Genomic DNA, 144,179 nt, shown 5'->3' with positions numbered 1-144,179 from the left:
AATGATTCCTTCTATATGCAATGGTTTCCTCAAAGAGAAAGGGCAAAACCATGTTATAAATAACAGACCCATTTGCAAGCATTTATAAATAGTATTCAACCTCGGTTGTGCTAGGCCTTATGCTAATGATGTACTATGTGCTCATAAATATGGATGAATTCGGTTCCAGAAAGCTATTTCTACGTGTTGATGTAACAGGTTTTCTTCCTAACGATAACCATCAATCTTTCCACGTGCAAACTGCCGGTTTCATAAGTATATGACTTAGTAAGTCAGTTGATGTTTCTTAAAATGAGCCGCACCATGAGAAAACAAACATAGTGCTTTTGCGACCAGAATGGATCCAGACTAGCCTGCGCATCCGCACAGTCTGGTCAGGATCCATGCTGTTCGTTTTCAAAGCCTATTGCAATTAGAGAAACCGTTAGCGAACAGCATGGATCCTGACCAGACTGCGCGGATGCGCAGGCTGGTCTGGATCCATGCTGGTCGCAAAGCCACTATGTTGGTTTTCTCATGGTGTGGATCAAATGTGTTCAGCAGTGGTTACCGTAGCAGCGACTGTATTACTGAAGTGAGCGCACAAACAAATGAAAACAAAGGAAAAACAGCCATATCTTAGAGGATGAATCAAACTTTCTTTTTAATGTTACAAAGAACGTTTTAATTTTTCATATACTTACAGAGACAAATGTAAGTAACACCATGAAATAAAGATTATTACATGATACTAGTCATACTAACATGACTCCCCCACATGATCGACTATAATTATCTGGTCTACATAGCTGAGTAATATAGAACACAATATCATACACATGGAGTCACTTGACCAGATAAAGATAAATGTATCTCTGTTGCAACATATTATTGCGTTATATTGCGTTAAAATATGTTTATATGTCAATTTTCAAACTTTAATACCGAAGCACCTATGTGCACCTTCGGTAATTATTTCGAGCACAAGTCGGCTTAGTCTTGCAAGTGCAAAATTCAGCATTCTGAGGCTCAAACCCATAGCAATTTATGTTGATGAAGTTGGCGGACTAGCGGCCTAGCGGCTAGCCGCTAGACCACCAACTTCGGCAACATTAGCAATTTAAAGTAAGTCTTCCTAAGTAAACCCTTGTTCGATCGACAAATTAATAATCACATATATTTCGCATTTATTTCGCATCTAATTTTGAACGTGTTGTGTTGCAAGTTTTAACTGAATATATTGTATATTTGGTCAAATATGCAATAACTTTGTAACTAGGAAAGACTCACAACGCCAATAAATAATATGACAACAGATTTTTATACTACTGTGGCATGTAGACTTGTTGATAAGCTTCCCAAATGGATACACAAGTATGGCTGTAATTTTGTCAATAATTTCTATGCAAACAAAGAAGGTTTTTTCTAATAGTTATTTCTTTTCTTTTGTATCCGAGTGTAATGATAAAGTTCTTAAATATTTAAACCACATTAAACGCTTTATAGGATCAAAACTATGGAATGGGCTGCCATCAGATATAACAAAAATAGAAAAGTTGCATCATTTTAAGGTTGCCATCAAAAGCCACTTAATGAACAGTTTGTGGTTGCTGTCTATTGCATTTTTATCAAACTATTTTTTAAGTTTCGCTGTTTGTTTCGGCTTGGGTATGTCTTATTTTTTTGTAATAATGCATCTAATTCCATGGCATGCTTACAGTTCGATTTACAAGCCGTTTCAAAAACTTGGGTATCACTTAACCAGTATCATTGTGATTAGGTATTTCTGTGATTTTTTTTTTTGTTAACTTTGTCTACTAGATTTTTGTCTCTACAAATTGAATTTAATTAGCTGTGATAATTATATTTCAATGTTCACCTGTGATATGCAAATTAACTGTGATGTTTTCAAAGTTTTATTTCAGTATCTTTTAAGTTTGCCTCTCTATGTCATGCCACCAATACTATAAGGACCTCAATAGAAATAAGCGCTGGCGCTTTATTGTGTTATCCTTGGTATTGGAAGCATGTCATGTGTTTTTTTCTTAACTGAAACTTATAATCATTCTATTTTAGTAATTCCGTTATTTTATTGTATATTTTGTAAACCGCTGTATGTTTCCTATGCGAAATAAATCTATCTATCTATCTATTTAGACATAGCAAATATCAATGACCCGGCTAGGATGGATATGGCGTTAATATCAATAGATAGTCCACCCGCTTAGTTCAGAAGGTAGAGCGTTGATCTACCGATCGCGGGGTCGTGAGTTCGATCCCCAGGCGGGGCGTATGTTCTCCGTGACGATTTGATAAAAGACATTTGTCTGAAATCGTTCGTCCTCCACCTCTGATTCATGTGGGGAAGTTGGCAGTTACTTGCGGAGAACAGGATTTTACTGGTACATACATCCAGGAACACATGTTAGGTTAGTTGCCCGCCGTTACAGGACTGAAATACTGTTGAAAAACGGCGTTAAACCCAAAACAAACAAACCGTTTAGAATTTTCTTTTTTTTCTAACTTGGTTAGAAACATAACTTGTTGTTCCTTCGAAAAACAGTGGCAGTCTGAAAATTGAAAATATATAATTATTGTAAATATACATATACATTTGTACCTTTCGAAGGAAACGGTTAGCAAAAGTGACATTTCTGTTGTGAACCTATGGACACTGGTTATAAAGTATAGGATAGTTTTTATATATTCATCTTGTTAACACATGGAATAAAGAAATCAAGTTTCCGTTTATGATAAATTGGTGATAGATGCATACATTACTTTGAGATGTGTACGTGCTATAGTCTACTTTGCAAAAGGCGTTAATTCATATGAGAGAAATCAAACAGTATTCTGAATAAATGTATCTTTCATGAAAACTTCAATCTCAATTTACTGAAAGTTTAATACGGATAGAAAAGAGTCAAATTACAAAACTACTCTCAACCCCAGTTATCGAGTCAATCGGGCTAGTGAACGAACATGAAATAAGATACCAATGACAATATCATGAAAAAGCCATTAGTCTTTTTCTTCTACTCATAATGAGGCAAAATAGTTGTATTTGTATTGAAAACCAAAATGGCATTAACTGAAGGAAAATTAATGTCATACTGTAAAATCATTTAATTTCGTGGGCATGAAATTTCGTGGTTTTGGTCAAAACGGCAATTTTGTAGGGATATGAATTCGTGGATATCAATTTTGAACATAAAATGAATGGGAAATTTACTTGTTCGCTGGGATTAAATTTCGTGGATTGACTCAACCACGAATATTAATGATTTCACAGTATATGGATCTAGATAAAACTTTCAGACAAGAAAGGTTTTCATCACCAAGCAAATTATTGTAAATCGGTGTTTCACACGAAACAGGAAACACTGAAAGGTTTATTTTATTGCATATTTCATATGTAAATTAAAAATCTGCTGGTAAAATGTATAGATATACTTTTTTTTTGCTGTGGCACCGAGACAAGTATAGGTCATATGGTAACTTACCAGCTCTGATGGTGGAGGAAGACCCCAGGTGCCTCTCCGTGCATTGTTTCGTCATGAGCGGGCACCTTGGTAGAACCACCAACCTTGCGTAAGCCAGCTGAATGGGTTCCTCACATGAAGAATTCAACGCCCTTAGTGAGACTCGAACCCGCATCGGTGAGGGGCAGTTGATTGTTAGTCCGCGACCTTAACCACTCGGTAACACGTAAAGATGTGCAATGTGATATACACTGTCACTTTTTCATAAAATCTGGTTACATACTTTTAATATTTCTTTTTTTTTTTATTTATGCTTCTATATTTTATCTCTCTTACATTTCTTCTTTATACATAAAATAAGACTAAATCATGTTGGAGCCTACATCACTGGAGAATATATAACTCATTCAAACACTAGGTGTCTTCAGTATAACCGGAGTTAATTGTTGGATTTTTCTTGTTGGGCCTTTGACTGATAATATAATTCAAGACTATTTAGATATACTGGTTCATTCAAGACCTTTTGCTACGATAATAATTTGAATAAGAGAAAATAAAATATTAAGATAAATGATATGTTTTAATCGAATTTATAATTAACTGACTAAACAAGTGAAAACAATAAAATTAATACGTATAATTGATAAACGAAAGGCAAAAAATATTCATGACCTCAGAAGAACAATGAACAAACCACATGTATCAACTATTTCTCTGAACCATATTTGTTCCTAACGAATAAAATGATAAGTGATTAATTAAATCATATTTACGAGGTTATGATTTTGCAAGATAAGAAACCCTTAAGTAGAGAAAACTGTAAATTATTTCCACAGTTTCTATTTTTTATATTACCATGAACTCCGACACCGTATTATATATATTAAGGTAGTTCTGCACGTTTGATAAATCGGAAGTGATAGCGTAACGTCATTTATCCTGAAAACGTAGAATAAAGCCTGAAATCGGCGTACGGAAATGAAAACCATTTTATGAATTAATAACAACCAGTAAGTAAATTTATAAAAATGCCACGGTTACTGTGTTTCTTATGTCAAAATATGATATTAAAAATATGACACATTAAATAATTCAAAATAATGTCTCAAAATAAGCGTGAAATATTACGTTCACTTCAATCATGGTCAAGTATCTCAAAAATAAGCACATGGACCTATATACATTTTATTTCACTAAATTATAGATCATATGTTTATTTACAACTGTGAGAAGTTTCATCAAAATCTACATTGTAGAAAAAACTTTATTCATGAAAATATTATGAAAGTTATTATTTTCGCATAGACTCCCATAATGAAAATTACGTGAGGTCCACATTTTTCAAATCAGTCTAGCAAAAATCAGGCATACGACCCTATCCTTTTTATTTGCTGAATTTTCTAGTTATTTTTTGAAATTTTGAAAAATCGGAGTTTAATCAAATTCTTCATTGTAGAAAAAATTTCAGTCCAAACGTGCAGAACTACCTTAAACACACACTAAGATTACATATGAATTGATTGCTATTTAGGGTTATTTAGATTTAAAGTTATCCCATGTCAGGAATATGACTTTGAAAGCAAAGAAGTATAAAATACACAGAATGGCAACTGGCTGTAATCTCGCGTGAGCTCGTGTCAGAGCGTGATTCGGCGTTATCTTACTAAAAACAAACATCGGCGAGCATGGAGTTACAATTTGTACCTTTAAAACTACATTCAAAATACATGTTAGCTTCTAAAACAAAATTTGTTTAATTTGAAATGGTCTTAAGACACGAAGTACACGTTTTTTTTGCCATCGAAAGAAGCGTGGTCATACGGTGATAATTATTTTACCGATGAATAATTGCTTTCGCATACAAAATGGCGCGTGGAGAAAGCGCCACTTCCGGTAAACGAGATCTCGTTTTTTTGTCACGGGAGATTGGCGAGATTTGCTCTATATGCCTTTCAAGTTGCCAATCTATTTATTTTTTATAGCTCTTTGTTGAAAGCGACAACTACATTTATGAGAGATGGGTCCATTTTTCGAAAACTTAAACACCGAATTGTAAAACAAAACTTAGAAATAAATTTGTGAACAGATAGTATAACCATTCGAATTACGTGCCTTTAGACAACAGGAAAATAAATACATTGATGTGAATAACAATTTCCGGTTTTGTGATTTATAACATGTAACAATCTAATATAAATGTTCTCCTTGTGAGAAATAATTTGAACAATTGATGCATATAGCTTAATCTTATGGTTACGTTCAGAATTAAGTTTTTGGAATACATTTATTTTGTATAAACACGAGCTCAGCATATAACCTACATAATCTTTTTGATTTAACGTTACATATCCCTTTATCAAGTTTATCCATTTAAAAATGAATTAAGGTCTTTAAAGATATGTTCAACAATGACTTGCGGTTTTACGAAAGCTGATAAAATTTATTACGTGGCCCAAACAAACCACTACAATAACTATTGCTTTTGAAATTGTGTGTTTGCAGTTTTAATATATTGTTCTCTTCTTAAAATGATACACAATGCAAGCATTTGACGAAATACCGTTTAAACTGTTCTTATTGTTAAACTGATTGCGACTGTTTCAAACTGACGCGCGTCTCTACCTTGTCAAAGTACGAACACATTTCTTAAATTACATCACTCCCTCTACGTCATACCTCTCCATGTTGAGAAATAAAGTGACACAGTTACGTGGAACCTTAAAGATTGAAAACAGTGTCTTAAAAATACACACGGGTCCTATTTGACTGAGGATGGATACAATAAACATTACTTGCATAACTGCAAAAGCTGACAAAGCAATGTAAGTGACATACCCTGAGAATTCATAATCAAATTCAGTGTCAGTTAGGTGTAAATCATCATTATCATTCTACATATCGTCTGTAACAAAGAAGTTCAGGAGTTTTGACCACTTCTTTAACCACACAATAAGGTATTTTCCTTTGTAACCCGCTGTATATAATTTGAATAGAAGCAAGTTTTAAAAAGTCAATTATTTTGTCAATTTTGTCAATATTTTGTTAAATAAAGGTCCTGGAAAATCAGGTTATTGTATTAAAACATTATATTGTTGTGTCTTCTGTTGTTGTTGTTTTTTTTTTTTTGTATGTGTTTTTCTTTCTTTGTGTTGTTTTTTTTGTTTTTATTTGTTTCTTTTTTTTTTTTTTTTTTTTTTTTTTTGCATGGCAACTCAATATCAAATCAATCTTATTTCATAACAGAAAGCCACTTCTATTCCTTAACCATTAGCACCACTACAGGATATATTAAGTAGAAACTACATTGTAACAAAAACATATCTCAAGTGTAATGTACATTTAAGCTGACACACCCTAAAGTACGTGATGAATGTTTCAGGTGAATACACACCTCTATCAGCATTGCTATTGACAAAGCATCAATCTTTTTCAATGTTTCAAGGAGCTCACTCAAATAATGAAAATACAATTTTGCCATATTGACTAAAGTGTTGAGTATTGTGCTGCAACACTTTATATTTGGTTGTTAAACTTTTCGATATTGCATGACTTTGTGTTATCGCATGTCTTCTGTTTCCGTGATTTACCACATGTGATGATGTTAGCAATTTTGCGCAGATTCTGTCCGCTTACCGTTACTCTTATCTCTCTCAAACTATAACAATTTCCCCCTACAGTCCAATGTTTACTGCTACGTGAACTCAGTAGCTCTCTTTTAAATATTGTTACACATATATACATCAATGCAATTTTACTACCATCGCTTAACAAACAAGTCGATAAAGATGTCTTTCAGGATCTTCCTAAGATCCAGCTGAGTAGTTTTTGTAGAGGTAAGAAGATTCATATAAACTGCGAAGTTGGTGATATGAAATATCTTACCTTCTTCATGGCAACATGGCCAAATGCAGTTACGAAAATGACACTGATGCTGATGCAAAAGGTCGAAATAAGAACACCAGCATTCCTTCTAGTACAATTTAGCTAGATGCATTTCTTGCCGGTGCTTCAAAACAAAATATACATTGTTATAAAAGTAAGGGATTCCTAGGAAAACATTTAAAAGCATAGAATGATATAGAAATTTCTAAGAAAATACATATAAAATTGAATGCAACCGTCATTTGATAATAACAAACAAAACGACAGGGCATCAATTAGAATAAGAGAAAAGTTACCCAGAGATGATATTATCCAAATAAAAGCCAGTTCTGCTCTTTAAACGACACAAATTTACTTCTTTTAATTTGAAGAACATATTTCTATTTTGTGAGGCCTCTTAATATTGTTGTTTCCATCTAATGTACCTTTAAAATTTGATACACTCTAAAGAGCGGTGGTCTTATCAAACAGAGAGCACTTTTGCATGACCCATGGACTTATACTTCTCAATTATACAATTATACAATATACCATGCTGTATAACAAAATTTGTTAAACTGAACAAACATGTATATTTGTCAATAAATCTAAATATTTTTCATGTTAATAGCTCAAGTTATGTCGCCTTAAAAAACAGTGACTTCAATATGATCACATAAGAAGCCACACTGATTCATTTTGACAGGTACCTTGCGGCTGGAAATACAGCCGCCGTAATTGTACGTTATTTCTCCTATTTGAAATTCTTTTCATACACAGTCACCAAATAACCAGCAACTTTCAATTTAAATGCTTTTTTAAAGTCTCCAGAATTTTTCAATGATATTTAAAAAATGACAAGGTAGCTCTCACGCCAATTTTTTTTACCAGCGGAAGTGGATTGAGCCCGGCTTGGGACTGAAAACACACGCGCACGCCGGGAATCTCGCTCCTTTTACCTGTCCTCGCGGATTTGATCGTTTTCATTGCTAAGCCGGATTCAATCCACTTCCGTTGATTGAAAAATTGACGTCAGGGCTACCTTGTCAATTTTAATATCATCGGCAAATTCGTAGTATTTTAAAGAAGCATTTAATTCGAAAGCTGTGGGTTATTTGGTGACTATAAAAGTAGAGAATTTCACACAGGAGAAATAACGGTCAAATCACGGCGGGTAGTCAACACAGCAGCTATATTTCCAGCCGCAGACCACCTGTGACAGAAACATAGCATGTATTGCCGAGCTTTTTCCCCAGCAAAATGTAATTACCGTAACAGTAAATCAAGCTGGATCGCATGCTAATTACCGACAAATCGATGAGGAATTCTAGTATTTTAAGTTAAGGTAGTGTATAAACATAAGCTTACAATTGATTTAGTGTAATGTTGACAGTAGGAGATTGATATTCCACACAAGAGCTTTCCATTAAGTCACATAAATTGTTTAATGCTGATATAAGCACATCCGGGTTAAAGGTATAAAACAAACTTTTCTTATATAAAGACAATACCTGTTTCAACCTAATTTTCTTTATTTCGTATTTATTTTATATTTTCGTCTTGATTTAGTGTTACAAAATATAATGACGTAGATGGATAAGCAAACGATTAGGCGTGTCGTATCACTGTAAAATATGATGACCGTTAAGGTGTTTTTGAAGGTCACAGGGAAATGAAAACTGAGTTTACTAGACTTTTTCGGTCTGATAAATATAGGATTTTCTTAATATAAATACCTGTTACGTTTCTCCTTTGAAAAGTAATTTTGACGCGAAATCATTCTCAAGTCTGCTTCCTGGCAACACCATTAATGGTGCCCTGCAATACTGAGGGGCCATGACTTTTACATAGTTCAAACCCACCTTCCTCGGGCTCTGTTGAGTATATTCCATACGTGTATGCATAGGATATATATTATATAGACTGGTCAATTAGGAAAAGCAGGCTGATTTTCAATATCATTGGTAAAATATGTTGTCGTTCATAATGGTAATCATGGTATTTCTTCATAAACGTAGGCAGATCCGCCACAACATCATTCACTCAAACTCAGCTTGCTTCTCCCACATGTTTATACAGTTCAAATGTCATATTCATATATTGAAATACAATGCGGGTAACACGGCTATGTAGATGTTAAAGGTCTGGTATCAAACAGGTTTTAGTTCACAAGGTCAGGGTCGATGCTTAATCAATGTGATGCAATTCAGTGCTAGCCTAAAACCTGATCAATTAACCTTTGGGTCAGAAAATTCAAGAGCTGAAGAATAAATGGCTATCAATTTTGCACATTTAAAATTCTTGGTCTGGACATCTGGTTTTACCTTTTTATTTAAACCCAGTCATTTGGCTTATTCTGAACAGTACAAATAGGAGTGTCTGTCATATCGTCTATAATTTTCTCATGAACTCCATATAAGAATCGTCCAACATATAAAAATTAACATACACTTAAGAAGAAGTATATGATATACTATTAAAGGCTTGATATTATTTGGTAAATTAGTTTCAGTTATGACTTTTATCTGGCCGTTAATCCGTTTGTAGACATTTTATTGTCTTGTTAGCAAGAGCTCAACATCTTTAGCGAGTACTTCAAAACCTTGAGTCACAAAAATAAAGTATGTTAGAAGGATGATATAATTAGACATCCCTTAATCAGCTTTAGAATAACCCACACGCTTGGAAAGGTCACATATAGTCTTAATACATGCAATCGAACTAGTTTCGAGCTATAAACGCTTTATATATAGAAAGTGTATGAACAAAATATCTATCAAAACTGACAAAAGTGCTATATTTTCGAAAAAAGTTTTTTTACATACAATTAGGACCAACAGAGAAAAATCTTAAAACCAACAATTGAATGTATGCTTTATGTTTGATAAAAAAAATTTCCAGCACGTGCGATGGAAGGGTATGTGAATAAAACATATTATATTGCACGTAGATGGCATTTCGTTTAATAACTAATGGTTATTTTCTCTTTTCCTGTTCTATATTTCGTGTTGTGAATAATACATTAAACATTTCAAGTATAACATTTATATACTTCTGTGACAGTCCACCTGAAAGTATACAAGTATAATCTTCACATTACGCGTGTTATGCATTATTATAAAATATTTACATAATCATTACGTAATTTGATATTCTGATATATAGCATATGTTTATTTAAAGCTCCCGTATCGTAAAGAATCGGATAATGTACATGTACATTATAATGTAATGAATGTATAAATAATAAGTGTATCTAATGAGATATTTATATAAGCAAAACATGAAAACAATACTATATCCTAAAATATATCTTCACAGAAATTGATCAGCGGAAGTTCAACTGTCAATTGCAATTAATACAATAAACAAAGAACAAACATGATTTCTTTCACGTAAACATAAAATTTGAGTGTTTAAAAGTGAACAAGGATTATAAAGTCGAATGATAAAATAAGTGCATTCTTATTCATTTATTTCCGTGTAGAGACCGAATAAGTTTTCCTCAGAAAGAGACGATTTTATGCCAGTTCGAATAAGGACATAAGTATGTAACCCGCATTGAAATATGTTATCCATCGGAAAACACTTGTTAGGAAAGACCACCTTTTTATTTCCCAAATGTTATTTTTATGGACAGGTTCAATTGAATGGTATAAAATAGCAGTCCAGAGCTGCAGAAACGAAACAGCGAAAAATAAAATACGATAAAATCTATGAGGTAGGAAAGCAACAGCAAGTGATCAGTCATCGAACTTCAAGTATCGATCGTCCTATCCTTTTATTGCTTTACCCGAGTCCTTGTTACTTCACACATGTCATTTCCAAAGCTGTCTCAGAGAGTTTCAATAAATAAGTCAAGTCATACAGGTCAGTAAACTCAATAAATGAATGAGCGTTCAAAATTCTAGGATTGTTAGCCAGTCTGCCACTGCAGCAGCTAACAAAGCAATATGACAAATCATAAAAAACATGCTTAGTTAGAGTCTTCATTGTGCATTTGTCATCAACAATTAAATCTGAATCATTACAACTGCAATTATCACATTCCTGCGTAAGATCTGTTCATCAGATAACTGAATTTGTGAATCAGATGTACTGAAATACATTGTTTCCGCATGGTCCTTCAATATAGTCACGATCTTACTTAATTTGTCATCAAGAGCCACTTGTTCGAAACAATTAGCAGCACTACTGGGAATAATTATTATATTTGATAGGGTTAGCATCATAAAACATTTCTTGATTTTTACACTTCAGATTCTCTCTGTGAAACGCAACTTTTTCAGTCAATGATATAATACGTTTCATATGAGAAACAATTTTTACAAGAGATGGACCCATGAACACATATATTAGTTTTTAACTACTACTAACCTACTGCTTACAAAATATACATGTTCAAGATATACTGGAGAGTTCAGTCAGCTATTTCCTAACATTTTAGCTGCGCAGAAATGAATTAATTAGATAGTCAAGCATTACTGCAGTCCTTTCTCCCCCACATCCGTCTTCCAACTTCCTTCTTAACTCGCAGCTCTATTTGTTCACAACCCACAGCGCCCACATTGCTTCATTTTTCTGCCCACCTTCTTTCGATACATTACAGCTGACTCCCGTCTCTGCTTGCAGCGCTGTTTCATCAAGAACCCTTGCCTTCCCCACCCACTCTTCCCCGATGTATATCGCCATTTGATTAAAAACCGCAGCCTCGTTCTTTCATCTCCTTCTTCCATCTCTCGTCAGTCTCTTGACCATTCACTACAACATGAATTGATAACAGTTTACCACAGAAAAATGAAATATGAGTTGGTTCATACGAATTGAGACTACATTTAAATCCATTTTCTTAACATCTAGTTGCATGTCATGTTTCTATCAATTCCATTTTCCACTGAACCTCTTTTTATGGGACTTCCATCGATAAACCAAGAACATATCACTTTTACAAGACAGAGAATATTGAAAGTGTGCTCAGATTCGGAGACATTATTACGGCACGTTACTTGGTGACAGGAAAACTATTACCGGCCTTTTCTTCATCAAATGTAATTACTGTAACAGTTAATCAAGCAAGATCTCGTGCTGATTACAAAACAAATCAATGAGGAAAATTGATCTTTTAAGTAAAACTTGTGGTAACTTGTTTGCCTTTAAGCTGACAGTCACGTTTGTCTGCTTTATTCATTTTTGCTTACACACTGCATTCTCGTTTACTATAAGTCAACAAACAGTCAAAATTATACAACTGCGTGAAATGTTAGCATGCATATTTATGTACTCGCTGAGCTCTTGATTTGAACATACTCTGCATCTAGGGTTGATGAGACCGTTACCTGTCTTGAATCATATCATTCTTTCGTCAACATTAACTGGGCGTGGCATGTCTCAAAGACTACCTGACGAGTTCAATTCCAACTCACATATTTTATTCAAGCAAATGAACTTGGTTATATCTTAATGATACGAGTTTCCTCAAGGTATCGTTAGATTTTAATTATTAAAGATAAGATGTCAAACTTATCTAATTATCATCTTATTTTGACTGAAAATCTATTCATTAGAATGGATCATTTATTGTGTTCCTAAAAGCGGAAAAGTATCATGCAGTTGTATATATGATAACTCGTATATTTTAATTAACACAAACAGATCAAATGACAAAACAATTGCTTAATGGCTCTCAGTTCAATAGCAATATGTTTTATATATTGAATAACGTCAAACTGAATAGGATATACATTTATTTTGTTTGGTTTCGAGTCACAGCGGCACAAGTAAGGTCATATTACAAGGGTGCTCCAACAAACATGGCAGGCATGGGTGGGCCTAAGGAGAGAACCACCGACGTTCCTCAAAAAGGATGGGCAATATAGGTTTATATGCAATGATCCAATCACAGAATAGCAGAATCAAAATAATTTTAAGTCAGGTATTTGTCTTACCCTATATGCGCATGTCAAAGAAAAGTTACTGCTCTGAAAACCTCTATACTTACAGCTTATTATTTCACAGCAAGCAAAACAAAGAATATTTCTATTTGAAATTCAAGTGAATTCGACGTGATAAAAAGTTTAACGTTGAAAAGGGTAAGAACAAACACATCTTTCTGAGTTTAGATGTAATCACCACTTACGTCAAATAATAAATCACTAAAAAGATATTGAAGGAAATAACTCCTTTACATAGACAACTGATTGCGTGGTCACTTCCAGACCTGCGAGAAAAGGCTTAATGACAGCGGTTGATAACTCCTATATCTAACATTTTATAATATCATATTGAAAAAAAAAAAAACAAAGATTTACTTATTGTAGCAGTCAGGAGTATTATAAAGCTGATATTACTGGGAAATGTTCTTCGCTCTAATGCTGTTTTTATTTTTGATACAAAACGTTTAAGCGATTGCTAGTGCCTGCTGTTTACATCATTTTATTTCATTTTCTGACTCGTCAAAGTGTTATTCGATTGCACTTGTAGAACTGTATGCAATAAAACAAGTTGCTTTCGAAATAAATGAAGCTGAAGTATCACACCTGATTGATGGTTCTGAACGCTTTTGTAGCGTTTAATTTGATCTGTTAAAGCGATACCACATGTTGTGTTCTTTGCGTGTTATAACATACTCTCGTTTCAAAGTGTTGCAATATTAACTGTGCAATATTTAATGGACAATTCACATCTACATAGTCTTAAAAGCAGTTCAAACTCATAAAAATAGTGTTTTTGTTTATACATTTGCAATGTCATGACGATATTTACTAGAACAAAAGGAACCAGCGACGCATTATAAAGTTATAAATACCTAAAATAACACAATTAATGTCTTTTCTTTCAAGCTGGAGATCCTTATCCCTACTACAACCACTTAGATCTAAGAGTTTTATTGCATGTGCATGCCTATTTCATAACTTATTTCTCGTATGCAACAGTTCTTCCCATACATCTAATGTTTCCCACATTAATAGTCCCAAAGCGACCTATAGGCATGAAGGGGGCAATTAGCCGGATATGCCTCCGTGCTCCACTCGAATGTAGTCCATATCAATATATAGTGCAATTTTCCCGCCTAGTAAAGGCCATTTTCATGCCAGATATAAGCTTTAATGATGCTTGATTGTAAAAAGGAATGTCCGCAGATGATTTTAAGCTACGTTATATGCTTCAAAAGTTGATTTGAAGCTGCCTTGTAAAATGAAAGTGAAAGTAGGTATTTCCTGATGTCTACCTACGCAATATTAGCGTTTTCATCACGTGTCTCAGTCACGTGACCATGGTTTCACTGCATTATGGTCAACGCCATATTTTTTTGGGTATATTTTGATTGCCTAAAGACAGACCTTCAAGACAAGGGTAGTCTCGCAGGAAGTGAAAGGCTAGAAATCTTGATAAAAATATGTTATAAGTTGTTAATTTTATATAGAAAATAGTAGCGGAGGCATTTAATACCTTCATACCTAGAATTTTAACTGTGTTCTGTCAGATAAAAGTATGCGTAAATGCTAGGCTCATAACAAAAGATTTCCTCTTGTATTTAAAAATTTACCGGCCTAGAATACTCTTTAGCCGTCATTTCGTATATCGTAAATCAGTTACCTACCCGCTTTCAAATCTCATTTATGGTTATGTGGCATTTCTATCAATCAGATAGGCAGCTGACTTTGCTACAATGTACGTTGCATACATACATGATCTAACATGAGTTCCGGAAAATTCAGTCTCGAGGAAGGCCAGAAAGTCTAACGTATCTTTACACAATGGTCAAGATACTTCTCAGCATCATCACTATTTTTCAAAGTTTTTGACAAATGCTCCACCGATAACTTAATAACGACAAGTAAATACCCAACAAAGTCATAACAAGCTAGGGTGTCTGTCCTAATTTATAATCATTTACCTGGTCAACACTTAATTTGTTACACTGAATAATCGGAGTACTGATTTGATAATCGGGATCCTTGTAGTCAAACTTTTCTCTCTGATGAATTCCTATTTTTTTCTGTTTAATGTGCGGACGTTTCCAGTAATGAGTAAGTAACTTTTATTGAAAAAGAAAGAAGCGAGAAGTCACTTACCATATACTAAAAAGTTATTAAAATATACAGGTTTTAACTTTTCAGACACACACACAAACAATAATGCTCTCACTGCATCCAATGTGTCATTTAAAGACGGGAAAACAAAACAGTAAAATACAATTATGCAACTTCCAAGTGATGTTCGTGGAGCGACTTTGCTCATTAATTTGTCTGGTAAGTTGCAGATGGTATTAGGTGCAACGTATTTTCAAGAGCTATTGGATTATACGAGGATTATTCAAATATGAATGCATCTAGAACGTTATCTCGCTCAATAATGCGAAAATCACGAGGAAATTAAGATTATTGGGTAGTGATACCACACCCATTAAAATCCGTTCACTTTAGCTGTGTCTATCGCTCGTTAAACATTGCCTACTCGTGTATACTAATACAAAATTGGTTGGAAGAAGGTCAGCGTACGCCGTTGAAATACGGTCCTTTATTAAAAATCGTTGTATTCTTGGCATAGGGTGTAAAGACATTTTTGATGAAATGTGTTCTGTTTATGGGCATAATGAAATGTCTTTTTCGACAGTTATTCGTTGGTTTAAGGTTTAGGAGTATATCACCAAAACACAGAAATATTTTATAAACGAACAACATCGTTACCAATATTTTACCTGACCATTACATGTTCTGCCGTACTGTCCCGTACTGAAAATATTCTGAAAAAGTTGTCCCCCTTTGAAAATGAATGCCATTTGTAAAGAAATAAAAATAAACAATCGCTGAAAACTGTGTTCCACCTAGTTATGTGAAATTTCAACACTCGCACGCTATTACAAATGCATCAAAACAAACATGTGTAACAGTTCCTTGAAAATGGTGAGTTTTTAAAAGCGCTTGACTGCCTGGAAGTGGGGTCTGTTTAAACAGTTCTTTTTTCGGAATTCAATGCTTATATCAGTATACTGACACTTGTTTTGTAGAGTAATATAAGTAATATACACGCTATCATTACAAAAACAACAAAACAAGTGTCAGTATACTAAAAAAAACATTGAATTCCGAAAAAAAGACTTCCTAAATGGGACCCACTTTCGGGCAGTCAAACGCCTTCAAAAACTCACCATTTTCAAAGAACTGTTACACATGTTAGTTTTGATTCATTTGCAATCGCATGCGAGCGTTGAAATTTCACATAATTAAGTGGAACACAGTTTTCAGCAATTGTTAAACCTTAAACCAACGTTAAGTAAAATATTGGTAACGATGTTATTCGTTTATAAAATATTTCTGTGTTTTGGTGATATACTCCTAAACCTTAAGAAATTCAAATGTGGGTTAGTTTCAACAGAAGATGCACCACATGGCCGTCGGCCGAAAACAGCAACGTCTGCCAAGATGATTGCTAGAGTGAAAGAAATAGTTGCTACTGATGCAAAATACACCGCTAGGCAAATAGCAAATATGATTGGCATATCATTAGAAGCAGCTCATGCAATTCTGAAACGTAATTTGAAAATGAGAAAGATCTGTGCTAGATGGATTCCCCATCTGTTGACAGATGAGCAGAAAAAGGCACGCGTGCAATGCGCAAAATTGTTGCTTAAACAGTTTCCAAATTACAATGCACGGTCTTTCTCAAATTTCGTCACTGGTGACGAGACATAGGTTCACTTTTTTGAGCCCAAACGAAAGATTCAGAACAAAATATGGGTAACAAAGTCTGGCAAAATACCATGCATTGCAAAGCGGACCATGAGTGTCAAGAAAGTAATGTATGCCATATTCTTCACAACGCAGGGTCCTGCCTTTCAGGTTGCTGTACCTAAAGGCAAATCCGTAAATGCGAAGTTTTACAAGACTAAAGTTCTTCTAAAACTGAAGAAATATTTTAAAAATCGAAGACCCGCAACTAATTTGGCCAATGTCAGACTGCTACGTCATCGCACAAGGCGTCTATTGTACAAGACTTTCTGAAGCAGGAAAAGGTTGTTGTGCTCCCTCACCCTCCTTATTCGCCTGACCTTGCCCCTTGTGACTTCTTTTTGTTCCCAATGCTCAAAAAATACCTTTCTGGTCGAAAATTTGTGCAGCGCAAACACCTCGGTTCTGCAATACTCCAGTGTCTTCGTAGTATACCTAGAAAAGACTATGAAAATGCCTTCAAGGATTGGATTAGAAGACTGAAACTTTGCATATCTGTTGGAGGTGAATACTTCGAGGGGACCAAATAACATTTTCATTGAAATCTATCAAGGATACATTTTTATATGCTTAGATGCATTCATATTTGAACAATCCTCGTATACGGTATAAAAACCGTGAAACAAAATCGTCAAATATGTATTCTCCCAATTTTCGAGCTCAATGATTATGAGGTTTGATAAACTGAGCTGTAACGAAATATGACCTTATTATTTTGTACTAAAATAATGTCATGTTTACTTAGATAGTAACAACATGGTATGCATATTTTCACAGTAAATTTAGAGTTAGGAATGCCACCACCTACAACAAAGTTATTTCATCAATGACAAAAAAAAAACGAGTTGCGTTGATCGAGCACATTCTTTAAATGATTCCTTCTCTATGCAATGCTTTCCTCAAAGAGAAATAGCATAACCATGTTATAAATAACAAACCCATTTTCAAGCATTTTATAAAAATGGGTGAACTTTATATGTACTATGCCTTATGCTAATGGTGTACTATGTGCTCATAAATATGTCCGAAGCTGTTACGTGTTAATGTAACAGGTTTTCTTTCTAACGATTACCATCAATCTGTCCACGTGTAAACTGTGAGTTTTATAAACATGTGGCTTAGTAAGTCATTTGATTTTTTTTAAATGTGTTCAGCAGCAGTGGTTACCGTAGCAGCGACAGTGTTACTGAAGTGAGCGCACAAACAAATGAAAACAAAGGAAAAACAGCCATATCTTAGAGGAAAAATCAAACTTTCTTTTTATGAATGTGTTGAATAAAATTACAGTGAACTTTTCAAATACTTAAAGAGTCAAATGCAAGTAACGCTATGAAATAAAGACAATCATCACGATACTAGTCATATTTACATGACTCCCCCACATGACTGAGTATAAATATCTGGTCTGTATAGCTGAGTAACTAAAAGACAATATCATACACTTGGAGTCACTTGACCAGGTAAAGATAAATGTATCTAAGTTGCAACAATAGCAGGCAGTCCCTAGCATATTGTAGAGATCGGTGTGTTGTGTTGTGTTTAAAAAATGTTTATATGTCAATTTTCAAACTTTAATAAGCTCTTGCTGCACCTTCCGACATTACTTACAGAACATATCGACTGAAGCTTGCTTGAGCGAAATTCAGCTTTACTGAAGCTCAAACCCACAGCGTTCCTATTAGTCAAGCCTTGTTCATTCAACAAATTTGACGCCATTTTGTCTGATATATTTCGCATCTAATTTTGCACGTATTGTGTTCCAAACTTAAGCAGTCAGGTTTTTACTGTACTTATCGGGTCAAATGTGCAATACCTTTGTAACTAGGAAAGATTCACAAGGCAGATACATAATACGATAATGTAGCCACAGCATTTCAATATCCCGTCAAGATATGGTTGTGGCGTTTATGTCAATGAATACCGTTTAGTATTTTCTTTCTTATTCTAATTTGATTGACAAAAATGGATGCTAAAATCCGAATCCTCTTGAAAATGAAATACTCGTTTATATTTTATGGCCCTTTTGGATCATGGAGAACGGTCAATTTTGCTATCATAATGGTAATATTCCGCTTTGGTCAGTTCTGCGGGGCTTAAGGGTATTGCACGTTTCATTACCTCTGTTTAATAGATGCAACCAAACTGATTCTGTTATTATTTTGTTTGGTTGCGCTCTATGCTTCCAAAGAATCTTCTCAAATATTTCATTACATAAGGTTCACCACTTATGACATGGCGGGGTTTAAACCGCTCTTTCATGTTGACGTAGTATAGTGAACAAAGTCACCAAAGAAATACAGTCCAGTTGACGATGGTTAATATTATTACAGGTTTGAATGTATCATAGTGTTCTTTATTTGAGCCGCACCGTGAGAAAACCAACATGATGCATTTGCGACCGGCATGGATCCAAACCAGCCTGCGCATCTGCTCAGTCTGACCAGGATCCATGCTGTTCGCTAACAGTTTCTCTGCAATAGGCTATGAAAGCGAACAGTATGGATCCTGACCAGACTGCGCGGATGCGCAGGCTGGTCTGGATCCACGCTGGTCGCAAATGCACTATGTTGGTTTTCTCATAGTGCTGCTCATTTATAGAATAAACAAATTAGGATAAAGAAAAGTCCAACAGGAAAATCCGTATTCACAGAACCCAGCCACCCATACATGTTGGCAGACATTGAATAGGAGTGGATTTAATGTTGAAATATGTCCGATCTATTTGCCTTGCCTGGTGAATGAGAACAGACTTTTGTGTTAAACATAATATTTTAATCAAAGCAGTTACGCTGACCAGACGTATCTGACTAGTTAAATGACCACTTGTAAAGAATTATAGAAAAACAAATGCGTCGCGCATATCAGAAAATGTGGGTTTGACTGTCCCCATCCACCTCCATGTAAGACATCTCACATGCAAGTATATCAGGATATATCGATAAGAACAGCAAACTAATAAGACAAAAACATATCTACTTCAAACTTACCGCAATGATTCATGTGTGATTTATTAGAGATGTTAATTTGTCTATACAAACATGTATATTATGTGATTTGCTTTATCTCAAACTATCTCAAACGAGTAACTTCCCATCGCCTGTATCATATTATACATCTCATTTAAGCGTGAACTTGATAGCATGTTTGCATACACGTTCAACGCCAGTTTACGATTGATAGCCGGAGTGATAGGACGCACTGTGCGCTTTCATAATTTTCCAATAACTATACAACCAAAAGGAGTTATATTGTGATCTCCGGGCGTGTGCAGTTAATATGTTTGGATTATACTGTTATGAAAGTTAAATTGTATGGAAAAATATAAAAATATTATATAATTGTAAAAGTTATAGCACAATATGACTTGTATTTTATCAATGCCAGCTTTGTACACGAACCCATTTAACGAGGGCGACGAAGACATACAAAATAAAAGATGTGAAAGTTTTGATTTGCATTGGATAAATGTTCATCATCCACATTCCGGATTATCCGATAATCAAAGATTTTCGGACTCGTGTCAAGTAGAAACTAGTAAGAGTTTGTCAATTCCATGTCGTATGGAAATTTCAAATGGTCTTACTACAAGTGTTAAATCCGAGCATAGTGAAAAAGGATACGAAAAAGACAATATAGAAACTGATTCGGAAAAGCATGTTCCTACAAACGGTTTGTTATTTTCCTTCTTCATCCTCTTGCGCAGTTATTAAAGTTAATGACCACATAGCTGCTTCTTTAAATTCTAATCATATCTATTACATAAGCCTTAAATATATATTGACTGTATTTATAGTACTTCTATAATGCACTTTAAACATTTTTTTGTGTGACAAGATATTATGACCGTGTTATGTATACGATAGGGTTAAGCGGTAGCAAAATCAATGTTATTGTTAAACAGCCAAACCAGTCTACCTAATAGTATATAGCTTCACAGTAATACGAGCAAAATAATGTTTAAACTTAAACTTCAAAGAGAGCTAAAGGGTTGGTTTACTTTACTGCAGTATAAACGGATTTTCAAGATAATTACCTGTTTAACTGCCTCACGTTTGAACACGGCTATTTCTTTTGTGATGACCTTTTTGCATCACGAACACCATGGCACATACTGTTATTGTCATTTGTGTGGACGCATGCCTCTTTCAATGGTTCAGTATTTAAAATGGGGTTTTAAATGGAGGAGAATAAGCTGAATATCTGACAGAACGAAAGACATGTGTAGCCAAAACTGAAATTGTAAAGAAAATGATTTTAAGGAGAATGCAAATAGAGACACTCTGACCGACAATAAAGGTTATGTGCTGTGACTGGAAATTTATTTTGATTTTGTTGTATTTGGTCCAATGACAGACGTGACTAAGAGACGTTAAATATCTTAATTAATGACATGGTTAATATGTGTTACCTATTGTAAATAACATCAACATCTCAAAACATTCTCCCGATGAGACTCTGGCAAAATAGTACAGAGAGAGAGAAAAAAGAGAGAGAGAGAGAGTGAGAGATAAACTTTGTTGACAGGTGTTTTCTGAAAAGAAGTTAATTATTCTCTTCAGCGTTAAACGGGAAGAAAATATGGTGACCTTTTAAGGCAGATGATGTCTATAGTACAGGTTTAATAAATTCAGCCGCAGGCTCAAAATAGTTATATGTGCTGTTAATTTTTGCCATACTTAACACGGTAAGGTATTAATTTGAGCGTAGGCATAATATGTGATTTCCTATACCAATAATTGTGTATATTATATTTCAATCGCGGATGATTTCTTAAAATGCAGGTGACACTTCCAATAAATATTATTCCATTTTCCAAAAACAAATCAACTATGTTTGATAAAGATTTTATAGTTCGCAGATAAATTATGTCCCTTCCAGTAAATGGATCCTGACCAGACTCGTGGCGCGGCTCAAATCACTGTAAAGTACTAGAGACGATTATCAAATTTCATCGTTAAAACAAGTACAGTTTTTGTTTAAATACATATACACACTTAGTTGGCCCATTCAAATTAGTTTATTATTCACATTTAAACTATAGAGAGACTAAGTAAATTAAAGAGACATGAAAGGAATCCGATGCGTTTGTCCATCTTAATATCGTATAAATTTATGAACCAATCCCAAGTCAGAACAGTCCCGAGGGGGGAACATAAAACGTGGAATGATCATTTTTCATTCTATGTTCTCTAGTACTAGACTGGTAAAGATGGTTTTATTTTGTGTTGCCTAGTAGTCTAACACTTCTCCATTTATAGAAACCTATTGATGTGGGTAATTGACATTGATATTGCTGCAGTAGATGCCCGCCAATACAGTACTCAAGCTAATTTAAGCATTTTGTTATTATAGGTTATCACAAGTATACTGTAGCATAAGCCTGAAAACAAAATATATCATGATTTATATTTTGTATTTTTCATATTTTTACAGGAAAACACAATGCAATAAGCCTGTCTTACACGTGCAAGGAAACAGAAGTTGGACTGGATGACATGAATGTAAACCCTCACGGAGTCAAACGAAAAGCGATAACTACGGAGTCCGGAGAAGTGTACATGCCATCAAAACGCGTCTCGCCATTTTTAAACACACCAAAGCAAAGGAGAGACGAAAGAAAGAAAATTCTTGAAATCTCAATAAAAAAGTTAAGGCAATTAGATGATCCCGAAGCCTTTCTTAGAAGGACAGTACTTATAAATAATGTAACGAAATGTCTACAAAAGGAATTACGACAAGAAAAATATGGAACTAAGCCATTCAGTAGATGTGGTGTATTTAATAACAATTGTATGTCAGACACTTATTTGTTTGACGATCCTTTCCTGAGTGGAGTTCATGAAAAAATCACAGACGATATGACAGACACACTAATTAACAACGTGTTTTATGATAAATTGAATGGCAAGGTGAACGAATCCGATATTGGTGAAAAGTCAGATATAGAAGTCAACGAAATGGAAGTCGCTGATGAACTACCGCGCATTCAATCAAGAACATGTAGCTCCCTAAAGATGTCTGAAGACAATTCCAACCAAAGTTTTGTAGCCGACAGTATCACTGTTACACAATCTAGTCAAAAGTGTAGCCGTTTGACTTGTTTAGACAGTACTTCAGGTACGAAAGAAATGTATCCTGGCAGATGTGATGATTCAAGTGTAGCAAATAGTTGTTGTATAAACAAAAGTGCAGAAAAGTACAAACCTATCTTTAATAATAAAACAGGGAATATAGGTGAACGTGATAGTAAAGCCATAGAAAACATAAGATCACCTTCAAGTGAACTGGGAAAACAACATAGTGATCAAAATACAGAATGCGATAAAGTACACGCAGCTGACATTGTTAGGCTTAGGCAATCAATACATATTCTAGTAAATTGTGCAGACACTGCTCAAAAGTATTTAAGTACGGATAGATACAATTCGCACTTAGCTTCAAAAGGTGCAATAAATGAGAATAACTGTAACTTAGATCATTTAGAACTCGATCAAAATTTGGACCAGAAGTCTTTATCGCATTCCTTCAGCTCATTCTTGTCTGCATTTGATATCAGTGATAGCATTTAATTTCCGGAGTAAACAGAATCATGATCAATGAATACTAAGACTGAATCAGTTGATACTAGAGATAGAGGCTGGGTGTTTCGGAGAAAGTGAGGCTGTCTCATGAAATCATTACAAAAACTTGATAAATTTTGAATCCATTAGAAAGATGATTTAGTTATCAACTAGTATCAAGACATTCTGTTTTGTTGTTTGTAATTTGCGGCTTGATCTATGTATGTTCTGTATGAACGAATCGAGGGTTCATGCGAGAGAGGTCTAAGTGCGTATAAATAAAGACTCACGAAGTGCTCAATGTCATCTGAACATTTTTTTTTGGTTGTAGATTAATCTGATTTGTACAAATGCTTTACTTACGTTACATTTTAATTTGGAATATTGAAATAGTACGAAGTGTTAATCCATCAACCACTGATTAACCAAGTCACGACCTGTCTATATTTTTTCCTGCAAACTGTGGTGCTGCAATCTGAAGTTATATACTCTTACATTCGCAATCAGAGCGCAATTTATGTGGAAAAAAAACATGTACCTATTATTTTAACTACACGTCTGGATTACCTTGATGAAACATGTTGCTCTACAATATAATTGTTACTTGTTCCTGTAATCTACATCAGAATAACATGTGTTGTATACGCCGCGGCAAATTGACTTACGTGAAATGACATTTATGAAACTTTTATGTTGTTTTTTATGAACAGCCTACAGTTTCCAAAGCATCTGTATTTTTTTTTTTATTTCATGTGTTTTTAATTTATCAAAAACCCTGGTATCATTTTTAATAGCACAAACAAAACTGGTATTTAATGTGAAGTACCTACTCAGAATAGTGATATATTAATTAGGCTTTGACATTATACCTTTATGGAACCAATGCCTATGGTGGCCACATAATACTTGCATTGTATTTCAACAAAGTCAATTTTTTTAACTTACGACGTAGTATAAAAACCCATTAACATTCTACAGCTAAATGCTTTCCAAATTATTTTCACATTAAAAAGGAATTTGGCTCATTGAATGATTATCTATATCTTTATTTCTTAAAATTCACTTCATAAAAAGAAATTACAAGACTTGGTTTACGTGTAAATTTTTCCAAACCATTTTATACAGTCATTATGATTATGACCTACTAAGATATGCGAACATTTCTATTTGTACTTTTTGGTCATCTTAATTCAATTGTTCTGGATCGCTCTGCTTTTCATAAAAGTGTTTTTTACTAATAGAGTTCCGCTTAAGTCGATGCTAAGGGGCATGAGAGGTGTTTTACATTTCACTACCTCTTATGAACAGACTCAATAAAACCGAGTTTGCTATTACTCTTCTTGGTTGCATTCTATGCATCCAAAGGTTCTTTTTACAGATTTTATTTCCTGTCTGATCCAATAAATCAGTAAAAGTTTTTTGTACGGCTTTAGGCTTTTTTTTTTTTTTGCCAGATCTAAATATACTAGTATGTACTCTTTATGGGCGGTATTCTGAAGTTTTATGCATTTCAGAACTGTCTGTTTGATATCCCAAACCGTCTTGAAAGTTCCTGGTCCAGTAAAAAGTATGATTTTTATTCGATAATTTAAATGTTTATAGAAAATTTTAATTTTATTCTTACTAAGATAATATAAAAATGCAATTCTTAAAAGAATAAGATCAAAATAGACATTTCTAACCTTTTGCGTTCCCATAATGACTGTCAAAAATTTACAATCAAATTTACCCTAAGTTAGATCAAACTATAAGTATTAGACTAAGTCCAGTTGCTTTTGAAACTTTTTATGTTCATATCTTTTCTTGTAGTGATATTTATTTTACTTATTTACCGAATGTGACCTTTTTGTCCGCCGTGTCCAATTCCTGTACTCATTATCTTCATACAGTTGCTCATGTATTGACGTGAAAAAAAAATCAAAAAGCAAGGAAGTCAAACACATTTATTTGTTTAGATGTATTTAGCAAAGTTTTATATCTTTAAATATATCAAAATTTTGTGAAATTAATTGTGATAGCTTTACAAAGCTCCTATTATTATGGAAAATTAAAATGACTGAAGAAAAATTACTGTTACGTTTTATGTTCTTTTCTAGTCCAAACCTGTCATAATTATTACTTGACACTAATTAGCTTTATATATCTATAAAATACAACGGGAAGATGACAGAGATAACATAGGCGGTGATTTCTTCACACCTAGTCGAGCAATAAGGAAGGACATCAGGTTGAGGCATACGTTGTATTTGATGATGGACTGTCATTCCTTTTGCATATATGTTTCTTGTGAGGAAGTTGCCATTTACGTTTCTATAAAAGAGTTATACATCTGAAGAATACTGGACCTTATGTTTATTGTCAAACAGGACATTAAGTTGAGGCATACGTTGTATGTGATGATGGACTGTCAATGCTTTTTCACATATGTTTCTTGTGAGGAAGTTGTCATTTACTTGTCGGTAAAAGAGTAATGTAATACTTCTGAAGAATATAGGACCATATGTTTACCGACCTCAATACTGTCAAACAGTAAGGACATCAGGTTGAGCCATGCGTTGTGTGCAATGATGGACTGTCATTCCTTTTGCATATATGTTTCTTGTGAGGAAGTTGTCATTTACGTGTAGATAAAAGCGGTATAGATCTACAGAATACAGTACCTTATGGTTACTGACCTCAATTTTGTTGATAGTAAGTACTGAAGGGGTTATTTAAGGTGTAAATATATACTATATATTAAGAGTTCATACAGACACGTAATACGTCTGTTAAAATATCAACGAAACTTGTTTGTTATATTGTATCCATCTCAAAGACTGGTATTCAAAGTGAGAGTTAACAAGTTACATCATGTGAGCGATACCGGGTCTTCATGAGACTGTTGTTAAACATCCTTTTTGTTACACATAAGAAACAAATTACAAAGTGTTACATCAAGGCCTAGTATAGTGTAATTCATGCGTGATTATTGTTTATATAAACCGCAATGTTCGAAAAGTATTTTATTAGCTTGGCCACCTTTTAAATCTACTTAAATAAATATTCAAGTATATTTCAAGTATATTTCAATAAATATGTTTAATTGTGTTTTTTAGAAATTGATCTTTTTCAAATACCTATATTTACTATTACGTTTTACCATTTAATGTGTTTGGCCGTGTTAAGCTCTTTGTTATCAAACTTCAAAAGACTAATCATCTATTCAGTAAACATATATGATATTAAGGTTGTATTTGAAACGCTGACATAATAGGGTTGTATATAGGTTTTCAAATGATTATTATTGAAAGTTAATGTACCATCCTACTTAAGGAATATAGTAAAATGCAATATTTTGGAATTTTTTCATGGTACCTTGCACGTGTTTTCAATTGACGAATGTAATAACGCAAAAATAAAACCTTTCTTCAAATACATTACAACCACAAAGTAACATAACAATATTAATTTCCCGTAATCATAAATTTTGAGAAATCATTTAGAATTGTAAGAAGTCAGCCAGGATGGTTTTGGTTTTTGCCAAAAACTTGAAAATATGAAATATTATATTTCTAATGCAATATATTTCCGTGTGAAGTACAACCACATGACACATATCGTTTACATATCTCGATATCATTACTTACATTTGGATACACAAACGAGTTCATGCCTTTGTCACTTTGTTACCATCTCATTCCGAGAAATTCTATAGAGTTTAATATACAGATCTGCCAGTTCATCGAATTCATATTAAGGACTTTTTTTACCTGAAATGATTCTAAGACATGCAGTTTATTATACAGTTATTGACTTATGTTGAGGTCAATATGTGTTTTTACGGGTCCGTAAAAACACATATTGACCGAAATATAAGTCTATAATTGTTATACCATATGCCTTTTCAATTGCATTCATCTGACTGGCCCATATTTCATATATATAGGAAAAAGTGATATCACAAGAGTCATTATCACTTTGGCAGGTCAATATCGCTTTTTGCGGACCCGCGCGTGCACTCATTTCAACCAATCAAATGAGCGCATTTGAGAAGGGTATATAATATTTGATGTTATAACAGTGAACAAAACAATGACCAGTCGTGATACATACTTAGTCAGAGCATGAAACATATCTTCACTACCAGCCAGTGTAAATTCGAAAAACATCTGTAGCACTTTCCGTCATAAGCTTTTGTTATCAGATAAGCGAATCTCTGTAGATAAGATACTTCTAACATTTAAATCATTATAAAGGGCATCAAACGTTTGGAACAATAAGAGCTGAAGCAATGTCTTTTGATTATATTAGGAACCTTTATCATGATAAAAAGTGTTCTTGATTTCTGTATGATAAATCCTACACCTGCCGGCAAATCAACCATTGTATTCTAAAGCGGTTCACCTCTAAACATTATTTAACAAGCATTTCTCTGATCCATAATGATAATAATACCTCGCACGGCATATATTAACACGTGTAAAATATATACTGGCGAATTTGATCAGCTTCTTCTTTCATGAAGTTCATTCTTCGGAGATGTCTATGAATATCTGCTGACCCTCTTCGTCCCTTCTCTTCTCCAATCGTACCCCTACTCGATCAAAATCCACAGCGCCCCATTACCTTCTTCCAGTTTCTTGAAAATTCCGTGTTACATACACTGAGAATAAAGGGGTAAAAATGAGTTTTGCATTGACTACGCTTCAGTTTAATCTGTGAAATCGGGATAATAACTTTTAGGATCAAAGGCGGTTTTCCAAATGTTTTCTTTCAATAACGCAAGACCAATGTACTTTAACGTGCAGACGAATATTCACAAAAGTGCAGTAGACATTATTACGGCCCGATGCTTGGTGACTGGAAATCTATTAGGGGTTTTCTTCGTCAAGTACAATCGTCTCTTTAGTTAATAAATAGTCAAAATATTGCGTGTTTGTTAGTGCATAGCTTACATAAGTGTATGCATTATTTTGTCTTATTTACTGAGTCATACTTCAGTTGTGAAACAACATTCAATAAATGCAAGTTGTTAATTACCCTAAATAGTATAAATACTGTAATGCGAAGGTACATTTCTTTTTTAAAATTAACAGATTCCAGGTTTTTGGTGTATGCTTGTAATGATTCTCGGGATGAAAAACATTGAAAAGTGGCTGCATCAGTGATTAGATACTTTTTAGCCAGTGCTTTAGCAACTTGTTATAGCTCTAAATAAACTACCAAGTTTCAACCTCGCGTCGTTTGAGATTTCCTTCTATTTCTATGTGACCGCAACACACAAATATTCTGGACGTGTAAAATAAAGTCCCATATTTATTTCTTATGATCTTGGTATTGTGTGAGTGTGTGAGCAACTGCGGACTACTGTTTTAAACAACAAAAACAAGCAGCAACGGATTCTAGAGTAATTATGAACTTTATAATCACAGTCGAAATATTCGGAATCACTCTGCTTACTCTGTTTTTCTACATGAACCCACTCTCGCGCATACCTAAAATTCTACTCGTAATGCAACACGCATAACTAAAATGCCATGCGCTTTGATTGGTTAACAACATGGAGAGACGGCGTTTTGATTGGTTAACAGCATGGAAAGTCGAAGTTAACCCTTACCCTAACCCTGAAATAGCATCCAATAAGCACTGGTTTCAGGGCTTTGATTTAAATATATAATCATAAAAGCGGTAAAGCAGGCCATAAAACCACAAAAGCACTCCGTTTTGTTTCAAGCTGAACTTTAACTAGTTAGACTAAATAGTTTTATTGTCTTGGTGTTAATGCATTTTCATAATTATTTTCTCATGTGTCGCAATGAAATTATCGTATTTCGTTTCATTTAGCTATTTTTTCTAACCTTTTAAGACTATAAGCGGCCTAGACATTTGAACAGTTACAAGGTCGTTCAAAAATACGTACTCTGATGTCACCTTCAAAACTAGCTAATAAAGACTTCATTTTAATAGTGTCTCTGCTACATATAAGTATGAACCAAATCTAATATAGTTACCGTGCAGTTTGTTTGTGCTATGATTAGAACTCGGTGTATCATAATTATGCAAAATAAGAATATTCATTTTCATTTGCAGCAAGATATCACTATTGGTTAATGTAAAACATACATAATATGAAGCATGTTTATATTGGATTTTTTTACCATTCATTTCACTTGAAATCATAAAACAATCTTTTACAGGTGCATAATACCTTTTCAAGTTATCAAAGAAAATGCATAGGGATGATTGAGCTAGCTTTTTAAGATAGGTCAACTAAAACTTTTGTTTTCTACAGTAATTAAGAAGTTTCTATTATTTTCCCATTGCAAATTCTTGTACTATTTAATGTTTTACTCATCTTTCTAGAAGCTTTTGTGACGTCATCTGTATGTAAGACCTTGTATGACTGCTTGAAACTAAAAATGTTTATTTTAAACTCGAATAACCGATTCACTGGAAATTTCACTTAAATATTACAACAATACATTCACAATGATGATGTAATTTTCCTTACAAAAATCATGTAATTTCAGTTATTGATGCATGCTTTACATTTAAGACGTCCAAAACCTCACCTGGGCCGCTAGAGCGTTGCTATGGGCATTAAAAACCTATAGTTCTATACTGTTGGATGTCAATCTATTCTAATAATTACAGTAGTAAGCTGACCTGTTACTGGTTCAAACGGTATTAGTTATACTAAATTTCGCATTAAGGGGACAAGTTGTAACGCCAGTCTACGTATTTACTGTATATCAATGAAAAGTGTATGCATAAGAGTGCAAATGTTTTTAAATGCTGAAAGTTTGTTGTCGATGTGTCCATGAAAAACCCTTTATTACTTATTATTTTTCATTGAAGCTAAGCAGCAGGACACAGAAATGATTGCGTCAATTCGTTGTTTACAAGTAGACTTGAAAACCATTTTGAATCACCGCGTAAGTATTTTATGGATTTATATAATGTCTTTAGTTTACATCAGTTTGAATCCACTTTGTCTTGTATTTCAAATTTTGACGACATGAAAAGATTACGAACCATACAAAAACAGAGAGAAAAGAACTGATTCAGATTCATTCACTTTTGCAGTTGTAGACCATTTCAGGTAAACGTCCCTTTATCAGGCTTTAATACGTAAATGCATGTTAAACGCTTTAAGTGATTTTATTTTCTAAAATCTTTGCAGTTTGCAACTCTGCATCTTTTATTTATATTTAGAAAGTATTTAGAACGTATATAATCATATACATTTTTAGATTTTTTTCTATATTTTTATTGATCACAGGGCTTAACACTTAAACATTGACACCGTTCTCTCAAGCAGGAATTTGTATATTTGGGAATAGGGTTGTTACCCCTAACTGTTAGCCTTGTGTAAGAGTTGATGACGGTAAGAAATTTTGTTCCCTTAAGTGACTTTTACAATTTATTAGTCTTTAGTGTGGTTTTGTCTGTTTAGGAATAAAAAGGATATTTCTGAAATTGAGAAGTTTATACACTTTCTAAATATAGTAAAAAGATGCAAATATTTGAGGATTTGATCGATTAAATTTCATGGTGAGTAAAATATACCATCCTGAGCGTCATGTGCAATTGACCACAAGTTTTTACTTTTCTTTAAACGAGTAGTGTGTAGTAAAAATTTCAGCTACCTACCTATACTTCAATAGACATAATCCTGGTCGGTCGACAGTTTTTGCCAAAACTGCCATATATTTTTGAATTTGAAACGTTATAGGCATCTTCAATTAAACCTCATATCAACAATTTGCCCAGATACAAATGTCTGGGAAGCTGAGACCCCTCGCACCCTCCCTCCCCATGCACTCGTGGAAACGATTTCATACCTATATGACAACCTCTCCTGGACTGTCTCCTTAATTTTATTCAGCATTATGGGTTCTGTCAAAATAATATCTGCAGTGAAGTCATTATAATGATGCTTCGTTCACATTAATGATATTTCGGTACATAGAAATTTAGACCCAAAATGCACCAACAAGAGGCAACCATTTCAGACCTATATTTCTAATATTTCCAGACCCCAAAGACTTATTATACAAGCTCCATAACTAACCTATTTCGTCGATGCGCGCCTAGTCGGTTAGATCTTCACCTTAATAACCCCCACCCCAGTAAAAATTCAGGATCGTAAGAGTTACAGTTGTGGTAATGCAACTTACTCAGTAGACAATTTGACAGACAGAAATAACACGTTGCCAGACGCCGAATGCATCCATATATGATTTAGCCAACAATGTTTAAGAAAACAAAGACTCCGAGACACTTTTACACAAACGAAATACTTTTTATTTTTTATTTTACGGGGAGACTGTACAGCTTAACGCCACCTATACGTCCAGACATGATACAAGTTGTTCCGTCTCAGAATGTTTTAATGAATATTTTATCAGTATCAAACAGAAACGGTATGTGTCGGTCGTGTGTATTATATCAGTGATTCTCTCTGTATGCAATGATTTCCTCAAAGATAAAACACACAAAATTACCATCAATAACAGACGCAGTTTTAAAACTGTATGATATATAGAGAATATTAGGTTACTGTTTTATAAATTTAAATTTATTAAGTGAGTCGTAGAAAATATAAAAGTCAATGCTCTAGCCGAGACTTATTTTTTCGTAGACGAACTTAATAAATTTAAATTTATAAGACAGTAACCTAGTGTTCTATTTATCCTACCTTCTGATTTAAAATCATTTTTAATTAAAATTCAAAAATTACCACAACTAGATCTGAGTCTGCCTTGCACAGAAATTTAAAAATTTAAATTACACAAATAGGTCTTCAAAATCCCAAATATTATAAAATAAAAGCGGAAAAAGAAAGTCTAAACTTGTTTTGTTTTGTACCCGACCTCTCTTTTCTGCTGAACATGAATGAATAATTTTAATTTGCTGCCAAGTAAAGTTTTATCCTAAGTTCAGTTGCAAGTCGGATACCCATTCTCACCAAGCAAACGTTAGACGTGACTTATACACACGCCGTAAGGCCGCTTGACAGAAAAAAAAATAGGCAAACCGTTCCCTCGATGATTTTATTCAATAGCATTCCGTTCCGGATGCAATATATTCCTTGATTTAAGTGCAGAAAGCTAAAATCCTGAACAAACGCTGTAGATAAGTCAGTCTTCCATTTCTCCGAGCGTTTCCGTTATAAAGAAGCTTTGTGGTAATTGCAAATACGGTATACATACGTTATGCAATAGTGACATGGTCTCACGTACCTAATAAAAGCGCGTTTATAAAAATAATTGCATAAATATGTCTTTTAGCAGTTATTCTCAAAAACAAGATGGCGTCGTTTTTGAAAATCAGAAAAGTAGTCCGGCAAGCTTTATCAAGTCACTGACCTGATAAGTCTGAGTCTGCTCAGACGCAAATGAATTATCAATACAACCCAATACAAATTTTATTTATTTTCAGTATTGTATTGATAATTCATTTACATCTGAACAGATTGAACGTCAGGAAAGCGCAAGTTTTTTTGCACAAGAATTATAACTCATTAACACTATCACTTTGAAAACCAGTTCTTGAAAAGAATGATGTCCCTCTCGATACCTTTTCCACTCGCGCATCCACTATCAAAAACTACCGCGCCTCACTACCTAATTCTGGTCCCTCGATCACCAACTATTAGATACCCTTAGGATATATATATAATCACATTGTACGTGAAGATGTAAAAATAAGTTAATCTCATTTGCACGAAAGGCTGCGTTTAATTAAGTTCATTCTCTACGAATCGGGATCATTTCGTATGGAATCAACTGCAATTTTCCAAATCTCTTTTTCAAAAATGCAAGACAAGGCCATACGAATATTGAAAATGTGCACACGACATTACAGCCGGCTCGATACATAGTGACAGGAAAGCTATTTCCAGGCTTTCTCCGCCAAACACAATTACTTTAAGAGTTAATCAAGTAAGAGAGCATGTTGATTACAAAATAAATCGATGAAGAAAACGAATTCTCAGTAATAGAATTAGATGTGTGTTTTAGTTATTATGTTTTCAAAAGTATTAAATTTCTAGGTACTAATTTGTTTTTCACTAGAAAATGATAATTTTCTTGACTGCTGATATGTTTCGTCTGCAGACGACTCGAATTCGAATACGTCTTTTGTACAACGTACTGGCCCGTCGGGCTCTGGCGGACAGAAAGGGATCCAAACTGTCCTTACTGTCATACTGGCGTGAAAATGTTATGAAAATTCTATGCAGTACTAATTTGATAACTGTTCTACTGCATTTAACATCATATCCAATAACAGAAACTAGTGTTAATCATGTTGCATTATAAACAAGTAATAATCGTGCATTATTTTTGCAAATTTTCTCTTTATGAATCATTAGTCAAAATGTTTGTTAGTGCATAGCTTGCATATGTATCATTTTCTCTCGTTTACTGAGTCATCAAAAGAGTATGTTACTGCACTTGTGAAACAAACTTCAATAAAAAAAAAGTAGCTTCTGAAATACATGTACTGTGAAATCATTAATATTCGTGGGGGGACTAATTTTCGTGGAGTTCTTGGTAGAGTCAAACCACGAAATTTATTCCCATCGAACAAGTAAAATTCCCATTCATTTTATGTTCAAAAGTTGAAATCCACGAATTCATGTCCCCACGAAATTCCCATTATGACCAAAACCACGAAATTTCATGCCGACGAAATTAAATGATTTTACAGTAAATGAAGTTTGAAGTTTCGTAAAAAGAACCAATTGTCTAATGTAGATGGAGGTGCGGCAATTAACCTGATTTCTAATTATCGACCACAAATGAATGTCGTATGACCGCAGAAGTCGATTTGATAATTACCCTAAACAGTCTTTCAGTCTCAACCCGTCTGTCTGTCTGTGCTATCTGTGCTATCAAAATTGACCACTTTAAAGAATTTTTCATAATGAGACACCATACAGAACACAGTTTTCTCTCAGCGTGGTTCAAGATCAAGGTCATGCGGTGAAGTTAAATTTCAAATATTCAGCATTTTGCGTACCCTCTATGTGTTGACGCCGACAATTTACGGAAACAATATAAATGTGTCTGCTTGACAAATTGAAAATTTGCGTGGCAGCTCTTGCTTCCAACTGATTGTTTTTATATCTGTTTAACTGATTCCAGATTGTTGTTTTATGCTTATTTTAATTTGAAATGAATTTCTCGGGGGAAAAAGGTTTGAAAAATGTTGCAACGATATATTGTATCATAAACCCAGTAAATTTAAAAAACATTTAAAACAAGTGAAACGTATTATTATTTCATAAATCTGTAGCAGTTGGACATACCTAAACGGTTTCCACAAAATCATTGCATTTTGTTTCCAGCTGAAAAAGATTTCCCCCACTTCAACTAATTAGACTAAAGAGTTTTATTGCATTCATGGTAATGCCTATTTCATAATTATTTTCTCGAGTGTCACAATGAAAATATCACATTCAGCTAACATTTCCCAGCTTTTAAGAGTTTGTCATAAAAGTGAAAATTGTTATAGATGTTGAACTGTTGTTGAAATTGCGTTCGCGTCAGATCTTTTTTTTTTTTTTTTTTTTTTTTTTTTTTTGTTGAAAATATGGTTGACTCTTTTATGTCAAGTTGCAGGCCACGGAAATGATAGGGTAAACTAGACGTGAAAACAGTATGTTTTAATTGCCGCATAAGCATCTTAATGGCTTTAATTTGAGCAAGAATTTTACGCTTTGTCTTGTATTTCAAAGTTTGCGAACCTGAAAAAATACAGACCATACTCATAACAGAGACGTAAATTGATTAATCTTTACTCACTTGTGCAGTTGTAGACCATTTAAGGTGGACGTTCCTTCTTAAGGCTCTAATGTATACAGGTAGCGGCATGTAAAATCTTATCTTGCAGAACTGATACATATAATACAAAAAAACTCATCATTATCATCATCGTCGTTATCATCATCATCATCATTATCTTCATTATGATGGCAGTCACTGTCATCAACAGCAACACATTTTAAAAGCAATTCATGGCCATTACCACGGTCAACACTTGTGGCGTATATAGAATGTTTTAAGAAATTTTTTTGTTAAATCTGTAAAGTTTGAAATTTTAATCATAGAACGTATGTAATCCTATACATTAATAGAAAAGTCTTTTAAATCTCTAAGAAGATATAAAAATATCATAGGCTTAGGACTACATACATATTGGTCATTTAAGTACTCTGAGACATTTCCTTTTAAGCTGGAAATAGTGTATAAAATAATGTGAAACTTTTGGGTATAAGGTGTTACCCCAAGCTGTTAGCCTTGTTCGAAATTTGTTTCGCCCGTACTTCAACACCGCTCGGCGCCTCGTCGGGGAGATCTGTACCTAAACCCCATCCCAACCCTTGTAAAATATTTCTGGATCCAGACCTGAACAAGGGACCGACATATCTATACATATGTAATGCAGCTTACTCCGGGCTCACTTATAGAATGTTTGTCTGAAACCATCTAAATGACTATACACAATTTGATAGATACTTTAGGACGACATGCAGTCTCCAAATACGTTCATAGGCGCTATAACAAATAATGTTTAAAAAATAAAAGAGTCTCAAACGCTTTACACTTACGATTTTTTTTTTCATTTTCATTTTAAGGAGACACTTTACAGCTTAACGCCGCCTACGTCCGGACATGATACAACTATTTCAGTCTCTGAATGATTTCATTCTCTGAATGTTTTCATGAATATTTTATCAATGACAAACAGAAACGGTAAGCGTGGGTGGTGCCAATTCTATCGGTGATTCTATCGTATGCAACGGTTTCCTCAGAGATAAAGCACATATCTATACCATTAATAAAAACTTTATAATTTTAATGAATTTATCATTATTTAACTGGGGCTCTTCATTTTTGGAATAAACGTTTTGTATGACTTAAGAGGTACTTTATTCTCTTCTGAAATTTCTAAAAATGTATTTAGTAGTAGTAGCTGTGATGGCGGCTGTGAAAATGAAATGGCACTAACAACAGCAGAAGCTATAGCAGCAGCAGCAGCATTATACGTACAATTTCTTCATGATTAATCAAATGCTACAGATATATATTTCACAATAATTATTATTTATTTTGTTCTAGAAGTCTTGCTCGGGGCGTTGAATTCTTCATGTGAGGAAGCCATCCTTACAGAAGGTAGGTGGTTCTACCAAGATGCTCATCCGTGATGGCCTAATGCACGGAGGTGCACCTGGTGTCTTCCTCCACCATCAAAAGCTGGAAAGTTGCCTTATTACCTATAATTGTGTTGCTGTGACGTTAACCTCCGACCCCTCACCCCAACTCCACCCCACGTAAGAAAAAGGGGATGAAAGCAACTAAATCATTCTTGTTGAGGTTAATAATTGTTGGCCGGCGTGGAATTTAGTTGAATCTTAGAATTCTTAGCTAGCCGCCAGTTATGCCTTTCCGATATCATTACTACATTAACGAACATTTACCTCTATAAACTGGCATCCGAATTCAGTTCTTTTAATGGTTAACTACATAAGGGAGGAAAAATGAGCCGCGCCATGAGAAAACCAACATAGTGGCTTTGCGACCAGCATGGACCCAGACCAGCCTGCGCTTTCGCGCAGTCTGGTCAGGATCCACGCTGTTCGCTAACAGTTTCTCTAATTGCAATAGGCTTTGAAAGCGAACAGCATGGATCCTGACCAGACTGCACAGGCTGGTCTGGATCGATGCTGATCGCAAAGCCGCTTTGTTGGTTTTTCATGGCGTGGCTCAAATTAAGAATCTGACGTAAACTGAAGTCTTGCGTACCAGACTGGGATTTCACCGGTGTTGGAAAACTCCATCTTACACCCCGGGGTGTAAGATGATTCTCTTGCTATAATGACGTATTACGAACTACATCTGCGTTGTAGATTTATGTAGTAATAATTGTGCTTCACGTAAAATGGGATAATAATCAAATACTTTGATAGTTTCTCTTCGTTCCTTATATGTAAAGCGCCTTTGAACGTGTTTATCATGAAAAGGGCGCTATATAAATCTGGTATAATAATAATAGTAATAATAATAATAATAATAATAATGATAATAATGATAATATGATAAGACATCATTTAACGGAAAAAAACATAAAGTTTCACTGCAGATGGTATAACATAACCGGAACTATTACGTTGTTTTCGTCTTTGTAACGTCATGACGTACTTCCTGTTTACGGAAGTAAAGTTAATACGCTACTATACGAAAAAAGTGCTATAAGAAAGTCATTTGTTCGAATTTATTCTTACTATTATTTGTTTAATATGGCATGCAAGAAAAAGATTCAGTCACTGAAGGTAGGTACAGATGGAAATATCCGGCTCGCTAGTTACTGTTTAAGCGGTAACGAGGCTCAGCCAAAAACAGTTACTCTCGAGCCGGATATTCCCATCTGTACCTTCCACCAGTGAAAGAATATTATATTCTTATGCCATGTGGAAATCAATATGAATACGTTTATCATATTATATTAAGATATATTTTAAGAAACGTCCCTTAAATGAGTTGATATAAGCATGCGCTGATATTTTTCTTAACAGTATTTTCCGGTTATGTAACAGCACTTTCCGAAGTGTCACAGAAAATGTCGATAACAATGTTTACCATTATTCAATATGCTTGCAGGTATTTACAAAGATATTTACATCAGACAATTTTATGAAATTGCTCTTTGTTTTTTTTTGTGCCATTCTATTGAAGCATCTTAACCTGTGAGTTACCTGATATGTTTATTAAGTTTGCAAAGCCTTTAATATAACTCAGTGACATATAAATAACCATACAGGTCGTCTGTGCCACATTCTCATCCTACTATGAATTTCTAAAACATTGGAAAACCAATTTTGTTTTCAAATAATTCAGAAAGGTTTGACTTCTGAACGATATTTGACATGAACCTTCCTATAACAGACTTGCATTGTTTTATTTCCGTAGAGTCTAGACATATAAACCACAATGATTGTTGCTTTAATTTCCTTTAGTCTTGTAGAGGTCACAGCTGCTGGTAAATCAAATTGCCCTGGGAGAAAATAGTATTATGAACGTTTTTCATCACGAGATGTACCAGTATTTATGTACTCGATTAATGCATTACTGTTGTTTTAGTAAGACTTCTTAATTTGTACAGAAAAACTGTTACATATACTATAAATGTTTCAGTTACCACTATTTTCTATATAATTCAATAAAAAGCTAGCAAGACTCAAAGCAATAGATAAAAAGCCGGTAAGGTTGACAAACCAGCAGACGAAAGTCCCATAAATGTGACAGAACAAACAAACGAATGCAAAATTAATGAATGTCAAAACTGCAGAAAATAGCCACAAACAACAGAATGAACTGAATGAAGACGATAGACTTTAATAGATTTTATAAGCAAACATACCCGATGAAGCAAAAGATGACAGAACAAACACAGAATAGCAGAACAATTACAAACAATTGGAAATTAATGAACATATTTCTTGAGGTCAACGGCAAATACTCGATAATTGTATTAAAGTGCTACGAGAATAAAAAAACGTTAATCAATGTTATTGTAACATTAGTTTTTGTTTTGTAAATGTCATTATTTTTTAAAGAATACTATCTTGTGAATATTTTTCATACATAAATTTTATATTAATTTGCTGTGGTCACATGACTTCTATGACAACTTGACATGCTTTATCATTGACCCAAAGTTTGTTAAGAATGCTAGGGTATCTGTTGACATAATTGAATTTACAAACTGCAATACATTACATTTATTAACTGATTTTTGTTATGAGCTCCTGTCAAGAACAGAACTCTGTTATTCTACATATTAACATTTCAAAGTGATGAATTGGCAATAGGTTGGAAAGAAAACCGATGTGTCTGTTATCATGTAAAAATGTTTATGACGTTTATGACGATTTATCTTTAAGTTAACGTTTCAATAACAGAGCTGTTGCACTTTCAACAGACTCAATCAAACCGAATCTGCTATTTTTGATTGATTTCATTCCATGTTTCCAAAGGATCTTCTTTCGACAGGTTTTAGTCAATATGATATTTAAGGTTTCGAAGACTGTGACCTAAGTTCTGTCTCCGATGGAATTAGAATCTGGTACATTCTTTTTATGATCCCTTCGTTTAGATCCTTTAACTGATCAATTTAATCTTTAAGCAGCAGCAAAGCAGTATTTAAATTTTTCTGTTGTAACCATGTCAATTTGATTGAAATAAAATATGTTTAAACTGACTAAAAGCAGTAGCAATGTCACTGTGATCATTATTAGCATCGCCATTACCATCGTCATCATCATCGTCGTCATCGTCGTCGTCTTCCTCTTCCTCTTCCTTACATTCATCACATAAAAAGACGATATCATCTTAATCTTTATTAACAGAATTACGGTTGCCCCTTTCGCAATCATCATCAGCAACAGTAGCAGCAGCAGCAAAACTAGGAAATAGTATATAGAACGTCTTCAATATTATCTACACCTGCACTCAAATCGCATGCATCAATAACATTTTCCATTTTATCGTCATTTTAAAGGTCATGACACCTTTCTAATTATGCCATTACACAAATATGATCAATGTTATGATCCTCTTTATGTAGATACAATCAACTGACAGGAGGAATTTTGTTTAACAACACTTCACATTTCGTATTTTGTTCCTTAACTTAGTAAATAACGTGCAAATACAGACTTTTATTGTGACCTTTACGTTCATACAAAAGGTCGATGAAAATAACAGATCGACGTAGGAAGTAATGAGCGAATGATCTAATGAAAAACAAATAAAAATAAGATAAAAAAAAGGAAAAAACCGCTATAGCTTATATGAAAACACAGTCTCTCTATTAAATGTATTTAATGAAATTACAATGACCTTTTCACACACTTAATGAGACAAATGCATATAACGCTATGATCTAAAGATTATTATCATGATATTAATCATATTGTAATGACACCCCCACATGACCGAATATGATTATCTTGTCTAATGTAACTGAGTAATAAACAAGACTATGGACACATGACGGAGTCAGCAGATAAAGGGAACAAATTATTTCTATCTCTATTTCAACAATGAATGTGGTCTTAAGCACAATTTGTAGGTTTTTAGGTTTTGTTGTGTTTAAAATAAAGTCAAATGGCGACTATCAGTCTTTAACGCCGGAGAAAACTATTGGAGCTCCTTCGACCCACAGCAATGACAGAAGACAGGGACTCGAAAACAGCCTTAATCAATTCTGGCACACTACCTTATCATTTAATACTGTTTTATACGCTTGATATTTTATAGAAGATGATAGATATTTTGATAGTATTTTATTCACACAAGTGTGCAGTATGGTTGCCATTTAAACTAAACTATAGTTTAAGTGTGATAAATGCTGAAAAACACTTACAGGGGATGAATTAAAAGTCGGTTATTTAAAACTATAGTTTAAGTGACAGACACGGAGTGGGGCTGAAGTAAAAGTCGGTTAAACAGATATGTGTATCTTCGTTACAAATGGTAAATAGGAAAATTTTATATAATCAAAGTAACACATTCTATCAAAGGCAGTAACGCTTGATGCATTTTTCTAAATTTTGTTTCAAATTATGGTACAGTTAGAGAGTGATAGCTTAGGGCATGTGACTTTTGCTCAAATCATATAACTTGGGCTTCACTCCAAATCTCACCCCTAAAACTCATTGGATCTTGACCGTATCTCCATGTATAGACCGGCATATTGTGAAGATAGTTATGTAGTCGATGTTCAAATGAATCGTGAGTATCAACAAAATAGGAAATACAGTCATATTGGGTAGTAGAAAACACTTCAGCAACAGTTTAGTCGATATGTACGTTAAATGTTTTATATCTCCCTGTTGCCTGTATTAATGCTATCAATTGATAGCTAGTGCGAAAAAACATTTGTATACTGTCATACAATGTATTTCATTGTTATGGTAAATTGTTTGGAAAAAACACATAGAAATATTTTATCATAACTAAAGTGGTAACATAAAAATACTTGTGTTTTCCACTACCGCTTTTGTTTACAAACTCATTGTGCAGTTCAAAACAAGAAATGTGAACGTTTTGATTTTAATTGGATATCTGCCAGACTCCCACTATCTGGCTTATCCGAAAAAAAGATATGCCAATCTGTGTCATATAGAAGCAAGCACGAGTCATTTGATTTCTTGCCGAGGAACACCATAGAAGTGCCAAACACGACCAGTTTAATGTTTATATCGAAAAAGGTTATGAAATAAACATTAAAACAGCGGACACGAAAACAAATGATCGTACAAACGGTTCTTTATTCTTTGAAGCTGTAAAATGATATTAATGACCACCTGCTCCTTCATTTAGCTTAAATTGAATACATGCATTGATATTAATAAAAAAACTATCAAAGCCTGAAATTACTCATATCTGTGTTATCTCTATAACGTATTTTAAACGCAAGATTTTACTACCTTAACTTAAAGATAGGGTCAATGGGTATCAAAATCAGTGTTATTGTTTATTCAGTAATCGATCTTTTAAAATCTTTTAAAATAATATCATTTAACTATAACAAGTATTTAACATGTTATGCCTTTATTTCTCAAACCAGCTGTATTAAGATAATTATTCAGCAAAATCTTTTTACCTAGCCACATTACAAACATATTCATAATATGATCCGTGCCATGAAAAAAACCAATATAGTGGGTTTGCGACCAGCATGGATCCAGACCAGCCTGCGCATCCGCACAGTCTGGTCAGGATCCATGCTGTTCGCTAACAGTTTCTCCAATTCCAATAGGCTTTAAAAGCGAACAGCATAGAGCCTGACCAGACTGCGTGGATGCGCAGGCTGGTCTGGATCCATGCTGGTCGCAAACCCACTATGTTGGTTTTCTCATGGCATGGCTCAATTATAGTGTTGGTCGTATGAATGTGTGGTCGTGAGAATTAATTCTCTTTTGTCTGAACAATGTCATATATATATATTGTTCTATCAACTTTCATTTGTAATGACCTTTTCGCATTGCAAACATCTGACACGTTAAAGTGTGGTTGACTATTCCACGTGTTTGTTTACCTTTAATTAGTGTGCGTTTTAATCTTGAACTTGTTTTACACTGGAAAGACACAGCCGATTTTACCCGAAGACCTTTGTCCGTTTTTTATGTTGAATGTACTGATATCAGAATTTGATATTAATTTGTATTGTGGGAGTGTTGTAAAACACAGGTTTGCATGAAAACCGTTTTTAAGCAGTATTTATAGACATGATTGCGATTGTTACAATATTACAAATATCAACATAGAGGAGGATTGAGTAGGAAGCTACAAGTTATTTTAGAAACTCTCTCCTTTTATAGAAACTCTCTCCCTTTTAATTCAATTTAACGGAAACGACTCATCATATTGTTCAAATTAAATATAATGTCTCCTACCCATTTCTGAAATTCTTGAAATGATAGAGTACGAATAGATATATTTGCATAATTATGTTATGAATTACCGTAATCAGGTAGTAGATTGGTAAGTTTTTGAACAGTGGTATCTGATTGTCTTGTCTAAAGTTTAAGACGCCATATGAACTAAATTGTGTTGATGTGACTCTAGACTCTTGTTTCATTTGATAACGAAGAAAAATGTGATGAAATGATTTTCAGCTTGAATGAAAGACATTGAAACACGCTGATATACAATGTTGATGATGTTGCGTGCTATTCTTAAGCATGCTTTATAATTGCTTTGTTCAAAACAGACAGACTACCAAACTAAATGACATAACTAGCTAACTGTTATCATTGGTACATGTTCTACATGTTCTTTAATCGGTAACACCTGCAAGTGTGTGTATCTCCGCATTTCTGTTTTAACAGTATAATCAAACATGTCAACTACTTTTACATGTAGGAAATAACAAGGAGGAATTTGTATTTTCATCCGTGCACCATTTTCATAAATCAGATATTCGACATGATACCCGAGACGAACCATGGTAGACCTCTAGTATGCGAGAATGCCGCGCACGGGTTAGGAGCAAATAGTATAATCTTAAGGCAGGTTATTATAGTCGTGTTCTTCATTGTAGGGTCTGTAATACACGTTAAATTTCTTCAGCCACAGGCACAAACTAGTTACATAATAATTATGTTGTTGTAATGTTATTCTTGGTCGTACATATAACGAAAGATTTATACATACGGGGTATATATTAGTCTTATCTTCAAAAAACAAAACCAATTATTGTACAATATATCTGATATTCAAATAACTTTATATAAATCCTTTAAACTTTTGTTAAAGTGCCGCAGAAACTTCTGAATAACCTTGAATCAATTTACAGACAAATAAATTGAGCCGTGCCACGAGAAAACCAACATAATGGGTTTGCGACTAGCATGGATCCAGACCAGCCTGCGCATCCGCGCAGTCTGGTCAGGATCCATGCTGTTCGCTTTCAAGCCTATAGCAATTAGAGAAACCGTTAGCGAACAGCATGGATCCTGACCAGACTGCGCGGATGCGCAGGCTGGTCTGGATCCATGCTGGTCACAAAGCCACTATGTTGGTTTTCCCATGGCACGGCTCAATTATGTTTTAGAGATTTTAATATTTGTTTAAGGTAATGTTTTACAATTAATTTAACTTTCGACGATAAATAATGTCTGTTCTGGTAGAGACATGATTAAACATTTTTTTGTATGAAACCTCCATTATATTAAATAGTCTGTAAAAAAGGTGCAATTCATTAACAAAAAGATATCAAAGTTTTATGTTTGGTTTGCATTTAAGTATTCGTCTCTTTAAGAAATGATTTTTTTTTTCGGTATTCATGCGAAATGAACGTCAGAATAGGATCGGCAAATCCATGAATTGCGCTAGCGATTCATGTTTAATTTGACGATCCTATTCTGACGTTCATTTCGAATGAAAACCGAAAAGAATAAGTTTCGTTTCTTATATTTACATTATATTTCCTTTCCATGTTTATATTATATATTTCACACATTTTGTTGCATTTAACATTAGGATCAGTTTCCCGGCCATTCTGTTCACTAGGCGGAACAACCTCGACTGTTATCCTGCAACCACATCAAAGACAGCCCAACTATTTTATGGTCTAGCAACTGTGAAATACATAACAAGCACACTGTAAAGGGTTAGGGTTAGCTTCAAAGGACCATACATACACAAAAATACAAAAATATCGACAAATAGAAAATAATAAAAGAAACAAAATAGATAATATTTTATAACTGCTGAATAAAAATGTTTACATTGCTCCTGTTAAATAAAAGTAATGCTTTTTCATCAAAAATTACGGACTTATTTCGTTGACCTATAACATAATTACTTCTTTAACAAAATATAGAATAAGTTAATCAAAGATGAGGCCATCACTGATATCTAAGAAATCCAATACGTCTGTCTTTAACGTCATATAAATTCATTAATCAATAGGAGTCTCTATACAAAGTCATGTTGTCTCAAGTCTTGTTGGCTTTTTATTCAAGATAAATGCTTTCACCCCCATGAATAAACCTGGTTAATAGACATTATATTGAGTTGACTAGTTATTTTATGGACATCTTTTGATGTCTAGCTAATTGACATTGATATGCTTGCGGCAGAAGTACATCAACAGTGTATAATCTGACTGTTAAATGTGTATTAGTACAAATGTATTTGACAGATTGCAACGTGCCAACTGTACCATTTCTTTAACTTTTCCTTGTTACTAAACAAAACATAATATAATTCATATAATTATTACATTTTGCTTTGTTTTTACCACAGGTAAACATGCTGTTTCCAACCTATTTTACATGTGGAAGGACACAGAAGTTGGACTGGATCACATGAACATAAAGGACTATGGATTCAAACGAAAAGCGGAAATTAGGGAGTCAGAACAGGTCTGTATTCCATCAAAACTAGTATCTCCTTTTATAAAACAGGCTAAAAGAAAGAAATGTAAAAAAATTGTGAAAATCTCAATTAAAAAGTTGAAACAGTGAGAGTACTCTGAAGCCTTTCTTAGAAGAACAGTTCTTGTTAATAATAAAGAAACGTCTACAAACGGAACTGCGACAAGGAAATCTTAGGAAAAAAAAGAAATTAATATACATCAAGCAAAAGAACACATATCAGTGGATATGGTCTACCTAACAGCAGCTGTATGTCAGACTTTAATTTATTTAATGATCCTCTCCTGAGTGGTGTTCAAGAGAAAATTAAAGACGATATGACAGACACACTCATTAATAAGGTGTTTCATGATAAAAACGATTCAGAAGAGTAAAGAACATGAACTGACGTAAAGTCAGACATAATAGCCAAAGAAATTAAAGTTCCTAAAAGGCTGCTCATTGATTTGAGGATCTTTACATCTTTAATTATTATAACTACCTCTAAAGACAATTCAAAACAAAATTCTTGTGACGACAATGTCATTGTTATACAATCTAGCAAAGGTTGTAGCCTTTGGACTTGTTTCAAGAATAGAATAAGTGCGCAGGTAATGTCAGTTAAGAGATGTGATTATCTAGACATTGCAAATGAGTACCATAGTGTAGAGAATGTCAGACATATCTGCTAAAATAGTACTAATGACACCGTTTTAATCCAGACAAAAGTGATATTGAATCCTTAGAAAACATTAAGATTACCTTCAAAAAGGTGAAATGCAAACTGGGCATTATGATCTAAACATGGGATGCGATGAATACTCTCAGCGAATTTAGATGTCGAATTAAAATATGCCGACAATGTTTAAAGATAACATACTAGTAGCTTCAAAACGTTTAATATTTGAACATAGCTTTTGTTTAGATCTGTTGGAAACTTATCAAAAACTGGACCAGAATTCTTGATAACAAGATATCATATCATGTACAAATAAATCAGTTTATGCACGTGTTTATCGAGACAAATATAGAGTAGCAAGCATCGGATAATCGATCATTGCCCTACAAAATATGTAGTTTTATCCTCCATTTTACGCTGCTACAACTACTTGTCCACAGCACCAACTTGGATTCCCCAGCTGAAACATGATGCTCTCATATAATTGTATCTTTTTTCTGTAGTCTACATCCATCGGAATATGTGTTTAATGCTCAACGAAAAATTGATTTACCTGAAATGACATTGATGAAAGTTTTATGCTCTTTTTACGAGCAGTTTATTCCCTGGCTTACGTTTAATTTTCATTAAGATGTTCTCGGTGTTTTCTATAAACAGTTTCTTACACGCACTGAATAATGGTATATTGGTTAAACATTGCCTTGATCCTTTGTGCACTTTCAAAAACTAGAAGTCTACATAGTTTCGTTACTGGCATTTTGTTTAATGTTTTAAAATCTACTGATTTAAACGTGTAATACAGAATGCAGTCCTCTCTCAACATGGATGATGTGTTTGTTGAACTGGTATCTACTACCGATATTTCTTAGATTTAACTCTAGATTTACAAAAATACCGAGGGATGTTACATAATTTTTTAAACTATTTTTGTATGAATGATATATTGTCTTGTGACTTCTTTACTTATACATAATTATAAAGTTGAAACTCGATATCTCAACTCGCTTATCTCGAACTGCCGGCTATCCCTAAGACATTTTCAAGTCCCCTCCCTATAACATGTGCACAAAATGTCATTTTAAGTCTAAGATCTGTTATCTCGATCCCGTAGAAGTAGAGGTACCGAGTTTCAACTGTATTTATTTCATCGTGTCCCAGACACATATGAGCCGTGCCATGAGAAAACCAACATAGTGGCTCTGGTCAGGATCCATGCTGTCCGCTAACAGTTTCTCTAATTGCTATAGGCTTTGAAAGCGAAGAGCATGGATCCTGACCAGACTGCGCTGATGCGCAGGCTGGTCTGGATCAATGCTGATCGCAAAGCCACTATGTTGGTTTTCTCATGGCACGGCTCATATATCTTTAAATGATCGCTTCGGCAGATACCTTTTTGCAGCAAGTTGTATGAATGCTATTCTAACTCATCAGCGGACGTAAGCCGAACACGACAAATGTCCATATCTGTTCCTCTGAAATGGATAATAATCGTCTAAATTGTAATCAAATGCTCTCAAACAGATACAAATGGAATCGACTTAGCTTGGTCAACATGGGTACGAAAGATTTGAGATGACGTCAGGCACGTCATCTCAAAACTACAGATAATCTAAATTTAGAATAATTAACATAACAGCATATAAACCATTTACTCTTTTTTCCACTTCTCACAAAAATAATGCTTATTTGCATTTCCAAGTGGAAACAAATGTATGAACGTATGAACAATATCATACAAGAAAAAAAAACAACAATTTACGTCACTATTACTCAAAAGAGAGATGGCAGCATTACGTTATATAGATAAAACGAAGTAAACAGGCTTAAATTATCGGCTGATCCCAACTCCTCTGTGACCATACATTCTAACCATTTACAGAACTATTACAGCCTAATTATAAAAAAGATAAAGCCTTATTATATCGTAAACAAGCTTAGGTACGTAGCGCTGAGCAAAAAGATGAACAACAACGTAATGTTAGCGATATCTCTTGAAGAGACAGCTACTAAGATTTCATCCCCAAAAAAGCATTCAGTTTAACTTTTTTACATTATTTTGACTTGAAGGTGTCAAGTTTGACTTATTAACTGCACCTGTATTATGAGCAAGAAAATTGTGACCGATTTTGTGTTTATAAAGTATATTAAGCTGAAAAAGAAGAAGAAAATTAAAAAAACTAGCAAACATTCCACTTTCATAGAATCTGATTTTATTACTTGCATGACCTTTTTAACATTATGTATTTGATTATATAAAGTATCAATACTATGAAACAACAGTAGCCGAATTATATTCTTCCATTTTCTAACCCACAGGTTGAGTTAATTGTGTTATCAGGTTTTATCAGCCAAGCTGTATGAAAATGAAACGCATTTAGGCAAATTCCTATTCACATAAATTATATGTATATATACTTTAAGGATAAGAAATGCGTTTTTGCACATAAGTTGTTGTTTATTACTACGGTAATTTGCGGAACCAATACAAAGTTTAATGTACCTTGCTAAACAGATTAATCTAAGGCAAGATCTCCGATCGTTTGTGTACGGCAATGTATTAATCTTGTCTGTTTAGCTTATATCATATTTTGTTGTTTCTTATTAACAGGAAACAAAACACCCTTCTGTGGTCAACCAAATATGTATAATCTAGTAAGCAATTTATTTACAGTCTGAAAACGCAAAAGAAACACCTATCGAGATGTGAATGTGAAAGAAATCTACGTATTTCTTTACTTGTATGCACCAAGATTTCTTGTACTCCCGCAACCTCGATATGATCTATTTATAAATATTAAAAATGTAGCAGCAGCACACTATGAAATTGTTAGTATATATAAACATATACTTATTGCCTTCTGTTTCAAGCTGAAATAGCTTTTCCCCACATCAACCACTTAGACCCTAGAGTTATATTCGCTGTATGAATGCCTGTTTCATAATTATTTTCTTTTATGTCGCAGCAATAATAATACACTTCACATTCAGATATACTTTCCCCCATTACGCTGTTCTGCCAGTGAAAAGCATACATAAGAGTACATGTATGTTAACTGTAGTGAAGGTCAAGGCAGAACATTTTTTTTAGGAATTGAATGTCACCTTTAAACCAAAATGTAGATCTAACAATAACTGGGTTAGAAATGCAGTTTTTCATATGACAATGAATAAATTTACAAAACTAATATATGAATATTTAAGAATGATCTCCTACGTTATACAGACACGTTTTCTTCTATTTTATAGTATCGATACGATCACTTATTATTATACAAATGCATAAAAGGATTTTTTTTCTATTCGCTTCTTCGGTCGATGACAGATTCTTTTGAATGGATTCCCCCTTCTTGGATGTTTCAAATTAATGAACCGCCCGCGTTCACATCTGATATATTTGTTATATTGCTTGTTAATGAATATGTGTCTTAAAGCGTTCGATCTTATTCAAAATTGTAACAGAGTCTGGCCACATCTTTTACATCCTTTACGCCATTGTGTATGATTTAATCTGGCGGTGCTACTTGGGGTGAAATTAAAGACACCAAATAATTACACATTGATATATAAAGTCCTTCGTATTCGTCTATAGTATCACTGCCCTCGAAACGCCAAACAAAACAAAACAATGCATGTGATGAACTTGCAGCAATAACTCTTACACAGCATTGCCAAAACTCATTAATTTATCTGGTATGTTGCCGATGGTATTAGGTACAACTTGTTATAAGCAAACACACTGATCAAGATTCGGAGCTCTTGCGTACAGGCGATAAGAGCCGTTTGTGAATCATTTCTATAATGCTTATCAGTGTTTTACGATACTCAGTGAAGACTTTATTGCTGTCCTACTGCTTCCGACTTTCTTTACATTACTTAAAACGCTTTACATATTTACGCATGGAAATATTGAAATGCACTGAATTAATGATATAATCAAATACAGACTGTATAGGAAATAAGTCACCATGCGTACATTCCAAATATCGCATTCTTTAAAACAGCAGCAAATGTAAAATATCAAAATAATGTTATACAACAACATAAACTATTTGTGATGTACCTTTACATTAATAAATTTTACAATTTTGTTTCAATAAAACAATTTCAATGTTATTCCCTGTATGCATTGGAAATAAATGTTTGTAAACGAACAAAAAGTCCTGATAAAAGCATGATTACTTTTTTAAAAAAACTTGTAATCATAATTATATCTGTCTTTACTTCAATTTTAAATAGCTTTGGTCGGTCTTTTGGCTTCCCAACAAAAATCATTTATCAACAAATGATGGTCACAAAATATTGTAGCCTCCTGGTTTACTAATCAAGTGGTTATTGTCGTAGAAGCAAACATGCCGACTACTTTTACGTGTTGGAAAGAAAAGGAGGAATTTGTCGACACGCTGAAAGCAAGAAAAGTTTTATTTTCATCCGTACACCATTCTCATTTATCAGATGATTGACATGGTACCCGAGACGAACCATGGTTATATCTAGTATGCGAGAATGCCGTGCACGGGAGAGGAGCAATTTGTATAATTTTAAGGCAGGTGATATAGTCGTGGTCCTTTTTTGGGGGGGCTTGTAATGCAGGTCAATTTCTTCATTCACAGGCATAAACTAGTAACATAATGCTGTTTTAATATTATTGTTGGTCGTACTTAACACGACAGACATAGGGGGTATATATTTTTCTTATCTCCAAAAAAGAAAAACAGTTATAGTAAAATATTTCTGATATTCAAATCACTCTACATCAATTCCTGTAACTTTCCTCAGAAACGTCTGAATAACTATGAATTAATTTACGAACAATTATATCATGTTTGAGAGATTTTATTGTTTGTCTAAGGCAATGTATTACAACTACTTTAACCTTTGAAGATAAATATTGCCTTTTTCCGGTGGAGACATGTTTAAATATTTTTGTGCATATCATAATGAAAAACCTTTTATATCAGTTAATTTGTAAAATGGGTGCAATTCATAATTATTATAAAAAAAAACCATATTGAAATATTATGTTCGATTTGCATTGAAGTATTCGTCTCTTAAAATTATATGGTTCATGAGCTTTCAGTAATCATTCTTTGAAAGACGGTCTACATCTTACACGGCAACCACATCAAAGACAGCCTAACTATTTTATGGTCTAGCAACTTTAGATTACATAACAAGCACACTGTAAAGGAAGAATTGTGTTCTTTAGAAATATATTAGCTTGAAACGACCACACATACACAAACATATCTGCAAATAGAAAATAATAAAAGAGAGAAAAATAGAAAATATTTTATAACTGCGGAAAGCTGAATAGAAATGTTACATCGCTCCTGTTAAATAAAAGTAATACTTTTTCATTAAAATATACTGACGCATTTCGTTGATACATCACTGATATCTAAGATATTCGATACTTTTGTCCTTTATATCGTATAAATTTATCAATCAATACTCTCTATACAAAGTCGAGCTGTCTCGAGACTTCTTGGCTTTTTATTCAAGATAAATACTTTCACTCCCGTGGAGAGACCTGGTAATTAGACATGATATTGAATTTTCCAGTTATTTTATAGACATCTTTAGATGTTTAAGTAATAGACATTGATATGCTTGCAACAGTGTAAAATCTGAATGGTATTAGTACAGATGTATTTGATAAATTGCAGCGTGCAAACTGTACCATTTATGTATCCTTTTTTATTACTAAACAAGACATATTGTAACTCATATATTACATTTTGCTATATTTTTACCACAGGTAAACATGATGTTTCTAACCAGTTTGACATGTGTTCGACTGGAAACACATGAACATAAAGGACCATGGATTCAAACAAAAAGTGGAAATTAGGGAGTCTATATTCCCTTGAAACGAGTATCTCCTTTTTAAAAGAAAGTAAAGACGAACGAAATAAACAGTAAAGGACTCCGAAGCCTTTGTTAGAAGAAAAGTTCTTGTTAATAATACAAAGAAACGTCTACAAACGGAAATTGCAACAAGAATATCGTAGAAAAAAAGACAATATTAATATAAACACATTTCAGTGGATATAGTGTACCTGGCAGCAGTTGTATGTCAGACTTTAATTTATACAATGATTCTTTCCTGAGTGGAGTTCATGAGATATGACATACAATGATACACACGAACTAATAAGGTGTTTCAGCATAAAACCGATTCAGAAGAGTAAAGAATATGAAACTGAGAAAAGTCAGACATAATATCCAAAGAATTGGAAGTTCCTGAAAGGCTGCACATTGACTTAAGGATCTTTACATCTTTAAATACCTCTAAAGACAATTCAAAACAAAGTTCTTATGACGACAATGTCGTTGTTATACAATCTAGCAAAGATTGTAGCATCTGGACTTGTTTCAACAACAGAATAAAGTATTCAGAGTATGTCACTTAAGAGATTTGATTGTCTAAACATTGCAAATGAGTGCCATAGTGTAGGGAATGTCAGAAATATCTGCTCAAATAATATTGACACGGTTTTAATCAAGACAAAAGTGACATTAAATCTTTAGAAAACATAAGATTACCTTCTAAATGGTGAAATGCAAACTGGGCATGATCTAAACATGGGATGTGATGAATACTCTCTGCGAATTTAGATGTCGAATTAAAATGTGCCGACAATGTGTAAAGATAACATAGCTTCAAAACGTGTAATATTTGAACATAGTTCTTGTTTAGATCTGTTGGAACCTAATCAAAAACTGGATCAGAACTCTTGATAATAAGATATCATATCATGTACAAATAATTTACTGTTTATGCTCGTGTTGTTCGAGACAAAAATAAAGTAGCAAGCATCGGACAATTGATCATTGCCCTACAAAATATGTAGTTTTATCCTCCAATCTACGCTGCTACAATTACTTGACCACAACACCATCTTGGATTCCCCTGCTGAAACATAATGCTCTCATATAACTGTATCTTTTTTCTGTAACCTACATCGGAATATGTGTTTAATTCTCAGCGAAAAATTGATTTACGTGAAATGACATTGATGAAAGTTTTATGCTCTTTTTACGAGCAGTTTATTCCCTCGCTTATGTTTAATATTCATTAAGATGTTCTCGGTGTTGTCTATAAACAGTTTCCTACACGCACTGAATAAACGTATATTGGTTAAACATTGCCCTGGTCCTTTGTACACTTTCAATAACTAAATGCAACGCCCATGACGTCTACATATCTCGTTACTGGCTTTTTTAATGTTACAGAATGCAGTCCTCCCTCAACAGCTTAAGTTTATATGGATGATGTGTTTGTTGAAGGAGTATCTACTATAAATATTTCTTAAATTTAACTCTAGATTAACAAAAATACCGAGAGATGTTTTACAATTTTTTAACTATTTTTGTATGCGATCCCATGAAATTCGAGAAACCGAGTTTCAACTGTAGTTATTTCATCGTGTCTCTTTTAAAGGTATTTCAGACACTTATATCGTTAAATGATTGCTTCGGCAGATACGTTTCTAATTCCTCAATGGTCGTAAACCATTCACTATCTTTTTTCACTTCACACCAAACATACTACTTATTTGAATTCCTCAGTGGAAACAAATGTATGAACGTATGAACAATATCATACATAAAAAAAACAATTAACATCAATATTACCGAAAAGAGAGATGGCAGCATTACGTTATTTAGGTAAAACGAAGTAAATAGGCTTAAATTATCGGCTGATCCCAACTCCTCTGTGACAATATATTCTAACTTTTTACAGAACAATTTCATACATAAAAAAACAATCAAAGGCCTGAAAGGACGTATAACCAGTGCTTCTCGAGATATATTTCAGGGTTAGGGTTAGGGTTAACTTCGACTTTCCTAGAATATGGCTCTACTTTATGCTGTTAACCAATCAAAGCGCGCGGATTTTTATTTGTGATGCATTACGAGTAGAATTTTAGATATGCGCGAGAGTGGGTTCGTGTAGAAAAACTGATACAAAAGACAGAGTGAGCGAAGTGATTTCATAATTATCCTAGAATCCGTTGCTGCTCGTTGTTATTGTTTAAAACAGAAGTCCTCAGTTGCTCACACACTCACACAATACCAGTATTATAAAATTTCAATATGGGACTATTTTTTACACGTCCAGAATATTTGTGTGATGCGGTTTCATAACTCAAACGACGCGAGGTTGAAACTTAATAGTTGATTTAGAGCTATAGCCAGTTGCTAAAGCACTGTCACACCCTATATAGCTCCCTTCGTGTATAGCTCTCCGGGGAGCTGTATTCGGAACACGTTTTCGTATATAGCTCCTTGGGACAGAGGAGCTGAATACGAACGCAAGCATGTACAAACCCGAATATGACTCCCTATACATGGAAAAATTAAAATACTATAACAGTACTGTTCGAGTAATACAGAACATGAATATATATTTGGCATTGTCATTTGGATATACGATTTCCCACACCACTTGGGAGACAGGTGGGGATTTATAAATTTGATTTCTCGAGCCATTCGTACGTATGAGCTAGAGAACGACAGTGCGTAGGTACATAGTCCCAAAAAACGTATACAATTAGACAAAGAATCACCAACCTGTACAAAAAAAATGACTGGCAATTGAAGTTAGGAACATGCGTTTAAAGTTTTGTATCTGGTCTAGCAGTTATGACCCTCGAGTCCAAATACATACTTGATCATACCGTGACAGGCACTCATCTTCTGTATTATGTGACAGAATTATCAAATTTGGAATAAACGTTAACTAGGTGTACCTAAAGGTTTTAGTTTTTTGTCGGGGTAGTTGCCCCAAAGTCCCAAAACTGTCCAGAAATATTGACAGGCAAATAGTGGTTTAGTACTAGTTATGACCCTTGCATTAGAATTAAGGCATCATGTGTGAAATATTTTGACACTATCTGGTCTTTAAAAACGCGACAATAAGCCACGTGGTCCATGTTGCATAAAACACCGGGGACCTATATACGGAACGCAGCTACAGGTGTTCCGTTTATAGCTCCAGTTTTAGCAAGGGAGCTATATACGGAGAATGTAGCTCCGCATGAGCTATATAAGAAAAGGTGCCCAGAATATATCTCCCCGAGGAGCTATATCCAAAGGGAGCTATGTAGGTTTTGACAAAGCACTGCCTAAAAAAATAAAACCTTATTATATCGTTAACAAGCTTATAAGGTACGTAGCGCTGAGCAATAAAAGGAACAATAACATACTGTTAGCGATATCTCTTGAAGAAGCAATTAAATGTACTAAGATTTAGGCATAGGAAATAGAGATCAATATAATTGCACCTTTACTAATCCTACCAGGTGTTCTGTATTACAAAAGTGGATCTATTGTGACATTTTGATACAAGCAAAACTGTATTATCTGCACTATTATTTACCTACTGGTACTTCGTTTTATTATTGGCTTGTTAAAAGTTAATTTTTTACCATATGTAAGTTAACAGAATCATAGGAACCATGTCTTGAGGGGTAAATCAAACACAAATGAATAAATCCTTAATGATTTCGTTGTGCAAAAAAGTATGATATTGTGTCTTAAACAGTTTTCATTTTCCACTCAATTGTGTAATTGCAAGGGAAGTAAACTAATATATCTCTACTTATAAGTACTAGCCCAAGGCAAGAGTTGTCATTCTGTGTGGATCACAACTTTAAATTAAAAATTAAAACTTTTGTTATTGATATTAACAAAACTATCATAAACTTCACATTTTTGAAATCATTTTTGGTTATTTCAAGGACTTGGAAATTAATTTCTAGACTTTATTTAATGTAATTCTATCATTGAAAATTTTAGGGCCTATCTCTATAAGATTTCATCCCCTAAAAACATTCGATTTAGATATGCCTTTCTTTACCTAATTTTGACTTGAAGATTTCAAGGTTAATTCATCAACTGCACTTGTATTATGAACATGAGCACTGTGACTGGTTTTGTGTTTAAAGTATAATATTTAGCTGAAAAAACAAGAAGGCAATTGAAAACTAACAAACATGTCACTTTCACACTATTTAATTTTATTACTTGCATGACCTTTTTAACATATTTATTTGATTATATAATGTGTTAAAACTAAGAAACAGCAATATCCAAATTATATTCTTCCATTTTCTGACCCAAAGGTTGAGGTCATTGTGTTATCAGGTTTTATCAACCAAGTTGTATGAAAATGAAACGCATTTAGGCAATCCTATTCGCATTAATTATATGTATATATACTTTAAGGATAAAAAAATGTGTTTTTGCGCATACGTTGTTGTTATTACCCCGGAAATTTGCGGCAACAATACAAAATTTAATGTACCTTGCTAGCAGATTATTTAAGGCGTTTCTGTACGGCAAAGTAGTAATCTTGACTTCTTAGCTTATATCATATTTTTTGTTCATATAGGAAACGAAACACCCTTCTGTGGTCTACCAAATATCATAATCCTATAAGCAGTTTATTTACAGCCAAAATCTAAGAATTTCTTTACTTAGAAGCACTTTTACTCTCGCAACCTCGATATGATCTATTTATAAATATTAAAAATGTTGCAGCGACGCACTATGAAGTTATTATTTTTTATAAACATACACTTATTGCATCCTGTTTTAAGGTGAAATAGCTTTTCTCCACATCATCCACTTAGACTCTAGAGTTATATTCGCTGTACGAATGCCTTTTTCATAATTATTTTCTTGTATGTCTCAGCAATAAAATTACACTTCAGATAAACTTTTTCTCATTACACTGTTCTGCCAGTGAAAATCTTGCAGTAAGAGTACATGCGTGAAATTCGAGGCCACGGCAGAACATTCTTAAAAATTTGAAAGTCACCTTAAAACGAAGAGGTAGATCTAGCAATAATTGGCGTAGAAATGCTGTTTTACATTAGACAATGAATAAATTTACAAAACTAATAATAATCTGATTCATTTGTTATATTCCATGTGAACGAATACGTGTCTTAAGGCGTTTGGTCTTATTCAAAATTGTAACAGAGTTTGACCACATCTTTTACGTCATAGTGTATGATTTAATCTGGCGGTGCTCCTTACGGTGAAAATTAAAGACACCAAAATAACTACACATTGATATATGAAGTCCTTCGTATTCGTATATAATAAATAAAGAGGTATAATTGCCCTCAAAATGCCAAAATAACAAAATATGCACGGGATGAACATGGAGCAATAATCCTTACACAGCATTGCCAAAACTCATTAATTTATCTGGTATGTTGCCGATGATATTAGGTAAACCTGTTATAAGCAAACACTTGATCAAGATTCTGAGCTCTTGCGTACGAGCGATAAGAGTAATTAATTAAAATCCGTTTGTGAATCGTTTCTTTAATGTTTATCAGTGTTTTACGAGACTCAGTAATTAAGATTATATTTCGGCCCTACTGCTTCCGACTTGCTTTACATTACTTACTTACGCATGGAAAATGAAATACATTAAATTTATGCAATAATCCAATACAGACTGTACGGTATGAACAAATGAAAAATAAGTCACCATGCGCACATTCCAAATATCACATTCTTTAAAAACAGCAGCATCTGATGTAAAGTTACATTTGCACTTTAATTTCAATAAAAAAACGCAACGTTACACATTTGAGTATTAAATGTCTCCACGTTCCAGGTATCAGAAAGCTGTTTACAAGTGTTTCTGTAACTGGTTTTCCTGAGTTGTGTCATATGTGAACTGCATTTTTATGACTCGTGTATAATTTCAGCCTGTCAATTCTTATAAAGAAGTCTGTAGTAGTAGCAATGGTTATGGCTGTGGAATTTAAAATGCAGGAGGTTTTAACTGCGGTAGCAGCAGTAGTTGCAAGAGCTGCAGAAGTAGTACTGCATGTTTTAAGTAATACAACAAAAAACATCAACAGCAAGTAGATTTCGCCGCTGCAGCATCAGCAATAGCGTTATAGAACAAAACTATGGTACATATAATGATAGCAAGGATGATCGCATTAATGAAGAGCAAGTACAAGAATATTCTCGTACACTGATTCCAAGGCCTTACGAAAATGAATATGATTATCTGTATGACTATTGTATAAGGCATAACAGTAAATAAATGCTATATAATAGTTGTGTATAATTATTGGTAATCGGGTTTGATGGTACAATAATATGTGCGTTTATTTTTACATTTCTGCAAGATATCGCTTTTCAAAAAATAACAATTACACTGTTGTCTACATTCTCAAATGATCTTTAGAATTTTTATTTTATAGTTCCATGCTTTACCAGTAGCATTTTCCTAACTTTATCACTATAGATAAAGGAAGACATTTACCTGATAAAATTTGCTAATGAAGCCGCTATTTTTCAGGATCTGATATCAAGTAAATATGTCACAAAAAAAAACTATACGTGAAAAATGATGTAAAATGTAAAGTATTTTATTGTCATATTGGCACGATACTGTATATTCTTTTTGCATTGCAAACTATACCAATATTCAACGCGATGTTTTTTATTATGCACGGGTTACAGTCTAGTTTTTTTTAATTTTCTATGGTATATGACAAAGTCATGAAAAGTAAGAGAGACAGCAATCTATTCATTCAAGTGACAGCTTATGAAACGTAAACATTTCAATCCTTAAGTAAAAGTGTTTTAAGGAGAAACCTACATTACATGTGTACATAAAAGCTACAAATGTTTTACTAATTTTGTGTTTAAAGAAAAAATGTTCAAAAAATTAAACTGAAAGGTAAAAAACAATTAATTAGATTAATTAGATGGTATTAAAATATTAAATTCTGTTCTATATTCAGATTGAGCTCTTTGTATTATCAGGTTTTATCAATGACTCCAGTATGGAATCAATGTCTTCTTACTCTGTACAATAAATAATTGACATGTTCGGAGAAAAGGCAGCAAGAGATAGGAGTTTTTTTATTCGTAACAGAGTAGAAATTAGAGTGTTTTACAACGATTTATTTCCATGGTGTCTAGACATTCAAACCGTTGTAGCTGTAGTTTCATGCATTCTTTAAAGTGATTCTACAACTGCTAATAGATTAATTTTCTCTGGTATAAAACAATTTTATTCACATATTTGCTATGACGAGCTACTGTGAAAGTGTTGACATACATGTTGTCCTTTTGCCTTTCAGGCACCTCTTGTACATTTTTTTTATCATCGTATGTAATAGTATTCGTAAAATATGACTAACGAGTTATTTGCTTCTACTTATTCGTCCACTTCAAATGTTTATAAAAACCATTTTATAATATACTACAATGCAGCACAAATCCATAAATCTGTCAGAAACAGCTGACAATATTTGAAAGAGAGATGAAATAGTTGACAGAACATAAAAGGAGATTTGAAAAAAAGTTAATAGATCAACTGAACGAGAGCTGAATAGTATTGATTATTATTTATATTAATTTGAGTAAATAATACCTAGAAAATGAGCAAATATCTATGTCTCGCATAATTACTAATCATGTTTTCTGGGCCTGTCGTTTAAACTACTGTAGTTAATTGATTTATTGTCATAGGATAGTTTATATAACCATTGGACTAAGTTCCTGTTTGACTTCCGAATATCTGAACGAACGTGTGGGAAAAAAGTATTACGAAAAAGTAATCATATTGGGGGGTTGTTTCTTACATTGTACGAATCGTTGCACTTTTAAAGGTTATGTAAAAGTGTTCCAGTGAATTGATATTTTAAGAATTTTTATTGTTTTGTTTTTTTTGTGAATATTCGCATACCTAATTAAAACCTCTTTTCACAGCACATTTATTTTGCCATCAAATATATTTCTTCAAATGATATGGTACGTCAGCTTTCATTTATCATCATTAAGAAACTGATATTACACTCCAGTATAATAATGCATTTTCAAAATAGTAATTACACTTGCACACATTTAGTAGTTCTTATTTGCATTAAATATAACGACAAGGTAATGAAACATTTGATACGTTTTGTCCCCCATTAAATCGCGTTAGTTCACGAATCAATTCCCAGCTCTACAAAAAGTCAAATTGTCTGAAGACTTATACAAATGAAAATAATGACTTTTTAATTCTTTACTCAGTAGTTTCTTATTTCATTTACTTTCGGTCCCCTGGAGGATAAGAAATATTTAGAAATATAAACGCTTTTTAATTTGTACAGGCTTTATTTGATATTGCCGGATTCCACTTCGATGCTTTTGCGGAAAAAAATCATTCTCAGGCAGATTTAAGCATTTGTATCACATATTAAGTTGTTTTCCAATATGTTAGCAAGTTCTGTTTTCTTTCTACAGGAACATAGGGTTTGATCAGCTTTCTGGCATGTGCAAGAAGATAGACATGGAACGGGATTATTGAAAGACAACAAAACACGCAGTCAATCAAAATGCGGAAATTACGGAGTCCGAAGAAATATGTATTCTACTTGAACGGGTATTACTATTTTTAAACATGTCAAAACAAAAAAAAGAAAATTCTGAAAATCACAGTTAAAAAGTTGAGATAGTTAGCTGACCCCGAAGCTTTTCCTAAAAGAACAGTTCTTGGTAATAATAAGGTGAAACTTCTACAGCCGGAATATATTGAAGAGAAAATCTTAGAACTAAGAAATTTGCAACTAATAAAAGAAAGTCGTTTCACGTATATGTGTACCTAACAACAGCTGTATGCGAGATACTTATTTGTTTGATGGTGATCTTTTTTTGAGCGGAGTTGATGGGAAGATCATAGACAGTATGACAGACGTTCTTTTTCGGGTGATGAGAGCTACCTTGTCATTTGTTTTTTAATATCATCGGCAAATTATTGATACTTTAAAGAAAGGTATTCAGATCGAAAGTTGTGGGCTATTTTGTGGCTTTAAATGTAAATATTTTCGTCAAATCACGGCGGGTAGGCAACACAGCGGCTTTATGTCCAGCCGCAGGGTATCAGAAACAAAACTGTGGAAAGAGTGTACATGTACTTACTATTGTAACTTTAGGTTTCGATTCCCCTGCTCTCATATAATTGTTACTTGTTTCTGTAATCTACATCAATATGATAATTAGGTGTATTGTGCGCCGTGGCAAATTGATTTACGTGAAATGACATTTATGAATGTTTTATGTCATTTATACTAGCAGCGTATTCCTTTCCTCATGTTATATTTTCAACGTGTAATTATATTAATATTTGTCGATTAACATTAGTTCATCATGAGCAGTTTATAAATTCACGAGTAACATTATAATAGCTAAAACAACAACACTGGTCTGTTGCTTCTTCGGTAAATATGACTATATTGTATTTCTTTCTTCTTTCTTCGTACGCCGCAATTGTTAAAGGAATTGGCCCGGTAGTATATTGGTTTAGTATAAACCTTGAACCTTTGCACTCTTTAAACAGCCTAAGGAAACGCCCATGACGTCTATAGAGCCTTCTGCGGGTATTGCATTTCAACAAAGTTTCCTTAGAGTACTGCCAATTATTTATGGCCCGCAGTGCACAGAACCCACTTATATCAGTTTAAGGCAGCACTGACTGCATTCACCAACTGTTTCAAATAAATTAGAAAATCTGTTAAACTATTATAGATCTGTGTATTGTCTGAAAATCAGCTTACACAAACTTAAGAGATACGTTATTCAAATGTACAACACATACGTTATTAAATAATTATATTGTTCTTAAACTCCTTAAATAATTCAGTTACATCTGTGAGAACGTTTTTGGTTTTGCTGCTAAATCAGCTTAATTTAATTGCTTCAAGTGTATACAGGTTTTTGTGTTGTTTTGCAGTTTTAGTATTACTACTTCAAAGCATGCATTTTTGCTAAAGCCTTTATGTGAAATAACCTGCACTTCAGTGTAAGTTCAGAGGCTGTTGATAACATTCCACTTTTTATACTCATATATTTTCTTGTAACGTCATTTATATTGTTTATCTATTGAATAATACATTTGTGCCTGTCATGGCATTTGTTTTCAATTGTCAGACTTAAAAATAGTGGTGAGACTATTTGTTTGATCCGTTAAAATGCCGGTTGATGTGTTGATGATCTTAATATATTATGGTCTTGTTTGAGGTATTGCTGTTTATTTGAAACACAATGCGTAATTAGCTGCAACGTGTTATTTCCTTTTCTTTATGCAAAACGCAACGTGGAAAGAAAATATAATTGTGGATACTTACAGACACCTTATGAGTGGGCGTAATTGAAATGTCGGTAAAACAAAAGTAAAACATGTTTATATAATTATGTTTACTTTTTATGGATAAACATTTTATAACTTTCACATTTAATCGGTCAACTTCAACTCGTCAGCGGTCAGTAACCGACCAGTCTACTACCTATGTTTTCCCTCTAGATACATCGCCATATACGGAATAAAATCGACTGAGCTCGGACAACATTGAAATGAAGGACACAAAGGTCATGACCTGCATCAAATCGCAAAGCACCAAAACCTTTGCTTCAGAGGAATTAGAGTGTTTACATAACCTTTTAGCTTATCATTTTTTGTTTTAAAATATTATGATATCTAATATCAAACTATCTGTTCAAAAATGAAATATTCGTGGCAGCGATTAGCTTCGCTGAAAACCCAGATGGTATAAACTTATTCTTACTCAAAGTAAGGTTAATGACCAACAAGATGTGTGTATGTTCTTCATGGTTAATAACTGCACCTTTGATTTATATAATGAACTTGTAAACCATAGAACTATATTGTTGTGCTCTGTTTAGGTTTATTGACCGCCGTATACTTGTAGCAAAAACGCGACAAAAAAAAAGCGCAATCAAGCAAAATAATAGCAGACGTGATTCATGAGACTGAGTTATTTTATCAGCGTTATCTGCTAATACATTTAAATGAATATCACTGTCATTGGCATGTAATTCTAATTTATCATGCAACTACTATGCAAAGTGCCTGATATCACTTGCCTGATATTTTATTTTGTTATCAGGTCATTGACCTGATATCAAAATTAAGCTCCTCCCATATCGACGGACTAGTTTTTACATCAGTTTCCTTCCAGATCGAATTTTATTACAGAGTCCAGTTTCGATGTTGCACAACTTTTTTTCTAAATAGATTCTGTAATCTCAACAAATTTCCTTGAATATGGTTGTCTCTAATTTTATCACACAGACAATAGCACTGAATGACGTCATTGTGAAACGTTCATCATGACATCACAATGTTTACATGGATGGATTCTCGGAAAGGTTTACAATACACTTGACAATGTATGATATACCTATTCTTGATTTAGGCTTTATTTAAGGCATGCCCATTTTATTAAGTATTAGCAAAAGTGTTTGTGTTAATTATTATTCTTGAATCAGTTAATTATACTTCTTGGATCAGTGTAAATTTAGTGATTTTAAAAACTTTAAAGTCAGGAACTGGAAGTGAAATGTTCAGCGCTTTGGACATGTAGACTTGTAGTTGCCTGAGTCAAATGTTGTATAATATTGAAATAAAACATGTTCTGGTTTATTCAAGAGGGTGATTTTTGATTTTTACGCAGGTAAGAAATTATTTCATTCTTATTTTTTACAAGAATATCAGAAAGTCAAAAACATTGTCGGAGTTGAATTCAATATGGCTGCCGTATTGTTTCGTTCAGCAGATGTTTCAGGGGCGGATGAATTTTCAAATCCGTAAAATATAAATTTAATTTTTTGCTTCAGAAGACATTTTTTTACGAAATAAGAGATGAAGACATATGTTTTTCTTGGCAGTTTGTAATAGTTTCATAATAAATAGAATAACAAGCTACTGTCTTTTGATATCAATGTTATCAGGTCTCGGCTGATATGGGCGGAAGAGGTTCGGTTCCCTCACCCCTTCCAGCCCATATCAGCCTCGACCTGATAACATTGATATCAAAAGACAGTAGCCTGTTATTCTCTATTTATCATGCAACTACTATGCAGGGTGCCTGATATCACTTGCCTGATATTTTATTGACCTGATATCAAAATTAAGCCCTCCCATATTGACGGACTAGTTTTTATATCATTCCAGATTGAATTTTATAACAGAGTCCAGTTTCGATGTTGCACAACTTTTTTTTCTAAATAGAGTCTGTAATCTCAACAAATTTCCTCGAATATGGTTGTCTCTAATTTTATCACACAGACAATAGCACTGAATGACGTCATTGTGAAACGTTCATCATGACATCACAATGTTTACATGGATCGATTCTTGGAAAGGTTTACAATACACTTGACAATGTATGATATACTTATTCTTGATTTATGCCTAATTTAAGGCATGCCCATTTTATTAAGTATTAGCAAAAGTATTTGTGTTAATTATTATGCTTGGATCAGTTAATTATACTTCTTGGATCAGTGTAAATTTAGTGATTTTAAAAACTTTAAAGACTGACCTGAGTCTGGAACTGGAAGTGAAATTTTCAGCGCTTTGGACATGTAGTTTTCTGAGTCAAATGTTTCATAATTTGGAATTAAAGCATGTTCTGGTTTATTCAAGAGGATGATTTTTGATTTTTTATGCAGGTAAGAGTTTATTTCATTGTTATGTTTTACAAGAATATCAGAAAGTCAATAAACTTTGTCGGAGTTGAATTCAATATGGCTGTCCTATCGTTTCGTTCAGATGTTTCAGGGGCGGAAGAATTTTCATATCCGTAAAATATAAATTTAATTTTTTGCTTCAGTAGACATTTTTTACTAAATTAGAGATGAAGACATATGTTGTTCTAAGCAGTTTGTGTGAGTTTCATGATAAATAGAATAACAGGCTACTGTCTTTTGATATCAATGTTATCAGGTCTCGGCTGATATGGGCGGAAGGGGTTCGGTTCCCTCACTCCTTCCAGCCCATATCAACCTCGACCTGATAACATTGATATCAAAAGACAGTAGCCTGTTATTCTCTATACATTGAATAACTATACCGCCGATATATCTTGCGTAGTGTTAATACCATCTTTGAACATAAACCAATCCGTTTAAGTGGGTGCTCAACGGTTGGTGCAGACAGAAGGGATAGTTTTAATTTTTACAAAATGTAACTGGATAAATGCCCATAATACATATTCTTGTTATCACATCATACATATTCTTGTTATAACATTATCAATGATGTGCACACCCAATGCCATGTAGAAGCAAGCTCACGCTCAACGATTTTGTGCTGAATATAAATTACAAATGGATGCCTGCGAGCATCAAGTGTTCTCTGTAGAAGGTTATGAGAGGTATGTTCCTATAAACGGATTATTGTTTTCATTATTTGTATATACCTTAGACTGGCAAATGAATGGAATGATCACATTCTGTTTTGTGTAGCTTAAATTGACGACATCCATTGAATTTGGCTATAGTTACTATGTGGTTATCTATAATTTGGTTTAAACGCTTTCTATGTTTGACAAGATTTTACGAACGTGTTATGAATAGGATATGATAGCTTTGTTTTATTATACGGTTTTCTGTTGCGTTTATGTCGGGCTAATTACTGTCGAGTAATTAACGTGACAGCTGTGAACTAGAAAAGAATATTAACGATACATTGTCACTTTATTCCCAATAATAATAAGCATTATCACATTTCATCTTTTATTTTAAAACAATCTGATATCAGTAATCATCATATTTAAGAAAAAAATTAAAATGTATAAAGGACTTTACATAAAATTACCTACTGTTAGTAAGCAAATTGAACTGAACTCATAACAAAATGCCAGAACAGAAGCACATGTTTAAGATAATAAACACAACAACATGTTTTTGTCAGTCGTAATTATATGTGATGATGTAAATTGAGGGGAAAATGAATACATAATATATTAACAAGAAATGATATAAGAAAGAAACAAAAGTGAATAACAATATAACAAATGCAGGGATATAATAGTAACTATTTCTACCGAAGTCTTGAAAAATGTGTAATCACAAAAGGGTCTACTACTTAAAACCAAGACTTGGAAATCTCGTTTTAGTTAACTTTGATTGCAACAATTTGAGCCGCGCCATGGGAAAACCAACATAGTGCGGTTGCGACTAGCAAGGATCCAGAGTCTGGATCCGCACAGTCTGGTCAGGATCCATGCTGTTCGCTAACAGTTTCCTTAATTCCAATAGGCTTTAAAAGCGAACAGCATGGATCCTGGCCAGACTGCGCGGATGCGCAGGCTGGTCTGGATCCATGCTGGTCGCAAACGCACTATGTTGGTTTTCTTATGCCGCGGCTCAAATCGCGGAAATAAAAACCATTGCAAACATTTCCCAATCTACTAAAATATGACTGAATATTACATAAGCTTTGCTTTTATCGTATGATACCATATCGTAAGCTTTATTTACATACGTGTTATTGCAGTCCGTGTTACCCTTTAAACAACAAATATTATCTTTTAAGATCAGCAATTTTCATAATGCGTTGTAATAAATCGGTAGTGTATACACTACTGAATGACATTTCAATATTTATACCTGAAATACAATTAAAATACGTCAAAGGAGTGACATTACGTTGATTTAAGTACAAAAATGATCAAGGTCAATGTATAACTTTTTCTCGGGCATTTATTATTAAATGTTAGGGATTCATATACTAATAGAAAACTGAAAACGTATCATGTAAAACGTATATTAGTATCACACTCACTGCAAATGTAACTATGACATGATGAATATTATATTGCAGTTTTTGTCATGTCAATGTATCTATGTAAGATAGCAAGGGGATAGGACAGATAAAAGGTTAACAGATTCACTAAACTTTATAATTCATACTGTCAACTGTTAGTGGTTATGTTTTAATAAGAAGGTAAAAGGCTTAATAACAAAGAAAAGAAAAAAATGAAAGACGCATCTTTATGTTTTCATTAAAGACAACTTATAAATAGGTTTTATATTATAACGGTATATATACCAACAAACATTTCTGTAATTAGTTATTGTATAAAACCTTGAACAAAACATAACCCGAAGTTCATCTGGATAAGAGAAGTTCTACTGTGAGGCAAGTTCTCTGACTTGGCCTGACCTTGCCTAGCCTGGCATGATATGCCCAATATTCGGCAAGGCTGGGCCAAGCTAGGCCACAGTGTGCGAAAACTTAACATATACAAATATGCCCTACGGTACAGAAGATAAATACCCATTCTTTATTTAGCAGAAATATGATAAAGCTACATCTGAACTGTTTCTAAGGAAATGCTGTGATTGTTCTTCAAATAACTTTGCACAGATGAAATAAAACATTAAAATTTAATAACGTCTGCGATAGAACACCGCTTGGAGAATGACAGACTTCCCTGGCTTCTTAACCCATAATGCGTAAAACATAATTATTTTAACATGTTTCAAATTTTATTTCAATGCCTGAAAGACAAAGGATAAAAGGCTTTGTGTATGCAAAACTTCAAAACTCATAGCCAGTATTAATGCTCGAGCTGAACGTATGGTTATCAGTAATACTATAAATCTAATTGAAATAGAACTAAACAAGGGAATATGTTGCTCGTAAAATAGACATAAAACATTTATAAAGTCATTCCGTGTAAATGAATTTGCCGAGACTACAGAAACATGCTGCAGAGAAGAATTTTAGGTATATGCAAACTTTTAATGTTCGGCCGTGGTGCCCCTAGTGCATATATATATTACCTTATGTATGTGAAATATAACAATCCATGACTTGGTCGCTCAGTGGCCGATTTGGTGGTTCATTCTTACCGCTTTGCATTTGACTCGACTAACGTTTCGTATACCACTCTAAATTGATTAGTTTTATTTTATAGTTTCTCTAGATTACGCTGTACACAGGCTAAAGGACTGTTGTTTACAGGACTTATAGAACAACAATATATACGAAATGACTAGATGGATAAGATGTATCAATTTCAGATCAAATCATTCCCATCATAAAACCTGTCGTATTTCGAGTGAATATCAAATGATCCATTCAATGTATTCTTATTTCCAATATCATGATTCTGTATTGTATTAAACATAGAATAACACTGCTATGATTAATTTGCAATCCAGACAAGAATGTACTGTAGGAATGCGATAACAACTTCTGGTCCATTTTTGATCGAGTTCCAACAGATCTAAGCTAGAGCTTTGTTCGTATACTGCACCTTTCTTTTTTACGCTACAAACGAATTATAAACATCTGTATCAAACAGGTGTTGAACAATGTCTACATATTCTATTTTAGCATCTATTGAATTCTCAAGCTTTATTAGTTTCGCTGTGTTAGATATCCTTATCGTGTTTTTATACTAACTGTTATTTGTACTTTACTTGGGTGTTATCTATTGTTTTCTTTAGTCGGAGTGCCACTTTTCCCTATATTCACTGTTCCGATATCATCATAGCTAATAGTTCTTAAATTCTCTTCACTGCTATTAAATATGCGCTGATTTACAACTTCAAACTCACAGCACCTGTCAACAGGCGTTTCCTGTGTACCTGATCTATTGTCTAAGCACGTCCAAATGTTACACTCTATGTTAGTAGTATTCTTGGCACTAGGATTTTGAACTGAATTTTCTTCAGAGACATTTAAAGACGTGAAGATTCTTGAGTTAATGCACAACTGATCGTTAGAAACTTCTTTTTCATTAGGCCTCGTGTCTGACATTTCACTAATATAAGATTCTTTGCTCTCGTCATTCGTTTTATTATGAAACACGTTATTAATGAGTGTGTCTGTCATATCGTCTGTGATTTTCTCATGAATTCCACATAGGAAAGGATCATCAAACAAATAAGTGTCTGACATACAAATGTTGTTAGTTAGATCATATCCACTGAAATGCCTTCTGTTATTTGATGGAAATTTCTTAGCTCTACGTTTTTCTTGTCGTAATTCCGTTTGAAGACGTTTCATTGTGTTATTCACAAGAACTGTTTTTCTAAGATAGGTTTCGGGGTTATCTAACTGTTTTATCTTTTTAATTGAGATTTTCAGAATTTTCTTTCTTTCGTCTTTTCTTTCCTTTGGTGTGTTTAAAAACGGTGAGACGCGTTTAGGTGGAATACAGGTTGCTTCGGTCTCCTTCATTTCGGCTTTTCGTTTGACTCGATGGTTCCTTATTTTCGTATGATCCGGCAATACATCTGTCTTGTTGCACATATCAGATAGGTTGGTTACACGCTGTTTATCTGTGCAAAAAAACATAATATATAGATTGGTATGTATTTTGCTTACAAATAAGAAATAATTTACGCAAACTTAACACTTCTACATTACCATATAATAAATTCTACACATGTTATGCCTTTTTTTAATTTTCTTTTTGCATTAGATAGTCTAGATAGGCTGGTGTCAATATGGGTTAAACCAAAACTTTACCCTCTTATATGAAAGTCTCGTAGAAGTGACGTATATTGTTTAACATTTTGTCAATATCTAGAGTCGTTTTTGTTAAATCGCTAAAAGCGGGTTTTCATAAGAAACTGGTGCTCAAATTCAAACAATTACCGAGAATGTTCCGAAATCATTACAATTAATTCTCGAGTCTGCTTTCAGGAAGAACCAGTACAGAGTCAAATGCGAGGGCATGATCGTAACCCCGTTGGGTCTCGAATCCATGCGCTCTTGGTTAACAGGCCAAAAACTGGACGTCATAGGTTTGTACCCCACTGGGGTTACGGCGATGCCCTCTCATATGAGTCTGTAGTCACCGATTTCTCCAGTGGGGGCAGATTCGAGAGTGATTCAAATACAATTCAAGCTTTCATCATAAATCAATATAATCTCTACTAAATCATCCTAAAGAACTAATAATGGTAAAACACTTCTACCCAGTATCTTATAGAAATTAAGTAGACAAAAGTCATGGTATCTTTTTCATTCAGGACTACTAACAGGGGCAAAAAAGAGGAATAGTTAAGCATATCGCAATTATGATAATATATTTCACTTCGCTAGTAAAGGTCATTACAGAGGATTACACCAAACTACAAGTAGTGATAAAACCGACAGAAATGACCATGATCAATGAATGTGAGAAACGGAGAAATGTCATGACAAGCCAACTATATGTCAGTAAGGTATGAACTTAAAATTATCGGTTAACTTAAAATAACCTTCCCTGCGTAATTATTTGGTATTTCGCTCAAGATGCTTACTGCGCCGATATTGAGCTATATAAAATATTTTTTACTACCATGTGTATTCAAACTGTAATACGTAAAAAAAAATATAGGATCGATTTAGCTACGGTGACATAAGAGTTATTGGCTTTTTGTACCGCTTAACCATATCGTATACATAATCTTGCCAAACAAAGGGAGCGTTTTAACTACATTATAGAGTTAATATAAATACGGTCAATACAAGGTCTTGTAAGCGTACGTGATCAATTAAAGCTGAAGAAAGAGAAGATGATCATTAATTTATAAGAGAGCTCAGAGGATAAAAAAAAATGAAAACAACTCACCATTTATATGAACATGCTTTTCCGTATTAGTTGGTTTAAGGTCCGTTTCAAAACCTTCTTCGGTATGCACATTCACATTCCCAGAAAGTCCATTTGAAATTTCCATTCGGCATGACACAGATGAATCCGTGCTGGCAAGCAATTCTACATGACACGCGGTGGCACATCTTTGATTTTCAGATAATCCGGAATGTAGATTTTGGTCAGTAAGTCATTTTATACGAATATACTATTTTTTCAAAGTGATTTTTCATTCATAATACGAAATTCCAAAGATATAAGCATATGACACTATTTAACAATCGCCGGAGTCACTAATCAATATTGTACACAATACTCCTTCCGCTTGTAAACTTAAAGTAATTATGACAGCACGTAGTGCGTCTTTTCACTCCGACTGCTATCGAGTTCATGCATTAATGTGATGCATGGTATAGGCAACGGGGAGTAACTCGTTTGAGATAAATGAAACGGGGGTATCTAAGTAAATAACTGATAATAAACATCTTTGTGTACGCAAATAAAGGCCTGGGTTAGTTGCTTAAAGACGTAATTTAGTTTCTTGTCATTTTGTTTACAAACAAATATCATTGAATATTTATTGTATTTTTATTTATTGTTTTTTGATACACATTCACTTGAAACTTTAAAAAAAAAACTATCGTTATTATTAGTTTCTTGTTCGAGTTTAAGCTCACGTTCCCTGGGTACAGCAACATACTCGTTTACTTTACTATCACCATCTTTAAATAGTAATTTGCTATTCTTGCGAAACTAGTTTACTCATTACGTATCTTGCTGTCTTTAGGCATACTTCCAGGAAAATTGAAAAAGGAAAATTCAATACAGGAGAATACTTATTTCTTTCAACTTTTATGCAAATGTTTTGACAAACATTTTTTAATCTATATGAAACCCGACCTTATCTCTTTTGTGATCTTTGACGCACGACCGTTGTCTCCAATACACGTGGAACTCGGGTTGTCGTGCACGTTAAATTCCATTTGTAAATCATATCCTATTACAAAATCAATTGTTATGAAAGTTTGAAAGGATGAACCATTATTTTTTAATATTGTCCGACTTATCAAAATTACCAGTGTTTGTAAAAACTTCACCAGCGTTCACCAGATTCTATGCGTATTTCAAATATCTTTTATTGAAACGTTGTTTACGCCAAAAGAACGATAGGTATTTCGTTCATTCGGATGTTGTATACCGGGCTGACGACGCTAAGGAACATCCGGCTGGTAGCCGCAATTGAATTTGCAAAGACAAATTACTATTGATGCATGTGTAGAGATGTTTTAAATGATAAACTGCTGCAGAGTTTTTGTTGTTTTTTTGTTGTTGTTTTTTTCTTAAGCGTATGTCTTAATCTAAATATTGAAACGTACCTATTACTTTTTGTTATGCACGTCCTTTTTTATTGTCGACATATAATTCGCTCTCACTCGGTGTCTATCGTTACATCTTTATAAATGAAACATCTTCTACAAGTTTGAACAGCACGTAGAATAAGACAAGAGAATATAAGGCTGTCCCTAGAAAGCGGAAGCGACGGTAAAAATATTCACATCTTTATCATCAATCAAGTAAAATAAGATTAGCAAAGTCCACTTATCAGTTGCTACACCCACCTTGTTCGAGACAGTGCCAGACATGGCTATTGATTTGTCAAAACTACACTATCACAATGTTTACATATATTTGCGTTGTTACAGAGTAGTGCATGTGTGTTAGTTCAACACTTGCCCTTTATGTATATTTAGACATCTGTTCTTTTCTATCAAACTATAGAAGATTAAACTTTAGAAATAAGTCCGAAAAACACCTCTGATTCATATGGGGAAGTTGGCAGTTACTTGACAGGTTTGTACTGGTACAGAATCCAGGAACACTGGTTAGATTAACTGCCCGCCGTTACATAACTGAAATACTGTTGAAAAAAGGCGTTAATCCCAAACCAACCAAACAAACAAAGTCCGAAAATAGATCAGTATCTTTTATGAAACACGTGTCTCAATTTAGTTTGCTTAGTTTAGTTACTCCTCGTGAATTTTAATGGTGACCTAATAAAACTCTGTTAAAAACCTTTGAAAAAATTAAGGCCAATTTCATGACCCGTTTAATGGCATGTGCATCCAGTAGTGTATGTTGGTTTTCTCATGGCACGGCTCATATATGTCTCGCATAATTACTAATCATGTTTTCTGGGCCTTTCGTTTCAACTGTAGTTAATTAATTTATTGTCATAGGACAGTTTATATAACCATTGGACTAAGTTCCTGTTTGACTTCCGAAAATCTGAACGAACGTGTGAAAAAAAAGTATTACGAAAAAGTAATATTGAGTGTTTGTTTCTTACATTGTACGAATCGTTGCATTTTTAAAGGTTATGTAAAACTGCTCCAATGAAGTGATATTTTAAGAAATTTTATATTTTTTGGTGAATATTTACGTACCTAATTAAAACCTCTTTTCACAGCACATTCATTTTGCCATCAAATATATTTCTTAAAATGATATGGTACATCAGCTTTCAATAATCATCATTAGGAAACTGATATTACACTCCTATATAATAATGCATTTTCAAAAAAGTAATTGCACTGACACACATTTAGTTGTTCTTATTTGCATTTAATATAACGCCAAAGTAATGAAACATCACATCTGAAGAATCTGATACTTTTTGTCTTCCATTAAATCGCGTTAGTTCACGAATCAATTCCCGGCTCTACAAATAGTCAGATTGTCTGAAGACTTGTACAAATGAAAATAATGACTTTTTAATTCTTTACTCAGCAGTTTCTTATTTCATTTACTTCCGGTCCCCTGGAGGATAAGAAATATTTAGAAATATAAAAGCTTTTTAATGTGTACAGGCTTTATTTGATATTGCCGGATTTCACTTCGATGCTTTTTGCGGAAAAATTTTTCAGGCAGATTTAAGCAATGGTATCACACATTAACTTGTTTTCCAGTATGTTAACAAGTTCTGTTTTCTTTCTACAGGAACATAGGATTTGATCAGCTTTCTGACATGTGCAAGAAGATAGACATGGAACGGGATTATTGAAAGACAACAAAACACGCAGTCAATCAAAATGCGGAAATTACGGAGTCCGAAGAAATAAATTATGCACTCCACTTGAACGGGTATTACTATTTTTAAACATGCCAAAACACAAAGAGAAAATTCTGAAAATCACAGTTAAAAAGTTAAGATAGTTAGGTGACCCGGAAGCTTTTCCTAAAAAAAACAGTTCTTGGTAATAATAAGGTAAAACTTCTGCAGCCGGAAAATATTGAAGAGAAAATCTCAGAACTAAGAAATTTGCAACTAATTAAAGAAAATCGTTTCACGTATATGTGTACCTAACAATAGCTGTATGCGAGATACTTATTTGTTTGATGGTGATCCTTTTTGGAGCGGAGTTGATGGGAAGATCATAGACGGTATGACAGACGTTCTTATTCGGGGCGTGAGAGCTACCTTGTCATTTGTCTTTAATATCATCGGCAAATTCTGGATACTTTAAAGAGAATTATTCAGATCGAAAGTTGTGGGCTATTTGGTGGCTTTAAATGTAAATATTTTCGTTAAATCACGGCGGTAGTCAACAAAACAGCTTAAGGTCCAGCCACAGGGTACCGATGGTTGCGATGCGACAACTCGCCACCATCAGAAAAACACTGTGGAAAGAATGTACAGGTACCTACTATTATAACTTTAGGTTTCGATTCCCCTGCTCTCATATAATTGTTACTTGTTTCTGTAATCTACATCAATATAATAATTAGGTGTATTGTGCACCGTGGCAAATTGATTTACGTGAAGTGACATTTATGAATGTTTTATGTCATTTATACAAGCAGCGTTTTCCTTTGCTCATGTTATATTTTCGACGTTCAAATGTTCTACGGTAATTATATTAATATTTGTCAATTAACATTATTTCATCCTGAGAAGTTTATAAATTCACGAGTAACATTATAATAGCTAAAGCAACAAACACTAGTCTGTTGCTTCTTCGGTAAATATGACTATATTGTATTTCTTTATTCTTTCTTCGTATGCCGCAATTGTTAAAGGAATTGGCCCAGTAGTACGGCACCGTGTAAAATATGGAGTGGAGTCATGGAGTGGAGTGGTGGAGTGGAGTCTGGAGTCGATTTTGGAGTCAAATTTGGAGTGGAGTCAAAGTTGGAGTCAATTTTGGAGTCTAATTTGGAGTCAAAATTTAATAAAACCTAAACATTTATTAAAAGACCCTACGTTTATACGTCACCTCCAAATAATTATCAACATACAATATTTCACACTTACATTTACTAGTAAACTGTTGAATCATGGGCTCAATATCATACTCCTCTAGAAATAACAATAACAGTTACTGATGTTTTCTCAAATGACCCTTATCAGGTTGGTAAGAATAACTTGTCATTACATTGGAAAGTTAATTACAACAAATCACTCTCTACTGTATGACAGATTTCTACAATTCCGCTGATGAAGAAGGTACTGGTACAGCACCTCAGCATGATATCTCATTCTTATCAGGACTTGACCCCTAGTTCCTTCATGGTTTGTTATTTATGATGTTGGGCCAGATGTTGCCTGAAGATTACTCAGAGAGAATTGATAAACATTTCAAACTTGAAATGTTAAATAATGAGAAAGTATTGTTTTAAAATTTTAAAATGAATCAGGAAAATGAAAACAAGAAAAAAACTTGGGTAATTAAATATTTACTATCTACTACAAACGGCATAATATAATAAGACACATAATAAGACATGATAATACTTGATGAAATTAATGAAGGATAGAATACTGTGTGTTATGCATATGTTTATAATAGACAATTGTACAATTCACAAAAAAGTACATTTGCACTAGTCTGGCTCTTGATTCGTCTTTTCATTCCATACAAAATTTGCTTTTAAACCATATTCGAGTAAGACAAATTGTTAAGAACTATATGAATTCTGATCAACTTCGTGCCTGTGCAGGCCATTCTCGCATACAAGAGCTCTACCACGGTTCTCGGGTACCATGTCGAACATCAGATGAATGAGAATAGTGCAGGCTGATCTAGTTCTATGCAAATGAAGTAAACTATGTAGGTTTTCTCATGGTGGGCTCAACTATGAATAGAGACAAAACATCTGCATTTTTTAAGATTTGCATTTTGTAAATTTTAAGTTCAGACTGTTAAATAGTAAACAGGTAAATAGGTCTGCCTTCTGTGAACAATGCAAACCATGACCAGCCATGGTCTTTGCTGGATAATATTCAAAATTTATAAATGATACCTATATTAAACAGGACCTTATTCATAGTACGCAGGGGTGGTGTTGGGGGTACGGGGTTATCCTCCCCAAGAATTTTTTTTTTAATGAGAACAGCAAATGGTGCATTTTTGGGTATTTGAAGCAAATACAGTGAACGTAAACCTTGTTCTTTTTTTTTTTTTTTGTTTTGCTTTTAATAAATTTCATACAAAATGTATCATTTTAGTAGACCTACACGCAGGTGAAAAAAATATGCAGCAGGTCTGCAAGTAGACTAAAGCGACATTTTTATTACAGATATTTTTCAGTACATTCAATAGGATCGAGCCAACATTTACCCTAAAACAGAGCAAATCACATAATCCCTTTTCTATACAAACTGATCGATCATTTGAACAAAGTAAATGGTCAAATCTCTAAAAACATTGGTTTAAAAAACGCAGGCTTTTGTTGTAACTTTAAAATAAATCAACAAAGACATATTGAGGGGCGATATCGAAAAATGTTCTAAGTGTTTATTTAGAATTATTTCTATTACGTTCCTTTTCACGTTAACTGCATAACCCTCGGTTGTTTTCAGTAGTTTGGAAACTTCTATGCATTATTTAATGGTTTGATCAGATTTCTACAGACATTCTTATGAAAACAATGCTAAAGACCGAACAAAATTTGTAGAGAGGCTGATAGTTTTGAATTCTTTCTTCGTGAAATAAATGCTACTTGAAATTATAATATCCAAAGTGTTTCTGTGACTTTAATACCCTTGGTAAACCGTAATATTACCAATAATGACATGACCATTGTCTTAAAACACAGGCTCTAACAGAAATTTTATAACTAGGAAAACCGTGATGAAAACAGTTATAACCAGTGTTGTTGTGTTTTTCTTCGACCATAAAATTAAGGAATTCCATTCCTAAATTCACCACAAAAATGACAATAATGATTAATATAGACCAAACATTTCAGTAACATTAAGTATCAATGAGACTCCATTCACAAAATCCTTTAACATTTAAAAAAATCCTGCTTGAGAGGCCGCATAAAATTAGAGACCATTTGTCTTGAGGCCCATTTTATCAATCAAGACTGTTTCATTAGAGATAATTACATATATTTAGTGACTACAGGCCTGAGAGAAATTACACCATGCCTCCAATCCAAAAATAGCTCCAAAAAAGACTCTACTCCAAATTGACTCCAAAATCAACTCCAAATTTGACTTCAAAAAAAGACTCCACTCCAAATTGACTCCAAAATCAACTCCAAATTTGACTCCCAAAAAAAGACTCCACTCCAAATTTGACTCCAAAATCAACTCCAAAACTGACTCCAAAAAAGACTCCACCCCAAAGTTGACTCCAAAATTGACTCCAAAGTTGACTCCAAAAAAGACTCCACTCCAAAATCGACTCCAAATTTGACTCCAAAAAAAGACTCCACTCCAAATTTGACTCCAGAATTGACTCCAAAATTGACTCCAAAAACGCCTCCAGACTCCACTCCACCACTCCACTCCACGACTCCACTCCATATTTTACACGGTGCCCCAGTAGTATATTGGTTTAGTATAAACCTTAAACCTTTGCACTCTTTAATCAGCAAAAGGAAACGCCCATGACGTCTATATAGCCTTTTGCTTGTATTGTATTTCAACAAAGTTTCCTTATAGTACTGCCAATTATTCATGACCCGCAGTGCACAGATCCCACTTATATCAGTTTAAGGCAGCACTGACTGCATTCACCAACTGTTTCAAATAAAATAGAAAATCTGTTAAACTATTATAGATCTGTGTATTGTTTGAAAATCAGCTTAAACAAACTTAAGAGATACGTTATTCAAAATGTACAACACATACGTTATTAAATAATTATATTGTTCCTAAATTCCTTAAATAATTAAACAATTAAGTTACATCTGTGAGAACGTTTTTGGTTTTGCTGCTAAATCAGCTTAATTTAATTGCTTCAAGTGTACAGGTTTTTGTGTTGTTTTGCAGTTTTAGTATTACTACTTCAAAGCATGCATTTTTGCTAAAGCCTTTATGTGAAATAACCTGCACTTCAGTGTTAGTTCAGAGGCTGTTGTTTTTATACTCATATATTTTCTTGTAACGTCATTTATATTGTTTATCTATTGAATAATACATTTGTGCCTGTCATGGCATTTTTTTTCAATTATCAGACTTAAAAATAGTGGTAAGTGAGACTATTTGTTTGATCCGTTAAAATGTCCGTTGGTGTGTTGATGATCTTAATATATTATGGTCTTGTTTGAAGTCTTGCTGTTTATTTGAAACACAATGCGTAATTAGCTGCAACGTGTTATTTCCTGTTTTTTATGCAAAACGCAACGTGGAAAGAAAATGTAATAGTGGATGCTTACAGACACCTTATGAGTGGGTGTAATTGAAATATCGGTAAAACAAAAGTAAAACATGTTTATATAATTATGTTTACCTTTATGGATAAACAGTTTATAACTTTCACATTCAATCGGTCAACTTCAACTCGTCAGCGGTCAATAACCGACCAGCCTATTACCTATGTTTTCTTTCTAGATACATCGTTATAAACGGAATAAAATCGACTGAGCTCGGACAACATAGAAATGAAGGACACAAAGGTCATGACCTGCATCAAATCGCAAAGCACCAAAACCTTTGCTTCCGAGGAGTTAGAGTGTTTACATAACCTTTTAGCTTATCATTTTTTGTTTTGAAATATTATGATATCTAATATCAAACTATCTGTTCAAAAATGTAATATTCGTGGCAGCGATTAGCTTCGCTGAAAACCCAGATAGTATAAACTTATTCTTACTCAAAGTAAGGTTAATGACCAACAAGATGTGTGTATGTTCTTCATGGTTAACAACTGCATCTTTGATTTATATAATGAATTTGTAAACCATAGAAGTATGTTGTTGTGCTCTGTTTAGGTTTATTGACCGCCGCGTATACGTGTAGCAAAAACGCGACCAAAGAAAAAGCGCAATCAAGCAAAATAATAGCAGACGTGATTCATGAGATTGAGTTATTTTATCAGCGTTATCTGCTAATACATTTAGATGAATATCACTATCATTGGCATGTAATTCTAATACATTGAATAACTATACCGCCGATATATCTTGCATAGTGTTAATACCATCTTTGAACATAAACCAATCCGTTTAAGTTGGTGCTCAACGGTTGGTGCAGACAGAAGGGATAGTTTTAATTCTTACAAAATGTAATTGGATAAATGCCCATAGTACATATTCTTGTTATCACATCATACATATTCTTGTTATAACATTATCAATGATGTGCACACCCAATGCCATGTAGAAGAAAGCACACGCTCAACGATTTTGTGCTGAATATAAATTACAAATGGATGCCTGCGAGCATCAAGTGTTCTCTGTAGAAGGTTATGAGAGGTATGTTCCTATAAACGGATTATTGTTTTTATTATTTGTATATACCTTAGACTGTCGAATGAATTGAATGATCACATACTGTTTTGTGTAGCTTAAATTGACGGCATCCATTGAATTTGGCTATTATTACTATGTGGTTATCTATAACTTGGTTTAAACGCTTTCTATGTTTGACAAGATATTACGAACGTGTTATGAATAGGATATGATAGCAATGTTTTATTGTACGGTTTTCTGTTGCCTTTATGTCGGGCTAATTACTGTCGAGTAATTAACGTGACAGCTGTGAACTAGAAAAGAATATAAACGATACATTATCACTTTATTCCCAATAATAATAATTTCATCTTTTATTTTAAAACAATTTGATATCAGTAATCATCATATTTAACAAATAAAAGTAAAATGATGTATAAAGGACGTTACATAAAATTACCTATACTGTTAGTAAGCAAATTGAACTGAATTCATAACAACATGCCAGAACAGAAGCACACGTTTAAGATAATAAACACAACAACATGTTTTTGTCAGTCGTAATTATATGTGGTGATGTAAATTGAGGGTGAAACGAAAATACATAATATATCAACAAAAAATGAAATAAGAAGGAAAAAATGTGAATAATAATATAACAAATGCAGGGATATAAATAGTAACTATTTCTACCGAAGTCTTGAAAAATGTGTATTGGGCAAAACATGATCACAAAAGAGTCTACTACTAAAAACCAAGACTTGGACATTGCGTTTTAGTTAACTTTGATCGCAACAGCTTTAAAGGAAAACAATCCGAAGGAATGCAATTGACATGATCGGTGAAAATGCTGTGAGTGCGTTTGAAGACATGATGGGTGTTAACCCTTACCATGCTGGATACGATTGATTCTGCCTTTGCGACCAGTGTAGATCATGAACAGCCTGCACATCCGTGCAGTCTGATCATGATCTGCACTGTTCGTTATTCAGCCAGTATCTTTTTGGTAAACACCCCATTTTAACAGTTAATGGCACTGTCCAAATTGGAACACGCAAGTATCTTGAATTAGCGAGTGATTTATAAATCGCGGAAATAAAAACAATTGCAAACATTTCCCAGTCTACTAAAACAACCTTCACATATATGACTGAATATTACGTAAGCTTTGCTAATGGTATGATACGATATCGTAAGCTTTATTTACATACGTGTTATCGCAGTCCGTGTTACCCTTTAAACAACAAATATTATCTCTTAAGATCAGCAATTTTCATAATGCGTTGTAATAAATCGGTGAAGTATTGTATACACTACTGAATGACATTTCAATATTTATACCTGAAATACAATTAAAATACGTCAAAGGAGTGACATTACGTTGATTTAAGTACAAAAATGATCAAGGTCAATGTATAACTTTTTCTCGGGCATTTATTATCAAATGTTAGGGATTCATTTACTAATAGAAAAACTGAAAACGTATCATGTAAAACTTATATTATTGCAGTATCACACCCACTGCAAATATAACTATGACATGATGAATATTATATTGCAGTTTTTGTCATGTCAATGTATCTATGTAAGATAGCAAGGGGATAGGACAGATAAAAGGTAAAAGAGTCACTACACTTTATAATTCATACTGTCAACTGTTAGTGGTCATGTTTGAATAAGAAGGTAAAAGGCTTAATAACAAAGAAAAGACAAAAATGAAAGACGCATCTTTATGTTTTCATTAAAAACAACTTATAAATAGGTTTTATATTATAATGGTATATATAGCAACAAACATTTCTGTAATTAGTTATTGTATGAAAACTTGAACAAAACATAGTCCAAAGTTCATCTGGATAAGAGAAGTTCTACTGTGAGGCAAGTTCTCTGACTTGGCCTAACCTGGTCTAGCCTGGCCCGATATGCCAAATATTGGGCTAGGCCGGGCCAAGCTAGGCCAGAGTGTGCGAAAACTTAACATATACAAATATGCCCTACGGTACAGAAGATAAATACCCAATCTTTATTTAGCAGAAATATGATAAAGCTAGATCTGAACTGTTTCTAAGGAAATGCTGTGATTTTTCTTCAAATAGCATTGCACGGATGAAATGAAACATTAAAATTTAATAACGTCAGACTTCCCTGGCTTCCTAACCCATAATGCGTAATACATAATTATTTTAACATGTTTCAAATTTTATGTCAATGCATGAAAGACATAGGATAAAAGGCTTTGTGTGTGCAAAACTTCAAAACTCATAACCAGTGTTAATGCTCGAGATGAACGTATGGTTATCAGCAATACTATAAATCTAATTGAAATAGAACTTAACATGAGGAAGGGAATATGTTGCTCGTAAAATAGACATAAAACATTCATAAAGTCATTCCGTGTAAATGAATTTGCCGAGACTACAGAAACATGCTGCAGAGCAGAATATTAGGTATATGCAAACTTTTAATGGTCGGTCGTGGTGTCCCTAGTGCACATGTATATTACCTTATGTATATGTAAAATATAACAATTTATGACTTGGTCGCTCAATGGCCGATTTGGTGGTTCATTCTTACCGTTTTGCATTTGACTCGACCAACGTTTCGTATACTACTCTAAATTGATTAGTTTTATTTTATAGTTTCTCTATAGATTACGCTGTACACAGGCTAAAGGACTGTTGTTTACAGGACTTATAGAACAACAATATATACGAAATGACTAGATGGATATGATGTATCAATTTCAGATCAAATCATTCCTATCATAAAACCTGTCATATTTTGAATGAATATCAAATGATCCATCCAATGTATTCTTAATTCAAATATCATGATTCTGTATTGCATTAAACATAGAATAACACTGCTATGATTAATCTGCAATCCAGACAAGAATGTACTGAAGGAATGCGATAACAACTTCTGGTCCATTTTTGATCGAGTTCCAACAGATCTAAGCTAGAGCTTTGTTCGTATACTGCACCTTTCTTTTTTACGCTACAAACGAATTATAAACATCTGTATCAAACAGGTGTTGAACAATGTCTGCAAATTTTATTTTAGCATCTATTGAATTCTCACGCTTTATTAGTTTCGCTTGGTTAGATATCCTTATCGTGTTTTGATACTAACTGTTATTTGTACTTTACTTGGGTGTTATCTATTGTTTCCTTTAGTCTGAGTGTCACTTTTCCTTATATTCACTGTTCCGATATCATCATAGCTAATAGTTCTTAAATTCTCTTCACTGCTATTAAATATGCGCTGATTTACAACTTCAAACTCACAGCACCTGTCAACAGGCATTTCCTGTGTACCTGATCTATTGTCTAAGCACGTCCAAATGTTACACTCTATGTTAGTAGTATTCTTGGCACTAGGATTTTGAACTGAATTTTCTTCAGAGACATTTAAAGACGTAAAGATTCTTGAGTTAATGCACAACTGATCGTTAGAAACTTCTTTTTCATTAGGCCTCGTGTCTGACATTTCACTAATATAAGATTCTTTGCTCTCGTCATTCGTTTTATTATGAAACACGTTATTAATGAGTGTGTCTGTCATATCGTCTGTGATTTTCTCATGAATTCCACATAGGAAAGGATCATCAAACAAATAAGTGTCTGACATACAAATGTTGTTAGTTAGATCATATCCACTGAAAGGCCTTCTGTTATTTGATGGAAATTTCTTAGCTCTACGTTTTTCTTGTCGTAATTCCGTTTGAAGACGTTTCATTGTGTTATTCACAAGAACTGTTTTTCTAAGATAGGTTTCGGGGTTATCTAACTGTTTTATCTTTTTAATTGAGATTTTCAGAATTTTCTTTCTTTCGTCTTTTCTTTCCTTTGGTGTGTTTAAAAACGGTGAGACGCGTTTAGGTGGAATAAAGGTTTCTTCGGTCTCCTTCATTTCGGCTTTTCGTTTGACTCCATGGTTCCTTATATTCGTATGATCCGGCAATACATCTGTCTTGTTGCACATATCAGATAGGTTGGTTACACGCTGTTTATCTGTGGGAAAAAACATAATATATAGATCGGTATGTATTTTGCTTACAAATAAGAAATAATTTACGCAAACTTAACACTTCTACATTACCATGTAGTAAATTCTACACATGTTATGCCTTTTTTGAATTTTCTTTTTGCATTAGATTGGCTGGTGTCAATATGGGTTAAACCAAAACTTTATCCTCTTATATGAAAGTCTCGTAGAAGAGACGTAGATTGTTTAACATTTTGTCAATATCTAGAGTCGTTTTTGATAAATCGCTAAAAGCGGGTTTTCATAAGAAACTGGTGCTCAGATTCAAACAATTACCGAGAATGTTCCGTTATCATTACAATTAATTCTCGAGTCTGCTTTCAGAAAGAACCAGTACAGAGTCAAATGCGAGGGCATGATCGTAACCCCGTTGGGTCTCGAATCCATGCCCTGTTGGTTGACAGGCCAAAAACCGGATGTCATAGGTTTGTGCTCCAGTGGGGTTACGGCGATGCCCTCTCATATGAGTCTGTAGTCACCGATTTCTCCAGTGGGGGGAGCAGATTCGAGAGTGATTCAAATACAATTCAAGCTTTCATCATAAATCAATATAATCTCAACTAAACCATCCTAAAGAACTAATAGTTGGTAAAACACTTCTACCCAGTATCTCATAGAAATTAAGTAGACAAAAGTCATGGTATCTTTTTCATTCAGGACAACTAACTGGGGCAAAAAAGAGGAATAGTTAAGCATATCGCAATTATGATAATATATTTCACTTCGCTAGTAAAGGTCATTACAGAGGTTTACACCAAACTACAAGTAGTGATAAAACCGACAGAAATGACCATGATCAATGAATGTAAGAAACGGAGAAATGTGATGACATGCCAACTATGTCAGTAAGGTATGAACTTAAAATTATCGGTTAACTTAAAACAACCTTCCCTGCGTACGATCAATGGTATTTCGCTCAAGATGCTTACTGTGCCGATATTGAGCTATATAAAATATATTTTACTACCATGTGTATTCAAACTGTAATACGTAAAAAAGAATATAGGATCGATTTAGCTACGGTGACATAAGAGTTATTGGCTTTTTGTACCGCTTAACCATATCGTATACATAATCTTGCCAAACAAAGGGAGCGTTTTAACTAGAGTTAATATAAATACGGTCAATACAAGGTCTTGTAAGCGTACGGGATCAATTAAAGCTGAAGAAAGAGAAGATGATCATTAATTTATAAGAGAGCTCAGAGGATTAAAAAAAAATGAAAACAACTCACCATTTATATGAACATGCTTTTCCGTATTAGTTGGTTTAAGGTCCGTTTCAAAACTTTCTTCGGTATGCACATTCATTTGTTCGTGTTTCACATTCCCAGAAAGTCCATTTGAAATTTCCATTCGGCATGACACAGGTGAATCCGTGCTGGCAAGCAATTCTACATGACACGCGGTGGCACATCTTTGATTTTCAGATGATCCGGAATGTAGATTTTGGTCAGTAATCCAGTTCAAATCTAAACTTTCACATTCTTTATTTCGTATATCTGCACCGCCCTCGCTAAATGAGTTTGTGTGCAAAGAAGGCACTGACAAAATACAAGTCATCTTATACGGATATACTATTTTTTCAAAGCGATTTTTCATTCATAATACGAAATTCCAAAGATATAAGCATATGACACTATTAAACAATCGCCGGAGTCACTAATCAATATTGTACACAATACTCCTTCCGCTTGTAAACTTATAGTAATTATGACAGCACGTAGTGCGTCTTTTCACTCCGACTATCAATCGCGAACTGCTATCGAGTTCATGCATTAATGGGATGCATGGTATAGGCAACGGGGAGTAACTCGTTTGAGATAAATGAAACGGGGGTATCTAAGTAAATAACTGATAATAAACATCTTTGTGTACGCAAATAAAGGCCTGGGTTAGTTGCTTTAAGACGTAAATTAGTTTCTTGTCATTTTGTTTACAAACAAATATCATTGAATATTTATTGTATTTTTATTTATTGGTTTTTGATACACATTCTCTTGAAACTTTAAAAAAAAACTATCGTTATTATTAGTTTCTTGTTCGAGTTTAACCTCACGTTCCCTGGGTTTAGCAACATACTCGTTTACTTTACTGTCACCATCTTTAAATAGTAATTTGCTATTATTGCGAAACTAGTCTACTTCATTACGTAAAGCCTTGCTGTCTGTAGGCATACTTCCAGGAAAATTCCATTTAGGAGAATACTTAATTCTTTCAACTTTTATGCAAATGTTTTGACAAACATTTTTCATTCTATATGAAACCCGACCTTATCTCTTTTTTTGTGATCCTTGACGCACGACTGTTGTCTCCAATACACATGGAACTCGGGTTGTTGTGCACATTAAATTTCATTTGTAAATCATATCCTATTACAAAATCAATTGTTATGAAAGTTTGAAGGGATGAACCATTATTTTTTAATATTGTCCGACTTATAAAAATACCATTGTTTGTAAAAACTTCATCAGCGTTACAGATTCTATGCGTATTTCAAATATCTTTTATTGAAACGTTGTTTACGCCAAAAGAACGATAGGTATTTCGTTCATTCTGATGTTGTATACCGGGCTGACGACGCTAAGGAACATCCGTATGGTAGCCGCAACTGAATTTGCAAAGAAAAAATACTATTGATGCATGTGTAGAGATGTTTTCAATGATAAGCTGCTGCAGAGTGGTATTTTTTTTTTTTCAGTTTCTTAAGCGTATATCTTAATCTAAATATTGAAACGTACCTATAACTTTTTGTTATGCACGTCTTTTTTATTGTCGACATATAATTCGCTCTCACTCGGTGTCTATCATTACATCTTTATAAATGAAATATCTTCTACAAGTTTGAACAGCACATAGAATAAAGCACGAGAATATTAGGCTGTCCCTAGAAAGCGGAAGCGACGGTAAAAATATTTACATCTTTATCATCAATCAAGTAAAATAAGATTAGCAAAGTCCACTTATCAGTTGCTACACCCACCTTGTTCGAGACAGTGCCAGACATGGCTATTGATTTGTCAAAACTACACTGTCACAATGTTTACATATATTTGCGTTGTTACAGAGTAGTGCATGTGTGTTAGTTCAACACTTACCCTTTAGACATCTGTTCTTTTCTATCAAACTATAGAAGATTAAACTTTAGAAATAAGTCCGAAAAACACCTCTGATTCATATGGGGAAGTTGGCAGTTACTTGACAGGTTTGTACTGGTACAGAATCCAGGAACACTGGTTAGGTTAACTGCCCGCCGTTACATAACTGAAATACTGTTGTAAAACGGTGTTAAACTCAAACCAACCAAACAAAGAAGGTCCGAAAATAGATCAGTATCTTTTATGAAACACGTGTTTAATTTAGTTTGCTCAGTTTAGTTACTCCTCGTCGGTACGGCCGAATCCTGATATGCGAGAAAACCATTCACTGCTTGCGTAAAACCGCTAGGCTGCTAGGCTGTTCACGTACATACTAAGGCTTCAGACAAGTGTAAGGTCATAACTTTACTAGTATTTGAAAATCGATGCAAAGATCATACACTCGTTTTAATTCTATTTAACAATTTTATTTTCCAATAGCTGCGGAATTTTTATTACAGTTATTATCTATTTTGTTCTTTTGTTCTTCATCTGTTTAAGAGGCATATTGTTGGCCTTAAATTTAATGTGTTCTCAAAGGACACTGAAAAATAGCTGACATGTTCGCATGTTACCTTTAACGTCTTATTTTGGTTTTAGTTTAGTTTGTCTGTTTTTCAACGTGTTTGTTTCTTTCGTAAATAACTTAAGATCTTAAAAATATATAATCTTTTCCTGCAGACTGAAATCGATTTCATTGAGATAAATATTGGTTACATAAAACATGACATGTTTGGTTTAACAGTAATGACACGTTAATTGGCGACAAAACCGTTTCTCTTGAGCAAAATGTGAAGTGTTGTAAAACAAGAGTCATTCTGTCAATTGATTGTTTTCGCATACTGCAGGTTCATCGACATTATCATTTTTGTGTATGCATATTTGTTCATTTGTGTATTAATACATCATCAAACGATTTGCTGCATTCTGCATACCTTGCTTTCAAACGACAACAAAATGAAAAATGTCATTGTTCTAGAGTAAATGATGTTGATATACTTATGGTTCTTGCTGCGGATGATGATGATGATGACGACGATGGTGGTGGTGGTGATGTTAATGAAGATAATGACTACGTTTTTTTGAAATAGGAGTTTCGTAATGGACAGAATAAAAGCACATGCTGCCTTAAGTAGTACGTTGCAAAGTTCTGCTTGCAACTGTTTTCTCCAAGGGAAATATAATCTATGAGTAACTGCGATTCTGCGACAGGCAAAACTACAACCACTGTGGTTTATATGTCTAGACACGATGGAAATAAAGTGTTGTAACATAACAGTTTTAGTCTCTATGAAAGGAGTTCCGTTAAGATATTGACATTTTCTGTGACACTTTTAAGAAGGCTATCATGTTTCCAGAAAGTAACGCTATTTCTGTATCATCGAACCCGGGTTTCTCATATATTTCAAGTAACAGTCAGTGGATATTTGTTCATATCGCGTCATCATAGAAGTCTATACGGTTTTGGAATTCCATATGCGGACTGATGATTGCACTGGCTCAAAAAAAAAACAGTTACAATAGCATGTATAACATTCTGATTGGACAGCGCATATATCATGTAACATCCGTATTATTAAGAAATTTACTGTCCGGTCTGAATTCTTAGATAATCATGTGTGCATTCAATCGGGGAATCATTGCTTTTGCAAAGAATCAATTTAGAATGTACGCGATCCTCGCATACTAATGTGTTACAATTTGCCACTTGAACATTCATGAAAACAATGTAAACTGCATCATGCCTTGGTGAATGTGACGGTGCCACATAAAATAGATTCAGTGTGAAAGGTACATACCAGTTATCATTACTCTTGCTTAATTGCTTCCGTTTCTAGCAATAATTAACGGAACTGATATACAAGCCCATAACATCACCCTTGTTAGTATGTTGTTATGGCAGGGCGTTTATACGACACAGTAACAGCAATAAAATAGCAAAAAATATCTAGAAAAAGACCGATCATTTTGTTTGTTGGGTTTAACGTCGCACCAACACAATTATAGGTCATATGGCAACTTTCAAGCTTTGATGGTCCAGGAAGACCCCAGGTGCCCCTCCGTGCACTATTTCATCACGGGCGGGCACCCGGGTAGAACCACCGACCTTCCGTAACATTGATGGCTTCCTCACATGATTAACTCAACACCCCGAGTGAGGCTCGAACCCACATCGGTGAGGGGCAAATGATTCGAAGTCAGTGACCTAAACCACTCGGCCACGGAGGCCACTCCCGATCATTTGTTTGGGAGAATAGAAAGCTGAACAGAAATAATAAATAACTTACTCAGTGATTTAAAAGTACCGGGAATAGTAAAAAATGTCTAAGACTCTTTCGTGGTACGTCAGAAGAAGATTATAACATAAATTTTAAAAGAGCGTGTTCCAACAAATGGGTGTTTAGTTTATACTAATTTGTTTAGCCTCGATTGTGAATGAAAGTCATTAAGCTTATTGGAACTTACTGTGAATCCGTTCCTGAAAAACTTAGTATGGTGCCATATGAGAAGTCATTGGTCTGATCCAAAGTGAGCTCGAACCCACGACCCCTGGATTGAGCGACCGACACCTTATCCACTAGACCACCGCTCCCCTTTGCTTGTTTGTTTTTTTTATTAATTTTGTATACCCTCTTAAATTGTCAAATGAATGAAAGATCACATTGATTTCGCTTTCGCTGGATTTAACATTGTGAACATCTGTTGCAATAATATACTTAATAATAATAATAATAATTTTATTTATGCACTTCATGTCAAAACAAATTACAAAGCATAATAAATTATCAAAATAAAAATAAAAATAAAAATAAAAATACTTTACTAGTATACTGACGGTATATAGTATATATTACCTCTATAATTTTCTTCAATAAACGCTTTCTATGTTTGTCAAGATATTACGAACGTGTTATGCATAAGATATCGTTAAATTCAGTTCCTTGTTTTATTACACGACTTCCTGTTTCGTTTATGTCAGGCTAATTACTGTCGAGTAATTAACGTGACAAATGTTGACTGTAAAAGAACATAATCAAAACTTGTCATTCTATGCCCCATAATAATAAGCGCTATGGCACTTTATTTGCTATTTAAAACTTTTTTTATTTCAGAAATCATATTTGAGAAAATTTCTGTTAATATGCATAAAGACCATGAATAAAATAACCTACTATTAAAATTGAATTATTATCGTATCAACATTAAGACACGTGTATCAAGAAGAAACATTTGCTCAAGGTAATGTACACAGCATTGTGATTTTATCATTCGTAATCAAACGTGGTGATGTAAATTATTGGGAAAAGGGGAAACGAAAGACTATAAATGTATTAACAAGAAATGAAATTAGAAAGTATAACGAATAATTGTATAACAAACCCTGGGATATAAATAGTACATGCACTTTCCATTTCTTCTGGCAGCAGCTTTTGACCTCATTCTTAGGGAATTCTATTTCAACGCTATTTCAATTGAAGACTTAAAAATGTTTTCCTTTGCTTTTGAGCAATACCATTACCAAAGAGTTTACTAGTTCAATGCAAGACTTAGAAATTGCGTTTTATTAACTTTGATCACGACTATAAAGGGAAAAAAAGTATTCGACCCGACGAGCTGCAGTTGACAAAATTAATAAAAATACTGCGAGTGTTTTGGTTTTTGGGACATAATATTCACGAATATCTTGAATATCTTGATTTTCAGACGTAAATTCATTGTGAATATTACCCGTTCTACTATTATAAGGTCTACACACGCGAACGCATCATTTGCAAAACAGGCTTTTTAAAAATATTTATTGGCTTGAATATTACGTCAGCATTGCTAATCGTACGATACGATATCGTAACCTTTGTTTACAGAATACGCCTAGATAACACCTTCCTTTGAATGCTTTATCGCAGACAGTGTCTTCCCCTTTTAAATAATAGATATTATTTTAAGATTAGTTATTTTTTATACTGCAATGTAATAAATCGGTAAAGAATTATGACCACTGAGGATTGACATTTAATCTGCACCTGAAATACAATTCACCTTCGTCATGGAAATGACATTAAATTGATTAAAGTAGACGAATGATCACGGCCAATGCTTTAGATCTACTTTCTCGGGTGTTCATTAACATTACGTATACATTTAATAATAGTAAACTTCAAAACGAATCATAAAGTACATTTGTAATTGTAAAATTATAGCAGTATCATACCCAATCAATATATGAGCCGTGGCATGGGAAAACCAACATAGTGGCTTTGCGACCAGCATGGATCCAGACCAGCCTGCGCATCCGCGCAGTCTGGTCAGAATCCATGCTGTTCGCTTTCAAAGCCTATTGCAATTAGAGAAACTGTTAGCGAACAACATAGATCCTGACCAGACTGCGCGGATGCGCAGGCTGGTCTGGATCCATGCTGGTCGCAAAGCCACTATGTTGGTTTTCCCATGGCGCGGCTCATATAGTAACGACATGGAATAATCTATTGCAGTTTTTGCCATGATAAGATATCTATGTAAGATAGCAAGGTTGTAAGATAGATAAAAGGTAAACAACTTCACTACACATAATAATTCATACTGTATTCTGCAAATGGTCATATGTTTTTAAAATGAGTTAACGAGTTTAATAACAAGACCAAAAAACGAAGAAGAAAAAACTGATTTTAGGTAGAAGCATCATGAAGTATTCTTTCACTAAATGCTTTAATTATACATTATAATGGTAAATAAAAACCAGCATCTGTACTTAATTGTTTGAAATTCTGAACAAAGCGGACAAAAGCGTCTACATGCCGGACTAAACTCATGTCTATCCTGAAGTTCATCCGGATTAGACACGTTCTCTTGTACATCTGATAAATACCCATTTCAATTATTTAGCAGAAATATGGTAAAACTAAAACGGAACTATTTCAGATTGTTCTTCAAATAACTTTGAACGAATGAAATGAAACATTACAATTGTATTACATCTGTGATAGAAAACCACTTGGGAAATGACAGATTTCCCTGGTTTCTAAACCCGCTATACATCACGCATAATTATTGTAACATGTTTCAAATTTCATTTTGATGCATGAAGACTTGAGATAAAAGGCTGGGGAAAAATCAAATATAAAAGATCTGTTTAAATGCTGAAGATCAGCAACTAAAATAGAATATTAGAATAAAAACCTAACATGAGCAGAGGAATATGTTGCTCGTAAAATAGACATAAAACCTACATAAATTCATTCCGCGTAAATCAATTTTCCGTGGCGCAAAACATAAATTTTATGTAGACTACAGACTCATGTTGGAGAATTATGTACATTATCATGTAGTCGGTCGTGACGGCCCTAGAGTATATTGCCCAATGTTTGTGTAAAATATGTCAGTTCATGGTCGGTCAATAGCCGATTGGACGGTTCGTTCTTGCCGCTTTGTATTTGACTCTTCTTACTTTTCCTATACCAATCCAAAAATAATCATTCCTATAGATCGATTTAATCTACATTCTAATTAGTTGTCTAGATTACACTGTGTGCACTTGCTAAATGAATGTTGTTACAGATCTAGAAATAAGCAACTTAATGAACAGCAGTGTATCCAGTATGGCTAGATAGATTAAAGTATAAATTTCAGATCAAATCACACCTTTATCATTCCGATCTCTCGCTCTCGCTCTCTCTCTCTCTCTCTCTCTCTCTCTCTTACATAAACAGATCCAAACAGTGTATTCTAAGATCATGGTTCTGTATTCAACAAGGAATTATAATGCTATGATTAATTTGAAATCCAGGCAAGATTGTGTTGAACGAATGCGAAAACAACTTCTGGTCCATTTTTCATCGAGTTCCAACAGATCCAACCTACAGAATTATTTGTTCATTCACCGTTCATGTGCCGTTTTACGCAGAAAATCTATAACAGGTGTTAAATAATGTCTGCACAGTTTATTTTAACATTTATTGAATTCTAAACAATTAAGAGGTTCTCGGGTTTAATATACTTATCACATTTCAAGTTTTGATAACTAACCACGTCTTGTAGTTTACTTCTATGTCATCTAATGTTTTCTTTAGACCGAGTGTCACTTTCACCTACATTCACTATTTCACTGTCATCATAGCAAATTGTTCTTACATTTTCTTCACAACTGTTTACAATGCACCTGTTTACAACCTCCAACTCATAGCACCTGTCAACAGGCATTTCTTCAGGCGTACCTGTTCTATTGTCTAAACACGTCAAAATATTACACTCTATAACAGTGTTATTCTTGGAACTAGGAATATTGTCTGAGTTGTCTTCATTTAAAGACGTAAAGATTCTTGGGTCAATGCACGCTTGTTTGCCAGTGTCAGGAACTTCCTGTTGATTAGGTCTTATGTCTGACTTTTCACTAACATTAGACTCTTTACTCTCGTTATTCGTTTTATTATGAAACACGTTATTAATGAGTGTGTCTGTCATATCGTCTGTGATTTTCTCATGGATTCCACTTAGGAAAGGATCATCAAACAAATAAGTATCTGACATACAGTCGTTGTTAGTTAGATCATAGCCCCTGAAGGGCGTTCTGTTACTTGATGTAAATTTCTTTGTTCTACGCTTTTGTTGTCTTAATTCTGTTTGAAGACGTTTCATTGTGTTATTCACAAGGACTGTTCTTCTAAGATAGGTTTCGGGGTTATCTAACTGTTTTATCTTTTTAACTGATATTTTCAAAATTTTCTTTCGTTCGTCTTTTCTTTCCTTTGGCGTGTTTAAGAAAGGTGAGACTCTTTTAGGTGGAATATAGACTTCTTCTGACTCCCTTATTTCCGCTTTTCGTTTGACTCCATAGTTCTTTATATGATCCGGAAACACATCTGCCTTTTTGCACATATCAAATAGGTTAATTGCACGCTGATTACCTGTAGAAACAAAATTCAAAATACAAATTGATATACATTTTGTTTACATACAAGAAAAACAATACGCAAAGTTTTCCCATCTACATTATCATTTAATCTGCTCTTAACGTGTTGCCTTTTTTTAATTTTCGTTTGGCATTTAATAAGGGGTCAGTGAGAGGGCATGGTCGTGACCCCATAGGGGCTCGAACCCTCGACCTCCGGTTGTCGGCCGCTCAACACGGAGGGTGTGGGTTCGAGTCCCAATATGGTCATTGGTTTTTCCAAGAAGTAAATTTGAGAGTGATTCAAGTACGCTTCAACCTTCCGTCACAATCGAACTCAAATAAATCAGTATAAAAACTAAATTATCCTATAAAACTAATAGAAAACCACTTTTTATCCAGTATCAAATAGAACTCAAGCGGACAAAGGTCATGGTATCTTACTAGTAGTGACCGAAAAAAAGAGGAATAGTTCAGCATTTCACAATTATAATAATACATTTCACTGCCCTTGTAAAGGTCATTGCAAGAGTTTAAACTAAATTACAAGTAGTAATGAAAACGACAGGAATGACCATGATCAATAAATGTGAGAAATGGAGAAATGTTATAATCGATTAATTTGAAATATCCTTCATAATTATGTACGATCAATGGTATTAAAAAGACTTCGTTGAAGATGCTTATTGCAACTCTATTAAGCAATATATCACATATTTTACTATGGGTATTCTGTTTGTAATTGGTACAATATTTTATAGGATCGATTTAGCTACATTGATTTTGATACCGCTTTAACCCTATCGTGTACATAATCTTGCCAAACAAAGGAAGCGTTTTAAGTACATTATACTGATAATATAAATACGGTCAATACAAGGTTCTGTAAGCGTACTTGATCAATTAAAGCTGAATGAAAGAGAAGATGATCTTTTGTTTTTATTTGACAACTCAGGATATAAAAAATGCAAACAATTCACCAATAAAGGATAAAAATGAAAACAGCTTACCGTTTATAGGAAAATGCTTTTCCGACTCAGTTGGTTTAATGTCCGTGTCAAAATCTTCGTCGGTATGCACATTCAATTGTTCGTGTTTAACATTTCCAGAAAGCTCATCTGAAATTTCCATTCGGCATGACATAGATGAACTCGTGCTTGCTTCTAAATGACAAGGGGTGGCACATCTTTGATTATCGGATAATTCGGAATGTAGATTTTGGTCAGTGATCCAGTTCAAATCAAAACTTTCAGATCCCATATTTCGTATATCTGCATCGCCCTCGCTAAATGAGTTCGTATACAAAGCCGGCATAGACAAAACACAAGTCATTTTATTAGGATATAATATTTTTCAAAGCGATTTATCATTCATTATACGAAATTCATACGATACTATTAAACAATCGCCGGAGTCGCTAATCAATACACAATACTCCTTCCGCTTGTAAACGTATAGTACACTGCGTCTTTTCACTCCGACTATCAATCGCGAACTGACTTGTTAACGTGCTATCATGCATGGTATAGGCAACGGGCAGTAACTCAATTGAGGTAAATGGGGGTATCTAAGTAAATATGTAGCTGATAATGATTTTTTTGTGTACTCTTATAAAGGGCTAGATTAGTCATAAGTTGCTGATAGACATAAATATTTTTGTAATATTGTTTACTAAATAACATCATTGTATATAATTTTCTATTTCCTACGTTTTGATACACACGGTTAACCTGCAGCGTATATAAAGAATTAAGTGATTTACATAAAGACGCGGTCATGGATTTACATGTCGAGTTCGAACTCCCGTTCCCTGGGTTTAGCAACACACTCGTTTACTTTACTACCACACTTTTTTAAAGAGTAATTTGCTATAAATGTAAAACTGGTTGACTTCATTACGTAGAACCTTACTGTCTTAAGGCATACACTCAGGAAAATCAAAAAAGTAAAATCCAAATAAGGCGAATAAGCATGACGTAATGATCAGTCTTGATCGAAGTCATTAATCGAAGAAAGGAACTTTTAAGAAAAGAATATTTCTTTCAACTTTTACGAAATATTTTGACAAACATTAGTTATTATTCATTAAATCTGATCTAATATGTGTGTCCCTTTGTGGTCCTTGACGCACGACCGTTGTCAGCAATGCACGCGGAACTTTTTCGCTCTGCACATAGAACTCGTGTCATCAATCATATCAAACTTGTATTTACAAAATAAAATGTTATGAAATGTTGAAGGCATGAACCACTCTTTCTTATCATTGTAAGACTTTTAAAAAACCGTCGATATTTTTTTAAAAAAAAAGAAAAGAAACAAAACGTTATCAATTTCTATTCTTATGAGATCAAAACATTGTAGCAAATTAAAGTTAGAAGAAATTAAAAAATGAGAGGGAAAAAAGGAGAACTAAGTATTTCATCAACTGCCTAATGTAGACGGATGGAAAAAAAACGACACAGAAAAAAAAAAGAAGAAAATAATGTAAACAATATATTTGGCTACTTGGGGACATGTAAAAAAATATATTTAGCTACTCGGGGACCCCAATCATATGCATTTAAGGTTAAAGACATAAATAAGCGAAAGAGAGATAAGCGAAAGGTCATAATCTTATTTGCCAACGGCTCAAGATCAGCTACTGATTGAACTGCTATCAAACAGATTTTTTTTTTGTTATTTCCTTTAGCTATGAAATTTAAGTGATTGATTATTTATTTATTCATTTTTTTGTTCGTTCTTTCGTCCGTTCTTTTATTTAAAGGTTGACTGTCGGCATTGAATTTAATATGTACGCAAAGATCATTAAAAGTATTTCTCATATTAGCTTTAGTCTCTTATTCTTTACTTCTTTCTTAAATAGCTAGTGTTCTCATTTGTTGCAAACTGAAATCGATGTCACTGAATACCTATCAGTTCCATCCAACGCGACATGTTAAGTTTAACTGTATGTGGTGTTGTTAAACAAGAGTCCTTCTGTCAATAAATTGTTTCAGCGTACTGCAGGATCATCTATATTTTCCAGTTTTGTGTATTATCATTTTGTTGATTTGCATGTTGAAATATCACAGAAAGATTCGATGAATTCTGCAAACCTTACTTTCAAAATGACAACAAAATAAAAAAAAAGCTCTAGTTTGTTCTAATGTAAATCATGCTGAGGACGCTGTTAGTTCTACTTTCTGCTGCTGATGATGATTATGCTGGTGATAATGATGAAGATAACGCCGATAATATCTTATTAAATAGGAGCTTACGTACATGCTGTATGTTCACGTAATACGTTGCAAGAAACAAAAATTATACCAACATTTGTTTTCTCCCAGGGAAATATAAACTGTAAGCAGCTGCAGAATTACTATATGGGAGATACTAAACTCTGTTCCGCGAGAGGCAAAAAATACAACCACTGTGGTTTCTATGTCTAGACACTATGGAAATAAAGCGTTGTAACAAAACAGTCATAGTATTGACATTTTTTGTTACACTTAAGAAGGCTTTGGTGTTTCTGGAACTTAAAGCTTAGTTGGAAAGTAACGCACGCTATTTCTGTACCGTCGAAACCGGTTATTATGTATTTCAAGTAGCAGTCAATTAGATATTCGTTTATGTCTAGGAGTATGTGACGGTGTTACAGAAGTAATTCATAGCTGACTAGAATCCATATCAAAATAATTGCTCTAGCTTAATTGCTTCCTGTTCAATTATAAACGACACTGATACACACGCCTATTACTTATATTACTTTGCTCGTGTTAATATGCCTTTGTGGCAGGGCGACAATGCAACACAACGAAACAACAATAAAATTGAAAATGATATCTAGAAAAAAAATCCTTTGGAAGATATGAAAGCAACTAAGAAAATAAATAGCAGGTCCAACGTGAATAAGTCTGTTCATGAAAGGTAATTAAATGTGCAGCACACCTTCGCACCCCGGCACGGCTTGCGTGAATCTCTACTGTACAGAGGCATTAAAAGATGATCCAAAAGGAGCGGAAATAATTTGTCGTTGTATTCTTGTTTATTTTATAGTTGAGCCGCGCCATGAGAAAACCAACATAGTGGGTTTGCGACAAGCATGGATCCAGACCAGCCTGCGCATCCGCGCAGTCTTGTCAGGATCCATGCTGTTCGCTTTCAAAGCCTATTGCAATTACAGAAACTGCTAGCGAACAGCATGGATCCTGACCAAACTGTGCGGATGCGCAGGCTGGTCTGAATCCATGCTGGTCGCAAACCCACTATGTTGGTTTTCTCATGGCACAGCTCATTTAGTGTATTGCTGTTTTTCTGAGGCGAAACCTCAGAAAGACAGAGAACTATTAGTCTGAGACATTTTTTATGATACGACATATTTTAAATTCATTTTTAAGCGCATATGCAAAAACTGGCATATCAATTTTCTGTATCGATGTACCCGAATCTAATTATTTGAAGTTGGGTCTAAAGTTGTCTTTACATCCAGTTTGAATACAATACTCGATAAGTAAGCATGGAGCCAGTGGTATTACTGCGACCATAGTTGTGGCCAACCCTTGTTTGGTGTATTGTTTAATTTTGCAGCCAAGAGTCTTTCGGCAGTCAAGGTTTCGTGACGATTTCGGCACTCACAACGGACAAGGATTATAATGGAAGTAAAGGTATAGAGCTGAAATATTTGCTGTAAGCTTTTCGTATAAAGAAAAGTAAACAAACCTCTGTAACACTGGTTGTCAGGTGTACTTAAACAAAATATTAATAACATTTTAATTATACCTAACATGCTTCTATGTTCCACGGTGTTATTTACGTAAAAGTTTGACTTTAAAAATAAAGTTATTTTAGGTGTACTCAAATTGTTACTTAAATAATATCGTTTAATCATTTTTATATATCAAGAGAGGGATACCACAATTTCAAAACTTGTCTAATTTTATTGATGTACATTTGGAAACGTGACCCTTTTGATCTAGTTATACTGTATGAATGATATTACTTCACAAATTTATATGAAATCCTTGTACGTACTTGCAAGTATACAAATACAATACCCGCAAATTGCACAAAAAATGACTAAGTAGAAAGTGGGGTTTACATGGAACTCTCTCCTGTCACAAAGTTAGTACATTCAATATGTAAAGAAAGAATGATGTTATTTGTAGAACAATTTATAACATTAAAAACTTTATAATGAAAACTTTCCTTGCCTGGCTTTGTACTTACAGTAAAACAGTAATTAACATTAAGAAAATCTTCGCATACGGATTTGATTAATAACTGTTGTCGCAGGTACAAAAGTGTCAATGCCTGCTAACATCTTGCACTGAATACCATCGGCAAAATCCAAGACAAAATTAATGAGTTTTGGCAATACTGTGCATGTGTTGTCGCTCTATGTTCATCATGTGCATTTTTTTTTTTAATTTACCTTATTTATTGACTTATAGGGTTCAGTGGGAACAAACACACTTAGTCGTGGTAGTGGAAGTGCTGTTGCTGCTACTACTGCTGTAGCTGCTGCTCTGCTGCTTCTGCTTCTGCTGCTGCTGCTGCTGATGATGATGATGGTGATGATGATGATGATGACGACGACAACGACAATGATGATAAACATGATTACGATGATAAGAGTATTTACCGCTAAGTGTAAAAAACCCAGTTTTCTGGCCATTTATAAGAATGAATTGTTTGGAACTATTATCAGATCCAACAGGAAACATGCACTTTGCTTTCGCAGCTACCTGTAGGTAAATATTTTCATACAGGCATGCAACACATCAAATAAACCAGATGTGAAAGCGAATGTTTCATTGATAAAATTTAGCGAATTAACGGCGGAAGAAGGGGTGTCTATTTGGAACTTGTCTGCAACTGGAGAAAATAGTTAAAAGAGGTTTAATGTTGTTTTTCCCTCTATTTCTGGGTATAGTAAGTGATTTCATCATGTCGCCAAAATTCTAAACACATTATAATTTACCTTCAAAATGATTCTAAACAGTTTTTTCAACAATAAAGGATCTATTAATCTAAATAGTTTTTGTAATTTAAGGTAAGTGACAACTTTCTCACATAAATCAGGTGTACAGGAGGAACTGTAGTCTTCCGTGATCCATCATGATGAAAATATGCCTCGCCTTGTTGGCCTTAATTCACTTGGTTTGCCTAAGTCAAGATATCTGTTATATGCGGTATCTTGCTGTTGCATTCATGCGAGGCTATTTACTGTCAAGGTTATGGACGGAAAAAAAGCCCATTAAACGTTATAATAATATTTCTTCCGTCATTTCATTTCCGTAATAATAGAAGCTTTGTAAAGCTATCACATTTAATTTCATATTTAAAAAAATGGTGTGGTAAATTTTACGCAACAACTTGTTTTTTTTTATCAGTTCATCAAACATATATAATATTACTTACCATTCTGCTATGAAATGTGATAGTTGAAACCGGTAGATATGGCAAACACAAACTGAAAAAAAAGATACAAGGTAAAATAGAAATAATGCAGACACTGCTGATTGTTCAACAGTCTCTGAAGATATAATCTAAGTACATGATATTTCATCTTAAGCGTTTCAAACTGCTGTTAAAGCAAAACTGTAATATATAAAGAGACATTATGTGTTTACTGAATACATTAAAAAACCAGGACTTAAGCAATCAAATTTGGCTGATTTAGCAGTGTCGCCTATCTCAATGGTTCATTTTATAAAGGATTCAAATTAACATAAAGATTTTTAGCGTTCTAATGACTGGTACACTTTATTTATAGAGTCCAATTGACAGAAAATACCAAGATACACAATCAATAAACAAATATTCTATTCAATTTGACAATATATAGGTATTCAGTTACGTGGTAAACTTAAAATGATAAATATTATCTTTAAGATCAGTTCAAGTGTATACTGCATTATAAAATTAATAAATCGGTCGTGAATTATTGACATTATCTAACCAAATTGTGTTGAAATACAATGCTGGTTACAAGGCTATGTAGGCGTCAAAGTTTGCTTTTAAGTTTGTGAACAAAGTTTGAAAATCAATGCTTACCCAATCATCTACTTTAGTTATTATCAGGACATTGTCTGAATGCCAGTGTTGTTAATTAACAGCAATGATTCTCAGCTATTTATGAATTTGTAAAGTATTTTAAAAGACTCGAGATAAACATATGCTTATTGACAAAGATGAATATATTTAGATCTCCCGTAGATAATTTGAACAAATACACAAATGTTGTAACTTAAAATTACCGAAAGAATATGAGCAAAAAATCTTCCATGAATGTCATTTCAAGTTAACAGTTTTGCCGCGGCGCTTAAACACATGTTATTCTTATGTAAATAACAGACATACGTTACAATTATATGTGAATAAGATGTTTCAGCAGGACAACATGTACATGTAATATAAGAGCAGGGATATGTACATTCTATTAGAAAAATATATTTCAAATGAGCATGGCTAAGTGGTTATTGTACATTAACCAATGTTTACATCATCGCCGATTGTAAATTCATGACTTCGTCGATCAATGGACGATTAATCCAAAACAGCGGAATAAGTAAATCCTCTCTTCTTTCTATATATATAATAAATCTTAATCAAATGATACGTCCAATATATTAATAGATCATGAGTCTGTATATAAGACCATTGAAACGGCTGTGGCACAGGCAAAAATATGTTGAAGGAGTGCGATAACGACTTCATGAATCAGTTCAAAGACATACAAGTTAAACTTTTTCTTGATTATTGCGTTTTTTTCGACCCCAGGTGCCCCTCCGTGCATTATTTCATCACGGGCGGGCACCAAGGTATAATCATCGACCTTCCGTGAACAAGCTGGATAGCTTCCTCACCTGAAGAATTCAACGCCCGATTGAGGCTCGAACACACATTGGTAAGGGGCAAATGATCGAAGTCAGCGGCCTTAACCACTCGGCCGCGGGGACCCCTACTTTACGTGGGTATTTCAGAACATTTTCTGTGCAATTCGGTTGAATATCTGTTGATTTCCAAAGCTTGATTAGGTTCGCTCAAATGAATATTTACATTCCGTATGTTTACCATTGTTTCTTAAGTATATGCCTTGCACTTTCCTTCAAGTTAATCTTATGTTTTCTTAACATTCAGTGTCTGTTTCACTTAGATTAACAGTTTCACTATTATCATGACAGATATATACAAACTGTTCATAGTGCACCTATTTCTTATCTTTAACTCGTCAACAAACATTTCCTGTGTGCCTTTTTTGTCTAAGCACGCTTCGGTACATTGGGTAGCAGTGTTACTCGCGTCACTAAACTGTGTTTTGAACTGTCTCCTTATACCTCTAAAGACGTAAAAAGTGTTTTCAATGCATCGTTGTTCTTCAGGAACATTTTGTCTGACTTGTCAGCACTATCATAATGATTAGTCATGTCATTTAGTATCCCTTGAAAAACGTTAATAAACAGAGTGTCTGTCATATTGTCTTTAACTTTCTGATGAAAACTGTTCAGGAAAGAATCATCACAGAAATACAACTGTTGTAATGTGTACCTATCAACTAAACGATATTCTCTCATTTGTTGCATATTTGAGCCTCACCATGAAAAAACCAACATAGTGCGTTTGCGACCAGCATGGATCCAGACCGCGCAGTCTGGTCAGGATCCATGCTGTTCGCTTTCAAAGTCTATTGCAATCAGAGAAAACGTTAGCGAACAGCATGGATCCTGACCAGACTGCGCGGAAGCGCATGTTGGTCTGGATCCATGCTGGTCGCAAAGCCACTATGTTAGTTTTCTCATGGTGCGGCTCATTTCTTACTCCTAAGATTTCTTTGTCTGAATTCAACATGTAAACATTTCGTTAAATATTTATAATAACTACTGTTCTTCTAAGATAGGCTTTGGAGTCATCTAATTGCTCGACATGTCGTGCTCAAGTCCGGGTATTTTAAAATCGTTAGAAAGTGCTGAAAATTGACTCCCCATTAGCAAAAAGCAAGAAAACAAAGAAGTCCAGGTGCATCCATTTTGACAGGATGACCCCAGCGCGTGACCCCTGACTATAGGCCTATGCAAATGCGACTTTCGTTTTCAAGTTTAGCCTGTTTACTTTCTTTTTTTCTTCCAAAAAAAAAAAAGAATGTCGTCTAACGTCATTTTCTGTGTTGTCATAAACATACGTATACCTGGCGGGATTGCATAAAAATGTGCCGGCCGTCCTAAGGATATAATTGAGCCGCACTATGAGAAAACCAACATAGTGCATTTGCGACCAGCATGGATCCAGACCAGCCTGCATCCGCGCAGTCTTGTCAGGATCCATCTTCTCTAACAGTTTTTTTAATTACAATAGGCTTTGAAAGCGAACAGCATGGATAATGATGCGCAGTCTGGTCTAGATCCATGCTGGTCACAAACGCACTATGTTGGTTTTCTCATGGTGCGGCTCAATTATATTAAACCTGCCTTGAAAGGTCACCATTTTATCTTACGTGTTATGAGACATCAACTATCTTCCTTAAGTTGGTTTTTAAAGACAGGTTCGATTGTATTTTAAAAAGCAGATTCAATGCACGATTGCTCAGTCTGAATAAAACGTGCTGACTGCAGTAAAAATAGCCAGGGATCTGTCAATTAACAAATATGTTTTGCATTATATCAGATATCAGCCGCACCATGAGAAAACCAACATAATGGGTTTGCGAACAGCATGGATCCAGACCAGCCTGCGCATCCGCACAGTCTGGTCAGGTTCCATGCTGTTCGCTTTCAAAGCCTATTGCAATTAGAGAAACTGTTAGCGAACAGCATGGATCCTGACCAGACTGCGTGGATGCGCAGGCTGTCTGGATCCATGCTGGTCGCAAAGCCACTATGTTGGTTTTCCCATGACAAGGCTCAATTATCATTTTACTTGTCTTAGGTTTGTATTTCCCTGTTAATATTCACTGGTTATTTCTAAAGCTTCTGTAAAATGATAAGCCATTTCATACATTAGACTTTAAATGCACCATCTAACAAAGTCATGCAATTAATCATAATACATGTCTGTACAGTGCATGAAACTGTACCTTACCTAACGATCAGTGCTCAAATAGTGGAAAATCACAGGACGCCCAACACGACTTAAACGTTTATGTTGCATGCTCGATTCATGGACGATAGTGGAAGTGCAAGCTACCGTCCGCGCCCTTTAGCTCCGGGTTGAGCAAAAAAACATTTACACTCACGTTATAAGTAAGGAATATAATACAGAAAACCTTTTAAAACATCCAATAATAATTTTTAATCATTATATAATTGCAGTAGTTAATAAAGCTTTATGATAAAATGTGTCAAGATGTTTACAATGCGAAAAGGTCATCAGGTTATTTACTACGCGCATTTGAACCGAGACACTAAACTATGGTGGCATATTTCTAAACAACCTTCAATTAACATGTATGTAACGTATTTCACCAGCCTGAATAATATGACAAAGTCTTATTTATATAACAAATATTTTACCACTCTTATGTTAACTATATAAAGTAAGATAATAGGACCGATTTAGCTATTGATTTGGTACGTATCCTTTACATAGCACGGTCGTAATATCTTGCGTTATAAAGATCAAATAAATATGGTTAATATGTAATTGATTGAACTCAATACGTGCGATCAATTTCAACAGAAATGATCATTAATTTCATTTCACAGATTAAAGAGAATAAAGATATTTTAAAAGAAAAAACAACAAATGGGTAGGAGCATAGGAGCAATCTTTTCGGAGGATTCAGGTGCTTCGGCATTGAATTTCTTGTGTCTGACGCTTCCAGAAAGTCCAATTGAAATTTCCATTCAGCACGAAATCGATGAACTCGAGCTCGCAATTACGTGACACAGGTTGGGATAGACTTACACAGTCTGTTGAGATTTAACATTTCCCATTTTTTTATTTATTTTTTAAATATATTTCAAATTTTCTGTAGCTCCCTTTTACTGCGGCTTAGAGACAGAGGCTAGAGATATTGTAAATTTTATGAGAAAGTGGTATCAGAGAGGATTTTATGGCCAAGTGCTTTACAGGTAATGACTCTAACGACTGATGCCAGTCTAAGGTTGGGACTGATTACTATTATACTAACTATTGTATAATCTTGAATGTGAACGACGGATAATTATTCAGTTAAAATAAAAAATGTCACATCCTTCTCTTTATCACACTCTCTTAGAGGGTTCATGTACAAAAACAAACCATTTAGTGTTACCACTTTATGCATGTCTTTTGACGTTTTCATGTACACATTTTAAATAGAATGCAGTGTATGACCGTCATAGATACGCAGGTACACTACAAACTAACCTACTTACACGGGTAAGACACGGGTATTGCTTCCATCTTGTATTATCAATCTATATTTGAGCCGTGCCATGAGAAAATCAACATAGTGGTTTTGCGACCAGCATGGATCCAGACCAGCCTGCGCATCCGCGCAGTCTGGTCAGGATCCATGCTGTTCGCTTTTAAAGTCTATTGTAATTAGAGAAACCGTAAGCGAACAGCATGGATCCTGACCAGAATGCGCAGGCTGGTCTGGATCCATGCTGGTCGCAAAGCCACTATGTTGATTTTCTCATGGCACGGCTCATTTATTTGCGCGGAGATTCTGTCCCAGTTACAAAAGTGTTGTACATTTTGTTTGAATTACAATAAGCCGAAAGCAAAATATATCAAGTTCGTAGGCTAATAAAAGAACAGATTGAATTAACGAAAAAAGTCCAAATATTGGTGCAACACTTTTGTAAAAATGAAATAAACACGTTTAATCAGCTTTTAATATCACTTTTTCGCTTCGGTTCTGAGCACCATTTAGGGTGAGTGTTGCTTTTGAGAAATTCCTCTTCCCTGGCTTGAATTGATAATATGCAAGTCATGTGTGAAATAATAACGACGCCTACCTGTTGTTTTTTTTTCTAATTGAAAGACTCTATACAGACTAAGCATTCGATGTGATTGAACACAACAAAACAAAAATGTTGTTTCAATTTTATTATGGCATACTAGTATACTTTTTCAACTCTCTACACAACTGTTTACAGTGCATTTGTTTGCTACCACTAATAACTCGTCATACTTGTCAATACATATTTCATGCGCACCAGGTCTGTGATCTACACAAGTCAAAAGGTTCCACCTCTTGTAAGACTGAACATTTGTGGTACTCTGTGACAAGCAAATTGGTCTGAATCTTTTCCATATAATGATTGAACTTCCTTTTGATTTGATATTATGTCGAAGTTTACGCCAATATCAGATTTTATAGTATTGTCATTCGTTTTGTCATGAAACTGGTTTTTGAATAAATACTAGTATGTACTAATTAACTTTGATATTGTGGCAGTTGAGTCCAATAAGTCCAGGGGTGTTCAAAGATAATCCGTCATTGATCTATTGTAAAGCAAATATTGGATTTACCTGTATTGGAAAATAAACAGTGTCGATTGTATTGAGGTCAACTGCCACATTATCAAAGTTTATTAGTACATCATATCATCTGTAATGTTCTTATAAACTCTTGTTAGAAAAAGGATGGTGAAGCAAATAAATGTCAGATCTAGAGCTTGTTAGGTACATTATATCAGCTGAAGGGTTTAATTATTTGATGCCAATTTCTTATTTTTTATTTTCTTATTTCTATGTTTTCTTTATCGGAATTCCGTTTGTAACTGTTTTCTGGTATTGTTGAAACAAGAAGGCTTCGGTGCCACCTAATTCTTTTTACTTTTTATTTTAGGTTTTCAGAAATTTCATTCTTTCATCTTTTCTTTCCTTTGGAAGAGGTTCGTTTAGATTGAATAAAACTTTGTCAAACTACGTATCGTCAGCTCATGGTATTTTTTCCATTTCCGTCAAACTACGTGTCGTCAACTCATGGTATGTTTACCATTTCCGTTAAACTACGTATCGTCAAGTCATGGTATTTTTTTCCATTTCCGTGTGTGCCTTGTTGCATCCCATATAGCAGACATGCGTTGGCCCAACGTTGGGCCAACGGCAGACTCTTCGTTGGCCCAACGAAGATTTCCAACGTTGGCCCAACGCCATTTTGCTAATTGGCGCAACGTTGGCCCAACGGTTGGTACACCGTTGGCCCAACGACTGGTATCCTACACTCATCGTTGGCCCTCCATTGGGCCAACAACTGATAACCTACACTCATCGTTGGCCCTCCATTGGGCCAACAGCATTTTGTCGTCTATTATGGTTGGTTCAACGTTGGGCCAACTCTGTTTCTTTGTTAGCCAAAGATGGATGCCAACGCTATCTCAACGATTAAGAAATTGAAAAAAAGTCTAAAACTAGCATTATTTCATACATGTTTTATTTTCAAATAGTTGTGATTTTGTTAACATTTAACAAAAAGAAACCTTACATTTATTTAAAGTTTGTTTGCAATTTTCCTGAAGAAATATAACAGAATATTTCATCACTACAACATGTAAAATATTGATTCCAGTCTTTATAAATCTAACTATTTTTCTTTTTTCAGTCACTGATTAAATCCTACTAAAGTGAATTACTGTCTGTATATTAACTCATTATATATCCAAGTTCTGTTTGTTTGTTTTCTTTTCTCTCTGAAGTTGCAGCTTTTTGTATTTTTATTTTTTCCTGTGCACCACAGTGCTAGGCACTCCGTTATTACTCTCTTGAACAGGACCCTGTAAAAAAAAAACAACAAAAATCATGTTGATTAAACCATCTACGTCAAATTGATAATAATAACTAAAGAAATGCATATAAACCTCTGGACATAAACTTATGTAAAATGTGTGAAATTATTTTTTGTCTGTATTTAACCGAGAAAAATGTGTTATAATTAATGAGAATATGAGTTTTATTTACAGAATTTAATGCTCCACACAAGTGCTATCCGCCAGCTTTAGATATAAGTATTTAACATATGTTCAAGTCACATGGATATAACATGCATACATGATATAAAAAGAAATTCTCTATAAGATTCCACAACTTATCAAAAATATTTTTTAAAAAAAAAAAAACTTCTACTTACAGTTTATAGCTGGAAGACTGGGTTTTTGTTAAATCTAGACCTATCACATGTATAATAGTTTCCTTTACTTCACATGTCTATAAAGCTAGAAATCTGGCCTAGAGAGTAAAATTAACCACATTTTCTGGGATTTCTTACATAACACGGGTTAACGAGAGTTCATGTTCTGGAATATTCAACAGATTTATTGTAAACATTTTATGATTGTATAAAATTAGATATTTGTTATAGAGTTAGTAGTTTGTTTTTATTGTTGTTTTTTTTTTTCAATACTTTTCTCAAAATTTTTCCAATGTAGTAGATTTGAAATAGTTCAAAATATCACTACGGCTGCAGATAAGTTTTAAGTTTAATTAGCCCAAATTTATGTAACTACGAATTGGTGAAGAAAAGTGTTTAACTATTAATTAAATATTGCATGTTACACCTACACAACGTGTATACCTGTGGGGGCTTGTGATAAAACAGTGACCCGTAAAATATACAATGATATTGTTACTACTAATGGGCCAACGTTGGGCCAACGATGTTTTCCCTGTATAAGTCTTTGCCTGAAAATCAATATCGGGCCAATGCAGAGATATCTGTGACTGAAATTTAAAATTGGTTCAACGTTGGCCCAACAGCTGTATTTACAATACTTATTAATCATTGTTGGGCCAACAGTGGCCCAACAAAGATTATCCTTTGACGGTTTTCCGTCGTTGGCCCAATGACTTCATGTTTACAGGGATATTTCAGACAAGTTTTTTACGTTGATTAACTGTCGAAACGGATACAAATTTTAATACATCTTTTTTAACATACTAGAAGAAAGATACAAAAACAGCTACAATATGCGTGTAATAGCGCTGAAATCAGTTTAAGTACACTCCAGACGTAGATCTACCACACACACATCAAAGTCAATTTCACCAACATCAAAAAGATGTCTACAAACAAATTGAGACGGGTTAATTATCGAGTCTCTCCACAGGAGCGAAAGTAAATGTAACGCGAAACTACTGACTGTATATTATTAATTAAAAAGTCAACATCTTAACCTGAATTTATACGACATAAAAAGGATAAGCGTATCGTATTTCTTAGATTTAAGGGGCGGTTTCGTCTTTGATTATACTCTGTTCTGACTAGAGTTTAAATGTGGTTTAAAACGGTTTTATTTTTTTGATCAAGTTTGTGTCCACACACAATGTGAATTATACCGTGTTCAGACTACGTTTTTAATCCTACATTAACTTGGGTTTATTTTTTAAACTCGTTTGCGTCCACACTATATGTGGTGTAAAACGTGAATTTTGTAAAGGTCAAGTGGTTTCTGTAATGTAGCATTAAAACTACCTCGGGAGGTGGTTTTAATACTACATTAAAAAGTAATGCTACATTATTTTACAAATGTGAACGCAAATGTGGGTTATAACTGGTTTTACAACCCCAAATCCACAGATCTTACCTTTTGGAGGAAGAATACCATGTGTTTCTCTTTTGTATCAAACAATTGATGCTGTGGCTGGCAAAGTAATTGGACTGTTGTTGAAACAAAAACATTAAATTGCGATATGGAGTCATGCTGACGCTCAAAATGGACAATAGATGGAATGAACAGAAATTCTTAGATGAACACAGAAGTTTAAATATTGATGACCCCTTCTTGTTTCTGTTAGCCTCAATTCTTTGTAACCTTTTTGCTTATTGCAAGATATTTGTTAACTTCCAACATTACATGTGTATATCTAAACCACATTTCTTTGCCAAGTGTGGACGCAAACTAGATTATATTTTGATGGGTTTTGAATGTCAAATACCAATTATAGCCAATTAGTGCCTAATAAAAATAAAACCGTTCTGCTAGTGTGAACACGGTATTAGAAGTGTATTATTTGAAGGTCAAGTGGATTAAAAACAAAACAAAACAAAAAATAATGTAACATTAAAACCACCTCCAGGGGTAGTTTAAAAGCTACACTAAAAATAATTACATTTATTTCATTAGTGTGAACACACTTGTGGAATATTACAGTTTTAAAATCTATTTATGGGTTTACTCACCAAATCTGACATTTTGGCGGGACAATACTATATTTGTCATCTTTAGTGTTAATATAATAAACAATGGATGCAATAATAAACAATGGATGTAATGGTTATGATTTCCTTATATCTGCATGCCTCCTTGTTTGTAATCTTTCTTGTTTATTACAAATCATTCTCCGAAACTGCCATGTTTCTACTTGACAATGTTTGCTTCCAATAATGTAACAATGCTAATAAATATTCACGACCCTTGCATGTATATACTTTAACTTTCAACTGCCTGGTGTGAATGCAAACTAGATTATATTTTAATGGCTTTGATTATCTCAACCATTAAGGCACTACAACAATACGGATGTTCAGTCTGAACACAGTATTAGTCTGCGCTGTAACACGTGACAGCAAATTGTTAATCCTTACGCATTGCTGTTTTGCATTTTCTACATTACTTTTGTCCTTATATTTCATATGGTAGTCTTTCGCTTGCTTTCACAGTAAAGATGTAGATCTATATCAGTTTTCAACAAAAATGGTTATTGAAAGCTTATTCATCACATAAACTTAGGAACATGATATTGAATGCAAACACCGCATGACGTTTAGATATCTTTTAGAATGTTCGCGGTAAAAGGTGCGTAATTACGGTAATAGGTATAAACATAGGAGAATACTCCGGACAGTATTCAAATTTTGTATGGTTATGCCCCTTTTCTTCTCAAAACATTGATAATTAGTTATGAGGAAATATGATGAGATAGTATAAGCAAAATACGGTAGAAATTTTGGGGGAAAAACATTTTTATAAAAAATAATGAAAAAAGATTATCTAGTTGGTAGCCAGATTATACAAAAATGGGATCAATTAATATTCTTTACAAGAACAAATTTGTTTCATCTTCTAAACGTTTTCGTTTACCGTGATCAAAGAATGACAGTAAAAACGCAAACACATGTTTCGTGAATTTAATCGTAAGTTTTCAGAACTTCATATAACATTAGTTTTAAGAAATTAACAAAGATTTAAATAAAGTGATAAAAAAAAGTCATTATTATTATAATTGGTTTTGTTAAAATGAATTTTCCTCTACTTCCGTTTTATATAATTTCCGTATTGGTACGATTACGACGAAAAGTAATTTAAAAAAGGTGTCGCCTACGGCTGAAATAGTCAAGCCTTTACTAAACATCACTTCTAAAAAACAACCGCAATTATGTAATTTGCCTTTCAATGTAACCTTTTACTGATAAACAGTATAAATTCACCATTTATTGTACATTACCAGTCAACAAAGTCCGTTTCTTAATTTCCTTAATGTTCTGTTTGCAGACGACAAGTTTAGCTTACCGTACAACAAAAACAAACAACAGAAAAGCGGAACTAGCATGTGTTACCTATGGAAAAGCTACCTAATCAGGAATCTGTCAATTAATGAACATGTATTACATGATAACAATTTTGCTTTATCTTATCTCTATATTATTATTTCCCTTTAAATATACACACGAGTTCATGCCCTTGTCACTTCCAAAGATCTTTCACAGGGTTTTCTGCAGATAGGCCAAGACATAAAACAGATAAGCCATGCCATGCACTACACAAGTTTTTAAAAATCTGCAACTGAACCAGTATCACAGATAACTCCTAGCTAGGGTTACTCAGATATTGTAATTATGCCTATTTTCTTCTGAAAACAGGAGAAAGTCAAAACTTAAAGGTATTTTACTGATATAGTAAAAGCGAAAAAAGTAGAAAGTTAGAAAAAGAATTAAAATTATTATGAGTCGGTAGCCAGACCATGCAACCAGTCTTGTCTAGCAATCATAATACAACGTAACTTCATCCTCGCTGCTGGTCAATGAGTGTACATCATCATCGTCATCGTCGTCCACCGTCACCGTCATCATCATCATCATCATCATCGTCATCATTGTCGTCGTCGTCGTCGTCGTCGTCGTCAGCATCAGCATCATCATCATCATCATCATCATGAAAGTAACAACAATTACGATTATCAGTCCTCAATATCAGATTATAAAGAAAGATGTAAATAAATTCACACCCAAATTGTAAATGAGTGTCAATAACTGTGATAACTGCTACTAAAAACTGACACAAAAACACAGAACATATTTACTGATGATTTATTTGAATCCGGCTTTTTTGAAGTTTTTAACCTTGAATTCTGGTCAGGATGTTTAAATAGTGTCATCAGTTACGTCAAACGGAAAATACAACGCGGATATCAATTTAAAGTAGTTTTATAAAATTGGGATTTTAATTTAGAAAAGCGGATATCTTAAAATACCCCTTCATAATAACTTTTCAACTATTTACATTTATTTCTCGTAATTTTTATGAGTCGAATCGTAAATACTACGAAGCTCGAAATCAACCATGATTTTAATCGGAGTGTTAAAATGTTGTAATAGAAGTAGTAGTAGAAGTTGTCGTAGTACTAGAAGTAGTAGTTGTACTAGTGGTAGTAGTAGAAGTAGGTAGTAGTAGAAGTAGTTAGTAGTTAGTAAGTTAGTTGTAGTAGTTGTAGTAGAAGTAGTAGTTGTATTAGTGGTAGTAGTAGAAGTAGATAGTGGTTGTAGTAGTAGAGGTAGTAGTAGTAGTAGTAGTAGTAGTAGTAGTAGTAGTAGTAGTAAGTAGTTAGTAGTTAGTAGTAGCAGTAGTAGTAGTAATGATAATGATAATAATAATGTTATTATTATTGGTTTTTCAAAAATACTCTTTAGATCGAATGTATGTCATTTTCTCAACAAGTTACACATTTAACTGCATGGAAACAACACCTGTTAAAACCGTTATCTTTCCCACTGAGACACTTTTCTTTGTACCTTCGTTATCACGATAAGAAATCTGAGAATCAAATACTGGATATAACTTAACCCTTAGCCTGTTAAATTTCTATAATGAACTTGTCCACCTTTCAATTTGGATAGTACTATTAACTGTGAAAAGGGATACATACAAAAAAGATACTAACTGAATGACGAACAGTGCAGATCTTGATCAGACTGCACTGATGTGCAGGCTGATCATGATCTACACTGGTCGCAAAGGCAGAATCAATCGTGTCCAGCATGCTAAAGGTTAACAATATTATCGTCCTGAAAATATTCTGTCACACGGCGCTAAATTAATTTATAGTTGCATATCGTCTCGAGGTCTCAGAAAAGTAGGAGTATGCCAGTACCTCAAAATGCTGACTTCTACAGGACCCAGGGTTCTTCATGATTAATTCAACTGTAGCTGAGAATACTATAACACAAGTCATAATATAAAAGTAAACACTTTATTCTAAGATCATCTGAGTAAAACACAGATACCTTTTCATTGAAAACTAGTTAAAACACTGAAAATTGAAAAAAGAGCACAATGAGGGTTCACCATTATAATAATATGTATCACGGCCTTTGTAATGCGGAAAGGTCATTACAGAAGTTTAAACCGGAATGAATATTTAAGAAAACGAAATAAATTACCATTTTGTATCAAATTGTGACAAATTATACGAAGTATGACCTTTTTCGTAAACAAACGTGTAAAAGTTATTGTTTTGAAGCAACTGTAAGCGTAAGTAAACAAGTTACAGATTTAAAGATAAAACTATATCCATTGAAAAAAGACCATACACACATTTTGACAAATTATTTTTTTGTATGGACATGTCAACCTGTGTATTGAATTATGTACGGTATTTCTCGCTGCTGGTGACAAGCCTGATTGACAAGCCTAATTCAGCTTATCATAAGAGAATCTTTATATTGTATGCAATTACGATAGTCAGCCCATGTTTACTGAAATAGCAACATTGTTCGGTATGTGCAGTTAATATTTTATATAAAATTATGTAGCACTAATATGAATGCAATACTATTAGTAATAATCATTACTACATGGCCAGAGACCACCAATTCAAAAATTGCGAATAAGGTAATCGTATACTTGGGAATAAGGTAATGTTTAGCCCGTTCTGATTGGTCAGTGATGTAAACAAACCAAAGAAGTATTTTTTTTCGACGTTTTATGCGTTTACAGTATTTCATAATACATTTTGACAATATTTGCTTCGTTTGATATGTATTGAAAATAGTTTCAAGAAACGATTTCCCATACCATCGATGTAAGCAGGCGGTCATATCATTTACAGGAAAAAAACTCAAATAATGTATCACTATTTCTTTATTTTTCGCTCGTTATTTTTGTTTAACTAAGTTCATGAAAAAATGTGATAATAGATACATGTTTCGATTTATGGAATCCGTGTAAGCCGTAATGCTATAATGGAAGTCTAATCGGAGAACAATTAGTTATCTCTAACCTCATGGAGTACTAATACTGATGTCGTTTCTATTGCAATAGCTCCTACTGGTAGTAATACTAGTACTAATCCTGGTGCTCATAAAACTGGCAGGATTTCCCAGGAGAAAAACGTGTTACTGGAACAGCTTTCTGGAATCGTATTTTCATTATTACTGGGCGCACAGAGCATATCTATCTCGGTTAAATGTAAAAATTATTATTCGATTACAATGATAATGCTAAATGTTAGTGTTATGGTCATACAGCATCTGCAACATTCAGAAATGTATTTACCCAGCAAAAAATGACTAAATACAAATGTTTAATATATATTTTATTTAATTAAAGATTGGCACAAAATTGTCATGACTGGATTAAGTTTACTAGTAAATATATAGCTTAATAAATGCAGTTGAGTAAAAACTTGAATTGAAATTATTCAATATGAATCGACGTTGTTTCTTGCCCCATCCACGATCGCAAGAGTTTTATGATATTAAAAACGCTGAAACACAACTTTGTCCCGACACCGGCGACAAATGTTTAAAACAGTCTTTTTGTATTTGTGCTTTGTTCGTCATTAGGATTCAAAGCATCTGGTTGTAAACCCAAATGTTTCAGCTCTCTCCAGTCACGACGATGGGTGATATCCTGCAAATATAAAACAAACACGAGAAAAACGGGCAGGGTTGGGAGGGAAGTTTTTAAACTAAAATTTTTGTTTAAAGTATCAATGACTCTACCTCGTTCAGTGGACTCAGATTCGAAAAGACTGGAATCTGGCGAGACGGGCGTTTATATACCTGACCCAGAATTCCCTGGTCACGTGAAGGTATGGTGTACAAGGGGAGTCATTTTTGCCGAGTAAAGAGTTTAACCTTAATTCGGTTAAACTGAATATTGTCAGATATGCGTAAAACTATACTGTTTTAAGAATTACATTTGTCTGTTTTCTAAGACACGATTTTCTACTTTATCATTACAAGTGGTGATGAGTGAGTGAGACCCACGCGTATAGTTATACAAAATTCATGAAAACTTTCAGAGACTGAAAAAAAACTGCATCGTGTCTCGTTTTAAAGTGGAGGCGTTTGATGGATATCGTAACTCTCTAGAATAGTTGTGAAATCCTTTAATTATTGCTTCTGTTTAAAACGATAATTGAGCCGTGCCATGGGAAAACCAACATAGTGGGTTTGCGACCAGCATGGATCCAGACCAGCCTGCGCATCGGCGCAGTCTGGTCAGGCTCCATGCTGTTCGCTTTTAAAGCCTACTGGAATTGGAGAAACTGTTAGCGAACAGCATGGATCCTGACCAGATTGCGCGGATGCGCAGACTGGTCTGGATCCATGCTGGTCGCCAAGCCACTATGTTGGTTTTCCCATGGCACGGCTCATATTATTGTTAGATATTAACTTATTCCTTTACTCATTTTTTGTACAAATTTCAGGGTTTTATTTATTGTTGGGAGGTATTTATTTCTTTATCTTGATGGCCGCACAAACACTTCGAGTAAAACTGGAGCCATTTACATTACCACGACTATGATTGTGACCATCACTTGAGGCTATGCCCTTTAAATTTAATAGCTATGAGACTTTCGGGAGTCAAGATTTCGTGAAATTTTTGAACTTATAATTGCAAAAAGATTATATTATGTTATCTAAAATTGATGCAATTTATACTTGGGAGAATCTGCTGCAAGTTCATCATATAAACACAAGTAAAACGTACTGTCAAGACTTATAGTAAATTCTACATCTACAAATACTAATGGCACTTTAAAGTTTCAAAGTGCTTTAATGTTCCACGAAGTTATATTCCACGAAGTAAGTCACGCGTTTATAGAAGTAATTACAGGATATGTAATATTTAATACATGGAAAAAGAATGTATTACAGATTGTTACAGATGCTGAATAATGCTTTAATGTATTTATATAATAATGTGGTGGAAAGAGCAGTTTGATTCATTTCATAATGTGTTCATACAGCACAGTCTCAATTTCATTATTTGTATTTTTATTTTCTATGAGTCCCATAAATGCAGAAACCGTTTATCGTCTGCTTACTGAGTCTGAAAGACTGATAAGCTTTGTTCTTGAAAAAGAGACACTGGTGAACAAGAAGAAAGTATTCACATACGGATTTAATTAATTACCGTTAGCTCTCGTACCAAAGTGTTCCGATTCTCGATCAATATCTGCTAATAACTTTGTACTTGATACCATCGGCAACATATTAGACAGACACAATTAATTAACTTTGGAAATGTTGTGTTTGGGTTATCGCTCTATATTCATCACTTGAATAATTTGCTAATTGTTTAACTTCTTTTCGTTCATTGACAGCTTAGGTGCAGTTAAATCTATTTAAGGAGGAGCAAATGTTGAGAGTGATTTTGATGATGACGATGACGATGACGATGACGATAACGATGACGATGACGACGATGACGATGACGATAATGATGATGATGGCGACGACGACGAAGAAGAAGAAGAAGATGGTGATGATGATGATGATGAAAATCTTGACCGCTGAGTGAATAATCACTAGATTTCTTCGCCAACACTTCTAAAAGCTTCCATTTATCAATATATATAAAGTTCAAATTAACGACTTGAGATCAGACTTGGCACCGACTCCACATGTGTTTGTTAGCGCGACTTATCCCATATACAGTAACATATCAAAATATCCCAAACAAGGTTACTGAAGCTCAAACACCCTCGGGTTGAATAGGACATGTTTGGTCTAAACTACGACTTTCTGTTGTGTTAATATGAATCTAATTAATATCAAGTAATTAACATGGCAGCTGTTGATTAGAAAAAAAAACATAAAACGTAACAACACGGCTTTTTCTGCCATTTTATTTTCCAAAATATCGTCATGTTTAAGAACAATTGCATTCGGACAGACCAATAAATTTGTCTACTTGGCAAATTGCGTACAGACATTTATCTCAAGGCGAAGCAAATTTATTCAGTTAATGTATGGAACAATCTACCTTTTTCAAAGAATCATTTAACCTTTACCCTGCTTCCAACAAGTGATTCTGCTTTTGCGACCAGTGCAGACCAAGATCAGACGTACAGGCTGATCATGGGCTGCGCTGTTCGCTATTCAGTCAGTAAATTTTCAGTGAACATTCCTTCAAATAATAAATGGTACTGCCCAAACTGAATGATAGACCAGTCCATTTTAGAAATTTAGCAGGATAAAGGTTTAAAAAAGGTAATGATAGTAGTTGACTGATATGTCAAACTAAAACATAAAGTTATAATATATAAATAGAATAGAAAAGAAAGAAATAATATAAATAAAACAATAAGAACACCTATGAATACAAAAATTGCTCAACATCACTTATCTTAACGCGCGATATTTCTGTACCTTAGGGTTTTGCATTACGTGTTGTAACAATATCATATCTTAAGCTACCGAACACACAGTCAACTTGCATACTTGAAGCATTCAAATTTAGCTGATTTAACCTTCAACACAAACACGTAAGAATTGCATAGGTTTATTTTTTCAAGAATACACTTCATCTAATAAATATTATCTTCAAGATCTGATGTTTTAATCTGATCTGATGTTTTAATAATCCGGTCATAAGTTAATTATATATGTTTTTATAAAACTGTTGAAAAACACAGCTGGTATATGAACAAAAAGGTATGGCGTTAAGTCGACTTTAAGCTCACACATATACAAGGTCAGCGATTAATCAATAAACCACTATTAAATTCTCGTTAACCAGTGATGTTATCTAAGATCAATTGTATCATAACTGTTGCATTTTTATTAACTTTATAGATACATTTGAGCCGCGCCATGATAAAACCAACATAGTGGGTTTGCGACCAGCATGGATCCAGACCAGCCTGCGCATCCGCGCAGTCTGGTCAGGATCCATTCTGTTTGCTTACAGTTTCTCCAATTCCAATAAGCTGTAAAAGTGAACAGCATGGATCCTGACCAGACTGCGCGGTCGCGCAGGCTGGTCTGGATCCACGCTGGTCGCAAAACCACTATGTTGGTTTTCTCATGGCGCGGCTCATTTATCAATCCATAAGACTCATGCAGAACTAATGCTTATCAACAAAAAATGATCATCTGTCTTGCCCATATATACAATTTAACATATTTAGCAAACATTATGTTGGTCGTAAAAGAGATATAAAACTTTCATAAATGTCATTTCACATAACTCGTTTTGCCCATACGCATACAACACATGTCATTCTTGCTAAAGAAACATTAGAGCAACATGTTTCTATAGAAAGTTACATAGTACGCACTTGTGCTGTCAATCGGTAGTTTATCTCAGTAGCCAGTTTATATATTATACATAAAGATTATGTCAAACAGCTACACTAAATAAATTTGTCAGCCATCTGGCATACTGTGTTGTATCTTTATCTGGACCAGCTTTTTCATATCCCTATGTAAATATTATATGCACATTTTTAAAAAACACAAAATAGGCTAACTACGATCATATAAGATGTCAGCATTACAAAAAGTTTCAAAGAGACCCCCCCCCCCCACTCCCTCTCTCTCTCTCTCTCTCTCTCTCTCTCTCAATATCAGTATTGCACATTTTGAAGTACAAACTCGATTTATCTGTGCATAAAGACTTCAATTTGTTTTAACATCCATCCATTTGCTTCTCAGTCTTAAATAGGTTAGCTGAGGGTAATTTATCACAGTTCTTATATCAGCGCCATGCACTTCGCTTGAAGACAATTTAACGTTTTGTACAGCTTTAATGTCACTTTTGCCTAGATTTACTGTATCACTATCATCAGAACAGATATTTTTGAATTTCCCTACAACGCTGCTTACAATGCATTATTTTGCTACTTCTAACCCTTAACCCCTGTCAACAGACTTGTTTGCGTACCTGTGCAGTTATTTAAATATGGCACAATGCTACACTCGTTGTCAGATTGTATAACAGCCGAATTATCGTAACCAGAACTTTGCTTTGAATTGTCACCAGTGATATTTCTTGAGTCATCAAAAGACTGTTCATCAGGGACTTTCATTTCTTTTGGATATTATGTCTGACTTTTCACCAATATCAGACACTTCAGTCTTCTCATTCAATTTTTCATGAAACACGTTATTAATGAGTGTGTCTGTCATATCGTCCGTGATTTTCTCATGAACTCCGCACAGGAAGGGGTCATCAATCAAGTAAGTGTCTGATATACAACTATTGTTCAATGCACCGTATCCGCTAGAAGTATTTGTTTTATCTGATGCAAATTTCTTAGTCCTACGTTTTTCTTGTCGTAATTCAAGTTGTAGACGTTTCGTTGTATTATTAACAAGAACTGTTCTTCTAAGAAAGGCTTCGGGGTCATCCAGTTGTTTTAACTTTTTAATTGAGATTTTCAGAATTTTCTTTCGTTTGTCTTTTCTTTCTTTCGGTGTGTTTAAAAATGGTGAGACTCTTTTTGATGGAATGTACACTTCTTCGGACTCCGTGTTTCCTGCTTTTCGTTTGACTCCGTGTTTTTTTATATTCGTGTGATCCGGCTCCACTTCTGTCTCATTGCACATTTCAAACAACCTTTTCTCTGTTAAGCAAAAAAAAAGTTAAATATGAACTGTTATATAAAAAAATGGTACTCTGTGTATGTTACAATCTACTTTTGCGTTATGAAAGATGTTGCAAAAAGAATGATAGAGTTTAGCAGTTTCGTTTCTGAGAATTCAATTAATAATATCATACAAGCTGATGAAACATATAGCATTTTTATCGTATGTATACAGAGATGAAACGGACAAATGTCAGATTGCAAAATCAGTGGTATGTCTGACACATAAAAAAACTAGTTAAAATATTGTATTGCATGAATTTCAACAACACCAACAGTAATGAATAATATTTACATTTGTTTAAGATGAGATAATGCCATTAAGAAGATTAACCCTGAACAGAACGACCATATTCGATCAATATTGTGATAAAACCGACCACCACTTGTTATATGGCTATGTGCACTACCTTTTAAAAGTATATCACAGGGCTAGATTGAGCAAATATAACAGGTATTTTACTACTTAAGTTGTAAAATTTGTAAAACTTTATACTATTAGATAAAATAAAGACTGATTTATCTACGATGACATTGACAAAGAGTTAACAATACCGCTTAACCTTATCGTAATCAGTGTCGTAACAGGAAGCGTTTAACCTATATTATAAAGATTGTGTAAATAATGGTCAATATAACTTATCTTAGGTGTATTGAATTCAACCCATTTTCAGGCGCATGCAAGTGCATCTGACAGTGTAAAGAGTATAAAGCAAGAGAAAGCCAAACAACCAACCGTTTGTATGAACATGCTTTTCCATGTCATTTGATTCCAGGTCTGCGCCGTAACTATCTTTGTTATGTACATCGAGATGCTCGTGTTTGGTGTTTCCAGTTAGTCCATTTGAAATATCCATTTGGCACCAAGTCGACGGACCCGCGCTCTCTTCTACGTGACACGAGTCGGGAAATCTTTGATACGTGGATAAAACGGAATGTGGCTGACTGGCATTTAACCAATTAAAATCAAAACTTTCACATACTTTATTCTGTATATCTGCACTGTCCTCGCTAAATGGGTTCGTGTACAAAGCTGACATTGACAAAACACAAGTCATTTTGATTTCTTTTAACACTATAAAATGAAAAAGTATTTATATATTTTGCAAAAGATTTAACACTGATAAATAATATAATCCAAATATATTAGCAGACGGGATTATTAAAGATCCGCCGGATCACCTTATCAATACACAATAATTCCTTCTGCTTGTAAAATGATCATAAATATGACAGCACGGCATACGATAAACACTGCGTCTTTTCACTCCGGCTAACAATCATTTACTGACGCTCCTACTGTTTACAAGCAGTCGGCACATGGTTAAGTAATTCGTTTGAGATAGCGTAAACTTGCTAATCTAAATTTGTAAGTAAATATCAAACAGATAATATACTATTTTTTTATATGCATATTTACACTCAAATCAATGAAAGAAATGAAATATTACTAGTTTAAATACTGATGTAAAATGTATGCTGTTATTTGATTCCAACCTAATTATGGTCGGATTGATACACATGGTCAACTTAAGGCCTATCTTAAATAAAGAGACTGGGCTACAGATTTTGACTAAAACTGATCTTTCTTTAACATTGAAGTTTGGTCTTATTATGATAATTAGAACACGCGTTTCTGTTTCTAAACTACTTAGTAATACATGTATACTAAATCAAGAGAAAAAAACATGTTTGAGTCGGAAATCGAACCCGGGTTGCCTTTACGAGCTTTACCAATACGCCACGAAGAACTCGTTTATAACTCGGGACCCCGTGGCAAACCCGTTTCAATAGAGTGGGAAGATGAGTAAAAACAATTATTTCTCATGTGTTTCCATAACATATAATCTGTCAGTAAATCAGTTCAAAAGGCTTTTTAAGATGTAAAGCAATAATTTCCTGATATCATGATATTTTATATTTTCTGTGTTGTCTTACGCTCTGGAGGTCAGTTCCCTGAATAGTTTCTTGTATATGATAACTTGTAAATGATCGATGCACTCATGACCAATGGGTTTGAAAGATAGGGACTCAAGAACACATTCCATGAGACGAGACACATTCACCATACTTCCACTCTACAAGTGGCCAATGACCCTCTATAGTTACCAGTGATTTGAAATTAGCCCAGCCTGAAAAATATAGTTACATCTAACATAATTATATTGACGCATAGTCTTTAGCATCGTATTACGGTGCCTGTCCTTAAAAGTTTATGTTTCTTTCTTCAAGTTACACGTAATAGCCAAAGTTCTTGAAGTCATTTTATCTTTTTTTGTGCAAATTGAATCCGATTCGATCAAGGTCAATATCGGTTTCATCAAAACATGACATATTTGTTTAACAAAAGTGTCAAACTAATTGCACTCATTACTTTAACGACAAAACCTCTTTCCTTGGGCGAAATGTGAAGTGTTGTTAAACAAGGGCCCTTCTGTCAATTGATTGTTTCCGCGTACAGCAGGATCATCGACATTAATTATTGTTGACGTTGTATAAGGACAAAAAGTTTGTATGTTTGGCCAAAGTCATCTTTCATTCCTTGAGTTATTTATATAACCACTGCTGCTGCTGATGATGATGATGATGCTGATGGAAATGCTGCTGCCGTTGTTGTTGTTATTGTTGTTGTTGTTGTTGTTGGTGGTGGTAGTGGCGGTGGTGATGATGACGATGATGATTGTGATGTGATAATGGTGATGATGATGACGATGATGATAACGACGACAAAGGAGACATAGACGACGACGACGACGACAATGACGATGCTGATGCTGTCTTTGATGATGATGGCTATAATGATGATGATGGTGGTGCTGCTGCTGATGATGATAATGATGATGATGATGATGATGTTGTAGTTGTTGTTGTTGATGATGATGAAGATGATGATGATTAAGATGATGATGATCTTAATGATGATCTTTATGATGATCCTGATGATGGTACTTAAAAGTGTAAGCAGTAAAAACATTATCTATCAAATAAATTAATTAACAGTTACTACAGGATTGAAACGAAAGACCCAGGAAACTAAATAAGTTATGAGGCAGGAGAATAGAAACGCGTTCCTGGCCCGGATGCCGCGGGTTCGAATTACGTCACTGGCTGTTTTATCAGCCATTGAATTCGGTTAACCATGTTTTAACTATCAAGAGAAGTAATTTAACATAAATATAAGAAATACAACAACATACTATAGTTGGCAAATGTTAGCAATGTGACCTGCCTACCCTTAAAATGACTGGAGGCAAATATCTGTGATCTAAAGGTTATATACATTACGTAATATTTTGTATTTTGAAATAAAACAAAAAACATAAAATGAATAACATTTTCAAAATATTTTAATTACTTTGATAAAAGGTTATTGCGCAGTATGTCAATACAGCTGGCGAGTTTATTGTACCCGTGCCATATAAAAAGAATTTAGTTTAAAATGTTAAAGCTTATACCTAGAAATCGAACAAGTGTGTTAATTCTACATATCGTAATTATTATATTCTACGAGCTACTGTAAAAAAAGGGAACAATAACTGTTTTAATGTTTTTTCTGGTTACAACTAATAATAATAGTATATATAGAAAAAAAAACACTTCTGTTGCTGCTACTACTGCTGTTGCTGTTGCCGCGATTTTCACTTCAACTGTCACTACCATTCATAACCAGTGCTTCTGTTGCTACTACACGAGAAATTTCACCCTGAAACTAGTTTGCCTTAGTAAGTCATTTGTTTATAAAAATGTCATTAATTTGCCCTTTACATGTGGTAACATTGATTGTACGCATAAGGAGAAATAAACCTGTTACATTTAAACGTTGAAACAGCTTTCTGCAACAACATTCGTTAATTGAATTGAGCGCACAGTACATTATATATCATATAACATATGTGAATTCTATTAAAAATCAAAACCTTTCCGAACTCTACTTGTTGACAATACATTTCGTTCCTTAACGGATCGACCTTTTCTAGCTATACTGAATAACACCAGCACTGGTGTATTTTGAAGAGATGTGGATCGTGAAATTGGTTTCGATTGGACATACAATATATATTTCTACGAGCTCAGTTGATTATTTTCATCAATCAAGTAAATGAATAACTTCAATGCAAAAATAGTTTTGTAGGCTGATGACCACTCGAGTCAACTGGTAAAGTAAAATACGTTCACTTCCATTAACTAATAAATTAACTATTTCTTTAAATTTTGCACACAAGTGCAGATACGATTAAATATTTTTTTCACTCTGTGTTTGATAGCAAGTCATTCCTATATATTTTCTAATTGATTTTGTTTGGTTGAACGTCACGCCAACACAATTACAGGTCATGTGGCGATATTCCAGGACCTGATGGTAGGGGAAAGCGGGACACTTGGAAGAACCACTGACCTTCGTAAGAGAGTTTGTTGTCTGATTGTATTAAAGTAACGGAGATTCTATAAATAACTGATAAATGAATATAATCATTATGAGATATGTTTCTTCTGTTTTGTTTTCTCATTACAGCAATAGCGCTTTATCAAATGTAATAATCTATATGCAAGACTGTTAATATATATTGAATAATAATCATAAATTGGTCATGAACTATTGGCATTTCAACATACACAAATACTAATTCTAACACGATCCGATTCATTTTCCTATTAAACAAAGAAGGCTGAAAACAGTGAATTATTATACAACAAATCACTGTTCTGACGTCACAATTATTACGTCATGGCGTCAAACGGCATAGCGGTGCGCTTGAAAAGAAACCAATTGAAAACGGGCAAATATTTAATGAATGTCGTCAAGGATGTACTTAATTTAAATCCTTGGTAACGTGTTAGAATCGAAATAATATATCTCATTAAAGTGATTTGCTCTTGAATAAATCATTGTTTGTCGTTCAGATGCGTATTATTATATCACTCGGGCTGCGCCCTCGTGATATAATTCCTTCACATCTGAACTCCAAACAATGATTTATTTATTGCCAATAGACGTCACAGGTGTGACGTTTGGTTAAGTTCTCAAAAGTTCAAGGCCCATGCTTAATCGATATTACCACTCTAACAGTGCTAATGTTTGAAATACAACAAAATTAATGTTAAACTGGTTTGATTTACTTTATTGATACAGAAACATTTAACTATTCATAAGTCCGGTGCTGAACTTACGTATGTCAGAGAAAAATTAACAGGATTGTCCTGAAACATAAGCAAGGGAATACGCTGTGCGTCAGATGGATATAAAACTTTCATAAATGAGCCGCGCCATGAGAAAATCAACATAGTGGGTTTGCGACCAACATGGATCCAGACCAGCCTGCGCCTCCGTGCAGTCTGGTCAGAATCCATGCTGTTCGCTAACGATTTCTCTAATTGCAATAGGCCTTGAAAGCGAACAGCATGGATCCTGACCAGAATGCGCGGATGCGCAGGCTGGTCTGGATCCATGCTGGTCGCAAACGCACTATGTTGGTTTTCTCATGGCGCGGCTCAAATGTCATTTCACGTAAATTATCTTGCCGAAACGCATACAAACACATGTTATATTGATGTTGTGTACAGAAACAAGTTACAATTATGTGAAAGCAACATGTTTCAGCACGGAAGCATTAAGTTCTTCCAGGAGTTCGTTTATATTACACAAAATGTAGATCAACGATAATTGTAGGAAACAACTGCACTTTATTAATTTGTCAGTCATCATGCATGCTGTATTGTATTTGTCTAGACATTTCATATCCCAATATAAAAATAGCACAATCTGTAGGCTACGATATCTTACATTGTACACATGTTGCGGTAAATCACAAAATGTTACAAAGAGAGTTAAAGATATGTTATCTTAGCGACGTGTTAAATGTCAAATTTAAACGGTATGACTTGACAATTTAATACCATACCAGCTAATGAAACATTTAGCACTTTATTGAACATGCATTTTCCATTTAAAACAAGTTCATATATTGTATTATTGGCAAACTGCTTCTTAATGGTGCGTTCTTCATGATTCCCCCCAAAAAATCAGTAAGAACCCAGTTCTTATTTCGTAAATTCACGGTTTTTAAGACGCGACAATGACATAACAGATTTTTAAACCAAACAAAAACGTTTATGAGAACGACAGAAATGACATTAACCGAAAAGAAGGCCAAAAGCACATGTTGTATTGCTATATACATGTACGCTACCTTTGAAGTGATAAAAAGATTTCACTTATAATGTTTAAGCAATGTAACAGATATATTACAAGTTGTAAAGCTATATACGATTAGGTAGAATTTATTTTAAGTTACATTGACATAGAGTTAACAATGACATTGATTTGGTACAGCCTTACCTTATCGTATACATCTTGACAACAAAGAAAATATTTACACTACATTATAAATATAATACAAATGCGATCATTATAGGCTATTTTGAGTGTAATGTATTGATCCTAAATGCATGTTATCAATTTCAGTTACATGAAAGGATAGGTAATCATTATTAATTTTATTTGACACCTTAAATTGGATAAAGTAATAATATGCATTTTTTTTTCGGCACGGACTTAACTACATAACGGGTGAATATGTGCCAGGCAGCCTGTTGGCACTCGCCCTGTAAATGAGGGTTATCGGGTTTGAGCTTCTAGCTGACTTACTTATTATAAGTTACGGGGCAGGAGAAGACAATCGCGTTCCTGGCCCGGATGCCACGGGTTCAAATTCCGTCACAGGCGTCAAGGCGTCACTTTAGCACCCGGCTTTGGACCGTTGAATATACTTGCTTGATCGGTCTTACGACGACTGCAACCTTATGTACGGCCGGAATTTAGAGACGGATTTACATTTTGTAAGGATGTATGTCTCGACAACAGTGAACAATGTGTGCTAGGCAGTCGATTAGCTCAGCTGGTAGAGTACTCGTCTTATAAACGAGAGGTCTCGGATTCAATCCGCTGACTGACAACACATTTTTCTCACCCTGTGACATGCACATTAATTGCTTCCACACAACAGGGTGGTACATCTTTGATTATCGGATAATCCAGAATGTTGAAGTTGGACATTTATTTAGTTAAAATCAAAAGGTCCGCATTATATTTTCACCGCCCTCGCTAAATGAGTTTGTGTACAAAACTGACATTTACAAAACATTGTTTTTACCAATATAATTAAGATATGATATTTCTATATTATTCAAGAGATTCAACTTTCATAACAATAAAATTTAAATTAATAAGCGAACGATTTTATCAAATATTCGGCTGATCAATACACAATATCTTGTTACAGTAATTACGACAGCGCAAAATTGCGCTATCTATCGCAAAAGTGCGCTATCTATCGTAAAAGTGTGTCATCTATCGCAAAAGTGCACTATCTATCGCGAAAGTGTGTCATCTGTCGTAATAGTGTGCTATCAATCGCTAAAGTGCGCCATCTATCGCAAACTGACGTTAACCTATAATGAGGGAGTAACGTGTTTAAGATAAAGAAATGTGTTAATTCATGTAAATATACAAATTTGTGTATGCGCAATTCAACAGCTCGAGTAAGTCATAAATTATGAATAAACATTTATGTAAATAATTATGTTTCGATACATTTTTAGTTACTAACTGATATAATTGCAAATATTGTATCTTTGTTTTCTGTTATTTTATAAAACTATTGCTTCTTGCTGGATAAAATAGGATCATGGTCATATTACAATAATTACGGGGAGAGAGTGGGTGGGGTGTCAAAATAACGCTCCATAGTTTGAGCAGCAGACAAATTCATTTTTACGCTAACCATCCTCATTAAGTGTATAGTTACTAGACTAGCCACTAGACTGATGATAAAGAATTTGTCACAAAATTTAAATCTTTGTACTTTTTCTTTTATTCTACGTAATAATGACAAATGCCAGTCAATTTTAGAGATTTTCTCAGAGAAATTATTGTAATATTATCATAATGATATTGCACATCGGATATAGACTGGCTACATTCACAATTTAAAAAAAAATGTTTAAAAAAAAATAATAAAAAGTATATCATAGTCTAGGAACTAGTCTAGATCTGAATTTGATCAGACTAAAACGAGATCTGCTTCCATTCAAATATAATGTAAATACACATTTATTGCCATCATTTATTTGACCCTTGAGCAAAATGTGAAGTGTTGTTTAACTAGAGTCCTTCTATCAATTGATTGATTCCACATACTGCAAGATCAGCGACATTAATCATTGTTGTATGTGGGTTTGTGTATCGGACCTCAAACAGAAGGTTTCACTAAATGCATTCCTTGGGACGAAATGGCAAATATCGATGACTGATGAGTAGCTGGTTTTGGTATAGATGATGCCGAATTCGCTATTTGAATTACTGCCATTGTTTGCTAGTGTTGTTGTTGCTGCTGCCGCCACCGCCGCCGCTTTTAATGTAAGTTGTTGGTAGCGGTACTCTTAATGTTGTTGATGATGTTGATGATAATGATGATGATGAAGGCAAAAAGGAAGACCAGTATAAGACAATCATATGTTCATAAGACAATCATGAAGGAGCTGCTGTTGTTGTTGTTGTTGTCGTCGTCGTCGTTGTTTTAATGATGAATATGATGATGATAAAGACAGTGATGTTCATAATGATGATGAAAAAGTGAATTATTAAATAAAACAAAAACGGCCTCCATATCCCTAAATATTGTAGACAGGAACGTCGTAAAAGTGATAAAATAATACATTTTAGTTACTAGTATTTGTCAGCAGTCATAATACTTGCTACTATAAAATATATGATTATTTGCTAGAAGAACTAAAGGACAACCCTTGCAAAGTGTAGCTTCTAATGAAATACATTAAGCATAAATTATTGCCTCCCGGATAATTTAATATAATACTGCGGTAAGAATATCTAGACATGATAGAGAATAGGTGGTGGGACAAAACACACCCAGTATCTAAGTAGGAAAATATAGGTTGAACATCGAACAAAAATCAAATACTTTCTGAATATTTAAAGCAACAATATTTTTTATCTTTGATTGACTAGTGTATAACCAAGTCTATAAGACGGTCTTTGACAGCACAGATCGCAGCCAAGACAAATAATAGCAGACTCGGTTTGCTGCTTGAGTCAGTCAAGGAAAGAACACCCCTCACGTCAGCTAGCACTGGCTTTGTTTTGTTAGGCACAATTAAGGTCATATGGCGACTTTACTAGCTTTTAATGACGGAGAAAGTCCCCAGGTGCCGGTCTATGCATTATTTCAGACATGGGTGGGCACCTTAGTAGAATCTCAGATCTTCCGTGAGCCAGCTATACGGCTGTCTCACATGACAAATTCTACCCAAGCAACGTTTCGAACGCACATTGCTGAGGGACAAGTGATTCGAAGTCAGCAACCTTAACCGCCCGGCCATGGAGGCCCCTCACTGGCTTAATCGGAACTCTATCATAAAGTTGGCAAGGATTACATTGTAATAATTGAATGAAAACCTGAAAGATGGAATATTTATTATAAGATTTTCGTATCAATAAAAGTAAACATACTTCTGTAAAGACTGGTGGTCAATTGTACACTTTACAAATATTTCTGACACTTAAAGGTGGTTAATAAAATTCGGGTCAAGCAATGGATTTGTTCATAACTTAACACATTATCACTTACACTTATTTATGTCCACTGATTGTTGATACATACACAGATTTACACTGGAAGTACTTGAAAATTTGATTTTCCTATCCTGGTTGCTCAACCAAAAGAATTATTTTAGCGTGTATAAGTATAAATTTGGTAAACATACTGTCTTAGCCTAGGTATTGATACAAATATAAGAACGAACGAATGTCATTATTATAATAATAGGATTATATTTGACAATGATTTGCATTGAAACTTACATATTTAGCTGAAATTCATTTCGAATGCAAGTTTAGTGGTTGCGCAACCATGATAGATTTGAAATTAATGAATGCCGAGGTTTCGCGCAGATTTAAAACTTGACCTTTGATTAAGATTGCTGAAATATCCCATTATTAATCAAATGAAAATATAAAACAGAAATTTTACTAAAATCAAAAGAAATACTTATATTAAAGGAAAGTAATTACAAAAAATTACAAAAACTATAGGATATACATGGCAAATGAAGATCTAACTCTATGTAAATGGCCTTGTTGTGCCTTGAATAAATCGCTAACGTAAATAATGTCATAAAATTTTGCTTAACATTTAACACCTTTAGTTGCACTCAATAACATTGCCAATATACCAGAAATAATAAGAGATTTATTGGCATTTTTGCTTAAGGGTTAGCGCTCTCGACTCATCACTTGCAAGTTTTGTTATTTGTTTTGTTTTTCTTCCTTCGTTTATTGGTATCTTTAGTGCAGCAAGAGCTATCTATTAACAGTTTATGTTTGTTCGTTTGCTGATAAGAAGTAGAAGCCCAAAAGACGTTGAAGGTACTGCAGGTGTTGGTGGTGAAGGTTAAGATCATGTTGGTGATGATGATGATGATGATGATGTGCGTAAAAAACACTAGATTTTCCGGGGTTTATTTTCAAGACTGTCCGGAATTTTCACATCTACAACAAAATGTACATATCAACATCACTTAGTCAATCACTTTAACAGCTAACTTTCAGCTCAGAGTAAATAAAATCCGATGTTGGGCATCAAATAAATCACAATTACGTGGAAGTGGTTCATTAATATACGTATAATTAACGGCGAAAAAGAGGTGTTTGTTTACCATGTGAGGTCTGCTACCTACGCGTTTCTTTACACATAGTTACACTTCTGATAAGTTACTCTCAAACATTTTCGGTTGGTTTGGTCTATACTATGACTTTCTGTTTAGATAAGGTGAAGCTAATTACTGACAAAAAATTAACATGACAAAGAACATAAAACGTAACACTAATGAGTCTTCCGTCAACTAATCTGTCCAATGAATTCAAAACTTATAATAAAACCATAATTTTATATAAGAAATAATGTGTCGAAGGAATGTGAGAACGACTTCTGGTCCAATTTTTGATCAAGTTCCAAAATATCTATACTACAATTTTGTTCATTTATTGCACGTTTGGAGGTTAAGAACAAATTATCTATACCTGTGCATTAATAAGTTTGAACAGTGTCTATACGCTTAATTTGAATCTTTGATTTCTCAAGCCTCATTAGCTTAGCTTAGCTAAGTGCAGTTTATCACATTCCGTGTTTTCATCACCAAGCACGTTTTACACTTCTTTTGAAGGTAGTCTAATGTATTCACCTAGGTACATACATACAGTTTCACTATAATCTTAACAGAAATGTTTCAATATCTTTTTCTTACTGTTTAAACCTTACATATCTGCTACTTTTAACTCATCAAACTTAGCAACGGACATTTCCTGCGGCGTACCTTTTCTATTGTTTAAACAAGTCAGATGCTACATTCTTTAGTTATAGATTGTATGACAGGCAAACTGCCATCTCTAGAACTTTGATCTGAACTGTATTCAGTGACGTTTAATGACGTAAACGTTCTTCAGTAAATGCACGGTTGTCCGTAAAAAGCATCCATTTCATTGGGTATTATGTCTGTCATCAGATTGGTTAGTTCTGTTATTCGTTTCACATAACACGTTATTGATAAGTGTGTCTGTCATTTCGTCCATGATTTTCTCATAGACTCAACTCAAAATGGATCATCAAAACAATAAATGTCTGACATGCAATTGTTGTTAGGTACACTATAAACCACGAAATACTTTCTTTGATTTGATGCAAATGTTCTAAGATTTTCTTGTCGTAATTCTGTTTGAAGACTGTTTTGTTGTATTATTGGCAAGGACTGACAAGGACTGTTCTAGAAAGCCTTCGGGGTCATCTCATTGTTTTAACTTGTAAACTGAGTTTTTCAGTATTGTCTTTCGTTCGTTTTTTTTTTTTTCTTCCCTTTTGGCGTTTTTAGGACGGTGGAAACCGTTTCGGTGGAATATTGATTTCTTCGGATTCCGTAACTTCTACTTTTCGCTTGACCCAATGATTCTTTATATCTAAGAGCTTTGGTTCCACGTTTGTCTTGTCGCATAATTCAAGCATGCTTGTTACACGTTTTTACCTGCGCAAACTTTAATGTAAATTAGAACTCGTAAAACATCTTGTTAACATATTTCAAACTTCATCTTCACTGTCGGTCAGCGCGTCTAGATCAACATCATCATTAACATTATTATTATTACAATCCTCGCTGGAATCATGTATTTTATGATAACAATTATTATATATCTTGTCACACTCTCGCTATCTCTATTATTATCCATTCTCTTTCTCTTTAGGTATATACAAACGAGTTCATACCCCTGTCACTTTCAGAGATTTGCTTTGTACAAATAAGCCATTGGCTTATGGACTACAGGCGATTTTCATGTCTGGTATCCAATACAAGCAATTATGATACATGTCTAGTCAAAGCAAGGAACTTCATTTCAGCGCATCTTAATCATCAGCAGCATCATCAAAATCGCCAACACAATTATAGTTAGCGCTAAAATTATTTCCTTTACACGATTTCTCCAGATACCATGGTGCTAGTAAAACAATATTCAATTAGATGACTGCAAACCATACCATTGTCTCATATAATTAATAGCTCTGTAGCATTTTACAGGTCTCCAAAAAAAGGTTTACAGAGTTTTAGATCTTTTTTTTTTCATTAAAAATCTGTAAACAGGTTTCATAAACTGGGTTTTTACGAACAATTAAACTAAAACGGAGATTATATTTGAATAGTAGATAAACATTTTACATTGCATTAAAGTGGGTATCTTATAAAACGATCTGTATAAAAAGCTTCAAAGAAAAAAGTTCTGTTTACACAATAAGATGTGTTTGAGAAAGTTAATCAAGAGACAGACAGAAATTTCCATGTTCAATACAGAGTTAATTATCATGACAAGCTATTATATGACAACAAAGATTGACCTTTACTTTTATTACGCTACCTTCGAAGTTCGCGTAATAAAATGTTTTATCTAAAATAACAAGATTTAGCAATATAAGATATATTCAATTAGATAGCTACGTTGACCAAGTTAACACTAGCATTGATTTTTGTACCGCATACATATCACTTATGTGTAGCATACTAATAATCTTATCAAACAAAAACGTATCGACGTAATTATAAAGATAAATTTTTTAAAAAAAAAATGGTATTTTAAAATGTATATGATTGCATATCAATTTAAGCTGAACGAAAGTGTAGTTCATAAAAAATGATTTGACAACAAAAAAAGTGGCAACACAGATTATAGGAACATACTTCTCTGGATCGGTTACATTTAATAGGGTCTGTTTCCTAACTTTCGTTGGTATGCACATCAAATTGCTCATGTTTGACGCTTCTGGAGAGTCCAGTTGATAATACAGTTATGCACAGAGTAGACTGACTCGAACTTGTGTCTACATGACACGGGATGGGACGTCTCGAACTTGCTTCTACATGACACGGGATGGGATGTCTCGAACTTGCTTCTTACTGAACGATGAATGACACGAATGATGTCTAGAACTTGCTTCTACATGACACGGGATGGGATGTCTCGAACTTACTTCTACATGACACGGGATGGGATGTCTCGAACTTGCTTCTAACATGACACGGGATGGGATGTCTCGAACTTGCTTCTACATGACACGGGATGGGACGTCTCGAACTTGCTTCTACATGACACGGGATGGGACGTCTCGAACTTACTTCTGTCTCGAACTTGCTTCAACATGACACGGAATGGGATGTCTAGAACTTGCTTCTACATGACACGGGATGGGACGTCTCGAACTTGCTTCTACATGACACGGGATGGGACGTCTCGAACTTACTTCTGTCTCGAACTTGCTTCAACATGACACGGAATGGGATGTCTAGAACTTGCTTCTACATGACACGGGATGGGATCTCGATGCTTACGACAGTACTCATCTGTCTCGAACTTACTTCTACATGAAACGGGATGGGATGTCTTTATTCTATCAGATGATTCGGAATGCCTACATGACACGGGATGGGACGTCTCGAACTTACTTCTGTCTCGAACTTACTTCTACATGACACGGAATGGGATGTCTCGAACTTGCTTCTACATGACACGGGATGGGACGTCTCGAACTTACTTCTGTCTCGAACTTACTTCTACATGACACGGGATGGGATGTCTCGAACTTACTTCTACATGACACGGGATGGGATGTCTCGAACTTGCTTCTACATGACACGGGATGGGATGTCTCGAACTTACTTCTGTCTCGAACTTACTTCTACATGACACGGGATGGGATGTCTCGAACTTACTTCTACATGACACGGGATGGGATGTCTCGAACTTGCTTCTACATGACACGGGATGGGATGTCTCGAACTTACTTCTACATGACACGGGATGGGATGTCTCGAACTTGCTTCTACATGACACGGGATGGGATGTCTCGAACTTACTTCTGTCTCGAACTTACTTCTACATGACACGGGATGGGATGTCTCGAACTTACTTCTACATGACACGGGATGGGATGTCTCGAACTTGCTTCTACATGACACGGGATGGGATGTCTCGAACTTACTTCTACATGACACGGGATGGGATGTCTCGAACTTGCTTCTACATGACACGGGATGGGATGTCTCGAACTTGCTTCTACATGACACGGGATGGGACGTCTCGAACTTACTTCTGTCTCGAACTTACTTCTACATGACACGGGATGGGATGTCTTTGATTTATCTGATGATTCGGAATGCGGATGGGCAGCATTTATCCTTTAAAATCATACCATTTACATCCTGATATATTGGAATGTAGCATATGGGGCTCGGTGATTTCACGTGACTTTTTACCGATATGCGATTGGCTTATCGCATTGATGGAACGCCGTTTTTTGCAATATAGCTTGCACTCTACATGATACATAGAGAAATGTTTGTGACCTCATTCATTAGTTCATATAATTTATTCAAATTTTCAGCAATGATCAATATTTGTAATCTAGTTGTGCATAAGGGTTTTTGTGTTAATTGCTCTTCAATTTCCTATTGTCAACGACGTCCAGGTGAAGGCATGAATCACATAGTCAAGGAATGTGACCAGTTGAGCTAAAACTTATGTTATACATGAAAGGAAAATAAAGTTATTTTTGCTCAAAACAATAACTTTCAGAATTAAGGAATACATATTTCATAGATCTACTTGTATATCATGTAGAATGATAAAACTATTTTCTACATTAAAGCGTACTGGTATAAAAAAAAAAACAAGCACGTTATTCACCCATAAGTTACTTTTCATAACAATTTCTGGTCTGTATATCTTTCGACTTGTAGACATCTTTGCATGCAATAAAATTGCTCAAATAAATGATATCAGGGGTAGACTGTCACTAAATGCATTGTGGGAGGAGTTATAGTTTGTTAATCAGATGCGTGGTGGCAGCTAAAGTAATCATTAGAAATACAAGTACATGTAGCTAGTATCACCTGATCTTTTGAAACAGTTGCTATCTTGTAAAATTTTATAATCTAATATTTTCTTTTTTTATTATTATAAACAAAACCACGTGTCAGTTGTTTACGTTATCAAAGGGTCATTTATGCTCCTCCAGTGAAATTCAAATATTTGACAAATGAAACTGAAAAATTCTAAGTATACTGATATCTGTTGAAAATATTAATTGTACCAAAAGAAATAGCATACATCAAAATATATTTCTGTATGTTTTAAAAATCATTCTGTTCTTTCAGGATTTCAAAAAAATACCATTCATATTTTTATATAAAAGCCTGCCACAGTGCCATCTTCTGCAGCTTGTTAATTTTGTGTTTACATAGTATATATGTGGCATTTGTTCATGTTTTTGATTATGAATTTGGGTCTAGTTTACCTTTAAAGCTATTTGTTTCTCTTCTGTGAGTTTGAGCAACGTTAAGGCCGAGTTCAGACATGCGAGCAAGCCATCCATCTGACCGCTGCCTAAGGTTAAGAGTTCTTCACAGTCTGAAATAATGTCAAAAGTAATACCAGAGTGTTCACTCACCATTGAATTAAAACAATCGATGCGATGCTGACCCAACACAACAAGCAAATCCTATCACTATTATGTGTGCCATCTGACATTTTGCAAAGGAGATATAATTATCTAACTCCATCATTTGTCCATGATGGTTACATCAGTTCAGATAACCATAATCATTCCTGGGGGCGTAATTACACTAAAATTATTATCATAACCACTTAAGATGAGGCTATAGCCTTGTTTATCAATGACTCTAAAATTACTGTAAATGTCAATGTACTATTATCAAACCGGATTTAAGCTTGTAGCTATTTTTTATTTTTGTATACGTTTGTTCTCTCCTTCGTCTGTTTCTGTAGAAGGTCGATAGTTCGATCCACACCCGCGTCACACCAATGACATGCAAAACGGTACCAGTAATCACTTGCACGGCCCCACCTTATAAGGAAAACCACTCATACCCACTTGGCGATAGATTCTATCAGGAATAAGGTGTTGAGGTTGATAAATGTAAGTTTGACAATGGACCTAACACAAATAAGCATAAACTATGAAACAAAAATAAATGACTGACGTAAGAATAACAAAAATATTTCACAACTGCGATAAAAGGTTGTTGTTCAGTATGTTAATATATTTGGTATATGCCCTTGACATATCAAAAGAATTTAGTGTATTGTTTTAATATAGAAGTCAGTACCTAGATACTGGACAAGGTGTAACTGGTAATTATTTCTTATTTCCTATAAAATATACAACATAATATGGATTTGAATAGTTTTAACACTGTACTAGAAGGTGCACAGAAACATTCTGTGTGGCCTTTGGTATACATTATTTAGCGGCATAGCATAAGGTACCATTCGCATATATTCTGTGTGGCTTTTAGGATCATCAAATTATTGTCTTCTTCTTTTCAAAGTGTATAAGGGTCACTCCATATTCTGCAAGGTCTATGGTATCAATTTTTTGACGCATTTTTTTCACACTGCTTCAAAATAATAAAACAGGAGAGCTATTTGTATCCTACAGCAATATGATATGCATAGGTTCGAAATATATAATTAACAATATTCTGCTTCGATTGATGTAAATGTTTCAAGGCAAAACCACTGTCAGTTGCATTACCTCAACTATAGATGTGACCAATCCTTGTTGATCATTACATACCTTGATTGTAACAACACAGTGACTTTCTTCACTATGTCGGCACTCACAATCGACCACGATTGTTATTATTATGATATCTATAAGCTATGTAAAGACATGGCTTGTGTATTTGCTGAAATATTTTCGTATAAACAAATGTAAACATTCATCCATCACGGCTTATTGCCAATTTTGTATTTACAAATAATTATGACATTTTAAGTCACAACGTGCTTTTATGTTACACGCTATCAGTCACGATTTAAACTTTAAATGAAGCTGTTTACTGTATAATATCATGGAGAGATAATTTTGATCTTTTACAAAGGCTGCTGTTTTGAAAAATAAATACATTATGATACACATCCGGAGTCATGACCCTCTATTACAATTTACTTATGTGATTCAGTTTCACATAAAGTTGTTCATATTAGATATCTGGTAGAATTTATATTTGACAAAAATACTTTTAAACAGAAATTATCCATATACGGATTTTATTAACTAACGTATCTCCCGTAAATGAGTGCTATGCTTAAGTTGTAAAGTAAAGAATCAATGTTGTGCAATGGTCATCCCTTTCGGCTTATCACTTGCAAACTTTGTTAATTGTTTTGTTTTCTCTCTGCGTATATTACATACAATTGGCCTATTTCTTATTTGTAGACAACAAGATACCAATGAGGCGCTGGAGCAAAATATAATTGAATGTTGTAGTGGTGCGGTGGCGTAGGTAATGACGGTGATGCTGAGTATATTGACCGCCGAGTCAAAAGGCAATATATTTTCTGGTTACTTTCAAGATTGTCACGACTTCTTCGTTGATCCATACATATTTACAGAACAGAACAGAACAGAACAAGCACTTTATTAAACTCACACCATACATAAAGGTATACGAGTATTCAAAGCAATTCCACCTTTACAAATCGGATCACGTTACAATATATGAGCCGCGTAATGAGAAACCCAACATAGTGGCTTTGCGACCAGCATGGATCCAGTCCAGCTTGCGCATCCGCGCAGTCTGGTCAGGATCCATGCTGTTCGCTAACAGTTTCTCTAACTGCAATAGGCTTTCAAAGCGAACAGCATGGTTCCTGACCAGACTGCGCGGATGCGCAAGCTGGTCTGGATCCATGCTGGCCGCAAAGTCACTATGTTGGTTTTCCCATGGCACGGCTCATATGGTGAACATGAAACAAAAAGAAAGCAGCAGAAAGTACACTTGTCACAAGAGAAACAAAAGGAAACCGACATGACGTAGTCAAGACTTTAACAGGTAATAATAAGCTGAATTGCATGGAAAACATATCAATCAAATGTAAAAGCGAGCTGTTCATGAATTAAACGGCTAAAGAAAGGTGTCTACCCTGTGAGGTATGTGCCTCTGGGTTTGTTCGCATCTCTTTTCTCATATGAATTTACACTTCATATATCCTACAACTAAATGTTTCTTCTATACTATGGCCTTCTGTTACGTTAAGGTGAAACTAATTACTGTCAAGTAACTAACATGACAGAGAACATAAAACGTAACAATAATGATTCTTCCGTCATTTTATTTTTCATAATAATAGGAGCCTTGTAAATTATCACATATTATTAGATACTATTAACAGTTTGATATAAAACATCATCATCATTATTTTGCTAAGAGCATTTCAACGCATATATAGATTTGCCTATTTTTCAAAAGACACTTTGTATTTCATTTACACAGGAAAATGTAAAATGCAAATACATATTTTTCTAGGTGAAAAAAAAATACTATTTATATAAATTAATCAAACAAACATTCTTGTCTATCATTATTTTATAAGGTAATAGTGGTAATTAATGAACACGGCAAAGAAACTGAAAACAGTTACTACACTTCAAAAAGAAACAAATCTAAATGAAATAAAACACAAACTAAGAAAAGCAGAAAACGTGTAACTAGTTGCAAAATCATTTGAAAGTTACAAAACATATCTTTACAAAAGCGTTGTTGATGATGTGGTAACTAAATATTTCTCTATTATCAGAGAGAACAGTTATCGAAAATAAGACACAACAGGAAATGATTATGTTCATAACAAAGCAAATATTGCAACGCATTTTAAACAAGAGCCCATGATGACTTTTAACTAATATAACATAAACTTAATTCAGTGCCAGTATTGTCTTGACAACAGTTGTTTTTTTTTGCGCTATCACAAATCTTATTGTTTTAAAAATCATAATGAAATAGTCTTTTTCTAATTTGTTGAATCATTTCTATTGTAATTCTGTCCGATCTTTCATGACTCGGATTATCCATGTTACCCGAGAAGAAAAGGGATATCACTATACAAAGCCTGAAAAGCCTCGAGAGCCATCAGTTAAGGTATTAGAGCACTAATAGTAATGTTTACAAAATGGCCTTTGCTTGGTATATTCTGAAAGGTAACCGTATTTTGCACTATTTTGCAATTTTTAAACAACTTTTACCGTGCCGTTTTTTATAAATTTTGTATAACTTATAGTATCTCCTCAAGCTCAAGTAGAGACAAATTTCAAAGTGATAGTCACTATCCAAAACGTTTGCAGAGAACTCATTTTACCATTAATTTTAATGAAAGAAACATCAAACTATTGGTAAACAATTATAAAACACAAAATAAAAATGTCAATATCATTTTTTCTATGGTGCCTCAAGTAAACGGATTTAATGAGACAGAATTCATACTTCAACATTGAAAAAATAAGGTCGGATGCTGTGTTTCTGTTTTGAATTCTGCTTACTCCATTTACAAATAACCTTAGGACAGACGTAAAACCTACCTAAATTTCTTCCACAATATATAATCTAAGAGTGAAAGCAAAATTGAGAACTTTCAACGCGTGTAACTCAATATTTTTAAAGATGTGTAAATCTACCCCTTCTGTTTAAGTAGTTAATTCACTTTGAACACCAAGAAATCGCTTATAAGATTCATCTTTTTCCATTTTTGTACAAGAAATCAATAATAAGTCTCGAAAGAAGTAAAAACTTACTAGAAAAAAAGGAAAATAAGGAGAAAAAAATTTGGTCCCAGTAGGGCTTGAACCTACGCCCCCCCCCCCCCCCCCCCCCCCCCCCAAAAAAAAACAAAGAAAAATATCAAACAGGGAATGCCACGCACCAAAAACGTAGCCTCCTCAAAACGAAACCCCCAGCACGCAGACGCGTGCACCACACACACACACACACACACACACAAAGCCAACACATAAGGACAAAACGAACAACACACACGCGCCCACAAAGCCAACACATAAGACGAAACGAACAAACAAAGGAACACAGTGGGGCAGTAAAAGTAGGTTTATGGTAGGAATTGAATACTCTTCAAAAAGGAGGTTCTCTATTAGTGATCTAATACCTTAACAAAACATAGGGTCTGAACACAGACTATGAAAAACAGACTATGAAAACATAAATTATGCAAATTTAATGTGAATATATCAATATAATTACCGAAGACTTCAACATATTAAGCGAAGGAATATCTTGCTCGTAAAATGGACATAAAAGTTTCATAAATGTCATTTCACGCAAATCAATTTGCCGCGTAGCATACAACACATGTTTTTCTGGTGTAAATAGCAGAAACAAGGTACAATTATATAAAACAACATGTTACAGCTCGGAAATAGCGGAAATGTATATTGCTGATAGTTGCAGCCTCGCCAACTGGAGGAAAATAACTTCACTTCATGATCTGGTCGGTGAATGGTCGGTGGGTTAACGTGCTACTTTGTTTTTTTTACACGAACACATTTTCATACTAGTTTCATCTGGCAAATCAACCTATGTGCGTAAAGTTAGCAGTCAAGTAGGATGTGCACTTTCTAAAGGAATGTTACAATGACAGTTTCAGCCTAAGCGGCTTGTTCATGGCTTGTTAGTTATTTTTAACATTATAAACGATAGTAACTATAGAGACACTGTACAATTATTGAACCATTTTCAGATCAGATATATCTTAGATTTCTGTCATTACATAACCCCTTGTTATCATTTCATAAAAATAGTACTCTCTCTCTCTCTCTCTCTCTCTCTCTCGTCCAATGTATTTAAAAAAATATCACAATTGTGTGTAAGATCAAAATGGGTTGGAGGAATGCAATAATGTCTTCTGGTCCAATTTGTTTTCAAGTTCCGACATAATTATGTACGCTACAGTTACGTTCATTTATTGCACCTTGTGAAGCCAAGTATAAATTACATTTCTCTGTGCATTGATTAATTTGAACAGTGTCTATACAATTTGTTTGAATATCTAATGTCTTAAGCTTTCCTAGCTTGGCTAGATGTACCATATCACATCCCGTGCACGTTTTGCATTTAACTTGTCGGTAATGCTATGCTTTCTAAAACGTTAGTGTCCCTTTCAGCTGTATGCACTGTTTCACTTTTATCATTGCAGGTATTTATGAAATTCTCTACCATACTGTTCACATGCCCGCTTGCCACATTTAATGATGGAGACATGTCTGCAGGCATTTCCTGCGTGTCTTTAATATTGCATAAACAAGTCAAACTACTACACGTTTTACTGGATTGCATTACAGAGGTATTTTTATCAATAGCACTTTCGGTTGAATTGTTTGAATTGTCTTCTGCGACATTTAAAGGTGTAAAAGTTCTTGAGTCAACACACGACTGTTCGCCCGCCACAGTATCTTCCATTTTACTGGATAACATGTCTGACATTTCATCAGATTCCTCAGTTTTGTCATTTGTTTTATCAAGAAACACGTTTTTAATGAGTGTGTCTGTCATATCGTCTGTAATTTTCTGATGAATTCCACTCAGAAAAGGATCATCAAACAAGTAAGTGTCTGACATACAGTTGTTGGTGGGTACAAAATATCCGCTGAAATACTTTCTCTTATTTGTTGCATATATTTTATTTCTAAGTTTGTCTTGTCGTAATTCCTTTTGTAGGCGTTTCGTTATATTGTTAACAAGTACTGTTCTTCTAAGAAATACTTCAGGGTCATCTAACTGTTTTAATTTTTTAATTGACATTTTCAGAATTTTCTTTCTTTCGTCTTTTCTTTCTTTGGGCGTGTTTAAGAACGGTGAGACTCGTTTAGATGGAATATAGACTTCTTCGGATTCGGTAACTTCCGCTTTTCTTTTCACTCCGTGCTTTTTCATATGCATGTGACCGTCACCAAATTCCACGTCTGTCGTGTTGCCTATTTCAAACAAATCTGTTACACATTGTTTACCTGTGGAACCAAAAAAAGGATTGTAAATTATAATTTGTAACTTATTACTAACACTTGAACACGCACGTCTCAATCAGCAGCATTAAAAGTACTATAATTAATATTGTCTTTAAAACACGATTCCTTGGTATCTAATTAGGAATCAGTTAACATGGTTGTAGTAAACAGTTTGCAATTTGATAACCGTAATCCATAACAACTCTTCACCTCTAATTAATAATTCTAATTCACTTTACCAGTCTCAAAAACAGGTTGATTAGTGATACAGTACTTAATATGAGCCGCTCCATGGGAAAACCAACATAGTGGGTATGCGACCAGCATGGATCTAGACCAGCCTGCGCATCCGCGCAGTCTGGTCAGGATTCATGCTGTTCGCTAACAGTTTCTCCAATTCCAATAGGCTTTAAAAGCGAACAGCATGGAGCCTGACCAGACTGCGCGGATGCGCAGGCTGGTCTGGATCCATGCTGGTCGCATACCCACTATGTTGGTTTTCTCATGGCACGGCTCATATTTTTTTCTTCATTTAATTTCTCTTCAGTTGTTTTGATAAGATATACTGGTTCCTGCAAACACTGGGATATTTCATATATTAACGCAATACTAGTATAGAATTAAAACAGTCAAAGGTCATTCTTGTACATAGTTTTAATACTGTGAACAAAAAGAGGAAAGTGGGATGTGTGAAGATGTGTATAATGCGAAAAGGGCCATTACAAATTGTTAAACCGCAAAGACAGATGAAGAAGACGACAGCATGACAATGCTCCATCATTATGTGTCAAAAGTGAGTTAATCATTATCACGAAAAAGAAATTACACGACAGCATATTACGAACATTTTTGTAAATATACTGAAGAGGTTGAGCAATATAACAAATAGCTTATACACAAGCTAAAGGTATGTGTAAAAGTCAGATAAAGCTACGGTGAAATAGACCTCTATTTAAGAATAGCATTGATTTTTGTACCGTTTAACCTTATTGTATTTAATTAAGTAAATATAACAAGGTCGTAACATCAAAATCGTTTATAAACTATAATTGGATTGATATAAATGTAAGATATCTAAAATGTGGTAGATTATATTAAATGTATTGCAATCATGCAATCAACTTAAGCTAACTGAAAGCGTACATGATCATTAATTTCTTCTGAAATCTTAAAGGAAGTTTAACAAAATGAAAAAACAACTAACCATTTGCAGAAACATCATTTTCCGTGTCAGTTGATTTAAGGTCTGTTTTTATACTATCTTCGGTATAAACACCAAATTGGTCATGTTTGACGCTTTCACATGGTACATTTGGAATTTCCATTTGGCACGAAATCGATGAACTCGTGCTTGCTTCTATATGGCATGAAGTGGGACATATTTGATTATCTGATAATCCGGAATGTGGACGAGGAATATTTATCCAATTAAAATTAAAACTTTCACATCCATTATTTTGCACATCTGTATCACCCTCACTAAATGGATTCGTGTACAACGCTTGCATTGACAAAACACAAGTCATTTTTGTTGGCACTTTAATTATGATATGATATTTCAATATTTTTCTAACTATTTAACTTTCATAGCAAACAATCCAAATATATCAGCAGACGACACTATTAAATAGTCTCCGGAATGGCAAATCAATACACAATATCTCCTTCTGCTTGTAGCTTAAATCATACCGTAATATTATTGCAGCGGACAAGTTTTCACTCCGGCTATCAATCGCGAACTGACGTACAACTGTACAACTGAGATATCATGAAAAAGATGTACGATATAGGTAACGGGGAGTAACTCGTTAGAAGTTGTTATGAAACAGTTTATACATCTAAATCTTAGTTGTATTTTAAAACATTATATATATATTGTAGCTTTGTGTCCTCATTTGCTTATTTTAATAAATACCGTATGTGAGGCAGCTTACAAGGATGCTCATGGTCCAGTGCGTTTTGGCGGGTGATGGGTTGGGGATGACGGTCTAGTCCAAGTTCGTAGATTTGTGAAACAGTCATACTGATCAAATATATTACCTGTACCTATTCGCATATACATCACATACATAAATATTTGTACATATTCTTTTGTTGGGATTTAAAGATATTTGATTCTCTCCCACTCAGTGTAATAGACTGAAAAGACTATTGTTTGTTTATCAAATTTTGTACAAAAATAGTTGATTCAAGACGACCACTCGAGGCAACAATACTTGCGACCATCCCTTGTTTATATGTTGTTTGACATTAACAGCTACAGAGTTTCAGGAGTCATCGTTTCGAGAAAGTGTTTAGCGTCCTAGCAAATCGGCCAGGTTTGCATTACGTTATCTATAACAGAACTGAAGGCGGACAA

General features: G+C 34.2%; 6 protein-coding genes across 6 annotated transcripts; 1 reads left to right on the top strand and 5 right to left on the bottom strand.

The window, feature by feature from the left end:
* The first annotated feature begins 20,208 nt into the window (after nucleotides 1-20,208).
* LOC123538237 (uncharacterized) lies at nucleotides 20,209-25,682 on the top strand. The gene is made up of 2 exons (XM_045322208.2): nucleotides 20,209-20,721; nucleotides 22,486-25,682. Exons 1-2 carry the CDS (start codon nucleotides 20,412-20,414, stop codon nucleotides 23,619-23,621), a joined length of 1,446 nt encoding a protein of 481 aa, XP_045178143.2. The 5' UTR covers nucleotides 20,209-20,411; the 3' UTR covers nucleotides 23,622-25,682.
* A 40,039-nt stretch (nucleotides 25,683-65,721) lies between these two features.
* On the bottom strand, nucleotides 65,722-71,063 carry LOC123538247 (uncharacterized). The gene is made up of 2 exons (XM_045322228.2): nucleotides 70,621-71,063; nucleotides 65,722-69,340 (listed from the first exon to the last, which is right to left on the bottom strand). Exons 1-2 carry the CDS (start codon nucleotides 70,724-70,726, stop codon nucleotides 68,484-68,486), a joined length of 963 nt encoding a protein of 320 aa, XP_045178163.2. The 5' UTR covers nucleotides 70,727-71,063; the 3' UTR covers nucleotides 65,722-68,483.
* Nucleotides 71,064-79,650: 8,587 nt separating this feature from the next.
* LOC128545862 (uncharacterized) lies at nucleotides 79,651-85,154 on the bottom strand. Its single transcript, XM_045322216.2, has 2 exons — nucleotides 84,605-85,154; nucleotides 79,651-83,336 (listed from the first exon to the last, which is right to left on the bottom strand). The coding sequence occupies exons 1-2, from the start codon at nucleotides 84,969-84,971 to the stop codon at nucleotides 82,480-82,482; spliced, it is 1,224 nt and encodes a 407-aa protein (XP_045178151.1). The 5' UTR covers nucleotides 84,972-85,154; the 3' UTR covers nucleotides 79,651-82,479.
* Nucleotides 85,155-91,072: 5,918 nt separating this feature from the next.
* On the bottom strand, nucleotides 91,073-94,889 carry LOC123538267 (uncharacterized). Its single transcript, XM_045322236.2, has 2 exons — nucleotides 94,400-94,889; nucleotides 91,073-93,405 (listed from the first exon to the last, which is right to left on the bottom strand). The coding sequence occupies exons 1-2, from the start codon at nucleotides 94,719-94,721 to the stop codon at nucleotides 92,552-92,554; spliced, it is 1,176 nt and encodes a 391-aa protein (XP_045178171.2). The 5' UTR covers nucleotides 94,722-94,889; the 3' UTR covers nucleotides 91,073-92,551.
* Nucleotides 94,890-116,635: 21,746 nt separating this feature from the next.
* On the bottom strand, nucleotides 116,636-120,697 carry LOC123538295 (uncharacterized). The gene is made up of 2 exons (XM_045322266.2): nucleotides 120,130-120,697; nucleotides 116,636-119,372 (listed from the first exon to the last, which is right to left on the bottom strand). The coding sequence occupies exons 1-2, from the start codon at nucleotides 120,449-120,451 to the stop codon at nucleotides 118,822-118,824; spliced, it is 873 nt and encodes a 290-aa protein (XP_045178201.2). The 5' UTR covers nucleotides 120,452-120,697; the 3' UTR covers nucleotides 116,636-118,821.
* Nucleotides 120,698-139,717: 19,020 nt separating this feature from the next.
* LOC123538303 (uncharacterized) lies at nucleotides 139,718-143,675 on the bottom strand. Its single transcript, XM_045322277.2, has 2 exons — nucleotides 143,025-143,675; nucleotides 139,718-141,823 (listed from the first exon to the last, which is right to left on the bottom strand). The coding sequence occupies exons 1-2, from the start codon at nucleotides 143,344-143,346 to the stop codon at nucleotides 140,931-140,933; spliced, it is 1,215 nt and encodes a 404-aa protein (XP_045178212.2). The 5' UTR covers nucleotides 143,347-143,675; the 3' UTR covers nucleotides 139,718-140,930.
* Between the last annotated feature and the right edge of the window lie 504 nt (nucleotides 143,676-144,179).

The sequence above is a fragment of the Mercenaria mercenaria genome, chromosome 1 (genome assembly GCF_021730395.1).
Source record: "Mercenaria mercenaria strain notata chromosome 1, MADL_Memer_1, whole genome shotgun sequence".
NCBI lineage: Eukaryota > Metazoa > Mollusca > Bivalvia > Venerida > Veneridae > Mercenaria > Mercenaria mercenaria.
The sequence above is the reverse complement of the archived record's forward strand: the minus strand, read 5'-3'. Positions and strand labels throughout refer to the sequence as shown.

Bases quoted from the DNA above. Each gene is read 5' to 3' on its own strand.
- LOC128545862 (XM_045322216.2), bottom strand. From the start codon at position 84,971: ATGAAAAATCGCTTTGAAAAAATAGTATATCCGTATAAGATGACTTGT. The intron at 83,337-84,604 runs GTGAGTTGTTTT...TTTTTCCCACAG, and splicing joins AAAGCATGTTCATATAAATG to ATAAACAGCGTGTAACCAAC.
- LOC123538303 (XM_045322277.2), bottom strand. From the start codon at position 143,346: ATGACTTGTGTTTTGTCAATGCAAGCGTTGTACACGAATCCATTTAGT. The intron at 141,824-143,024 runs GTTAGTTGTTTT...TTGGTTCCACAG, and splicing joins AAATGATGTTTCTGCAAATG to GTAAACAATGTGTAACAGAT.
- LOC123538237 (XM_045322208.2), top strand. From the start codon at position 20,412: ATGACTTGTATTTTATCAATGCCAGCTTTGTACACGAACCCATTTAAC. The intron at 20,722-22,485 runs GTTTGTTATTTT...ATATTTTTACAG, and splicing joins AAAGCATGTTCCTACAAACG to GAAAACACAATGCAATAAGC.
- LOC123538267 (XM_045322236.2), bottom strand. From the start codon at position 94,721: ATGACTTGTGTTTTGTCTATGCCGGCTTTGTATACGAACTCATTTAGC. The intron at 93,406-94,399 runs GTAAGCTGTTTT...TTGTTTCTACAG, and splicing joins AAAGCATTTTCCTATAAACG to GTAATCAGCGTGCAATTAAC.
- LOC123538295 (XM_045322266.2), bottom strand. From the start codon at position 120,451: ATGACTTGTGTTTTGTCAATGTCAGCTTTGTACACGAACCCATTTAGC. The intron at 119,373-120,129 runs GTTGGTTGTTTG...TTTGCTTAACAG, and splicing joins AAAGCATGTTCATACAAACG to AGAAAAGGTTGTTTGAAATG.
- LOC123538247 (XM_045322228.2), bottom strand. From the start codon at position 70,726: ATGGAAATTTCAAATGGACTTTCTGGGAATGTGAATGTGCATACCGAA. The intron at 69,341-70,620 runs GTGAGTTGTTTT...TTTTTTGCACAG, and splicing joins AAAGCATGTTCATATAAATG to ATAAACAGCGTGTAACCAAC.